Source organism: Ptychodera flava, chromosome 6 (assembly GCF_041260155.1).
Source record: "Ptychodera flava strain L36383 chromosome 6, AS_Pfla_20210202, whole genome shotgun sequence".
Lineage (NCBI taxonomy): Eukaryota > Metazoa > Hemichordata > Enteropneusta > Ptychoderidae > Ptychodera > Ptychodera flava.
Genome location: NC_091933.1, coordinates 3,182,140 through 3,310,000, shown reverse-complemented (window position 1 = coordinate 3,310,000; position 127,861 = coordinate 3,182,140). Strand labels below are relative to the sequence as shown.

The following is a 127,861-nucleotide window of genomic DNA, read 5'->3' as shown; positions in this document are numbered from 1 at the left end:
TTCAATACGTTTGGAAAAATATCTGTATTAGATTAGCGATTTGGTGAAGCATTTCTGAAGCTAATAGTTTACGCTGAAACTCAGCAAAACATGTGTACGAGAAAATGTCAACAACGCAGGCAATTACGAATACTTGGTAGGCCAACAATTGCACAGGAAGACACCGAGTTGCGCTTTTTCCCTGGCGACGCGGAGTCGTCGATACCAGGGTTTTATTCATTTGGAAGGAAATTAAATTTGTATCAGTAATCACCGCATAGTATAAAGACCGTCACCCTTCCCGTTGTTTGTCAGCCTACCTGAACAAGCGTCAACTTGAAATGAAAATTTAGGATGCTGCTTGTCATGTCGTTAAACTGTGTCGTACACTTGATGTTAGTCTACGGGTCAATGCAGTTTGCAGGCACAAAAAATATCCCCAAAACGACGAAAAACCACAGAACTCACGTCTACTTTACATATAAAAAAGATAATACTCATAATAGTATGGAAGCAAAGTTGGAACACTTGAATAGCATGTAGTTCCTCTGATAATAAAACAGTTGCAGAAATATCACTAAAGCCCTGCCTCTGTTTGTTTGCCAGGACATTATGAGAGCTTCGCGGTATCAGAGACGTTGGGGGAGGGGAGTTGTAACCCGTTTGCAGTAGGCGTTACCACATGAGAAATGTGTGCTTCTAAATCTATCTCTTATGCTAATCTAGAATTTATATGTCACACTCTTAAAATATCTATTTGTGTATTTCTCACTCTGTTCCCAAGACAGTCAAGGGTCACAGCGGCACAGGCAGTTTGGTCAGTGACAACTTGAAATGACAATGTATTTCCTGCCTAATGCAAAGATTTTTTTTGAAAAATAATAAATCGCCTTAGGAGTGTAATTTATAGAATAATGAATCCGGATGTAACTTCTGAAATAGAAACTGTCAAGTTTACTATTGCGCAGTGGTGTTAATTGGCAAGAGTGTGTGATATCGATTTCATTTCATAGCCTTCTCTGAAAGGAACATACGCCGTGCCAATTCTAAATGAGCGCCAACAGAGAAATAATAGACATGGTATTGTCAAAGATAAAGGGAAGAAGTGGCGTGGAATCACTATAAAGTCATAGGAATAATAACCACACAGCTTTGCCCTTCAACATAAATACTGTAGATTTTGCCGAACATCTGTTCTAAAATATAGGTTTTGTCGTTTTTAATGCACAAAATAACCAAGAGATTCAGGCGCATCTGAGGAGTGTTCACGAAATGCTGCAGAGCGTTGCATTCAGAACGACCCATCCGTGAGTATATCCGAAACTCCCTTCATAAGCTCTCAGAAAAAAAAAACTTTTAAAAAATTGATTTGAAATTTACACACTTTTGTGGGCAAGTCGTCTTCTTGTATTACATCCAAGTCTATCGATGAGCTTTGTCCGAGACGACATAGAAAAGACAGCCTATTTCCCGCCCTGACGTCACTCACGTTTACCAGCGCTTCATTGTGGTTGGCGCGCTAAGTTTTTTTCTCTCTGTTCCAGGATGCTACAAAAGCCCTTTAGGCACAAATTTCAAAATGCACAAATGAAATATGCGAACTGACGAACGCGGAAAAAAAAGGAATAAAAAAATCAATGAAACATTTTCTTAAACACAATAATGAAATGATATTGAAGTGTAGCTACTTGTAATCTTCTGCTCGTATTTGTCCAGCACACAGCTTCCGCGAGTGGGCCCATTATTTCATTGCATGCATTTTTTTCAATCATGTTCGCTAAGGAAAATATTTCCCTTCAAACGGATCTGAATCCACGCCTGCCATGAAAATGGTATGATAACATTAAAGCTTTCCGGACATCCATTGAAAACCTGTCAGAATATTTCTGTCCGCGCCGAGTACTGCGTAGTATTTGCGTTTTATCCTGCATGTTTCAAGCGCGGAATGGTTGGTCTTCGTTGAGGCGAATCGGAGAATCGAGATGATGACCGTGTGTCCATTAGACAAACGTATTTTGGGACAGACATCACTGAACGTTGGCAAAATAACAAGATAAATTGAAACCAAACTCAGGGAACAAATGCTGAACTCCGGCTTTGTGAAAAGAAGTTCACTTAAAACCCATTCAACCATTTGAAGACATGCATTGCTTACAATGTTTGGGATGAACATAATTACGAAAATTTTAACAATTGTCTCCACCTTACCTTAGATAGAAACCCAAAATGTTGAACCACACCTGAGCGATTTGATGTTATAGAGGCCTGTATCTGGCAATTTCCAGCCCTCTTTGCGTCTACTGAAGAAACTGGTATTAGAATCAACAGTATAGTCGGATCCCGATTCCAGAACTCGATATTTGATCTCGTCAGGGTGAAGGAAAACTCTGAAAATCTTTTCGCAAAATCAAATCATGATGACAATACTCGACTTCTTTCTCTGAAGATGACTACGACGAAAAACTTGGACGATGTCGCTCCTTGGATTTGTTGTTCTAGCTGAAATGCCAAATCCAATCGAGCTGGCTCGGAACGGAGAGACCTCACACGCATGCGCCCAGTTAAACAGCACGTAAACTAATAATGAAAGGAGTGAAATTGATTTGATAACAGAATATCGCCATGGCAACGGCGGAGTTTATGAGTTAATGGTATCTCGGCACAGTGATACACACGATAAAACAAAGCAAGATTCTATAAGATTGCGTATCTGTACATCAACGAGCCTGTCAATATTATTGCGACCTACATAGAATACTCATTTGAAAGCAAAACACTACAGTTTAGAACGCGGCAGTCGTTATCGAATTCTGACCATTTTAATAATCTGGATAAGAAGCGAAAGGGAAAAAATGTGAATCAAATGTTAGTAGTAAACATTCCTTTATGTTGCTTTTCTTTTATTCAGATAACTGCTTTAATGAGAATTCTATCAACTCAATTAGCTGAATAGATTATTGTTCAGATAGCATAAATCGCCTAGGCGCTGTGAGCGATGTATCTCAGTCTAGCTATAGTTCTGTAATTACATGACAGCGTCTGGGGGCGTGGTTTCGGCCGCCAGGGCAAGGGCAAATGCCATATTCATTTTGTTATTATGAATTGGTCAGTATCGATACGAATGAGATGGCAAACATACGTCTGTCCTTACGCTTATGTAGTAGACGAATCGTTTCCAATGTGTTTTCTTCCAAAATAAATTCCGACCATATGAGATAGGCAAACGTCAAAAATCATATCAGGAAATTAAAAAGACTTGGGCGTGGTCTGAATAATGAAAATGTAAATGCAAAATATTAAATACGAAATCAAATCGCGAAGTTTTGACATTCGTCTTGAGAACTGCGCACTTACCACCCCTCCTCCGCGAACGCCGGAACGAAAACTTCCTATCACACCATTAAATTCTAGAAATGCTCTTTAGATGTAATATAGTGTTTATGGACAACAGAGTGCAGAGGTTATCGTCCTACATTATGTCCGTATGAAGGTATTATCGAGGGCATATCAGCGACATGCGTAAATAGGTGGACACGCATTGAGATAAGTGAATTGTGCATCTTAGCAAATTCTATCATCTAAAGCTTGCATGCAACTATTTTATAGGGCCGTAGGCATGTTGTATACTGTAATGGCATCGAAATAACAAATTCTACATAACTCTAATAGGTGTATCACTCGGCACACCGACAGCAAAGCGAGTCAAACGATCCTAACAACTCATATTTCCCATTTATCTCAAATTTATCCCATTTATCATCCGTATATAAACTATTACAAGGGCAATAAAGACTCTCCTTCCCCATGTCATCTTTCCCTGGGTTCCATGGAAGCCACTATTTCTCACGAATGGAAATCCATTACCAGGAGAAAATGCAGGGTCATTTCTCTGACACGCATGGAAAGATATATTCACGTTTTATGAGACAGGGGCACGTGATGGATCAGTCACACAACGGCTAACTTCATCCAAGTCATATTCGTCCATTCATATGACTGTGCATGTTGAGAACTGACATCTGAGAAATAAATAGTTTTGATGACGTCTTTCCTGGCACACAAGGATCTACAAAGTTACTAAAATATGTTTGCAAACTACATACCTACATAGGATTTTGCTGAGGAAGGCTATTCTAGGGAGACTGATTTTGCATGACTGGTCTTCAAATGTACTTTTTGGATTTTTACATGCATGCATCTTGATAGTAGACCATAAAAAGAGACTTATACATAACAGAACAGTTAAATGTTAATATGTCCCTCGTGTGTTAATGTTTTGCCGCTCGATTCCAAATGACGGAGCGGCACTTACGTTTGTCTTAAAAATTCATTATCTCTGTGAGTTTGAAACTGTTTCCTAGAGATGCTCTAGCTTCTAACGAGGTTCTGGTATCAGTCTTCCATCGCGATTTTTATGAAAGTCGTGCCGAAAGGTCTAGTACATCTTGAAAACATTGTACCCTAGGGTGCTTCGTTGCCATTCTTGGATATGCTTCTTCGTTTAGGGTAAGTTATGTCAACACTGAACGAAGCTTGGAGTCTCATGAGATCTGTACAGTTTGATCAGTATCATACAGAATGAATCAATCTACCATGACAGTTTGACTGTTCAGAACAACAGAGAAAGTCATCGCGGGAAAAAAGTGATGGCATTGAGCACACTTAGTCACCAAGCTTTTTGCCGGTTCCGTGCGAAAAAATATTTGTAGAACTTATAGAACTGTGAATTATGGTATGCACTAAGTATGCTTCCAGATCACGTGCTACACTGACTAGCCTAGTGAAGTAGGCTCAAACTATGGATGTAGACAGACTCTTGGCCAGATTCTGTCCCATATTGAGAGTGGACAGGGACAATTTAGAAAATACCGTGCACTTTGACCTTGAGTATTTTGTCAGAAATTGAGCCTCGGGAATAAACGTCCATGGAGTGAAAAACCATTGAATTGTCAGCCTTCCTTCATTTATCTACAACACCCGCTCATCATTCTTAACAACTTACATTCGTTCAGGTTTTTGATAAACAGTAAAAATCGATATCTCTCTTCTACTTCCTATGATTTTTGCTGAGTCATCATTGTCAAGATTTGATTATTAAAGTTAAGAAAAAAATACCGCTCTACGGGTACATCGTCCACTGACTAGAGCAAACATCGTAAAACGTTATTTTACATTAGTTTTCTCTTTTATTAGACCTTTAAATGATAACTGGCTAAACGAAAGTTAAATATGCAAAAACCAAAATAGATGAGCGTGCCTTCTACGTCACAAATGTCAATTTCTCTATCTAGCTATAGAGAGAGACTACTTTCCTCGGATTCACTCGACTATACAACAGAAATAGACAGCAAACTTCAATATCTTATTAAGAATCAGTACGTTTCCTCAATTTATGAGACGGTAAATGACTGGTCACTTCTAGTGTTATTATCTCTTATTGGATAGGAGAGAAACATACGCATGCTCACAAATTTGCAACATTATTCAGTCTCTGAAGTGACGACAAAGCACTGTAAAAGTTGTTGATTCGAGCAATGAAAATACATTGTAACTGCAGTGCAGAAATATCTACAGGTGATTTAGGAACCATTTTTGAATAAAAAAAGTAAGAACATTTATGTAGAAGCGGCGTTCACGTTTGGGTGTGCCCCATCCCAATTGGTATGGTATTTACATACATGCACATAACATTATAGCTGTAAAGACACCCAATGATAAAGCCATGTAAAATATTATCATGTTGCCAGTGACTATTTTTACCGTGGTTTGACTGGATCCTTGGTTTTGATTTCTCCAGATACCTAGAGTTACTCTATCCCTGAAATTACGGTGTCGATAATGACAATTATTGCGCCGTCTCCTATCCACCGTCAATTCCCCCGTGTCATAAGGCTACGCCTTGGGCCAAACTATGCTTTGAGTAGTGAAAACAGCACGTTTTCTGCGTGTTGGAGGTCACAGAAATAAATGCCTGGCTAACCACGAAGACAAATGTAATTGGTCACATATATACGATTTTCAAAAGATGTCTGTTAACTTCAATTTTCACGCGCGGATTATTATCAAGTAATCTCTTCAGGAATTAATTGAAATTAAGAACGGTGGAACGAGCAATGATAAAGGTGTGCGGGGAGAAAGGCACGCATTCTCAGATGCGAGAAGAAGGTTATGACAAGGTGGCCTTTATGTAACTTGAAACTTTATTTCCATGGCCTAGGTCGTCGACAACACTGTCGATGTCTATCAATGTAGCGCAATACGAATGTAGTAAGTATAATATTCATGGCATGGCATACACATTTGCACTTCCCGTGAAATGACTGGTGTTCACATGGATTTGGTCCCTTCGCATAGCCCGTCAGACTCAGCGGACACCTAACTTACGTACGAGTCCATTATATCAATGGTTAGTTATTTGTAATTGTTGAGTGGCAATTCAATGGTTTATATGAGGTGCATTTTGTCAAGTTTTCGCTGTTATGTCAGGCCCACGCACTGAAAGACATAACTTAATAGTCCATTGTAAACACAAACCGGTATCACTGTGCGGATTCGACAAAAGAAGACGAGATTTGATCATTTTGTACATAATTTGCATTTCTAGCGGCATATTGCACGTGGTCTTTTTTTCACGGCATCTCTTGAATAAGGTTTGCATTTCCGTGTAACTCTGTAAATTTCAAAGGTTCCGTGTGACTACTTCCCTCAGTAATTATCTCCAGAATGAGCACGTCTTTGAATCCAAGATACATCCAATTGAGTTCGAATATCACGCACACATTCACTTTCCACTTTGCCATATGTTTAAGTTTCCTCTATAGAACGAGAGCATTGTAGCTTTAACAAAAAGAAAAGTACATCCTTCCGTTTTACAACTAATTTTCTCAAGAATGATTTCCCGTGATTAAATTTTCTTCCCGGAAGGTACAGATGGGAGGGTGTCACAGGCGCAACGAAAGTATTATTTTTACGTCTAGGAATTTGTCCCTATTTTGAACACAGTTGGTTTCTCGTCTTGGCGATATCTCTTATAAGATAATTATCGAATAGAGAAATAAGTCTGCCAAGTATACCCTCTCCAAAATCAGATTGGTTGATAATAGAATGATCAGAGATACTCTTCATTCAAGACTGATAAACTAGCTCCAACGGCAATTTATTAGGGAAATAACATTTCTTCCTTGAAACCGAGTGTTTTGCAGTTCAAGATAAATAAGGCAATTTAATAAAGCGCTCTGATTGGACCGCTAATGCGGGTATGTTAATGGAAGTGTTAATGTCGGCCGAGTCCCTGCCTAAATCTGTATTGCAATATCAATATTTACATTTAGTTTGCACAGCATTGGAATGAATATAAGACACGTCAGGAGGCAGTCGATATGACCTTGGAGCACGCAGAAATACAGCAAAAGAGAGGCAATACACAATATATTCAAAACAGCGGGATAGGGGAGAACCGAGAACTAAGGAAAAGCCACGGGGAAGTAAAAGGATAAGAACAGTCAATATAGGAAATATTAACAATATTTGACAACAAAAGATCTTACGATGTAGCTCCATAGAACGCCGGGTCCCCGACCAGGAAGCAACAAATGAGCCATATTGAATTACCAAGTCTCCAGGTGAGTATTTAAAACGTGTGTTCTTGGGAAGCTGCGGATTAAAACCGTAAAATTTCAATCGACATTCCACCGCACAACAAGGAGAAAATATTAAGATGACATTAAGGGACCAAATTCCGTGTATTCAATGACAAATATGCCAATCAATACAGTTGTCACGATCAGTATGGATGACATTGAACGCTTTCCTTATTTTCAAACAGAACTTAACAAATCAGAATTGGACCATTTTGTACAAGACTTTTAAAACATAGAAGAAAATTGTTTTGGTATAAACTTCACAAAGTTCACATATGAGACTCTGGCAGATAATTTTTGATGAAAATCATAACAAAAGCAGACGTTTCACATACATGGCTGCCGGAATTTTACCGCTGGTGGTAAAATTCCATGACCATTTTATTACTTTGTTAAAGCACTACATTCTGTATTTGTGGCAAGACAGATCAATACTGGGCTCATTACCTAAGGGGCATCTTTGTATTCATTCGTCATCAAAGGCACCTTCATACAAGCATCGATTCCTAACATACAGACGATGTGGCAATTCCCGTTTGTTTGTTTGTTGCTTTTTAGTTAACGACAGTCTATCCTGAAGTTCCTTACCACAAAACAGTGAAATGCTAAGTTTCACATCAGAAGAAATATATAAAATACACCTTTATGTATTCAAGGATGAGCCTTTGGTGAATGAATGGTTCACACTTTTTATATGCGGGTGTACACATCGCTGCTTAAATGATCACGTCTGAGCACGACAAAATGAAGTTGATCTAAAAGTGACCATAAGAATCGATGTATCAAGCACAAAGCTTGAAGGTATATATAAAATTCAGTATTTGAATCCGAGCAATCAAACATTTATGGCAATATTCATCATCGTATCCTAGTATCATTCAAGTGAGTAGAAAATCTTCCCACTTATGTTGAAATACATTGAATGATGTTTTGATCAAAAAACATAATCCTGCTACATTAAAGATAAAAGACAAAGAATTTATGTGAAGTTTTATCCATGCAGATGGACCAGTGTTCAACAATGGAGAAAATTGTCATTTCAGAACATTTCAAAACCGGCAAGACCTTCCACGCCAGCATTTTCTTGCTCTTTTCGCGAAGAATATTCAAATGACGCGCGCTATATCTGTATGAAACTACTACTCGACCCAAAACACGCAGCATAGCGCGAAGGCACCTCTGCACCTTGAAGTAGTTCTTTTCGCATTGTGTGTCGATTGAAAACGGTGATTTATTGCCTAATCTTATGGAAAATGGAATTGAGATAGCGGCAGTAGGGTTACGAAGATTCGCATAATTCATGAGAAATTATGTACAAATTACAATATTTGAATGCCACGTTGGTTGATATCGGTTTTATCCTCAATACCACGTAAGCGTTGCCATAATACAAAATCAATTTGCAGTCCCATTTCGTTAAGCCAAGTTTATCCTGCAAATATCAGTTCTTCCTGCAAAATGACAAGCTATTCCACTCTGTGAAATCTTTTTGATTGCCTCGAAACAACATCATTTGCCAGGATTGAAAGAGATAAGGAAATCGTTTGAGCAATTATTGTACGTCTGTATTAGACTATATTTGTATGAAATTATTACCGGTAAATGACTAAAGAAGTAGTTAAGGTGGTGTCTGTGCTTGGTAGATATATGAGAGAGAGAGAGAGAGAGAGAGAGAGAGAGAGAGAGAGAGAGAGAGAGAGAGAGAGAGAGAGAGAGAGAGAGAGAGAGAGAGAGAGAGAGAGAGAGAGAGAGCATGGATGTGGTGTTTTTGTCAGTAGACGTGACGTTACTTTGATACTTGTGAATTTCAAGTAAGTAGAGTATATTCGGAAATTTTGCGCCAAATGAAATGAAAAACAATCATTGCCCGTGAGATTGCTGTAGGAGGATAAAAGCTTTCCGACTTTCTGACTGCCATGTACCGACTCGGCCAATAATGGACACGGTGTGCTTAATAAGCCACTATCACTTCCTCTTTTTACTGGATCGGTTTTTTCACTAATATGAGAAAATAAGACTATAAGGAGAAGCGACCACAGACACGTTCATTGCTCGCTATTCAGATTATGTATACAACAGCTCTAATATGGTTTAATGTGAACCGAGGCGCACACGCTGAGGCCCAAGTCTATAGAGTATAGACGTTACACTTGAAACGCGCGAATGGATGATGAAACCCCAACGAATAACTCAATTCATATTTCTATTTTCAAACTTTGCGTATGGCCCTCCGCATCTCTTTGTAACATCGCACATTTTACACACATTCATAGCAGCTTTGCTTGAAAATGGTAAGATAATCACATGGTAAAGATTGATCCGACGTGAATATCAGGTAGGTTTGAGGAAATGAAACAAAAGACTTGTACAATCTTTTCATCGTAGTCTGAAATTGGCATGATGACGTTTCGTCGTCGTTTGAAGCTTGCAAATATTGATGAGGGTGAATGCCGCCATCGGGGAGATTGCTATGAATCCTTATGAAATGATATATACACTTCGGTACTGTTATTTCGGTCGACAGATCATTGGTCTGCAACTGTGTACCTTTGATTTCTCATCGATACCGGATTATTAATGTGAGGTTCCAAATTCTGTTCTTCTCCTAAGATAAATAGCATTAGACCACGTAATAAGGAGATTGCTTTTTCAAATAATCCCCGCTTGTTGGCTGTGGGGAGCACGTGTTTCCAGTATTCAGAGTCCATTTAGAACCACCATTCAAGTCAAATGCAAAATTGCGTGATGTCTTTAGAGAGGCATGAAATGGATTTTAGAATCATATCTGCAAGGGAAAAATCGAATTTTTTACGATAATTGACCATATCCAACCAGAATGAGTAACATTGGAGCTTCCCTGGGGCTTTGGAAACAACTTTTGCTCGGTATTTTTGTTTTCAATTTTAACGGGGCTTTGTTGGCGAGTTTAATCTTATCGCCCTAATCAGAAATTCGGAGCAGATGAAATAATTGCCCTTTTAGTGTGTAGCATGGGACGTGCACATGTAGGGCGGTTCAGAGTGGTGATCGTACCCACTTTCGTGTATAGTATGAGATTAAATCTCTTCAGCTGACAGTCGACCAATCGATGAATCGATCGGTGCACAAATTTGCCGTTGCACTTCTATCAATACCAATAACTTTGAAAGATTGTTGTCTTGAGAAGTTTTTGTGAAAGAAAATCATGATTGAAGATTGCTATATAGATATGTAAACCGTTTGGGGTGACTGTTTCAACTTTGCGATTCATGTTGACTTGCCTCACCACAGAGATAAATTTTAGAGCAAAATTTAACCAGATATACAGCAATCGAGTGCGTTGAATCAACAGTGTCAGGAGCATACAATGAAGCTTGTAGCCTCAGCTAGCATTCGGCAACTGGAGCGAGACGGGAACGCCTCATTTGTCAAACGCAGCGGAACTTTTCAATTTTCCAGTGGTAGAGTGGTGAGTGGCATATAGTTGAGTATGCGATATTATTTCATCTGAGCCTGATAGTACCAGAACGCGTCAATGGGCGTGCTCATTCCCTGGGATGGAGAGTTGCCTCTTTAACCTCTTGTAATACTGTACCTCAAGTAACTCCTGGTGGCGCTTTCCAGAACCAAAACTGCGGTGTGGTTTTTACAGGAACTGCCAACCTGTCGATTTCGAAGAAATTATAAAAGTCCCTAAAGTTTCTCGCTGAGCAAAGGCAGCGATATTCTCCGCTCGTTGATAATAAGAAAAGCCCTCCCACATGCACAGTCTCTGTCTTCGGCTGCGCGAAAAAAATGCCTGTCCGCTGGCAGACACTTTTAATGATACTGTTTGTTGGCTGTTTCTGTTCTCTGAATTTTTAGACCCACAGAGTGTGAACGGAGTTGTGAGGGTTGTCTTTGTCGAAACCAACTTTAGGTATAGAGGTAAAGCTGCCATATCACCTGTTGTGTGTGTGTGTGTGTGTGTGTGTGTGTGTGTGTGTGTGTGTGTGTGTGTGTGTGTGTGTGTGTGTGTGTGTGTATATATATATATATATATATATATATATATAGTTGGTTGTCTTTATATACTTTGCAATTTCAGTCATTTTTTTAAGAATGTCAGCAGTTTTGTTATTAATTATTGATGACCTGTGTAAGTTGACACTAATTCGTGTGGAATAGCCTGGTAATCACTTTGTCAATACAGTGACTTTGTATGTAATTTCAGACAACCCAATTTCAGTATGGAAAAGAAATCGTCTGTCAATAATGACAATACAAATTGTTCCGTATTGGCAATACTTGTACTCTGTATTTAGGCTAACAGCGGGACGTAGATACCTGGTACGGCCAAAATCCATTTGCTCCTCTTGGATAGTATGGAACAGGAACTTTTCAGGTTTTGTTAATGAAATTTTTCTTCTCGCAATTTGATTTGTCAATATCCTTTTACTCAGACATAAAACTTAAACTCCCTGTCCATAGCTCTGCATATAAGAAATGGTAACTTAAAATAGCACCGGGGTGTGGGAAGTCTCAGTAAACCCCTGAAACAACAGTTAGAGCGCATGCGTAAAGATAGCCCTCCAGCGAACCTCTAGCGATGGTACCCAATGTAGCCTTTGTTCAAGAAATTCTTCCTGAACTTGCTGCGCTGAAAACAAATATATCCTGTATACAAGTGCAGAAAATATAACATCCAAAATGAAGCGATTCACTTCATCCTTTTATCTAAATTGATTAATTTGAATGAAAAACACATATAAATGAACTATTACTCATAGTTATCAATCATTTTTGAAATTTACATTTGCATATTGCAACAACTACGAAATAAACACTTTTGCCCTCTAACTCCAAATACGCTTGACATCCGAATTTTGATATTTCCTCAGTTAAGAAAACACTACTTCATTCTACACTTAACTGAAACGAACATGATCACAATCGGCCGATATTAACAAAGTCATCGTATGTTCTTCTTTTGTTGATTGTCTACCCAAACTACGAAGCGTAAACTTTCACCTTCTGTTACTAGTTTTGATATGCAAAATACGCAAATTTATATTTCACACATATAGGACATTCTTGCTCTATTCTGCGCTTATAAAAAGCAAGTTTGGATATAAATGTTATCAATTAATCGAAATGAAATGAGTTTTCATGGATATCTAATATTCTTTAACTAGTAGAACACATAACTTGCATTACTGTTTCATGTTTCAATATCTCCGTATCATCCTCTTATGTTTCACATCAGGAAATAATCTGAATGCATATGCGGTCACAAGTTGGATGACTAATGATATTTCTGCCGCCTCTCCGCTCCATCTCTTTACTGAGCAGACAATGAAATAACCACTTACTCTAGTTAATTAAAAGTATCAACTTGCACATAGGGCGTATTTCAGACACCATCAAAATTATAGACAGAAATGTAGCGATGAGTAGTGTGACGAATTTATTACCGATATAGTCACTATTGTTTGTTTTTCTCAGGTTCCTCAGAGCATCTCCATGCAAAAACATTTTTTGAATTTTGACGTACGTGACGCAAGACAAATTAGGATCTAGCCCCTAGTAAGGAACGGAGTAACACTTTCGATGGGCTAGAACTCTACAGACTTCTACCAATCTGTGTTTTTCTAGCGGGCTCGGATACGCACATATGAATTAAATTTTATTTGACCTGAGTTTGCCATTACATATATGTAATGCAGTTTACTGCCTAATATTTTGTGACCATTGAATGGCGGATAAACACTTATTGAAGCTTAACGTCATGCTGCCGACAAAATGCTCTAGTGATTTCACGTTGAAACTTTCATCACTGTCGTTTATTAAAATTGTCATGTTTGTAAGCCAATATTACTGATTTTACACCTTTCTCAATATTATCTGTAGGCTGAGGTTTTCTTGGTTAATGAATAGGCACTGAGTATGGGAACCGATTTATTGGGTCAACCCTGTGGAGCTGGAATTTCAGCTAATATTTTGCCATGAACATTACAGTAAACCGAGATATACTGAAATTTGGAATTGAAAAGTAACAGGTGGTTTCACAGTATCATGTACGAGACGGGAAGGAGAAACGTTGACTCAATGTGTTCTGTCCAACTCTGGCAACCTACAATGCACTACGTAATAAAGTCTCGGAAAAACTAAACAATAATTGTATTCTGATAATATCAAAAAGAAATTCATCACTTTCTTGTAATATATCAATAAGAAATTCATCACCTTTCTTGTCTGCCACAACCTGTATTTCTCATCACAAAATATTAGAATGAAAATGAAGACCCACAGTCGGCCCGGCCTTTAACCATAGTAATGACTACATATAAACACCACTAACAGTGCAAACGCAGACACCCGGTACGGGCAAAATCGATTTTCTCCTCTTGGGGAGTATGGAAAACGAACTTTACAGGTTTTGCTTATTGCATTTTTCTTCTCAGCGTTTGATTTTGTCAATATCCCTTTACTAAGACATCAAAATTAAACGTCCTGTCCATAGTTGTGGCGATCAGACCAGGAGATGAAAATGGTAACATAAAATTGCACCGGGGTATTACTAATGAGGTGATATCGGTAAACCCCTGAAACAACAACCAAAGCGCATGCGTGGTTTGCCCTCTAGTGACGATACTTATTGTAGCCTTTGTTCAAGAATCTCATCCTATACTAAACTTGTTGCGCCGAAGAAAATATATCAAGTGCAGAAAATTATCATCCAAAATGAAGCAATTCATTAAGGCTAGTATCTCTAAAGTGATGAATTGTGATGTAAAAACACAACAAATGAACCATTACTAACAGTTATCGATTATTTTTGAAATGCACGCTTGCATATTTCGAAAAATGAACACTTTTGCCCTCTAACTACAACTACATTTGACATCCAAATGTTGATATTTCACCTTTTAAGGAAACGATGTCTATTCTACACGAAATTAAACAAACATGATCACAATAGGCTTATCAGAAAGTCATCGTAAGGCCTTCTTTTTGAGAATTGTCTCTACCCAAACTACAAAGCGAAAACTTTCACCCTGTAATTGCTATTACCTTTGACATGCAAATTACGGTATTTTTTCACATAGGAAATTCTTGCTCTATTCTGCGATTATAGAAACCACTTTATGAATGAATCAAAATGTTATGAGTTTCCATGGAAATCCAATATTCTTTAACTAGTAGAAGAACATGTCTTAAATTGCCGGCCGTCAATGTAAAGAAGCTGTCAGCATTACAAATAAGGGAACCGCCATCATTTATGGGCTGGGAGTCGGAGGAATTACACTAGAAACACAGAAATTTCGAGAAACCCCCCTGCAAATCATAATGAATTTGAGTAAGCCCTCCTCTCAAACACAGAAATTTTGACTGACCCTCCTCCACTTTGAACAGTCGAATACTATTTGTAAAATTTTACAAATATGGAGCAAAAGTAAAGACCTTTCAAATCAGTGCCTCATGACATTTCAAAATGGTGAAACCGACAAAATGAAATTCAAAGTGACAACACAATATACTATTCAAAAGCTTACCTTATAACCAGTACCAAACAATATATTATTTTTAATTTCGGATGGGTATGATTAAAGGGTTTTCACTTGGATATCTGAGAGGGGAGAATTTGAAAGTACAGAAGGGGAAACACGTGAGATGCTGAACGGATAGTGTCAGAGGGGTACCCCTTCCTCTAGTGTGAAAATTTTGAGAAATTGATGTGTGGAATGGTACAGTCAAGCAATCTAAGGTGTTTTCAAATTGATTTTAGTAGGTAAAACTTCTGAAAATGATATGGGATACCCCAAGGTGGAGAGTGCAAGAGGGAATAGGGGTGCCGCCCTCTCGCATCGACAATTCTGAGAAATTGATATGCACAATGGTGCAATCTGAAAGATATTTCAGTTTATTTCGCAGTAGGTAAAAGTGTTTGAAAATGACATCGAACACTGATATTTTATTACATTTTTGCATGATCAGTGTTTGAGTCGCAACAATAAAAAATGACAATACATTTCGTAAAAACAGTTCTCGGTTTATCAGCAGCGCATGCGCGAGTGCATTATGAAGAAAGCGTTTTCTTCGACTACTAAGATGGTTGAGTACATTCAAATATGATGGCACCTGAGTAGTGATATCTTAGTGACTGCCTTTTTAGAACAACAGTATGTTTGGATTATTATTCCTGCATTCATCCGCGTTATGAAATGAAAACCCATAAAAAAACCAAAAATAATCCCAAAAACAAATCAACTTAATACTCGTGATCGAAGATAAATAGTCGTATATTAAGAAATGTGGTCACCACTTTGAATATATGGATCCATGTTTGTAAATGGGAGTTACACATAGGCGTACTTGGGAACCTGTATACGAGCCTCGGGAAATGAACGGTGAACATCCTTGAACTTCTTACTTTCAGCCGTAAGCTTTGCGACGAAAGTGGTCTGACCAATGCGTATTTTACCAAGTCACAGTTTCGGCCTGATAGTTACAGGTTGCGAGCCTGTACATTTGACATTTCCTCATTTTGCCGCAGTGTAACTTTATTTAAAGTCGGCCAGAAGACAAAAAGCTGCAAAGTTTTTATCTCTGGCAATCAAAATATGACGAAAGTTTCCCTGACTGGACAATTCATTCTGAAAAGATCTCGCCGTACCATATCGTAAAATAATATAAAGTTTTACGCGCCTCGAAATGGAAAGAATTATATTTTTGGTCAAACTGGTCGCAAGAGAACATAAAATCATTCCTTTTACTTATTCAGAAATCTGGCATTATAATGCAAAATTTGGTACAAGAGACATATATATCGGATATTTCTCGGCATGTGAAATTCAAAATGGCCACCATAGCTGTGTATTGTATTGGTGCAGATAAAATTCACAAAAATATGTAGGGGAGGGATTGTTACTCAGTGAGCTGCAAAAGAAGCTCCCACAAGTATTATACTGACGAATTATCGTAAAAGTTTGGGATATACCAAATATCTGTTCCCGACACGAATTCTACTTTGAATAGTCATATTTCTTGATAACAACTTTTGAACAAACATTGTGTATGTCACATCATAATATGCGGACGGGCTGGTATTATCACGAGATGTTTTTGTTTGGGCAATGATGGCTTGAGAGACCATACCTTTAAAGAGACATTCGTCCCTCTCTTTTTACATTATTTTGGCTATTTGACTCTCTCTCTCTCTCTCTCTCTCTCTCTCTCTCTCTCTCTCTCTCTCTCTCTCTCATCTGATCTGATCTGAAGTAAATCTAATTTTAAAAAATGTATTTATACAATAATTATGTAATTGAAGTAATTCAAATTATTTCTTCTATCTGTGGGTGGTAAGCAAAGTTTTTACTTACATACCACTTTTATTCGTCATCACAAACGATACAAATATCTAGTGAAATGAAAAAAATCAAAATAGCTAATTTTTTACCTTTAAAGAATCCACGATAAATTTCTTTACCTTAAAATTAGTCGTCTTCAGGACTACGTGTCTGTGGGGACCACTTCGACAAAAAGATCTGAAAAGTAAATACCATCGAACTGTTGGGCCCGGTGTAATCACTAAAGCAAAGAGAGGAGGTTATATGATATAGCTCCTACACGCAGAGAATTGTTCTTATCCTGTTAATATCTGATTCAAATTACTTCTCAGAGACAGATCAACATAACTCTCCAACAAAAATAAATGAATACATATATCAGGATTACATATGATAATGTTACTCCTGTCAAAATAATTCGTATTGAAAGATTTAAATCAAAAGATATCGAGATTTATTCCATATAACCATAATATATTAATATTAAACAGGTTAGTGAAGAGAAATCGACAGCACCAAAAACTAAAAGTACATCAAGACGGGGAAGTTAGAAACGACAAGAGAAACACACTGCATTGGGAAACTAACGCGCAGTATGATGAAGATCTTCTTCACGAAAAATAAACAAACGTAAAGAAAATGGAAAATTAAAACCTGGAAGGACAAATTCCTGGTAGATACCAGAAATGAACTGAAAATGTTCACGTGTTTCAGTATATATTGCAGTGGTCTGTAAATTGGAACTTTGGCCACATGTTTGCAACTTCATTGAAAGTGTTATAATCATCACCGTGAACAATATTCACCACAGATTAAGGTAAAGGGCGACGAATTCGGACGCGCACACGCTTTAGAACGTTTCTGCGCAGATTTAACTCCAGCCTGCCGCAAATGGGTTATTTTGTAGCGCATGTATTAACATCACCTGTCATTGTTGAAATTGCGCTTTTACCTAATTTTTTGACCCAGTGTCTTAGAAATACATGTGACCTATAACCTTGTCATATTTTGACCCCCTAGGAAGCTGGTTTTTATTCAATGTGAGCGAAAAATTAACATTTCTCTCCCATTTATATTGCGCAAATTACCCATTCACCTGGAGATATTGTAAAAAGTAGCGTGGTGACACCCTTTTATTAAAAGTGTAAACTAAATGGTATTATGTCAGGAGTTTATTCGCCAAGTTTGGTCAAAATGACACCATTCAAAGCGACAGGAAGAAAGTTCGAAAATTATGTAGTGATATAATTTCGATATCGTCATTTTGTAGTCGATACTCATGTCAAAATTTCTTCACAAACATTATGAAAACTATACATTCGATAGATATGGATCTTAAGTCTTGGTATTTATGAAAATTAACTCATTTGCTAAGCGTTTTATAATTGCTTTCTTTAGTTTAAGTGAATTATATCATTTTATTTATTTCTAACGACGCCATTTTAACGTCCGTTTCCATGGAAACAAGCGTGGTGACCCCATTTTTTATTTCATTTTTGCACTTGCACAACTTCCAAGAATATTTGTGCAAAGTTTCAAGAAAATTACACCACAACTTAATTTTGACGTGATTCGTAGTACTTCACCTTAATGCCAAAGGTCATTCAGTATATAAACATACAATTAGGGATGGACCATTAGACCTTGGGAGGGGGGTGGTCACAATGAAATTGTGAAAAAATTTTTTTTACTATTGTAAATTCTGAATTTTTTTTTTCAATTGAGATTAGCTGTGCAAATTTTTTTTTTCAGAGTAAATTTTCAGATTTATAATTTTTTTTTTAGTTCGTCGCTGTCTGAAGATAAAGAGGGCAAAGATGTGGTGCCAAGCACCACAAGCGGCCACGCAAGCGGTCATGGGGGGGGGGAGGTCAGGAGAGGGGTGTCCCCCTGCTGCTGTTGGAGCTTTTGAAAAATAGAGATTACAATGGTGTTATTTGGTGGCACTTGGGGAGTATTTTTGCGGGGGGAGGTCAGGAGGGGGTGTCCCCCTCCTGCCGTTGGAGCTTTTGAAAAATAGAGATTACAATGGTGTTATTTGGTGGCACTTGGGGAGTATTTTTGCGGGGTGGTCAGGAGGGGGTGTCCCCCTCCTGCCGTTGGAGCTTTTGAAAAATAGAGATTACAATGGTGTTATTTGGTGGCACTTGGGGAGTATTTTTGCGGGGTGGTCAGGAGGGGGTGTCCCCCTCCTGCCGTTGGAGCTTTTGAAAAATAGAGATTAAAATGGTGTTATTTGTTGGCACTTGGGAGTATTTTGCGGGGGGTGGTCAGGAGGGGGTGTCCCCTCCTGCCGTTGGAGCTTTGAAAAATAGAGATTACAATGGTGTTATTTGGTGGCACTTGGGGAGTATTTTTGCGGGGGGTGGTCAGGAGGGGTGCCCCCCCCTGCTGTCGGAGCTTTTGAAAAATAGAGATAAAAATGGTGTTATTTGGTGGCACTTTGGGAGCATTTTTTTCGGTTTACACATCTTCCTCTGAAACATGGTCTTCTTGCTCCTCAGTAGCTTCCTATAGTTTTGAAAATTGACTATTTTGGTTTCCTGGCTTCCCTTTCTACTGCGTGGTGAAATGGCTACATTCACCCCACCAAACATCATGCATATCTCATGATTTACAATTGATTTTGACAAGCTGAGAAGCTAAAATAAGCTAAATAATATAGTTAAATTGCATATTTGTGTTTTTATAGCATTGTTGCCCTTTTTGATCAAAACATCTATTTCTCTGTAGTAGCATGTCCAAATTGATTGGATGTGTATAGATGTGTTGAAATTTCAATATTTGTCTTTTTAGGGCAATTTATGCCATTCATTGTCAAAAAATCTGTATTCTCTGAAAGGGCTTATCCAATTTCTTTGAAATTTGCTACACACAAACGATTATTCATGCAGATTTATTCATTATTTGCTATCGAGAAACTTTCAAAGTTCAACCCCTTTTGTGTGTTTTTGTGTTGGGATTTGTTGGATAGATGGCATTCTACGTAGTGTATTGTTGAATGTTAAAACATGTGTTGCTGTTGTTTTTTGAGGCTGTTTTTTGAGAAAAAAGAATTGAAAATGCCTGTTTAAAAGCAAAATAATTCATAATGACTTGATATGTTGTTTTATCATTATTGACGTGTTTCTACTTGTTCACCCATTCTTGCATTCATCATTGCAATAAAATGCTGTGAAAAAAATGAAACTGATGTGGCCTGCATCTGTTTACCTTGATCTTAAAAGGCAAATACAACTTTCTGTCTTGACAACCATACCATAGTTTCAACACTTTTACCTAGTTACCTGCTTGGTTTGTACGCAGGAAACAAGTAGAAAACAGGTTCTATAATTTCATAATTTTCAAGTGATCAGAATACAAAAGTCCTGAAAAGATAAGATAATCACAACTTCCAGTGTAAGGGATACAGTCACTCTAAATGTATAAATTAAAATTAAAAATGTGCCGGGAGGATGTACTAAAAAATACAGAAAGTTGCTTTCTGTCGGTAAAATCTAAAAAAAATTCAAAATTTTAAAGACTTTTGCAGATTTCTTTTTTACGCCTTTGTCTTCTTATTTATTTTTTTTTATTTTGCAAACTAGTTTGAAGATTTTTTTTTCCTAACTTTTTGCTCTGAAATTTTTTTTTCTGTTGTTTTTGACCACCCCCCTCCCAAGATCTAATGGTCTGTCCCTTAGATGAAATAAAAATACTTAATGTCTTTGACTGCTGTCATTATATCACCAATTTCATAGCAAGTGCATTTGCCTTTGGTCAAGTCCTTCAATCTATATATGCTGAAATGTGAAAGCTCATCAGACATGCAAATTATAAATTAGCGGACATGAAAATGAGAAATATCTTTCACAATACAACATAACTATCTCGTCGACATACATAGCAAGTTTTACAGTCCTTCCAGTATTATATCTCTATTTGGGAAGGTTAGTTATATATGCAAATTAGTAACTTGCTAATGTAAAAATGCTAAGACAACTATCATTAATGTTTATTATAATTTCTTAAATGTATCTAGCAAGTTTCATCAACTTTGATCAAGTCAATCAAAAATATCCCTTATACGGAAAGCTCATTAAATATGCAATATTAGTAATTACATGTTCTAAAAAATGTAAACCGACTTTGGTTATCGTAGTTTCTTTAATGCGCAGAGCAAGTTTCGGCAATGTTGATGGGACTATCCAAATATATACCCCTAATTAGGGAAAGTTCGTTAATTAGCTGAAGCAAAAGTGCTAAATAACTTTCAATAATTTTTTAAGTTAGTATCTTTAATAGTGAATTGCAAGTTTTGTTGACTTTGATCACGTTAATCAGAATATAAATCCCCAATAAGTAAAGTTCGTCATATGCAAATTCGTAATTAGCTGAAGTAAAATGCGAAATGACTTAACCTAGTATCATCAATGTACACACCGGTATCATGTTTCTTCAACTTTGATCAAGTGAATCCAGGTATATATCCTTAATTAGGAAAGTCATTAAATATGCAAATTAGCAATTAGCTGAGTTAAAATACATAGCGACTTTCAATAATGTTGTATCATAGTATCTTCAATGTACGTAGCAAGTTTTGTCAACTTTGGTCAAGTCACGTCAATCGAGATATATATCGCGAATTAGGAAAGCTCATTAATTTATTTATCTATTTATTATTTATTATTTATTTATTTCACTTTAAAGGATTACCCATTTACATGCTCAAATCGAGTTAAAATTATTCAATAAGGCTGTAATCTCCCATGGGGTCCTAATTAAACACACAGAATTAAAATCCAATAACTGTTAAAAAAACCAATGAAGTCAAATAGCAGACAAAATAAAAATATAGATAAAATATTTAAAAAATCAACAAAGCAAAGAGAATAAAAAACAAAATTTCTATTTATCAATATTATGCCTAATAAAACATTTCAGCCGAGCTTTAAAAATTTCAACATTGTGGCTGCACCGAATATCATCAGAAAGTGAGTTCCAGAAACTTGAGGCACGCCTAGAAAACGTCCTCTGGCCTGTTTGTGTACGGAATTGAGGGACTAGCAATTTATGAGTTGCAGCAGAACGTGTCTGGTAACCATGAACATCATTTAAAGGCACAAATTTCTCAGAGAGATACGTTGGTGCAGTATTCAGAAGACAATTATAGGTTAAAACACATGTAAAATAAAATATGCGTTGTTTAACGGAAAAAACATTGGCTGCTTCAAAGAGTGAATCGGTTGAGGTATTAAAATCAACATTAAGAAGAACTCTCAGTGCTCTTTTCTGTAACTTATACACTTTCTCGATATTTTTAAAGTTGTATTACCCCAAACTACACAACAGTAATCAATAGCTGACTGAACTAAACCATAATACAGAACTTTTCTAAGATGACATGGAATGAATTTGAATAATCTCCGAAGTAAACCGATTCTCTTACTCAGAGTGAGACATAACTGGTCAATATGTTTGTCCCAAGTAAGAACATTGTCCAGTGTAACACCTAAAATCTTCTCAAATGTAACACAAGAGATATTACACTCATTAATGGCAATATCAAGTCTATCACCCATTGTATCTGCACATTTTAATTTTTGACGAGATCCAACCAACATGGCTTTCGATTTGCCTTCATTAATGACCATGCCATTGTTAATTACCAAATCATTCACTGAAGAGGCGTCGTTTTGGAGCGACTGATTAACATCGGCAACTGAAATGCCAGATGTAAGGAGAGTCTGGTCGTCGGCATACATGTCTAGGTTAGAATTACACAAAGTCAGTGGCAAATCATTATTGAAAATGGTAAAAAGCAGTGGACCTAATATTGATCCCTGAGGCACACCAACAGTAACTTTTTCAACGTCAGATATCTTACTCATGTGACAAACAACTTGAGAACGATCTGAGAGGAAAGAATCAAACCATCTTAACACATTGCCATGCAATCCATAAAGAGACAGATTCTTAAACAAGGTTGACGCGGCGGGTCTGAATTGACGCGCGCGAGGATGAGAAACAAACTTTTTATTTTTCTTGGTAAAATTACGTGACATTTCGAGGCCAACCGATATATCTAGTTGAAATCAGTATATTGACATATCGGTATTTCGGGAATAACCTAATTTACTATTTGATTTTCTCACTTACATTTGAGATCAGTCCCTATATGTACTGATGCATCGATTTCCCGTATGATGATCGACATATTCCGGGACGTGATTGATCGTCACGTGATTCTTTAGTGCGAATCACACGTCCACTCCCATCAATCTAACTCTTTAGAATCTACAGCATGCGCAGTACATTTTGCGGCATATTTGGTGTAACCTGGGAAAAGTGATTTTTCAGTCGCATGTTTGGGAATTTCGATTCCTACTTTGCTATTGACCGAAAGTTCGACAGTAGTAGAAAAAGATTTATGATTTTATCATCATCATTTTCATGTAGGAAACACTCCGAGGGTACATTGTAAACATTACCCACATCACACTCCGATGACGACAGACATACGCCAAAAGTAATGTATCGTCACTGAAATTTGCTACTTCCACTTGTGAGAGTATCTCTTCGCATCTCTGCCGCCAAGTCATCTGTCTTGATCGACACGATGTCGTTCCCTCGGGACTGTGCTAGTTTCACGAGCAAAGACGATTTCAAATGATCAATGTACGCTCAGAGTTAGAGGGTAGGCCAGAGCATAGCACCCGACGCATTAGACCAGAAGATCCGTCGCTCGAGGGCGCTCCCCATACGCTCCCCCTGTTACGCGCCCTCGAGCGACTGATCTTAGAGTCTACCGACGAATGGCATCGACGGTATTTAATACTTGAGCAAATAATAAGTACTAGCCCTGATGTTATGAATAATCAAATTCAACCCTTCAAGTGAGCTAATTTTAACACCCCGCCTTTTAAAATCGTCGCCATATTTTCTTTTCCACACTGAGTTTTATTTGGTCGATACTTGAAAATAGCTTCAAGGAAAACCCGGCCATCCACAAAGAAACTGCAAATGACGACCAAACGAACGCAGATACCGCCAACAACAAGGCTCTATCCTTCACACTTTGACATTTTTGACACATCACCTAGCAACGAAGTTACCCTCAACTCTCCTCGGCTAAATCTCCGCCAAATCGAATATATTAAGCTAAAACCCGAAATACCGAATACACTTCAGTTAAATCGCATGTGTCATGTCAAATTACATACGTATTCATCAAATAATAACGGAATGAATGAAATAATTAAATGGCCGCATTGGCCGCAAAAAGAATGGCGTGTTGCAAGTTTGTTAAAGCGTGTCGTTTTACGTATAACGTTTTAACAATAAACCTGTAAGTCGATATGTCTATACGAAATACTTTTATCATTTGGCCACAAAATGCCACAGATTGTAAAAACTTTAAAAAACTACGAATGCAAAACATGTATTTTCGGGAGCAAAACCCCACCAGGGCTAGCCCCGATCTTTCGATGCATATCGTAGAGAATTAAATGACCAAATCGTAAAAGTTTAAAAAAAATTCAAATGTAATAAGGCAGTATTGCTGAAGGCAATGAGTACTTGGGCCGTGATAGAGTAATTTTGAGGACAATATATACTACTATTCAAATATGGTCTTGAATTTCCTCCTGTCAATGAGGCATTTGATTAACTGGTATTAACGAAGCAATGGCATGACAACGGCAAAATATGTCTAGCAACTTTTGTGGAGTTTGAGGCAGGGGTTCTTTATTTATAGCGGGAATTGCTTAAACTCCTTAAATATTCAAATTACAGCAAATTTCTTTTGTTCTCGATGGTAGATGTCTAATATTTAGATGGGCATATTTAGATTTCTACCCTATAGTTATCCCTATATACCAAAAAATCGGACATCCAGCTCTATTGGCTTGCTCAGAATTAGATATGCGCATAATTAATGAGGTACAATATGTGGTGTCATAAGGTGTCCCATCATACCATTTATGAAGGGTGTAGCACTTGTGGTTACTGAGTTGTGGACAAATATATATATTTGAGGTCAAAGGTCATCGAGGTCACGTGACATTTTGTCAAAATAATTGTATTGCTAAGTTATTCCTATATACCAAAAATCAGACCTCCAGCTCTATTGGCGCGCTCAAAATTATATATGCGCATAATTAATGAGGTACAATATGTGGTGTCATAAGGTATCTTATCATACCAAATATGAAGGATGTAGCACTTGTGGTTACTGAGTTGTGGACAAATATATATATTTGAGGTCAAAGGTCATTGAGGTCACGTCACATTTTGTCATAATAATTGTATTGCTAAGTTATTCCTATATACCAAAAATCAGACCTCTAGTTCTATTGGCTCGCTCAAAATAAGATATGCACATAATTAATGAGGTACAATATATGGTGTCATAAGGTGTCCTTTCATACCAAATATGAAGGGTGTAGCACTTGTGGTTACTGAGTTGTGGACAAATATGTATATTTGAGGTCAAAGGTCATTGAGGTCACGTGAAGTTTTGTCAAACAAATTATATTGTTAACTTATCCCTATATACTAGTACCAGAAATCAGACCTCTTGCTCTATTGGCTCGCTCATAATTAGATATGCACATAATTAATGGAGTACAATATGTGGCGTCATAAGGTGTCCCATCATACCAAATATGAAAGGTTTAGCACTTGTGGTTACTGAGTTATGGACAATAATGTATATTTCAGGTCAAAGGTCACCAAGGTCACATGATATTTTGTCAAAATGTCTGAGATATCTGCGTGAACCGATGGACTCACTGATGGACTCACGGACGGATATGAGCCAATCTATAAGCCCCCTGGACTTTATCCGTGGGGACAAAAAAACTGTGTCACTGCATCCTTTAGGCAATATGAATACAATGAGAACTAAATTTTTATTTTTCTTGGCATCATACATGCGAGTCTATGGAGAACTGCCTTATACATGGGAGTCTATGGAGGTGTAAACTAAAAAGTCCTCTAACACGGCCAAAATTTGATAGCATTGTGAAACAAATCGACGTGCATCTGTATGGGGTTGGGTACTAGGCGTGAACGGACGGACGGACGCATGGACATGACCAAACCTATATAGTCCCCTCGGACTTCGTCCATGGTGATTAAAAACAACGCAACAGTTATTACAGCTACACCGGCGGTAGGTTCATATCCAGAGCCCCGTACGGTCTGCCGCCGTCGCTTGAAAACAATCTCATGCACCCGGCCATATGGGCAGCTGGCCGGATGCATGACTTCCCGGAGAAGGCGAGCTGTCACGTTCAAGCTCAGGATTATTTGTCGATCAAATTTCAATAAATTTACCTTACCTAGATGAAATTTTGTCTATAGGCTGAAATTTCGCCGAAGTTTGACAAAATTACATCGATTTTTCAGGTTCATATGCGACATTTTGAGTTTTGAGTGCAGACAGAAATAAGTTTTGAGGCAACATGGCTGCGACCCCATGTTGACCCCTAGCCCTGCGTACGATGCTATGTGCTACAGCTAACACACAGCATCGTACGCAGGGCCAGCGAGAGAGTTGCCGACATCGACGGTTATTTACGAGAAGTGAATAAAAGACTGTCATTTTTGGAAGCGATCGAGTAGCTGAGGTAGGCTGGGATACGACTTGGGCCCAAGAACGCTGAATTTCGGCAGTAATTTGGCTTTTTACGTCAAGTCCCAAAATGGATTTGATTCACCGACCCAACGTACGGGTCTTTGTAGGGCTGTGGTGAGCGGGGCGGTTAGCTGTAGCGGAACACACAGCATCGTACGCAGGGCTAGTTGACCCCCAAGTGAAAATGTGTTCGCGATCAAATCTTCCTATATTTTTTCAGAATTTTCAACAAAATCATTGCTTCTTACATCTTTTGTAAAATATAAAATACTAAAATAAAACTGCGATGTGCCATGTCTCCAGATTTCTAAAATATCGTTCGTTGACCGTTCGACGCAAACTTGTGACGCAGTTGAAATTCAATACTGACCGCCAAATAATCTTAATGAGACGAGATCAGTCTAGACATCCTCCAAATTATCCAACCATTCGCATTGGAGTTCAGCTCGCTTAGAGTATCATAACATTTTCCGGCCTTCTTTAGATCGACCCTAATATCTCCCATTTAGGAAATAAATACACAAGCTACCTCGACAAAACTTCGTGCACCATCCAAGACCAAACGCACTACAAATCTGTCTTGACGTCATCATCTCCTTACATGGTAATCAGCATACCGTATTTTTTAGCAAAGGGGACACAGAATACGTCGGAGTATTCAGTTTCAAAACGTATTACATTGTGTGATGTTGTCAAAAAAAAGTCATGTTACTGCAGTGGTATAAATTACAAAACACAAAAGTTCAAATCAGTTTATTTTGGACTGGCTTTACCCAACATTTCATATTGTTTCTTATGCCAGATTTGACCACGTGCTTACTGGCGACCCCTTTTCATGCAAATTTTGTGTCAAATGATGTGTTCCCCTGGAAAAACAAACGTACGATTTCTAAATGAAGGAGGCGAAATTTGCCCTCAAGACTCGAAACCACCCCTTTACGGGTGTACCTAGCTATTTTTAACGAGCTTCTCGAATCTGCAGCTCTATTTCGAAATGATGGTCTGGTTTTCTCAGCTCAAGGATAAGTGTTCTCCATCGCTGTGGGCATTACTATTCTCAACCGGGGGTACAGTTTCCAGTCGTAATGTTTTTCATTGTGTCCGGGATATAAAACCTTTCCTTTTCAAACTTCTTCTTTGATTAACACTAATCCACATCTTGTCAGTGATTAAACATGTTTCAAGTTTAAATGTTAAATTCTGGTCTCGAGCCTCCTGTTCGACCAAACCGAAATTACCCCTCCCACTTTGGCTCGTCCAGTGGGTGTAGCAAGGGTCGTGCCATCGCCTAGGAAACGGAGGGTGCATTAATTGTTGCATTTCGATGCACATTTTGATTGTATTCAGAAGATTTTGTGGCAAAAACTCAGATAGAGAAGCATTTATATTCACATCTCACTTATTCAAGATTGGCTGAGAGCAGCACTTCCATTCAGTTAACATCATTACGCCATTTATTATGCCAAGAAAGATGAAGCCAATACATTTTGCCCTCCCTGGTCTCAGCCAGAAATGGTTATACCTTACAGTTTTTTCCCACGGAATGAAAACAAATGTACTTGGGCTGAGGCCAAGTACAATAAATGTATTGGATGCAGGCTTCTCCGGGCCTAGCCGGGACATAAAATGTGATTGATGCAGACTGTATATGTAAAAATGTTAAGAAGGCAACTGTTGTCCATAGCTCCTCTTAGAAAGTCAACTACATTATTAAAGCAGATATTATATTGTACCATCAGCAGTGTCAAACACGCTAATGCGTCGTTCTGACTGGACGAGAGCTCACGCCGGCAGTGGTACAAAACTGTTTTACTGTGTTTCAGATCGCGTCACAACTCTTGATAATAAACAGGAAGGGAGCGATAATAAGGCCAAAAAAAAGAAAAGAATGTTTCTGGTCAGGCCTTTCTTTAAAAAATGGTGCGGCGACGCGGCTTTTTTTTTTTTTTTTTTCCTCCTCCTCAAGGGAGGGAGCAGGGTCAGTTAAAGCGCCAAAGCTTAGCGGCTAATTTGCATAATCATTTGCATATCATTAATTTATATTTGCATATGGATGTAAGCTTGCACATGCATCCACACATACATGTACACTCACAACAAAATGCAATGGTAACCACAAAAGTGTGCAGTTTGAACATCATGGAAACTCTTTATTACACTTAAATAAATCATCACAGTATTGTAATTACAATTGCAATTAAAACAGAAGATTCAGATTGAAACTTTGAGAGCAAGAAATGGTTCGTCTCATTGGAGTTTCATTAATACATATATTGCTAATAAATTGTCAAAACTTGCCAACAAAGAGGAAAATTCACAAGTTTAAGCTTTACACAATTCAAATGCAATTGAATTTTATATCATTTTTGAACGACAAAACACCGCGAATATTTTTCATCACGGGATAGATTTCAACCAGCGGCCCCCCCCCCCCTCCCCGCATAACTTCTACTTCCACTGAACATCGTCGTTCGATTCTTGATTTTAAAAATACCACCAAGATGATCACAAGACATGAACTAAGTACAACTAGAATCCCTCGAAAATCAGGTGTAAAATCTTTCAGAGAACGTGTCAGAGTGGAACCACACGCGACGCCAGGATCAATGTCAACACGTTATGAACCTGTCGACCAACATGGCCGCCGCCATATGAAATTTATGCAATGTGAACTCGATCGCGATCGTGATCGTACTCAGACAAAACTCATCGTTGTACAATCATAATCAACCTCACCAGTCAACTCTTGTTTCTTTTGCGGTCCATTTCGTTGATCAAAGCATGGGAATGTGATCAAAGGCCCTGCTAGTGCTACACCGCCTACCTCTGTGAGAACGGCAGATCGATGATGTAGCCGACACGAACACGAAGTGTCTGTTACCGGCTACCAAAAACTATGAAAAATAGTAAAGAATGAGCTACAAAATCACTATCAGTTTTAAGTTGCAGGTAGAATAAGTCTGTGCCTTTGTAAAAATACTATAAAAATAGTAGAAAGTGAAAAACCAGCTGAAAGTTAGTTGAGGAGACCTTGACCGCATATCATTTGCATCTCATTGTCGGCTACATGGACTGTGTGCCGTGAACACTTGTCCGCGATGTAGGCCTATACTTCTTTGTTGGTCGTAATACTAATAGTCGTTCTTGAATGAAAATTTGTGAACAACCCAGCCGATTCTTCTATTGTTTTAACGTTCCTCTCAACACTTCCGGACAACTTATCTGATGCATACCATACTTCACACCTTCCACTCTTTCACCAGGTTAAAAGTTGCAGTGAGCGCTTATGTGTAGACAATGCAGGCATCAGCTGGTAGCTACGCAGAGCGTGTGAAGGATGGCGGGAATATTTTAAAGCGTAGCGGGGAGAATCAAAGCGTAGCGGGGGGGGGGGGGGAGGCGAAAGCGTAGCGGGACCGCTATGGCCTGGGGATAACACTGAGTTTTGTAGTTTTATCAATATAGTAACATTTAAACTGTTCATGCAGTCACTGATCATGTGCCCCAAAGAATTTTCTTTCTCTTCAGCCGTTTTGGTTTGGTGTTATAGTAATCAGTATGTAGTTTGCCACAGCCGCCGGCCTCAAACCAGGAAAAAAAAGGGTGACGCGCTGTTGTTCAAGTGACGCGCGCGCTGACCAGAAACATTTCTTTTTTTTTTTTGGCCTAAAATAGTCAAGCACATCGGTACTCAGGATAACTATGTTACATCAATTTGACGAGCTTCTAGTCTTCTCTGATGAAATTTCAGGGCCGTCATCCTGATTTATGGATGCACCATTTTATATCCTCGGAGAGGGGGCTTTGAAGATTGATTGGGAGCATTATAATTTTTCCTATCAGCTCTGCTCGGAATAGTTTTTTTCCATTCATCAGTCGGCCTTCTGTGTAACATATATCCCTCTCCTTTTGGTTTGATGACAATAAGGAGGAGAAACCAAATTCGAAATTGAGAGAGCCAATCATTAGTGGCTGGCTCTATATGTGCGTGATTCAGTGTGTGGTGTCATAATTGACCCATCATCATACAGCTCCCGCTCCATCTTTGGAGCGTGGAAGTCCCACATTAATAGTAGCAATACAATTTGCTGTTAGGCTGCGTTCACAAAAAACTGTTAGGGGGCTGGAGGAATTCAGGGGGGATTCGAAACTTTTTGGTGTAGTAGAGGGGGGGGGGGCTTGAAAATTTTGCTCTACCTTTAGGGGGAACTTGAACATTTTTTGGTTCCCTTTTATGTTACATTTTCCAATTCAAAGTTTTTGTAGGTAATTCAATGAAAAAGGAATAGTACCCTTTTGATGTCATCGAATTGTTGTAGTAATGTTAGTAATAGTTTAACAAAATCTAGAACCATTTTGTTACATTTCATGACTTTTACCTCGAAAAAATCTAAACATGTGATTTGTTGTAAAAAACCAAACGAGCCTATTAACAGGGCAGAAGCTGCAAATGTTGATGATTTTTTCAATGTTTCTATGCAATATATCAACCACAGTTTCTTGCTGTCTCCCTACAGCATGCTCAAACGCACAATATTCAGTTTGTCGACAAAGCCTGTATATATGTATTAGGTGATAATTTAATTAGAGTCCAGACTGACAGTCAATTGTCAGTGATACAAATGCATGGTACACATACACAGGCTGTGATAGCAAGCTGAATACTGGACAGTTCAACATGCTGTAGTATCACTGTTACTGCATACCTGACAGGGCTCGAAATTAGCGGTAGTCCCGCGTCCACAGACTACCAACTTTTCCCTGGGGCTACCAAAGTCTATGAAATGGTAGCCCACACGGACTACCAAAGCCTGGGACATGAAATACTTGGCGTGCGATGTCCGTCACTTTCGGACGAGCTAAATGCAGTCAACATGCAGTTTCATTTGTTTGAAGCAATTATCCTTTCATCTGTGAAGATTTTTTTCTGATGACTATTACAATTTTCACTGCTATGTTGTTGTTTTCACAAGATGCAGAGCGTTTGATACTAGAATGTTGCGTTGCTTTTCCGTGTGCAGTCTTTGCATGCCAGTTCACACTATGCTGTTGATCGGCAGCTTACAAGACGTACTTGTGTCAAGTTTTGGGGTTCTGAAGCTGAAATTTCACAAAACTATCACTTCTGTCTTAAGCGATTGTGTAATCAGTTTGATTTGAAACAGTAATATAAAACACTGTGTCAGTTAATTTTCGCTGTCTTTATCTATGGGTGAATTCGATCAGAATCAATGTATTACGTTCTGTATAGAGAGACTCGGGTGTTACAAGGCATGCCAGTTCATAAAGATCATGAGAATATTTTTTTTCTGTTTTTCTTTACTCAAGTTACAATTTCTTTGGATGTGTAAGCCGATTTTGAAAGTGATAGAAAGTGTTAAAATGTACAAATTAGCATAAATTAAGCGTTCGTGACACATAACATTGGGTTTCTAGTTTTACTGCCATTTTGTGTTGCTGAACCGGGCCTTATACTCGGGCGAGTAGAGTATCCCTAAACTAAAATATTCATGGACTACCAGCCATTGTCACTGGGCTACCAACTTCAGAAAGTGGTAGCCCAAGTGGACCACCAGGGAAAAAAATTAATTTCGAGCCCTGCCTGAGCAGTGACAGAGATAGCTCTGACTCTGATGTACACGTTGAAGAAGAGTTTGGGTCAAATGACGCTCATGACAGAACATACAGGCCGGACAGCAACATATGGAAGACAAGGAGACTTGAAAAGTTATCGCGAAGTTTTGAATTCTGGCAAAATAGAATAATCAAATATTAACGAAAAAAGATGGGGTCACCATGCTTGATTCTCTAAATTTTCACATTCTTGTCATAAAATAATACAAAAGTAAAACTTTGAACAGTAAAGACTAAATGAAGAAATATGTGATTAAATGAAATTATTTATTTTTAACCAAATTTGCCATTATTACACCCACAATTTCAGAGATTAAAACATGATTTATTTGATGGAATATTTTAGCCTTCCAGTATTGTCAATTTTGAGTAGCATCTAATCCATATATATCTTGTACTTTTGAAACAAATTTTTGATACTAGTAGGTCTCTGTGCTCGGTTTTTTACAATTATATGGCAATAAGCCAGAATTCACAATTTGCCTACTCTCTCATGATCGTCATTTTGTGTGCTCTTCGGCAGGAGCAAGTGACCTGGCCAGAGTTGGATTAACTTGGCTTAGACTGATAAATCCAAAAAGTTCACTGACACGTTTAAAAATGAATCAATTTAAGAACTTGTCTCATGAATATGACTTTACAAAGTGCTAATAACAGGTAGTGTTGAACACCTGCAAGCGGAACGCCGCTGCAATACGTGATTTTTTCTGTGTTCACATCCTTTACAGATATGCGGGCTTGTAATAGTTCGGGAGGGACTTGAAAAATTTTGATTATATAGAAGGGGGCATTTGAAATTTTTTTTAGGGTATTGAGGGGGATCTGAAAAAAATATGATTTCAATCGCGATTCCTCCAGCCCCCCCCCCCCCATCGTTATTTGTGAACGCAGCCTCAGTCGAGTATTTCTCTTTCCTATATTTTACAGTTTCTTTACATCTTCATTCCGCTAGTTGGTCATTTTGGCCATAGCCCAGGACAATAGCCCTTTAGACTATTTCTTTCAGGTTTGACAATTTGTTTGCTTTACTCTGTTCTCTGGTTTAGGGCCTAACGATTATCGTTATGGTATAAGCTTATGGGGGCCGGCTCTATCAAAGCGCCGAGTAAAAAAAGTAAGAAAAAAATAACGGTGACGTCTAAGTTTTTTTGGAAATTGATAGTTTCCTCCATAGAGTTTCAGTTAGCATATGGATGGTGGCTATTCTTTATTTATTATTTTCTAATTTGAAAGAGAATGGTTCAAAATCAGCTTGTCTTGAGGCAACGTTCATCAAAAGTTTCAATATTTTAGTTTCAAGGCGCATTCTACCTTAACAGTAACGTCGGTCGACTGTGCAAATGTCTGCTAACAGAGTTTCATTAGTGAGTAAATTCAAGATTTGGCGAAAACGCAGTTGCAGGTACGATATCTTTACGCGAGTGTACGTCTAGCTAGCAGCCTGGCTTTGTATTGCTGCGGTTCCGTAGCCCTACCACTCCCTTTGCTGGTTGTGTTGCCCCACTCCCCCAACACAACCAGCAAAGGGAGTGGTAGGGCTACGGAACCGCAGCAAACTGTAGGCCTACTGTGGTCATGGTGGTAGAGACCATGGAGATAGCCCCACGGTATTTTTGCTCACGTGTTTACACACGTGGGCATATGTCGCAGCGATGTCTGTCTGTCTGTCTGTCTGTCCGTCTGTGTGTGTGTGTCTGTCTGTCTGTCTGTCTGTCTGTCTGTCTGTCTGTCTGTCTGTCTGTTGGTCCATTATCTCAAAAACGGCTTATCAGATCAGAATCAAATCTGGTACATATATTCAGTTAGCAAATGGCAAGAACTGATTAGTTTTTGGTGGGTCTGGCTTGCATACTTTTTGCTCATTTGCATAATTAATGATTTTAGAAAAAATGGATATATATTAAAAACAACGACACAAAATTTGATGAGATTTGCTACAAATGTTGATCACACCAAGATATATCAGCAGTGGGAACCATTAAGGGTGACATGAAAGATAAATGCTAATTTGCATATTTAATGAACTTTCCTAACTAGGGATATATGTCTGATTTGACTTGATCAAAATTAACCAAACTTGGTATGTATATTAAACATACTATGATTTAACATTATTGAAAGTCATTAAGCGTTTTAATTTCAGTCAATTCCCAATTTGCATATTTCATGAACAATGTTAATTAGGAATATATATTTGAAATGACTGGACCAAAGTTGATGAAACTTGCTACATGTATTGAAGCCACTATGATACAACATTTTTGAAAGTCATTAAACATTTTTACTTCAGCCAATTCCGAATTTGCATATTTAATGAACTTTCCCAATTAGGGATATATATCTGAATTAACTTGATTGTAGTTGTTGAAACTTACTATATACATCAAAGATACTGTGATATAACATTATTGAAAGTCAAAAGACATTTTTACTTCAGCCAAAACCTAATTTTAATATTAATGAATTTTCATAATTAGGTATATTTATCTTAATGGACTTGATCAAATTGATGAAACTTACTATGTATATTAAAGACTCTATAATTCAATATTATTGAAAGTCATCAAGCATTTTCTCTTCAGCCAATTCCTAATTTGCATATTTTTGAACTTTCCTAATTAGAGATATATGTCTGAATTGACTTGACCAAAGTTGACAAAATTTGCTACACATATTGCAGATACCATGATACAACATTACTGACAATCACTAAGCATTTTTACTAAAGCCACTTCCTAATTTACATATTAAATTAACTTTGCTTATTAGGGATATATACCGGGATTTACTTGATCAAAGTTGGCAAAACATGCTATGTACATTGATGATTATACCAGGTACTAGATCAAAACAATATCGAAAGTCATTTCACATTTTCATGTCAGCTTATTTATAATTTGCATATCTAATGAGCTTTCACAGCTCGGCATATATGGCTTGAAGGAATTGGCCAACGGTAATTACGCTTGCTAGATAAAGTGGTGATACAATAAGAGCAGTAAAATTAATTTAATATTTTTATTTCAGCTAATTACATATTTGTATACTTCATGACCTTTTAGAATTAATCGGCGGTGATTATTGTTCATTATGTTGATCATAATAATTTCAATGAAGTTGCAAACATGTGGCAAAGGTTCAAATTTACACATAACTTCAAAATATAATGAAAAACGTGAGCATTTACAGTTCATATCTGGTTACATGTAGGTGCTTCTCTTCTCATCCACTTGCATGTTTATTGAGTATAATTTATGTACTTAAATGGCAAAATTAGCGATCGAGGAAGGTGACGAAAACAACAACACAAGTGCTCTGCTAGCTGCTTGCCATTGTGGTGATTTTGATACCCCCGCCACCGTGAGAGCGGACGACCTCATGTGACCTCGTGCCCACTCCTCTACCCCTTAAGACAGTCTCTGTGTGTTGATCGATGTATACACAGTGATTAATTAAGGTGCTCGATTTTACGCAATCAGTGAAATTTACTGTATTTTTTAACTATTATATGGCTATTTTATGATTTTTGGCTGCTCTAATTAAGATTTCGTTTGTGTGTTTTAACTGACGAAGTATTGTGTGAGGGATTATTTTCCACAAATGAGTAAGGCTACAAGCAGTAATTAGTTATTTTTGTCAGATGAGCACGTTTTGTCAGATAAGCGCCGTACAGACGTGTAATATTCTAGCCCTACCACACATCGCCCTCGTACGTCAACAATAATTAAATTCTTTCGTTTTCAACTAACTCGAATATAGCGTATAGGGAAGTAAAATGAACATTTTTTACAAGAAATTGATTTCTGAACTTCATCTAACATTTGGTTCACCATCCATGGTGTCTATGATGAAATTATGAATAGTTTTTTTTGCAATACAAAAATAGGTAAATCTTTGCATTTGTGTACTCTTGATTATTGATATTAGTTTTCTTGATTAGACTAGAGTGGTTACAAGTTCATGGTTGTGTAAGAAATTTGATATTGGAATTTCACTGAAATATCGATTCACTATGCATTGCGGTCTATGGTGAAACTATGGATATTTTTTTTTCAGTACAAAATTAGATAAATCTGTTCATTTATGTATGCTCGATTATTAAGATTATTGTTCTTGATTAGACTAGAGTGGTTACAAGTCCATGGTAGTGCAAGAAATACGTTTTTGGAATTTCACCAAAATGTCCATACACTATATGCACTGGGGTCTATAATGAAACTATGAATAATTTTGTTTCAGTACAGAATTAGATAAATCTGTGCATTTATGTATGGTTGATTATTTAGATCATTGTTCTTGATTAGACTAGAGTGGTTACAAGTCCATGGTAGTGCAAGAAATATGTTTTTTGAATTTCACCAAAATGTCAATTCACTATGCATGGCGGTCTATAAGTGTGTGCGTATTTTGTTGGTGATTTCCTTTTCAAGAAATATCACACGGACAATCAAATTTTTGGCTATAATATCAGCTTCTGTCTAAAGTGACCCTCCCCCCAATATAGGTTTATATAAAAAGTGACCCTCCCCCTTGAAGTGTTTTCTAAAAAGTGACCTCCCCAAATTCCCCCGGCCCACCCCCCTGTAATTACTGAAGGCTCCCTTAGGCTGTATTGAATTTCAGAAAAGATTCCTGCCTTTTACGGGCTGATTTTGATGTCGACTTTTATGACTTGTAAAGCCAGGGTCCACCACACCTTGTGGTGGAGGGATAAAAGTCGCAAAACACCACAGCAGATGACGTTATGGACCCACAGCTGCTCTGGGTAACCAGGGGCAGGCAACAAAGCACAAAAGGTGTTCGCAAGCTCTACGATGGCGAGAGGGTAGATATTTTGTTCAATCAGTGGAGGGGAAGAGGGTAGCTGCAATAATTGAAGCCTTGGTTGAACGTGGGGATTGGGCTTCTGTCGTGCACCCGGGCTTGCGGCCTTGGTTGGGGCAAGGCACGAGCCGCATGACAGAAGCCCAATCCCCACGGCCAACCAAGGCTACAATTATTGCAGCTAGGAAGGGGGTATCTGTTTTATGTCAGTGGGCGGTGAAGAGAGCAACTCTTTCTTTTGTCAGTGGGCGGGGAATTTTTGTTTTAATTTAACAGTGGGCGACAGTTGCTAGTCAACGTAAATGGAATGTGATTTTTCGGTACAAAGTGAAAAGAAGTCCTTACAAACCTGAAAATACAGTTAGTTTTCAATCGGGTTCGAACCCACAACATACGGCATCAGTCGCCTAGCGGAGAGGCCACAGAGAGAACTGCTCGGCTAAATCCCCACTCTCAAAAAAGAGTGGTTCAATAGCCGGCTAAGTTGTTACATAAAGATAGCACACTTTAGGTGAACATAAGTCATGATAACATTGATGTAAGGGACGGACCATTAGATCTTGGGAGGGGGGGGTGGTCAAAAACAGAAAAAAAAAATTTTCAGAGCAGAAAGTTAGGAAAAAAAAAATCTTCAAACTAGTTTGCAAAATAAAAAAAAAAATAAATAAGAAGACAAAGGCGTAAAAAAAAAATCTGCAAAAGTCTTTAAAATTTTGAATTTTTTTAGATTTTACCGACAGTAAGCAACTTTCTGTATTTTTAATACATCCTCCCGGCACATTTTTAATTTTAATTTATACATTTAGAGTGACTGTATCCCTTATACTGGAAGTTGTGATTATCTTATCTTTTCAGGACTTTTGTATTCTGATCACTTGAAAATTATGAAATTATAGAGCCTGTTTTCTACTTGTTTCCTGCGTACAAACCAAGCAGGTACACTAGGTAAAACATTGAAACTATGGTATGGTTGTCAAGACAGAAAGTTGTATTTGCCTTTTAAGATCAAGGTAAACAGATGCAGGCCACATCAGTTTCATTTTTTCACAGCATTTTCTTACAATGATGAATGCAAGAATGGGTGAACAAGTAGAAACACGTCAATAATGATAAAACAACATATCAAGTCATTATGTATTATTTTGCTTTTAAAAAGGCATTTTCAATTCTTTTTTCTCAAAAAGCAGCCTCAAAAAACAACAGCAACACATGTTTTAACATTCAACAATACACTACGTAGAATGCCATCTATCCAACAAATCCCAACACAAAAACACATAAAAGGGTTGAACTTTGAAAGTTTCTCGATAGCAAATACTGAATAAATCTGCATGGTTAATCGTTTTTGTGTAGCAAATTTCAAAGAAATTGGACAAGCCCTTTCAGAGAATACAGATTTTTTGACCATGAATGGCATAAATTGCCCAAAAAGACAAATATTGAAATTTCAACACATCTATACACATTCAATCAATTTGGACATGCTGCTACAGAGAAATAGATGTTTGATCAAAAAAGGGCAACAATTGCTCTAAAAACACAAATATGCAAATTTCACTATATTATTTAGCTTATTTTAGCTTCTCAGCTTGTCAAAATCAATTGTAAATCATGAGATATGCATGAGTTTGGTGGGGTGAATGTAGGCATTTCACCACGCAGTAGAAAGGGAAGCCAGGAAACCAAAATAGTCAATTTTTAAAACTATACGAAGCTACTGAGGAGCAAGAAGACCATGTTTCAGAGGAAGATGTGTAATCCGAAAAAAATGCTCCAAAGTGCCACCAAATAACACCATTTTAATCTCTATTTTTCAAAAGCTCCAACGGCAGGAGGGGGACACCCCCTCCTGACCACCCCCGCAAAAATACTCCCCAAGTGCCACCAAATAACACAATTTTAATCTCTATTTTTCAAAAGCTCCAACAGCAGGAGGGGGACACCCCCCTCCAGACCTCCCCCGGCAAAAATACTCCCAAGTGCCACCAAATAACACCATTTTAATCTCTATTTTTCAAAAGCTCCAACGGCAGGAGGGGGACACCCCCTCCTGACCACCCCCCGCAAAAATACTCCCCAAGTGCCACCAAATAACACCATTTTAATCTCTATTTTTCAAAAGCTCCAACAGCAGGAGGGGGGACACCCCCCTCCTGACCTCCCCCGGCAAAAATACTCCCCAAGTGCCACCAAATAACACCATTTTAATCTCTATTTTTCAAAAGCTCCAACAGCAGCAGGGGGACACCCCTCTCCTGACCTCTTCCCAGTGACCGCTTGCGTGGCCGCTTGCGGTGCTTGGCACCACATGTTTGCCCTCTTTATCTTCAAACAGCGACGAACGAAAAAAAAATTATAAATCTGAAAATTTACTCTGAAAAAAAAAATTGCACAGATAATCTCAATTGGAAAAAAAAAAATTTCAGAAATTTACAATAGTAAAAAAAAATTTTCACAATTTCATTGTGACCACCCCCCTCCCAAGATCTAATGGTCCATCCCTAAGGATAATGGAGAGCTATTGTGATGGGAGAGGGGAATGGAAGCTCTCGTTTTTGGGAGAGTGTCACTAGGGAGTTTTCGTTTTTGGGAGGGGAGCGCGGAAAACATTTGTTGACTGGGGAAGCTTTTTAACATAATGGTGGGAGGTCAGTTGACTAACAGTGTTTACTTATTTTCAATGCTATATTAACACTAAACAAACCCCACTGAAAACACCTTTTTTTGAAATCTCTCGATATAAACTGCCCCTGAATGTAGGGAGTTGTCACGCTATTTGACCTTTGACGTCACATTAGTCTTATGTTAACGTTAGGAAAAGACAACATTCACTTTTTTTAAAAAATATACACGTAACCATCACTAAGTTATGCAGTGGGCGATGGTCAAAAGGTGTTGGATTTTTGTGAAATAATCTTGGTGAACTACAGCGCATTGAAGTTTCGTTCTCTAGGCTGAACCTGTTCGAAATCTGCATGCGATTGCGAGACGGATTACACAAGAAGACATTCTGAAAAAACTATACTTTTGACTTTTCTGGTAAAATTCGACAGAAAAGATGTATGATAGTAAGGTTATTCACAAAATTTGTCATTACAATATTTGATTTATGTACTCGGTGACATGCTTTATTTTCACTCTATGCATTTATTGAGGAAATAGGGCAATATTGGCTGACCTTCACCTGTGGACTTTTTACAGTCAGACACTACTGAGAAATTTTGCGTTATGCATTTCATCAGTGTATATAAGCCGCTCTCAGATGCTTAGCGGGGCAGTGTGCAGCTTGATGCAAAACCTGGTATTTTATAGTTACTGACAAAAAGTAATGAAGTTGCCAGTCTAGTATCTGGCCAGTAAGCTTAAATATGTGGCTTTGCTCTCCTGTCTTTTTTGTTGTTTTTTTTTGTTTTTGTTTTTTTGTTGTTTTTTTTTGGGGGGGGGATGTTGTCAGCACAGCCCCAGAGTAACTGCCTCAATACCTAGAAGTGTGCATGTACTTTTATTGTTAACAAATATTACAAGCCTTTGGACAAAATTGATGTAAAGAACATGTGAAGTATATATTGGTTTTCACAATAAAATTTGCCAGTATGCCTATACTGGTAACATCAAGTCCAGACAAAACATTTCCATTACATGTAATTTAATTCGTACAATGACAAATCATACTCATAAATGCACATGGCAGCAGATTTCTCTGCAGATGAAGTGGGGTTTTAACATTGCAAGTAATTAAGTAAAGAGAAAATATCACTGCCATAGCATAGCTAGGGCAATCTCATCCTTTGGGAGGGGATTTCATTGAAAATAGGGTGCGTTCAAGCTACCATTTGGTGAAAATTTGAGTTTATTAGGGTGTCTTTCTTTGAGGATGATGTTAAATGGCAATATGGCTTGGAGCAATCACTACACATCAATTTTTAAAAATGACAATTCATCTTTTTTTTCCAATTGAAACTAATATGAGGTTATTACGAAAATACCCCAAAGGGAATGCACGAGGACATTGGCGCAGCGTATCGCCTGACACGAAGCGGAGGGCGATGTGCAGCACCAATGTCCGAGTGCATCCTTTGCGGTATTTTCGTAATAACCTATTCACGGTCCCTCCAGGAGGGACCGTGCCTTATTATTATACAGGTTACATTCCTGACTGGGGCATCAAATTGTCAGAGTGGTGACCGTTTACGTGCAATGTCAACAATTTTTCTTCCGATTTTATCGCACCAGTGTGGAACGCTATCTCGGACGTGCTTCTGCAAACTTTGGAGTGTGTGCACTACACACACACGTACGTACAGAGGGCGCACGAGACTTGTTCTGGCACTCATCCAAGGGGTCCCTTGAAACTGTTCTACAGTGAACACGCAGATACAACCGCAGGGGATTGGGCACCTTGAAACCGTATACATGTTACGGAACGGGGGTTCTGTACGGCTGTTTTAGCGCATGCAAAATTCTTTTGTTCTCGATGGTAGATGTATAATAATGTTATTTATGCACTTGTTATGACAACTCTAACAGTTAAACATATAGGGCCAAAGTCCCTGAAGCTACTATAGACATGGATACAAAATTAAGTATTTCCTGACTGTATGAAATTATCTCACAAAGGTCATCCTAGGGACCTGTAAACCAAATATTAAAGCTGTCTGACCAGCAGTTTTGAAAAAACAAGCAACCCAACAGTCGACAGAGCTCTGCTGTGTTATGTAGAGAATAACTTTTTGTGACACATGTATTGATGAAGAATGTGGATATTTTCGATAGCTCATTCGAAATGTCATTGTAATTTCAATATATTATATTAAGATAAAGCCTAGGAACCTGTATACCAAATATCAAAGCTATTAGATGAGTAACTTTTGAGAAACAAATATTTTGACCAAAAATGGCAAAAATTGACCCAAAAATACAAAAATTGAAGATTTCATCAAATTTCAATATATCACACTAAGACAACCCCTAGGAACCTGTACACCAAATATCAAAGCTGTCAGACAAGCAGTTTTGATGAGAAAAGGTTTTGACCAAAAATGACCCAAAAAAATCCTTAAAAATACAGATTTGCATATTTCATCACAATTTGAACAAATCTAAGTAGGGTTATCCCTAGGGACCTGTATACCAAATAACAAAGCTGTCTGACCAGCAGTTATGAAGAAGAAGATTGCTTACCAAAAACACCTTCTTTGGCACTAATTTGCATATTTTCAACAATATCAAAAAATTAAAAAAACAGTTTCTCAAAATCATATTTTCATCTACACAACAAATATCAAATCAGTAAGTACTGTGGTTCTCAAGATATTTGAGTGGATGGACACCTCACAAATGGACATACATACATACATACATACATACATGCATACATACATACATACGTACATACATACCGGTACATACAGACTGACGACGGACGCCGGACGGATACCCATCCCAATAGCTTCTATAGACTATAGTCTATAATAGCTAAAAAGGAAATAAAACATTTCAGAACAAAAAGGTCTCAACTTTTTCGAGGGCATGTTATCTAATTGCAACTTTACTACATTGGATAGTTGTGTTGAATCACGACCAGTTGTATTTTTTTTATTGTTGATGATATCATTTCTATGCAGAATAAAACAATGCCACAATTCATGATGATATGTCATTACATATTCAAACTAAACTCACTTTCACATGTACATTCATCGAAGTTATTCCACAGTTGAGAAATCTATGAATCTTACACTGCATCAGACATTATACTATTAGTGATGTCTGACACATTGGCTTAAAGTTGGGCAATATTTACAGAACACGGTGGACTATGTGGGAACTACTTGTTAAATCTCATCCATGGAGATCATTCATTTTAAGATTAAAATTACAACCTGAATCCTAATCTAATACTTTTACAGATCTCATTTGATTACATTTACCGGCAACGTCTATTTCACACAGAACCAAAATTAGCCTTGGGTTTAAGCCTTAATTGTCATTTGAGAATTACAGAAACTCTGTATGCCTCTGTGATTGTTACAGCAATCATGGAGCTATACACAGTGTGAACTGTCACTGCCTATCAAAAACACATACACCCTGCTGCTGCATCTTGATCCATTCTCAAGATTCTCTGGTGAAATAAGGTTGTGAATATCAAAATATAAAGGACTACCGGTATATTCTGAACAATTTGACTGCGTACCAAGGAACAATATGGTATTTATTTTATCAAAAGAAAATTTTGAAATTAAACCACAGAAAGGTGTCACAAAAAATCCTTTGAAAAAGACACAAAGCACAATTAAGATGACACTGAGAAGATTTGTCACTCAGTGAAAACAAGAAAATTATCCAATTCATGTTTGTAATGACGCAATGAAAAAATTACTTGTTGCAAAGAAATACATAAAAGCATGGCCTACCTAGAAAACACAGGACATACATAGATTTTTCCCCATTTAGTTTTTACTGATAAAAAGGTCATAATTGAAAGATGACTAAAGCTTGTTGATGAAGATCTTTGAATTTAATGACATATGAAGCTACTGGGAAATACTTGTCTTGATCAGCTGTCTGTGTCAAAGTAATATTACAAAGTCCAACTATGCAATGCACCTATGTTTGTGTGTGGTGAACTCATACCTTCTAAGTTTAACGGCATGCATGTAGCAATGTTCCTTTTCAGTTTTAGTTTCAAGTAGTAATTAATACATGATTTATATGGTATTTTTTTAAAATACAAAATATAGGGTTATGCACAGAATATTGAAACATATATGGCATCTGCTACACTGAACACAGCTTGTCAATTACGTCACACATGGTCCTCTCATCCATACATGATTGCACATGTATTTGTAATAATTCTGTAATGTCGAAGTCAGCATGTGTCCATACAAGTGCTCACACCAAATCAAGAGTATTATATCATGATAGCTGTGAATTTACATTGTAATCAAAAACAATTTGTACTCAATACAAAGTATTCTTGTTAAGTTCTCTGTACAAAAATCTGAATGAAGTCTCCTTTAGACCAGGCATAATAAGTGAAATTGTTCCTCAGAATAGCCACATCTACTTCAGCCGATTTAAAATTTGATTTTTGAAATTGTGGCAAATATATAATTCCATATTGCAATGGCATTGTCAGTGATGGTATCCTTTAGTCTCTTGAGTTTTTGTGCCCCTCTGACTTCGAATGAGATTTCTGTGTGGAGTATGCGCAGGACAACTAAGCTTATTAAACCTTTGAGTGCTGTGATTTTTCCCACCAAAATTTTAATGCAACATTTTATCAAGTTTTTATGAATTGTCTGTACTTTTTTTTATAATTTTGGACCAAACGGGTTTCACATTTCATTGACTACATAACAGTTTTTCATCAAAATTTTGGCAAAAATATGAAAAAATTTGACTAGGGTTCATTTCATAAAACCGACAAAAATTGACTTTGGTGCTTAAAGAGTTAACAAGTTGAATAGTGTCACCTTGAATCAATCAGTTGGTAAAATCAAGACAACAAGTCTTCAGTAACAATGTAACTAGTCAGAATTTTTGGGTTGCTTTGCCAAAAAAATCCAAGGCACAATAATTTTTCTCTCCCTGGCCTGACCGTATGACTTTTGACACTATGCAACTGATAACTATAATTCATTCATAAAATATTGTATTTTGTTGAAATTTACATGTATCAATGTTCATGTAAAAATCTTCAGCCTATTTGCAACTCAGTTGTCAAAATTTTGAAAAATGAATTTGAAATTTGTAGTTTTTTCTAGGTTTACAAAAGTTTATTAAAAAACTTTTAACCAATAACATGCCAATAAATAAGAAAAAAATTAAAAATTCAATTTTGTCAAGGCATGCAATAAAATTTCATCATTGCTCATTTCACACACTCATTGATTATTTAAATATTCATTATATATAATCAAAACATATTAACGGGAAAACATATAAAGAGTGCAATCATAGACAAGTATTTATCAGTTAAAAGATGATCTTTTGCAAATATTTAAACTACATATTATATCCATATTCTGAATAATTATTACATGTAAAGTTATTGTGCTCTTATTAAATAAAATATGAATAAACATTTCAGTCAGGCATATGAAAGATGAAATGTGTTTAACATCAGATTTTACATGTGTCAATTTGATACTATATTTAGAAAAATTGTTTCCTTGGACGGGATAGGAACACATTGTGTAATATGGTAAAACATTTTACAACGCTTACAGGCAAATCTTGCCACATCGATGCCTGGTATGCATGTAATAGTGTGCCTGACTTTAATTTGGATGTGTGTGAGTCCATAGCCATCTGGTCGTAAAGACATTAATTTGCACCCCAGACTGGTGATAGTAATCTGTCTCAAGGCTTACATGTCAAATATATTTCGGTGTCGGGTTTTCTGTTGTTTATCCTGTACAAACTATCCAGTCACTTAGTGTGTGTAAAAAAACATTTGTTGTACCACGTACAAAATGCATTTCTTGAATAAGTTGAGAACAAAACTTTGACTCCTACATTTTTTGCAAACTGTACAAAATCCGACAATGAAGTCTTGCCTCAGTCTGTCAGCAAGGACAACGAATGAAAAGTCATAAAGCTCATCTTGAAGTTTTTGTATTGAATTGAACAGTACTATATATAATGCATAGGATTCATTGACAAAACATGACAAGAAATAATTCACAGTATACACAATTCGTCAAGTACATATAAAACCTTGACATACGTACACTTGAATATTAATGAAGAACAGTGTCAATGACACTTGGCTCACATTTGGTTCGATGTGGCGGGCAAGAGTTAGAGTACTTAACTAAGTTTGCCCCTGGGAACATGCATACCAAGTTTCAAAGCAGTCTTACAAGCAATTTCAGAGAAAGTGATTTTTTGACCAAAAATGGGAAAGATTGCCCTCAAAATAAAAATATGAAAATTTCACCACAATTTGAAGACACTCAAGTAAGATTGCCTCTTGGTACATGAATACCCAGTTTCATGGCAATCAGAGTAATTAATTCAGAGAAAATGAATTTTTGACCAAAAATGGGAAAATTGCTCCAAAAATACAAATATGAAAATTTCACCACAATTCTGACAAATACGACAAAAGTCAACCCTAGGATTATGAATATCAGAGCCCAACGAGACCTTTGGGAAAAATGCTTTTTTGATCAAAAATAGGAAAAATTGCCCTAAAAATACAAATGTGACAATTTCACCACAATATGAAGAATCTAATGGAGGCCCACCAGGATCATGCATACCAAGTTTCAAAGCAATTGGACAAGCAGTTTCAGAGTAGAAAAGTTTTTGCCAAAATGGGAAAAATTGCCCCAAAATACAATTATAAAAAAAATTTCACCTTAAATTGAACAAATCTAAAGTCACCATAAAAAACCTGCATACCAAGTGGCTTGTGGTAACAGTTTTAGCAATTTGCTGGATTTTCCCCTTTTTACTCATTTGCATATTTTTGACACTGTCATATTCAATTGAACAAATCACATCTCCAACCCTGGGTGCACCTGTACACCAGATGCTAAGATGGTAGGTGCTGCGGTTTTTGAGTTTTTGGTGTGGACAGACATACATTTGCACACACATACATACATACATATAGACACAACCGACTTACTGTATAAGCTCTGTTTGGTATGTATACATATACCAAATGTGAGCTAAAAATCAAGCAATAACCAAGGACCCGAACAAGGAATGGCAGTTGGAATAGATGGCACAGTTGATCCTATCAATGCAAATTTTGACGGGCAATTCAGCACATGTGTCACCTAGAGGAACAATGTATCATTATAGAACATTGCCACTTACTGCAACCTTAGATGACCTTTCTATGTCAAAGTTAAATAGTCAATAGCAAAGTGACCATGACAAGTGGATTACTTCCACAAACCAGGGGAATCTCATTCCTACACTCTACGCTATGACATTTAAATCAAGCAGGATATCCTTGATGAGTTTAAAAGAACGCACACTGTTATAACAAATTCAAAACCCAAAGATTTAAAATTGTGAATAAGCTAGAACGAATCAGAATTTACATATAGAACACCCATTAAGCTTAAACATTCATGGATTAAAAAGAGTTGAGCGTGTCTATTATTTTGTACAGAGGCATAATGATTTTGTAATTCCAGTGTGGCATTTGTCAAGAATGAAGTAATACATTTCGTGAATGTAGTAGCATTTCATCATGTATGCTACTAACGTTCATGGTTTTCAGGATATTCTTGGTCTTTATTAGACCGAAAAAACCAAACATAGATAAATAAACATAAAAAGCATTGTTACCAGTCATGGTTTCTTTCCAAAAGCTGGGCGACAATGCGCATCATATTTTTATTGAGTCCTATTTAGTCAGTCTGCTTTCTAAGCATGTAATTAACAGTTAATTTTCATGAGTTGTATTGAAATCTTCATTTTCTCTATCCTCGCTCTTTGCTCCAATGAGAAAAGAAGGAGTTGATGCGAGGGCTTTCAAGAGATGTGCACATTCAGCAGAAACAACTCTGTTTTGGGCCATATGGTATGTTTAATTTCTGTTTCTAAAACTCCAATGAAATGCCAACAGAACTAACGTACTGGTACACTTCCAGCACAGAGTATGCATCCTGATTGCATATCCAACGTAACAGCGTGTTACATGATGTGGTATTATTTGGCGTGGTAAACAGCTTGGTAGGTGCTTCAGTCTGGATCTGACACTGTAAAGTTCTGAATAACCTAACACATAACAATAAGGAGTCCATTGTTTATTGTTGCCAGGCTGAATGTCAACACAATAAATCATGAAATCTGATAAGTTAAACACTGTATTGTCTGCGACAAGCATTTTGTCTGCACACAGACAGTCATTCTACTGTGCTCTGCGCTCCTGAATAAAGTTTACATGGAATTTTCTTATTCTGATTAAAAAAAAAAACCATCAAAATTTTTAATCTCAGATTGTATGTCATGGTCTGCCCACCAAAAGCAGTCACATTAACTATATCATGCAAGCAACTACTGCCTCTGTGATAGTGTAAACTATGGCCGCTTTGTCTGTGCTCAATTTCCTTCTGAAGTCATTGTTCAATCAATGTCAGTTGAACAGCTTTGGAAAATGAGATTGAACTTTTGTGTTCTTTGTTTGTTATTGTTTTACTTTTCAGGTCTGCAAGGCCATTGTCATGGTTTGTCGACATTGTCACTCACTCACTTGGTTTTCAGTTACATCTTGAGACAGTACTTTAGAAGAAAGTTGTTTGATTGAAAATCAAGTAACTAAAAGTATGTGGTGTGGTGTGTAAGGGGATTTTGAATCAGACTGGGCGAGAGGTAAGTACGGGAATCAAGGAACAGAGGTATGGTGGATATATAATCAAACATCAAGGTTCAAAATCCACATTTTAGATAGGGCAATCTTACTAAAATATTGAAATTGAAAGGAAAATGTGATGTCATCAAATACATTTGCACACTGATCTTTTATATGTTCATGTGGTATCGCAGGTAAAATATCTGGTTGACATGGTGATGACCCATGTCTTTCACATTTCAGAGACTCATTTGAAGAAAATTTGTGCAAAACTTGGACAAAAAAATAATGCACCTGAAACTTTGTAAGACTTTGTTGTATTTGTATACTCAACATGTTCATAAATTACAGTAGAACCCAAGCCACATCCTGGCACTTACATTGTGACTGGAAAGTCAGTATTTCCATTTTTTTTTTTGAACTGAGAAAATATTATAGTTCAAAGAGATACACAGTGATGCATTCCAAATATCAATTTAAAACACAGCTGGGAAATACCATTTACGGAAACACTGTAATGTTCTATGCAGTCTTAAAAGCCCTGATAACCTTACAAGCCCTCTACCTATCTCTACCTACTACTAAAGTTAGCCCCTGTGAACTGGTCAATGGTAAATCAAATTTTCAATTCAGCCTCAATGACATTTCAAAAACTTAATGTGTATGCAGATCCAAGAGACTGGAATTAAACTGTCATAATGTTTAAGGATAGTTTATTTGCTGTCTTAGATCTTCAAATTCACTGAATGACACAAACGATATACTTACATTTTCAAAGGTTAAAAATAATGGTCACCATTTAGGAAAGATTCATACAGCTTGTGATATGAAAAATTTACAAGCAGTAGGATATATATTTTATCTTTTAAACCTTACGTTTCCTGTGTATAGGCCAAACCTATCCAGAAGGGATTTGAAAATCTATTGAGCTGTGGATATCTGCAATCTATGCACTGCTGACGTCAGTGTTCAGTGATAACAATCCATTATTGTAGAGATCATGCTGGTGTCAAACTCTGAGGTCAACAGGATTATGGCACAACAGTCCGGATACAAAACATCTTTTATTGGTGCTTGTCTTCACCAGTGACAATGTTATGTGACTTGCCTTATTCTAATTCACAGGGCAAGACTTGAGATCACAGGGCTCATGCTGAGCTGCAGTACAATTCAATGCTATCCTAGGGGGGTATATTTGTATCTATTCATTGAGAAGGTGCTCTCAGACAAGCAATGATTAAAGGTCTGGTGAAATGGTCCCGTTCGTGTGACTGAATATCTTTCAGGGGGTCAATACTATTACACTCGCAACAGAATTGCAACCTAAAAGTACGCGCAAGTGTTAATTTTTTTGATATTTCTATGCGCGGCTTTCATGGGGTCATTTTGCGACACTCAGGTCACGCCCATAGCGGGGATAATGGTTGGCCGTCTGTGACGTCACTGGTGTGTTCATTTACATCGAATAGCGGTCCAACGCCGCCTTATCTCTGCCGGTATCCGCTAACAAACACTGTTCGCGCTGCCCATTTGCCACGTTCGCCAATGCGAATCGAAATCCGAAGTGGCGAAAAAAAAAATCGATCCTAATTCGCCACAGCGGCGAAACTGATTTTTGTTTAAAAAATATGGTAAAATAAAGAAAAAACGTGGGTTTTTTAGTCTTTTGTTTAATCTGCGCTTCTCTCTCGGCGATTCGCAAAAACTGTGTCTACTTCCGTATATTATTGCGTTCTTTCCGTCGTACGTATTTGCAATCGAGCCAAGTCTCGCGAGAGATATGACGTCATTTAGTCTAGTGGTGTAAAGCATGCATAAATGGCTCTCGTGAGAAGTGAAACTTAGACACACGCGAGCCCTCGCGATAAATTTGACGTCATTTTGTCTAGTGTACAGCGGGCAAAGGAACGCTCGCTCGCGAGAATTGAAACTTTTGCTATACATAGCAGACATACGCATTTTAATCGAGGCAACAAGGATCGGTGTTGCAGTTGATTTACATTGCGGTCTCGATGTTCTGTGTTGTGCATTTTAATCACAGTCTTCAACATTCCATGTTGCGGTCGATTTGCATCGCGGTCCTCGTGGCGCGGTATTCCCCGTTGTTCTTCAATTTAATTGCCGTCCCAATGACGCGTTCCGTGTTGCTGTCGATTGCATGGAGGACTCTACCTCCATGATTTGTATCGCGATCTCTACGTTCCGTGTTCTTGTTCGTTTTAATGGCAGTCTCAACATTCAGTGTTGCTGTTCATGCAGCTGATTTGCATTGCGGTCCCAACCTTCTGTGTAGCGAGTAGCGAGGCAGGCCCAGCCGAGGGACCGTGGCCGATCGTAAGAACCAGCAGAGACAAGCACATTATCATGGTTCTTGAAAACAATCAACACTTGACGGGAACTTGAAAAAGTTTACAGTTGAGCCGTTCATGTTCTTGCCGCTGTCACAGCCACCAAAAGAACAACGTTCTTCCATAGTGAAGGAGGAGGACACTGTCCTGATCATGTAAGCGGAAACCCTAGAAGTTACCCCCCGTAGGGAGCTTACGGAGGTGTGAAATACCTTACTTCCCGTTATGAGATACGGCGTCGGGCAAACTTCGGAAAGCCGAAAAAAGTCGACTGGAGAGGCTCGGGGGACACGCCCACATTGCATTTTTCTTTTGCCATATTTCATAATCACGCGCGCTAAACGGAAAAAGAAATGAATGTAACTGTTTTATAGACCATCAACTGTATTTCTGTGATTTTGCAACATGGGCATTTCACCAGACCTTTAATACCATAAGGAAGATGGTCTCAGTGTACTCCTGCAGTTGTACATGTACTATTCAAAGAACAAAACTCAAGACAGTACTAATACATTGGAATTGAAGATGGCTTCACTGAATTGGTTGCTTGCATGGGTATTGACCTCTATCATGAACTTACTGGATATGGCACATCCTGATCAAAACTGAAACTTGTAACGTTTGAATTGCCTAGATAAGCAATTGGAGTGTTTTGCTAGCATGTGAAACTGTACTGTGGGCTCAACTCAATAAATACCAAGTAAATAAAATCTTTTGAAAAAAATCACAAATTTGCAAAATTTTACATAAAGTGATGAGGTGAAAAAGCTTGAAATTTGCATAAATCTCATGAGGTGTATTTTATGTGCGTATTGTACTGTAGCCATGGTGATTAGTTACTATTGATATCAATTCACCGATCATTGAGAGCAAGTACACTGGACACGAAATCATGGAGTTCAATAAAATCAGCAATCACAATATTTACACCTTTCGCTCCGATAGTCTTATCCTTCAGATAAAATTGCAAATTTCTTATTGCCATAATGGCACAGACACTTTTCAAATCTCTTCCTATATTAGCTAAAATAGTTGTGCCTGTGGGAGTTAAGACTCCCTGGGTAACATGAAATTTGTCCGGATTCCTGCCCTTGGTGTGGTAGGCTTCTAGGATATTGACCATCTTTGGGGCTTCTGGGGTGCGGGGCCAGACTGAGGGAATCATGCTCCCATGCCACAGGTTGTGGTTGCTGTGAGCTATGTCGTTATGGTAAAAGACAATCACCTGCCACTGATTTTCCCAGAGAATGTTGAGGGCACAGCCGTCCACATCAATGCTGGGACAGATTTTGCTGCCAAAAATTTCCATGAGTTGTTTGGTTAATTGGGTGTGATGGGTGTCCTGCATGTCAAACAGGTGGTTGAAGTCCAGTAGAACGACTTCTTTGGGATGGCTTTCCAACCAGGTGTTGATCTCATTCATGGCATCCACAACTTTCCCAGCAAACAGTCCATGGACAAAGTGGAGGTCCTCCTTGCCAAGGCAGCTGGAAACTCGGAGGTCAAAGTATCGGATGCCACGATCCAGTTGTTCCGTTAGAGTGAGGCTCTGATTGACAGACCATTTGTAGACGATTTCCTTGGCCTTATTACCAAAAAAGTGGACCAAGTTTCTAATTGTATCTGGAGATCCCGGAGCTACTCCTGATTTGACATCCAGGCTACTTGTAAATGAGTTGTGGGACCCTACAGATACATGAGAAAAAGAAAATGAAAACAAAAAAGAAGTTGATTTGTGTTCCATCTAACATGAGAATGAAACAAAAACTCTGAAATATTTATAACTGTGAAGAAAGAGACTGGGTATTTATAGCAAGGAGAACTAATTAAATGTACATCTACACAGAGACAATTGCATTAAACATATCTGAAGGACAGAAGTAGTGTTTTTTACTATTTTTGTGGCATTTTTGTGGTTCCAGTCATTAAAGTATCATTGAAGTATTATGAGTGATAAAAAGTCCAAGGATAAATGGGTTCACACTGAGCATACCATGTCATGTATATATCAGAATCTTGTCAATGGAAAGCAATCCAAGGACTAGACTTGACCTTCATTAGCAACAAGTGTTACAGATCATGCATATACACAATAATAAAGACAGTAACAACAGTCAGACATGGTCTTCTACCTGGTCTTTCTGTCTTTCAACACGTTTAGAAATAGAACTAGACACTGTCGTAATATTCTCCATAAATAAATTAATTAATTAATAAATAAATAAATATTCTGCTGTTAAAAGGCTGTTAAAAAAACTTCCTGTGGTAATTTACAACCCTTACTACCTATCCCAAGTATGAAATTGCTATCTACAATGGCAAACTAGAGACCAACTGGATGTTGTACGTGAATTAATATTCTACCAATATTTCAGAATTGTAGTTTACACCTTTGAAGCACCTTCCATTAATATTACCAATAATAAAATAAAACAAAAAACATCAAACCTGTTTCTATTACAGGCTGTATGTATTCGTTCCACAACATTAGATCAATGTTTACAGGACTGAGACACGCAGACTTACATGTTAAATGATTCCACATTGCTACCAGGTAAAACTGCTGTTTGTATCTATGGTAACTGATTAATTCTGACAGTGATTGATAACACCTATCACATCTACACCGCATGCATACTTTGGCAAACACCTATCACATCTACACAGCATACATACTTTGGCAAACACCTATCACATCTACACAGCATGCATACTTTGGTAAACACCTATCACATCTACACAGCATGCATACTTTGGCAAACACCTATCACATCTACACAGCATGCATACTTTGGCAAACACCTATCACATCTACACAGCATGCATACTTTGGCAAACAACTATCACATCTACACAGCATGCATACTTTGGCAAACACCTATCACATCTACACAGCATGCATACTTTGGCAAACACCTATCACATCTACACGGCATGCATACTTTGGCAAACACCTATCACATCTACACAGCATGCATACTTGGCAAACACCTATCACATCTACACAGCATGCATATACTTTGGCAAACACCTATCACATCTACACAGCATGCATACTTTGGCAAACACCTATCACATCTACACAGCATGCATACTTTGGCAAACACCTATCACATCTACACAGCATGCATACTTTGGCAAACACCTATCACATCTACACAGCATGCATACTTTGGTAAACACCTATCACATCTACACAGCATGCATACTTTGGCAATTGGAAACACAAGCATGCCAGCAGCACAACATTTCCCTCCATACACTTAATAATTTGATAATTGATGATACAAGTGGCACCTTGTAGTGTCATTTTCAATCACAGAGGGCAAAGGGCTGTTAAAAACAAACTTAACAATTTGACGACGCTGTTGAAAACATAATGATAAATGCTGACTGTAAAAGAGTTTGAGACAGTCTGACACTCATAACAACTTGATATACCGTTCAAGTGTCTGGTGATTTGAGAATTTAATTTGCAGACTTGCTGAACTTGGTACCTCTGATATCAATGTGGTGTTTGTTAGAAAAGGGTGATGTCAATGTTTACTGCTCAACCTCAAATAAGTTCTGCTTACACATTGAATTTACTGTTATATCAGCAAATATTTACAAAGTTGGTCAGTAGAAGCTTGTCATTCATTTTAATTTACTGAACAAAAGCAATCTACTAGTCTGTATAACACAACCACTTCACCTTAAATCTAAGAATTTTAATGAAGAGACCTACCTAGGCTCAAGATACCACAAACTGGAGGTTGACCAAACCGTATGAAATTAACTATTCTTATTCTGAATATCAGGGAAAAATGCAATCATATTTGAATATAGAAACCTGTTTTGATTTTGATGACAGTGTCTCTACTATATTCATCGTGCACGAGGCGGTACAAGATGAAATTTTCATGATGTCATCATTCTTCAACTATATGTAATGATATAGTCTATAATAAATCCAAACACAGGAAAAGAATGTGTATCAGAGAAAGAAACCATGCAATTAATTATTTATAAAACAGCCACATTTCTTTATCTAGTAGGCGTACTCTTCTTCATATGTGCTTATCTACTTTTACACTTTGCAAGTCTTTCTCTGTTCTTCAATTTGGAATCCTTTGACAGAGTTTGCTTTCTGTCATTTTGTGTCCTTTTTTTGAATTGTAACTACAACAAATTTGTGTTTTATACTCTTCAATATTTTATTCCCATGCAGGTGGGATAAAAATGATTTTATGGAGTTCAAGCAATACGAAATATTTTCCTCAGTGATCAGTATATCAAGGAAAATCATTTAGCATGTAAGGAATATTCATACTTGCTATATTTATAGTTTGATTGTAGATGTTACGTAGCTGTATTGACATGTGGGTGTGTATTATGACAACAATTATTTTGACATGCACTTCATCATTGCTTAAATTTATTTACATAAAATATGTAAGTTTATCTGAAATTTAAATATGGCAATCATATACTCACGCTACAAACAAACAGCCTATTTGGTCACTTAATGAAAGTCAAATTTACAAGAAATGACAAGTAATACCCTGAACTAGAGATCAATATTAGTGAAGCCAATATGACTGCAATGCTTAATTACAAAATCTGGAAATTGATAATTATTTTTACTTGTAAGCAAAGCTCAACAAATCTTGAAATGTATTTCTCCTTTTATCAATATCCTCCCAAGTCAATCTTTTAAAATTGCTTTAGCTTTTATTGAAATAATATTTTTTGAAATATTTTAATTTATAAGAGTATTTTGTTTGTCACCATGGCAACTGAATAATAGCATGTCAAAACACATAAAAGATCAATTTATGTTGATAATATGCTAAGAGTGTTAAAAGAGTTCATTTGTCACAATATTGAATGGTAAATACTCAAAGTTTAACCCTAGGGAGAGGTGATATAATCAGGACACTTGATATTTCTGTGAAATATTATCAAAGTCCTACAAGCTGAGATAATTTGAAATACTGGACTGAATTTAAAATTTAAGTTTCTAAAATGAGTTTAATATAGTATATTTGCTGATTAAGTTTTCTCCAGCTCAATGCTCTAATTGTTCCCAGGGCCCTTCATGCAATTCTAATGAAACTTTCTTCAAATTATGAGCCAAATCCATGGAGGCAAGACTGAAGATTAGTAGATACAAAGACATTTGTTTAAATAGCGCTGTTTGTTACCCGAGTCCACTCATACCATCACTTTACTTAGAAGCCTCTAAGAAAATCCCTTGTATTCATAACCAAAGGTGTGTCCACTAATCTTCAGTCATCCCAAAATGGTTTCTCCTAAATTATTCTACCGGTAATTGCCTTAATTGTAAATTCATATTCAGCAATAATGCCACTCATACATTGCGCAAAAAATGTCATGAAACACTTGTTATTTAGAAAAGATCAGAGGACGTGAATGACGGAAACGAACGATTTCATCGACATAAACTGCCAAGCACTCCTAACAGTAGCCTGTCACGCCCTCACATACACTTGATATGATGGCAGAGCTCACTGTACACTGATACGCCCATTTGTTCTAAAATGATTATGATTCGCCCAAGGTCGCGACGAGGTCGATATGATATAACCATTAAGGAAACCCCAATCGAAGATCCAATGTTGAAAAATAGAAATTCACGACTAATCCGAGAACTTTCCGATATGACATGGTCAATTGAAAGTGTCGATTCAAGATAGGGGTACGGCAGTGCAACACTGTCGTAAATTTGTTTGCCCGGACAGCATAGCTAGAAGCATGAATGTTTATATTTGATTGGCCGGGCACTGAGACACCGAGACTGGACAAACGGACAGTATTGATGATCTAGCTATTGTTTGAGGACAATTTAACAACCTGGCTTTACCTGGAATCGCTATATTCTTCAAAGGTTCACAGCACAATTTCTCGGATAGATTTGCCATCCAGTTTGAGTAATCTCGCTCAGTTTCTGAACTCGACGAGGCTGCGTCAGGTTGGTCTGGCTCCGCCATTTTGTTGACTTGAATTTACCCATGATACACTGCATATAGATACGGATCTGGTGTATCTCTTTCATCTGTGTGGTAACTTATAATACACACATACATACCATACATACATATATACATATATACATATATACATATATATATATATATATATATATATATATATATATATATATATATATATATATATATATAATTTACATATATATATATATATATATATATATATGTATGTATAAATATATAAAAATATATATATATATATATAAATATATATTTATATTTATATATATATTTATATATATATATATATATATATATATATATATATATATATATATATATATATATATATATATATATATATATATATATATATATATAATATATATATATATATATATATATATATATATATATATATATATATATACAGTGTTTCAGCCAGCGTGCGGCATTGCGACATTTGATGCAATTTTTGTTTTGTTCGGTCCCGATAAAATAACCGTTGTGGGTCACCATGACGCAATCTGAGCTAGGCCATATTTTGTGGCTATTGAATTTTTAGACAGTGCCTCCTGGACAGAAAACTACAGCTAACAATAAAAATGTTGTAAGATGTTGAAACAGTTTACCCTCCTTCCTACAAAGTTGCAATGTATTGAAACAGTTTACTCTCCTTTCTACAAAGTTACAAATTCCCTGGTACGTAAAACAAACATTGTTGCTGTTCGATACTACTAGTACAATACATCACCGGTGTACAACGTCGGTGAATACACTGACAGTCTGTAGGCTTGGTTTTGCATAGATAAGTGCCGCGTACCGGTCGTCCTTGAGTTCAAGTTTTACCTACATTGCTTGCATCAAAATTTGGCCTGCAGCTACTCAGTTGATAGTAAAAACCATAATTTCTAGGAAACTTTCACAATCAGAGTCATTGTACAAGTGAAAAGGAGCAAAACTCAGGTTTTCTGAAAGGTCAAATCTGGGTCATTTCACGTGATGTCATGAATGAAGACCCTTAAGTACACAATTATGGTTCAAAAGAAACCACCTAGGGAGGGCAATAGGTACAATCTTATGTAAAAGAGAAATTTCTCGGTGCCTTCCAATTTAAATGGCATTTAGCTTGACTGTCAGTTTTAAATTCTACTTTATTAAGAGTCATGGCAAATGGAGATTGTCAACAGTACTTGCAGTAACATATTCATTTTCAAATCTTCACATTTGAGAGCTGCAATTTTGCATGGTAACTTAACATCAAAGCAACAATTCAAGAGTAAGTAGGAGAACTATTAAAATTGTCCATTGGCATATTTCAAACTGCTATAACTTATACAAGAAATGGTGTTATTCTGAATTATTTTAATATCTTTGCAGATTCCACCACTTTCATGATATAATAATGAACATCACTAGACATTTCTTGAAAATATAAATGAAAATATTCTGGGCTAAAATGTTATCATAATCTTTGAAACAATGATTACTCTAAAACATTGGAAATTAAATGAACAAAATCATTGTGTATTGTTTTACAGGATTTGGGTTTGGCCAAACCATTTTTGTCTCAAGAAAAATACTTATGCTTAAGATGCTATTGAGCCTGCTTGATCACAACTATGACACAACACCAGGGCCATAAACACCACAATAATTGTATCTACATTGCCACTATGCTAGCCAATGCTTTCTTCTGCATGGAAAATTTTATCTGTGTGGCTCACAAAATTTTCGTCATGACTTACAAACTGCATAAATTTGCCACATTAGGAGCTTGTATCAAGTTGTCATTCTGTGAAACACTGACAGAATGCTACAGAAATATACACTTCACATTGCCACCTAATTTTATTTCTGGTGGTAAAAGTTTACCACCAGAAATGAAAAAATATACCTATCACTTTAATGTCATAAAACACAGATAATTAATGCATAAAACTGAACAAATATTTCTTTATGTAAAATACAAAACATCTTGATTTGAAAAATGAAGAACTCCTGAATACCAAGAAAGTTGTTGCCACACTTGAGATCATAAACTGCCTAAAATTTGTTCAAAGTGGCTACAAGATTTTTGATTTGGCTAATGAGTTGGCTAATCATCTTGGTGACTTAGGGGGAGCCCTACAGTTTATGTGCATACCACGTGGTAGCAGTAAACTTAATGATACTGCAAGTTTCATGTTGGCACAATTTTGCACAACACCATTGGCCTACTATATATACTGACCGTTAATGCACTCACCTGACTTGCCTATTGAACACCAAATACAGTACCAGGTCATAATGACACATAATGACACTGTACTGTTGTTTTATTGAAATACATTACATGTCCCCCAAAAATTTAATTTGTCCCCCATTCAGAACTACCATGGGTCACTGTGTCCCCATGCAAGCAAAAGCTGGCTGAAACACTGTATATATATATATTATTGCCTGAATACATGGGTTTATGTGCCCGAGAGCAGGAGACAATTTGCCCTACTGACGTCGGGCAAATATGTCACCTGCTCTCGGGCACATAAACCCATGTATTCAGGCAATAATATTTTTAATACATGCCTCTTCACAGTTATAAATGCTATATGACATTTAGTTACATGCAGTGAATTTTCAAACAATTTTACCATTATCGACCAGCAAACAGATTTTAACGACAGATTTTAACGAAAGTCAAAATAGCAGTGTGCGCATGGATATTTTACATCTAGCGTTAAGCGTCTATTTTGACGTCAAAAACGTCGAAAGGCTTCACTGGACTTGGTAACCATGGAAACCGGTCGGTACATCGTTCACCGGCCCGCTAACATCCCGGATGTTCCTCTTCAAATCAATGCACTGATTTGCACTCACATCGAGGCATGTAATAATGTTTATAATCCCAGTAGGCTACCTGGTTAATTTATGAATTTATTGGTCTCAGTGTGGCCTAAAATAGATAAAAGGGTACTAGCTGGCCCTCTCAGTAACGGAGGGTGCAACATGCTCATTTTAGTCTGAAAATTCAAGCATTTCAGTTCATGTGGGTGAAGATAATTGTCAGTAAAAAGAAGCGTGTTTGAAAAACTATCCCGTGTGTGTTTGTTTGAAACAGCAGTGTTGCACTGAGCCAGCAAATTTTAAACCAGGGGATAGAGTCCCACTAGGCCTACCGTTTATTTTAGGGATATTTTGCACATTTTTGGGACAACGTGTCAGTTGTCAATCAAATTTTGTATTATTTTATTATAGTTTCACATAAAAGCTATATACCGGGACCGCATCGCTAGGCTCTAATTTAAGGCAATTGTAACAGTAGGCCTATAAGCTTATCTGTCTTCAATCAGAGCTCTGTCGGACTACAACCAAGAGCAGTGTTTTAGTTACTTTTAATCACAGCTTCGAAAGTACGTAAATATATTAACCTCAAAATAATCATACAAAACAAATGTCAACGTCTATTTTTACATCCATGAGTGCGCGAGAATGCGCCGGGGACAACGGGTTCCGTTTTGGGGACTTAGGATATAAAGGCTGCATTCACAAATAACGATTACGGGGGCTGGAGGAATCGCGATTGAAATCTTTTTTTTTTCAGATCCCCCCCCCCTAAATACCCCAAAACATTCCAAATTCCCCCTCTACATGATCAAATTTCAAGTCCCCCCGGTCCCCCAACTATCGCAAGCCCGTATATCAGTAAAGGATGTGCGCGCAGAAAAAAATAAACACATGTCGCGCCTTTCCGCTCGCAGATGTTCAACACTACCTGTTATTAGCCGTTTGTAAAGTCATATTCCTACGGCAAGTTCTTAAATTTATTCATTTTTAAACGCATCAGTGAACTTTTCGGATTTATCAGTCTAAGCCAACTTGAATTAATCCAACTCTGGCCAGGTCAATTCTCCTGCCGAAGAGCACACAAAATGAGAGAATGGGCAAATCATGAATTCTGGCTAATTGTCATATTGTAAAAAACTGAGCACAGTGACCTACCAAATATTTGTTTCAAAATTACATGACATATATCTATTAGATGCTACTCAAAATTGACAATACTGGAAGGTTAAAATATTCCATCAAATAAATGTTTTCATCTCTGAAATTTTGGGTCGAATAATGGCAAATTTGGTTAAAAAATAATTCCATTTAGTCACATATTTTTTCATTTAGTCTTTACTGTTCAAAGTTTTGCTTTTGTATTATTTTATGATGAGAAAGTGAAAATTTATAAAATCAAGCGTGGTGACTCTGTCTTTTTTCTTTAATATTTGATTATTCTCATATGGCAGAATTCGAAAATACCCGATAACTTTTAAAGTCTCCTGGTCTTCCATATGTTGCTTCCTGGCCTGATCTTGTGCACAAGTATGTTTCACTGTCACGTCATGAGCGTCATTTGACTCAACTACCATGTACATCAGAGTCAGAGCTATCTCTATCACTGCTCAGGTATACAGTGACAGTGACACTACAGTAGCAGGGTAGTATCTGATAGTGACACTGGTCACAAAGAGTAGCTGTATTCACTTTGATAATTTTGACAATATTTTTGTTCAGTTTGTTCAACTGTGTTCTTGTTCTACTCCCTGCAGCATGTTGAACTGTCCAGTATTCAGCTTGCTATCACAGCCTGTGTATGTGTACCATGCATTTGTATCACTGACAAATGAATGTCAGTCTTGAATCTAATTGAGTTACCATCTAATACATATTTGTATATACTGGCTTTGTCGACAAACTGAATATTGTGTGTTTGAGGATGCTGTAGGGAAACAGCACGAAACTGTAGTTGATATATTGCACAGAAATATTGCAAAAATCATCAACAGTTGCAGCTTCCGCCCTGTTACTAGGCTCAAGTTTGGTTTTTTACGACAAATCATACATGTTTAAATTTTGTTCAAGATAAAGGTAATGAGATATTACAAAATGGTTCTAGATTTTGTTAAACTATTACAAACATTACAACAATTGGATGACATAAAAATGGTATTCATTTTTCATTAAATTACCTACAAAAACTTGGAATTGGAAAATGTACAACGTAAAAGGGAATCGAAAGATTTTCAATTCCCCCCTACAAACGGAGCAAAATTTTCACGTCCCCCCTCTACTACCCCAAAAAATTTCGAACCCCCCTGAATTCCTCCAGCCTCCCCTAACCAATTTTTGTGGACGCAGCCTAACATTGTCGCAAGGGCGCGTCTTGGCTACAACAGCACAACATTCCGTTCTCAGGGATGTTTTGTCTAGGAAAATAGTGTATTCTGAGATGTATACAGGGAAAATGCCTGAATTTTATCAGCGTCTACTTCAGAATCATGAAATTTTAGTCCATCAAAAAATGCGCATTGCATTTCTGAAAACACAGTATGGAATTCTATGTACAAATTTTTTATATCGGATTATCAGATTATATAAAGCGTAACATAGACAAAGTTGATATCGATAAAGTGGTAAAACTTGAGAATTTACAAACAACACGATTAGAACTAATTTGATATTCATGTTTTGCAAATTTCTCAAAAGTGTTAGGTGCCATGTAGCTGCATGTTGCAATATCGCAAATTACTCATAAAACAAGTGTGTAACGTGAAAAGAAAAGCAGATTAGATAACATTTTTAGATTAAATCGACTTACTTCACCATCCAATTATCTCAAATTAGTTCCAATCGTGTTAAACGAAACATGATAAGTTTTTGGTAAAGGGTGTTTCACGTCCAGCTAGAATGTTAAGCTGGAATAAAGAGTTCGAACAGAAGGTAAACTGGATAAAACGTTGGGTCATTCGCACATGAAAATAAGTTACGGTTATTCAACTGGAAATTCCTACATAAAATATGTGTGAACAATGTAAAGCTTTATTGGTGGAAAATAAGAGGAAATGCTTTACGTGAAGGCTGTATTAAGTATAGACACATCTAAACATCGTTACTTTGGATGTCAAGAAGCGAACTTGAGAAAGTTTGGAAATTCGTAGAGGTTATTATTATTATTACAAATGTCTGTGGAACACAAGCAACTTTATCTTTCAAATGTATTGTATTTGGAATTGACATTAATGCAAATGTAAATGTAAATTTAATTATTCTAATTGCCAAATGGCCCATTCATAAATTCAGATGTATTATTTCAAAGAAATTAAGTATCGTTGAGATTTTATGCAATAAACTTCAGCTAAGAGGAATAAAACTTGATAATCAAGTAATGTAATGTCCCTTTGCTTTGTTGCTTTGATAAATGTTGATGAAACGAATAAAGTTTTGATAGATAAAAGTCTAGAAAAGACTAGAATTTATTTGTCAATAAAAATGATAGTCATGACACGTGTGTGAGCTTTGTTGACAAGCAGAATACTTTGCATATTAACATGATGTAAGGGTTGGCCAGGAAACAGCATTTGATACGCAGAACAAGAAAACTGAAAATATGACCAAAAGTTACAGCAAATGCCCCTTTAATATCTATACTTGTAGATAACAAAGCAGTTCTATAAAGGTTATATACACATTTTAAATTTTACGGTTTCTTTTTTTTTGGGGGGGGGTTCTCATTTTCGAAAGGGATATCGAGGGAGGGTTACATTTTACTTGATGGACCATCCACGATTTCGACCCCCCCCCCAAAAAAAAAAAAAAATAATAACTGAGGGCTCCAGAATTTTCCGGTAAGATTCAATATTCAATTGAAAAGTTACTTGTCCGGAGCGCGCAGTGATTACACACTCACAAGAAATGTCTCTGACCAAATATGCCTAACCGAAGTTTCCTAATATTGCGAAGATAGATGTGATTGACTGCCCTCAGTTTGCACTGAGCGTGGTGCTGATGGGGGTGTCAGTCGGGACCACGCTAGAGCGCTCTATAGCCCTCAGTCAAAACAGGAATCTTCTGTGCAGCGCCCTCAGAGACCTGATCGCACACCTATTTTGTTTTTTGCTGGAGTCAACGGATTTGAGACGACTGGACATCAGTAAATTTCGTAATATTGCTGCCTTAAGTAGGCTCCATAATATCTTGACTACAACATTGAACTATACTATTTTATTATACTCTAATATATTATTTGGACATGACTATTTCTAGTATGTACCATTTATGGGTTAATCAGATTATTCAACAAAATTATTGCATAATATTTGGCAGCATCAGTGCTACTCATATATTTTGTTGTTTGATAATAGATCTCCAGTCCATATAATAATGTTTGGAACCCAGATATATAGCACAGCTAGTCGCTAGTGATTTGATACACAATGTCTGCCCCTGTAAGAATTTGAAATATTTCAGGGGCCCTCACCGTGTATAGAACCAGAAGTGACTGTGAAATATAGGGATGATCTTTTTGATGGTATATGTACATTAAAGTTAAACTAAATTGCTCTTCAGGACATTTTTATTTGGGATAAGAAAAAATCGGAATATTTAACCATTTCTGGTCGAGACTATCTTCTCCTTAAGAGCTGCTTTGACCATTTAAGCATTTCATTAACTGCTACGCTCTTTAGTATGTTCACTTTAAATTTATTATTAAATAATGGAGCTGAGGAAAACCTGTAAATTGTTCTTTAGCCTTCAACTTTATTTGCTCTTGTATCCTACAGATTATCACATTCAGATTTGTATAATTACAATGAAGGTTGCAAGGTCTTATTTTCATATAATTGCTGTCAAGTGAGGTGTGGTCAACATTCAAAAACTTGTCATATCACCTTGGACACACATACAGCAAAGATAAAAATGTTTCCATGTGAATTTCTGTCTCATGAATATTGAGCTTGTAAATCTTCACATTTTATGTGGCGTAGTCTTCAGGTGCAACAAGGTGAGTCTTTGAAATAAAACTGAATTAGAAATTCAGACACATTCACAGCTCACACGCACATGATTCTAAATGAACACTTACTGAACAGACTACCTTTTGATTTTATCTCATTTATTCTGCAAAATGAAAGTTAAGACTCTTTTACATCACCAATGACATCTGAATACGATGAAAAGAAAAATCTGAACTGTCAACAGTTTTGCTACGTATTTGGCAGAAAATGATACAATATTGGCCTACAAACATTACGCTGGCATTTTCTCAGTAGCAGCTCTCTAGATATCAATTCAACAAACAGTAAGAAAATTGACTAAAATAAGTGAGAAAATGCAAAAGTTGGCTAAGGTATCAATAATTGAAATAAAAAAATAAATTCAAAATTCTAAAAAAAAATCGAAAGACATTATCACAACTTGCCAAAAGATTTAGGGGCTGAAGGATTCCACCATGCTCACAAAAACCTGTGAAATACATTTGGGATACTTAAAAACAAACCTACATGCATACTGATTGCTATTACAGCATTTACAAAGTCATTCACTGAAGAAAATAAATGCGTGATCATTGAGAAAACTCTACAATGAAATTGCCACACTAAAATCATATATCAAAGTACAGCAACATATTGATTATTTATTGATCTGTTGTTACATTTAGTGACATCAATCAATTTCATGCAGAGGGACAGCATAATGGCAGTCTGTTTTGGAAATGTACAATCATCTCACTTCATTTTAACAGAATTTTGAATAAGAGAAATGACAACACTATGGCTGCAATGCACTTAACCACTGTCAACAAAGAACATACCCTGAACAGTGCAACAGTCCAATTGTGTATTTGAATATACCACAGGTAAATGTTGAGGGGAGGGAGGGGGTGTTGAATTGTTGGTTAATCTGGTTAGCCATTCTTGTTGCATTAATCCCAGGTAGCTGCACTTTTGCCGCATTTTTTGCACATTTAACATACTTTTTGTCTCCCACATTTCAATCACTGTAATGGTAAAAGTACCCGCAACTCACATTTTCTCAATTGGTCAAATTCAAAGTTTTTCCTCATAAAAAAGAGATTTTTGAAAAAAGAGCAATCTTGGACTTTTTCAATTTAACAAACAAATTTTAGGTTTTTTTCAGAATAATTAAACAGTATATCACAAGATATTTGTTGAACACAGTGCGCTCTTATTGTAAGATCAAAAATGTCCAACACACCTACCACTTATTATAGCACAACAGCTGACAAACTTCGTCCGCAAAACCAATCACAGACAACACAGGACTTATGTTAAAACTTAAAGACAGAAATGCATTATCTACTTTGGTAATTACAGTTTTTTTTTTCTAAGAAGTCATTCAGGTTGTTGTACTAAATGAAGCCCAACTGGCACTTGGCTGACAGAGCAGATCACCTACTATTTTCCTAGATACAAAAGTCAACTTTAAAAATGTACAATTACATATCAGAAACCATTTCTCCATTCTCCTCACCTAATGGGTGTCAGCACTGTCTCATAAACTGATACTTGAAAATGCTTCTCAAGCACAACAACATACATTATTATATGCAATTGATAAAAAAAAAACATGAAAATAATGCCAGCAGTTAGTGCACTTGTGTCTCTAGAAATCAAGACCAAACAGTGCAAAACCATGCAGTAACAGGGATGCATAGGAATAATTGTTTAAAATGACATGTACAGTGACATACATAAGGATCCTTGATATTAGTGCCTGACATTTTAACACAGATTAAAGAATAATGCAGTAAGCTGCTAGAACGAGAGCTGATAATTATTTATAGGTTTTTTCTGCTTTTTATACAAAATTCAGTCACATACAATACCATGACAATATCATCTTTAAAGCAGATATGTCTCACAAAATCATCAAAAAAGATTGTTATCTTACGACAATGCAACAAAATTCAACTTTTATAAAGGCAACAGATTAACTACTGTAATAGCTTTGAAGCAAAATACCAAAAGATTGATTTTTTCCATTCAATTTAGTACTTTGTAACCTAAAAATAAAACATTCAATTATTTCTTTCTGGTTCATGGGTATTTAAGTCTGAAAAAAGCCTATACATGTGCTGACGAAATCATCTACAGAGTAAACAAAAAGGCACACAACATTGAAGTTGTACAGTATTAAGTAATATTACAGGTAATGTACACCAGAGTAAAAACAAATTTCTTGGGTCAAAATTTCACAATCACTCTATTTTGAAATAGAAATACGACATTTTAGAGACCTGTTGAGCAATTTGGAGTATTTATATATATATATCATGTTGATAACAAAATCTCTGACACTGATGGGCACACTAGGAAATGATTCTTTGTACTTGATTTTCTGTAAAAGATAAAGCTGAAAATCTCATAAAATTGTCCTCCATTTGAAATCTATAGTACGTCCCATTTGGATACAAATATTTGTTGAAGTCCTCTTCTCTTTATAGGGGGAGAAACTGAACAAATGGGATGAAGATACATATATAGAACAGCTACAAATCTTATGTTCCCTTTCTATCGTCTTATAAAACTACAGAAATACAAACATTTTCATATGAAAATCAACCATGGTCGGTGTTTCAACTAGGTGGCTTTCTCCTCATCTCCTTCAGCATCGTCATCTATATCCTCTGCAGAAAAAGGAAAAGGAATGATTGCATAACGAAGGTCAAACTACAGTCTATTAACTTCAAATACAGAGATGAAAATATACTGGATATGAGGCTAAAAGTGATTGAACTTTCAGTCACACTATCTAGCAAGCCGTATTGTTTCAGTAACGTTAAAAGCAAAGCTGTTCCCCCCCTTACGGCCCCTTGATGCAAGGCTTGTTGGTTAGTCCCTATGGATGCGGTCCCAGAGGCATATAGATTTGACTCAATCTATCCATTTATCTGTGCATCCATCTGTCCATGCATCTGGAGCAGTTTCTCTGACAAGTGTGTACAAGTTCTTTCAAACATGGCACAAAGATAATACACTATTGCATATACATGCACATTAATTTGTTTCACAGTAAGATCAAATATGGCCATTTTGTTAAAATTTTTTCTAAAATCATTAATTATGCAAATAAGCATAAAATATTCAAGCCTAACCCACCACAAAACTAATCAGTTCTTGCCATTCCTAAACAGAATCTACTTATTAGATTTCATTCCATTCCTATCAGCTGTTCCTGAGATACCATACCAATAGACAGACATTGGTGTGGCATTAGCTAAGGCCAAAATTGCGTCCCCACCCGCTAAGGTTTTTAAGATTTCCATGAAAAACACACACAGTGTATTTGAATGGGAAATTTTAGGACATGGCCACTTAGCTTTTCTGAACTAAAATTTTGTTACAATTTTTTATTTGCTGCAATCAAATTACATTGTGTTAATTTTCTTCTGTGTTTTTCTGCCGCTTAGATGCGTACCTTTTCCCATTTAGAGTGGACGCAAAACAAAGAATTTAATTACTTTGGCCTAATGTGTGTGAACATGCAAGCTTAACATACATCTTGAATTTCGATGAAATGGGATCACATGTAAAAAGTCTGCTAAACGCATGCTAACTATTTACATGCAAACTTGCAGATTTGCCATGATTTCTTTTGCATGGAACTTTTCTCTAACATGCCTCAGGGCTTGAAATGTTTTTTGTCTTGCCTAACCACTGGACAGGTCTAAATAAATTTTACTTTGCCATACAAGAATATAACCGTCCTGTGAATATTTCATAGTCAGTTTGACAATGTATCTTGTTGAGCAGAATCACTTTCTTTATTTTTATACAACAGATCAACTTGCTGGCAGAATATCAATGTATTCTTTCCTTATACCTAGATCGCATGAGATGTAGTGTTTCTTACGTTTCAATATGTCACCATTTGAGGTAAAAAATCTTGTCGGATGATTGATTGATCTTTTCACTTTTAACCAAAATTATGTGAAAAATGGTGAAAATGCATCAAATTAAAAATATTATAGATATATGATGGAGCAAGAGACCAGAATACCTGTTAAAGACTAAAAATAACAAGAGTCTCTGTGAACTTTTTTTCAAATGTACCTGTCTATGGCTTAAAAATACCTGACAAGGACACAGTGGACACAAAAACAAGCATCATTTGTAGCCCCGTCTTCTTACTGAAGGTACAATTAAAGTCCTCCCTTGAATATTGCCCACAATAATAATATGTATTAAAATTCTTACCCTCCTCCACTTCTTCATCACCTTCCTCATCTCCAAATTCCCCTTCTATGACCTCAGCATCATCTGCAATCAATGGGTAATTGTATATCAATCACAAACTAAAATGAATGAACTTGGTGTCTTCTTGAATGTCATCACTCTACGTATCACTGTGATAAGCCTAAATCATAGGCATTCATATGATGCTGATCATTGCGGACACATCCATACACTTGTTTGAATGCTGAGTGGACTTTATATTACTGTTTACTCTGATGGTACAGTAAAGTCCTTGGTCTGTGTACATGTTGCTGAATCATGATAAATTTAAGATGACAGGCAGATACTGGTCAATTGACGATGCTCTCACATTGTTCTGAATAACCTGGCTTGTTGTGAATTCTCCAGTTTGCACAGTCTGTTCAAACCAAAATATTTACACATGACTACATTTCCTTCAAAATGCAGAGAATGGTCAGCTTTTATTAGCCCTTGTGGAGAAGGTGCTATCTGCAACTTCACATTTTGATAAAATATGAGGAGCATGCAGTAAACAAGATTCAGCTATGATGTGCTACAGTGTGTTGGTTACTGAAAGAACTCTGGACAAATAAAAGAATGTCCTTCACAGAAAAACAGACATGACATACCATCATCTTCGTCTCCTTCCACTACCTCTTGCAAATCCTCCTCCTCCTCCTCCTCCTCCTCCTCCTCTTCCTCCCCTTCCTCATTTCCTTCTTCATCTGAAAGCACAACAGGCTCATCTAACTCCTCCTCTTCATCATCTTCCTCACTAGAAACAACAGAAAACAAATCCTGTTTGGATTACTTTCCTTTTTGCATTTTTAGAAGGCAGAAGGATGACCAAAAAACCAAAACTTTTGCTTCCAACTGATGATTAAATTCTATGATTGAGAAATGGGCTCACATTACAAGGTTAATTCAATGTTTGTCCTTCAGTGAAAACATACAGCAGTTGTCATTTGCGTTCGGAGTTTCAATGTTTGACACACATGGATTTCTTGACTGTAAGTAACAAGTTGTTTTACTCTGGTACAGAGCATCAAAGGATGTGCCAACTGCCACATGTTTTCTTGCCATGCTGAATGTTACAAAAATACACTGTAGCAGAACTTTTACCGTTCAAATATGTGACAATTACAGTACTTTTTTTCCAGATTCAGTTGAATGATTAGCTCCAAACCTTCGCAGTCTCGGTCAACCCATGGTCAAACACACCTGACGATTCATCCATGGGGCGTTATTTGTAAGGATGTCATTTTTTATTGGGAAAATTGGAAAAAAAAATGCAAAAATTAAAGCTAGTCATTATTGACATGACAAAAAATACAGTAGTATAGAACCCAGAAGCCTAGCTCAAGGCTTGCTTCTAATTTGTTAGTTGTGACCGAAGGCTCATTTTTTAAGGCTTCCTATGAACCCAATATCAACATCTAGTGATACTCATTGTCGACCACTGCGATATACCAGTTGGTGTAGTTTCTAGGGGGAGTTACTGAGCTAGTCTTGCTTAAATAGTACCCAAATATTTATTACTGTTGTTGCTGTCAATGGTAAATTCTTTTCACCATTTGTACACATGATCTGCAAAACAGGTCCCCTTATCACCACAAATCTCTACGTATTTCGTGAACTATTTCTTGTTGGAGATTACTGCTGGTTGTCCCTCAACGGATGTACATTCTTTCCTGTGTTTTGTGCATTCTTTTGGCGGCTTACTCCAAAGCAACAAGTATATAGGGGGTCACTGATTGAGCAAAGTAAAGAAAGGTAGCAAAATCACGATTGAGGGAAAAAGGAATAGCAAGGGTGCTTCCTATGAAATTTAATATCAATAATCATGAATACACTGATTTTGAAATTTAGCAGCTTGTGGGTGGTAACTCTCATTTATAATACTGGTTTGTGAAAAATTTCAAGCTTTTTATAGCAAAAAAGTTACATTTTACAATAATTAAATAAACTTTGTGCGCTTGTGTCTTTTAAGAGGTGTTTTGCCAGTTAAAGGGAAACCTAAGTCCAGCGACATTGACTGTTTATCCCTTCCAAAATCACCCTTGAATAAAATGCAGCTCAAATTTGCAACATAATTGCACGCGCCGACGACTACGGAGCGACGAAAAGAGACATTGAAGTAGACGACATTTATGGAAATGAGCTTGGAATTCCATGGGCGCGAAAGGGCTCATGGGAGGAGCGTGCGTGACGTCATCGGCGATACACGAACGTGTGTAACAGCTTACCAAAGCATTGGAGTCTATGACTGCAGGAGTGCAGTTCTGCACGTTACGACTCTTTTATGCTCAGTAGCATAAAACATAGGGCCAAAGTCCCTGAAGCTACTATAGACATGGATACATGACTGTATGAAATTATCTCACTAAGGTCATCCTAGGGACTTGTAAACCAAATATTAAAGCTGTCTGACCAGCGGTTTTGAAAAAACAAGCGACTCAACAGTTGACAGAGCTCTGCTGTGTTATGTAGAGAATAACCTTTTGTGACACATGTATTGATGAAGAAGGTGGATATCTTTGATAGCTCATTTCATGATGGCCTCACCAAAAATGGAAAAAAAAATTCCGTAAAAATACAGATTTGCATATTTTATCACAATTTTAACAAATCTAAGTTGGGTTATCCCTAGGGACCTGTATACCAAATAACAAAGCTGTCTGACCAGCGGTTATGAAGAAGAAGATTTTTTACCAAAAACGCCTTTTTTGGCATTAATTTGCCTATTTTCAACAATTTCAAAAAATTAATAAGAATAGTTTCTCAAAATCATATATTTTATCTACACAACAAATATCAAATCAGTAAGTACTGCAGTTGTCAAGATATTTGAGTGGACGGATGCCTAACAAACGGACATACATACATACATACATACATACATACATATATACATACATACATACATACATACATACATACATACATACATACATACAGACTGACGGTGCACGCCGGACGGATACCCATCGCAATAGCTTTTATAGACTATATTAGTCTATAGTAGCTAATAAACGAGAGTTAATTACATTTTAATTAAAGTAAACAAGACTTGCTTAAATCAAGATTTACGTCATAAAAAACAGCATATATGTATCTGTCAGGTTATAAAGAATCTTAAGCTGGTTATCTTTATCAGTATTTCCATCCTATTAACAAAGCACATTTTAACTTTCAAATTAACATTGTATAAGTAAGTTCTGTTGAATAAGTTGAGACTGTGCGTACTCAGAGAAAGCACACTGAAGAGACAAATGTTTGAAACTTAAGAAGTTCAAGGTCATCAAAAGCATTATAAGGAATCATGTAACACTTTCATTGCACTGTTTACACAGATTGCATAGTTGCTATAAATAGCACATGAGCAATCTTACAGCCCAGCTTTACCATAAAAACCCTATCACTTTGACCACTCTTTTAATTGACCACTCTATTTTTTACCTCAAAGAGTAATTTTATTTTATCCTTACCAAGTCAACCATAAATGGAAATTAGAACTTTCTCTATCTCTATTTATTTGACCACCCTATCATGACAAACTACTATGAGCAATTTCTTTTAGATAACATACAGGGCACAATAAATGACGGTTCAGAATATGTCAAAGTTGGGATTCAGGAAAGTTGCCTTTACATGTTTTAATCCTCCAAGATGGTAGGCATTTCACTATGAACTGTCAAAAAAACTTTCTGAAAATTCTACACTAAAATTATTTTGGCTTTGATGATTTCCCAATTAATTCAATTATTTAAAATCATATTAATTATTTTTTTCTGGGTGAATTGATAGGGTTTATACAGTACAAGGATTACATACAATGTAAGTCAAATTTTGACCAAAAATGACAAAAAAATTTCCTTAAAAATACACCTTTGCATATTTCATCACAATTTGAACAAATCTAAGTTGGGTTATCCCTAGAGACCTGTATACCAAATAACAAAGCTGTCTGACCAGCGGTTATGAAGAAGAAGATTTTTTACCAAAAACGCCTTTTTTGGCATTAATTTGCCTATTTTCAACAATATCAAAAAATAAAAAAAAACCGTTTCTCAAAATCCTATTTTTCATCTACACAACAAATATCAAATCAGTAAGTACTGCGGTTCTCAAGATATTTGAGTGGACGGACGCCTCACAAACGGACATACATACATACATACATACAGACTGACGACGGACGCCGGACGGATACCCATCCCAATAGCTTCTATAGACTATAGTCTATAGTAGCTAAAAATGATTAACTGTTGTTCACTTGAGTGCAAAAATCAATCAAGGAAGAAAAAACTGAGTCAGCTTTTATTGTCGTCCCACAGAACAGCTTTTTCGAAGACAGTGGCTAAAAGAAAGTCGGGCGAGTTTTAAAATCTTTAAAAGATAAAAAGTTATGTTCTACTTCTTTCATGATGATTGTTTTATAAGGGATTTCGGGATTCTGATACCGATACAAGACTATACTACACAATGCGGTTCGTATCTTGACATGCTGAGTCAGCCTACTATCGCCGGTTTTAACCAGATAAATATTAATATTGGCGATTTCGGGACTCTAAAATCCGAGGACTCTAAAATCCGAAGACGGAAACTACACAAAGCGTCTCTTATCTCGACAGCCCGGGTCTGCGAAATCGCCGATATATACCCAATAAATATAGGCAAATTTCGGGACTATATCTGGTAATATTGATATAACAAGATATACTGGAATGACTTCTCGCCTATTGTGTCTCGTCACAGCGGGTCTGACAAATCGCCGATATTATATTTACCCGATAAATATCAATTGCGCCGGGACTCCTAGGCTAATGCAGACGATTCAGTGTGGCTGTTTTCGGACGACCTCGGTTTTCGGACATTTAATGACATGCTGTTTGTTGTACTCACTTCGCTCTGTATTGATAGTGTTTTACAAGTCATGTGACAGCATATTAAGTCAAGTGACGCTGTTGTCCCTTTTCGGATATTTTTTCGGTAGAAGCTATTTCGGGCTACAAACTTAGCCACACCGTTCGATACAAGGTGTCGAACGCAACACACAGAGACAGCCCATGTCCGATATTTAAGCGCCATACACGTCGAAATAAGCTTATAGTTGCGTCGTCCATGGATTAGACGTAACTAATTTATCACATATTTTTACAAACAGTTTTCTAAACACATCGAAATTGAAAATCGGGGGTTTGAAGTTTCAAAATATCAATATTTAGCCCCTATAATCACATTCGAAATACGACGTCCGATTACTGCGATAGCAGTCCAATTACTACGCACTCAACATGGGGTCAACAATTTGGCAACTTTGACCCCCTAAATAACACTTCCGTCCTGTTAACAGTTTGAGGATAAGCGCAATAAAGTTTCGAAGGATATGGTAATAAGATTTCGCAGTGCTCGTCATTCATGAAACGGCTTTGAGCGAAATTCACTACCCTGTCCGAAAACTGTCACTAGATTTACTTGCACTGTGTGGTGTCGGCACGCCGGGTCTGCGAAATAAGAAATTTATCCGATAAATATTGGCGACTTAGGACTTTAACTCTGATACTAGACGATACATTGTCAATTGAGGGTAAATGTCCGATGTATATCGGAGATTTCACCACCTAACAGATCCGACTACCTCTGTCCGACTCTAAGTTCAAAAATAGCATCCATGGCCGGTAGTCAAGAATACTGTATGTTTTACATTATTAGATTTATTCATGCACGAAATACATGTTTTACATGCAAAGCATTTGTTCATTAAATGTCCACACGAACTTTCATACACTACTATCGGGACTTCGTCGAGAGAGCCGATCGGATATCACCGTGAGTTTGGGAGGCCTTGCACGAATTACATTCTGTACAGGTAATACATTTTTACTTGGCGATCGATCGGGACTTGAACAGAGGACATATCGGACATCATCGGGAGTTTTGGCTGGTCTTGTATGAAATACATTCTTTACAACAATAGACGATACTGTCTTTTTTAAATAGCGGGCAATATATCGGAGATTTCACCACTTTGTAGATCCGAGTAAGCCCGACTTCCTAAGTTCGAAACAAACTTCGAAAAATAGACGACACTATAGATTTGCCGAATCGCGAATAAATATTTTCCAATACATATCGGAGATTTTGCAACCTTAAAGTGTATGTCCCGCATAAATTCAAAGTTAATTTTGCTTAAAATGAGCCATGCTATATGATTTTGCCACCCCTACTTTATCAAATAAATGCATCACCCCAATGAAAACGACGCGGTTAAATATTATTAAAATGCAATATGTTGTGCGATTTGAAGTTAGCTGCCATTCGGGTCGTTTCGGAATTCGCGGGCATTGCCACCGGAAATGACGTAACTAATAGAATGTACGAGTGAGTGTGTTCACCTCGGCCATAGCGAATGCTTACCGCTATGGCTTCAACATGGTGAGAAGTTACGCCTTTGGTGGCTGAAGTAACTGCAGCCATTGTCAGTTTATTGCATTTTAGGATGATGTATTAGCCGCATTTGACAAAATTACAAGAAAGGGTCGGAAAAGAGGCATTCAGACAAGCGTTTTCTGCGGTGCACATTTTCGAGTGCCGTGACTTAGAATAACACGGTTCGGAAGCCAGATGTACGGTAAGATAGACTTTAATTCCTGGAGTTACTACATCGATTATGTAATCGCAATGCCGTACCAGTACGACCATTGTCACCAGAAAGCTTCGCGTGTATCATCATCAACTGTGGACAAGAGCAAGAACAGCAGCAAGACTGCGACAGGTTGCCCAAAACATGTCAAGGATGCGGGGGCCGCGGAGAAGTATGGCCGTGTTTACATCCCCCAAGACTGATCGCCGATTCAGATGCTTTACGAAAGTGATTGTAAATAAATAAATGAATACAAGTACTAGATCTCATGCATGTGTGACTCTATAATTAGTAACGTTAGGAGATATCTAATTTTATATTCCTAAAAAGTTTACGTAGTGATTGACTGACTCTTTGCGAGACTGAACGATAGGTTGTGTATAAATACAGCACGGCGCTGCCAGTAACAGTTAACAGGGACACGTGTAGCATGCAAAGAAGTTTATACTGTTGACGAAGCAGTCGCGTTGTCGTCATCTGTTCCCTTCTGCTCGACTAAGTCTCCCCTAAAATATTTTAGCTTCTTTAAGAATTTCGCAGTCATGAAACAATGAACACTGTGCTTTATATCGCTGACACTTAATCAAGAAAAAAAAACCCGCGGAAGCGTAGCTAATCACTCCGTCACAGAAATGGCTGGCTGAGCCGCCCGGCCTCGGGTGCCAGTGTGCCCGATATTAACATCATGTCATTTTAATTTATCTCTTCCCGAGAATTTGGCTAGACATGTCTTTACGGTCACATATTTTAAAAGTGCCAATGTTCATGTGAGGTTTTATAACACCAAACTGAAGATTTTGCGGCGAGAATACTACCTTTGGTGTTTATGCTAACATGACCCTCAGCCTGTTCCACTTCCAGCTGTTGATAGGAAAGATGTGTGTTATGAACGGTGGACAATTTTCAACTTGATCTCTACTACATTTATCTACAAGCGACATGGCGTAATTCAAATTTTTATACACAGATTTTGAACGAGGCAATTTGTGTTGAGAAGTAAGAATAAGGTGGGATGGCAACTCCAGACTTTTATTTATATTTTGTTAGCTTGCGGTTGTGTGTACGGTAGTGCACTGGTGTGTTTGACTGTGGTCACGGTGGGCTTGTCAAAGACGCGACGGTCAACAAGAGTTTCGCTCTTGTTCTCGTTTAGGTTAAGGTTCCGACTGTTAAAATTTGCAGGCCTGTAAATTCTGAACAGCTTTGTCATATCTTCTGTGACGATGATATTCTCAGTTGCACTGCTTTCACTCATGAAATTATCACTATCTCCATAGTCAATGCACGAAGTCGCCATCACCCATTCTATTAGTGACGTCACAGCTACTTGCGCCAAAACGGGGCGAGCTCGGCAATTTCCGGAAAATGTCGCCATGATGGAAATCGAAAAGTGCAACTTTTCCCGTGTTTTCGTCGAAATAACATAATACAACGTCTAAAAACCGCTCAAATAAGCTTCAGTTTGTTGTAAATGTTTGTTTTATTAATACCAATTTCATTGACAACCAGAACTATAGTATATGCCCCAAGTCAAACAAAAAAGTCTCAAAATGTGGCAGGACTCACACTTTAAAGATCTGGCCAAGCTCGACTTACATGGTAATACCATAGACCCTCGAGGGTCTATGGTAACACATACAATCAGTCAATCCTTCCGTATCATTCACGAACCAAAAATTAATTTTAGGCGACTGGTAAAGAAAAACTATGTATCGTTGAAGGATCGCAGGGTCACTCAGTGTCTCCAATTCAGTTCGGGGTCTGTACAAGCACAGTGACTCCCTTCGTGGAATCATACACAAAAGCAAACAACCAAATATGAACGATGTGTGGAGATGCTTTCATGATATCTTGGTTCAAATTAGTATGGTTTGATTTCAGTCGGGGAAAATTAATACTCGATGTCAGAAATATCGCTGTCCGAACTCTCCATAGTCGTCTTACAAACGCGCTGAACTGTTTACAGAACTCCTTCAGCTGCAGGCTACAATCGTCTGTATCGCCGATGACGTCACGCACGCTCCTCCCATGAGCCCTTTCGCGCCCATGGAATTCCGAGCTCATTTCCATAAATGTCGTCTACTTCAATGTCTCTTTTCGTCGCTCCGTAGTCGTCGGCGCGTGCAATTATGTTGCAAATTTGAGCTGCATTTTATTCAAGGGTGATTTTGGAAGGGATAAACGGTCAATGTCGCTGGACTTAGGTTTCCCTTTAAAGAAATGTGTGAGTTGAACATAAATATCTAAAGACTTCCAAAAATAAAATACCGGTACACCCATTTAATGTGGTTTTAAAGTTCACCACACTGTTATTACTTCAATGATTTACACAGTTTCACTAAAATTTCAAAAGAACAGGTTGACAGCACCAAGGATCTGAGAACTTATCCTCATACCAGCAATAGCTAGCAATATGCCATAGCACTGTTTTGACAGGCTAGATGGCTTTTGAAGATCAGCTACATTCAAGCTAGGGGGTCTTGTCTATATATGTAGGGTATATGGAATTCAGCATGTAGTGACATTCTGAAGCAGGGTCTTGCTGGCTACAGATGATCTGAGTGTAGTTTGAGACTCCTTCTGGAAAAATTTACAGAGGCAAGGATATAGCGTGTCCTCATGACCCATGGCTGTTATTTTAGAGGGACATTGTTTTTAATTTTGCATCAAAACACTGCTTTCTAAGCCTGTAAGTTTCAGCTGTGGGTCCAATTAGCACAAATCCATGCCAAAGTAGCTGATCATGTTGCTAATATGACAATATTTGTGTAATTGTAATTAACACAAAAACTTAGCACTATTGAGATATAATGTACATAGTACATGAATGATGAATATTCTCATTGATAATGACTCATTTTCAGTTAGTACACATTCTTAATGACTTGCAAACACAGTCAATTTTCACTGATACACCTTGCATAAATATGTTCATTTTGGAAATGAACTTTAGATAAATATAGACAGACTAAAAAGATGTGTACTAGGGAGTTGACGAATTGCTACCTAGCAGAAAAAAACAACACTGCTGCCAGTGATCAATGTTGCATATTCTAATGAAATGACCAGCACTTTGAATTTGTCCCTGTATTGGTAAACCAGGGACCCGGCTGAATGCAACTCTCAATTGTACAAGAATTATAAAAAACATTGGTCATTGGTCATGAATATTGCATAGCATCCAAAGAGCTTGTTAACAACATCTGATGGTAATCTAATTTATCTTAATTCATTTGTCTTCTTTGTTTTTTCATTTGTATGTGTATCTTGTACAATTTGTTCCCTTCTGGAGGGTTGCTTTCTATAGGTGTCAGTCACCTGTGCGACTCATCCTGACATCATGTCAAAGCTGAATAAATAAATAGATAAACAAATGTACAACTGAGAGAGCTTGACCATGGCCATGCCCAGTACTGCCTGAAATGAATTGTCAAAACCAAACTGCAGATAGGTTGATGTCATCCTCTCCCATCCTAAAGTTTTAACGTTTGCAATAAATGTTTTCACTTTCAAGATTATTACAGATAGTGTCAGCAATTATGGATATGATATGTCTGCATACCTGTCACCTTCATCTTCCTCATCATCTTCCTCATCGTCTTCATCATCATCATCGTCATCGTCATCTTCATCTTCCAAACCATTTTCAACCTCAACATCCGGTACCAGGTAATATTGTAATGGATTTGGCCACATATCATCTTTGATAACCTACAGTTAGTTAAGAACATTTCTATGGCATGTAAAATCTGTATCAACAGTTTTCCACAGCTTTCTCTAGATGAGTAGAGGAACACTTACAAATAATGAATAAATACACAAATCTTTCATTCTAAAATTGGATTCTTTGTGATAATTATTTATTCCAGGTACCTGGGCAAATTCATCTTAGCAGAAACTGCCATGAAATACTTCACAATGCTGTATCAAACTCCATAATGTATTGGAGTAGATGCAAATGATTTTGAATATATGGATCATGGCTGACACATATCATACATGATCTACCATGAAATGCATTAATCCACTGATGAATTTATGGGATACGATTTGAAAGCATGTACAGCATTTACACACTTTGTAAATTTAAAGCCCCAGTATTTGTAACTTTTAACAATTTTTTTCATATTTTTGATTAAAATGACATCCTCAGCATGTGAAAGTAGACCATAATTAATACTGAATCGCATGGTTTGCATGCCCAGCCCGCCTCACGATTAACAGTAAAAGGAGTGAAAAATGACTTCTTGTCCGGACCAGAAGTCAGCTTTGTTGACACACGAAACGAAACGTAATCACACCACCGCGCATGCTCAACCACATCTATGCAAGTTTTACTGTGGCGTCCGTAGAAACCATACGCTCTTCGAAAAGGTCTGGTCCATCGAAACTGGAGACTCAGCTAAAAACGCGCGAAAGTTGGGTGAAATACCGGAAAGATATAAATATGTAAGTGTTTACAGATTGTTCCGACTATAATGAGCCGTGCAAACAAACGTCTTGAACAGCTAAACTAACGATGGAGGCAGTCGATTGTAAGCTTCATGCAAGGCACTGCACGTTGTGACCGATGGTACGGAGATCAAGTTTGCTGAATGAATTGAGAGAGAAAAACATATATGAATAAAAATTCAACACTTCACCATTGTAATCATTGAACTAGTCGTTTCTTCCATAATGGAGTATAATAAAAACTTCGTTGAAAATAAATGACGGGACTGATTCTGCTCCGTCTACTCAAACGAAGTTTTGTGTACGGCCAGGCTACGCTGCAGGCAACACAGCCTATCAACTTCGCATATCGTTGCCGTACGGCGTAATTGAAAACGCTCAAAAGGAAAAATTATATCTTGAATGCAGTACAAAAGTCTTACTTATTAAATTTAAAAGTATTTCAAAATAATATCGAACGTAACGGGTATATAATCCTCACAAGGACTACAGTAGTACAACAAGTATCGGCTAGCTGTGATGCGATTGAGCTCCAGGCATTGTAAGCTTAGAAGTTCGAATACAAGAGAGAACCCAGCCTCACTGCAAAGTCGTCCCTGCGCACTACGCACCCGGCCCGACAGCAAACTAACCTCTTGGTTTGATTCTGTTGTTTATATATTTTTGTATAAAATTCATGATACATATCTGACTTTCACAACTGTACAATTTGCTCAGGACTGTGAGTTTGGCTGTAGTCTACAGACGATCGGAGGGAGCTAAGGCAGGCCTCAAATTTGCATGGACAATGCCTGGGACAATTATAGACGCAGCTCGATGAGAAAGTCATTCACATAAACCTAAATGAAGTGATCAATACAAAACTTTTAAACATCACTGGTTCTGAAAATTTATGATCAACGGGTCTGACCTACGGATTTTACACTGCGACGTTGTTTTTTGTGTGTTTGGCCGGCTACTAGTCCTGTAAGGCTGTACTACATGGAGGTAGTAGACTGTACAAGTGCAGCGGGGCAGGGCCGAGATTAGTGTGGGGCCTGCAGCAAGGTAAAATTGACAGCGTCCATTGCAGAATGCCCGCGTGTTATCCTTTCTCGTTTGGGAGGAAATTTACCGCTGTATTCAGAATGCCTTTTTAACCAGTATAAAAGCTCAATAACTGATGCATCAAGAGTCAAGAGTCTGTAAATTTCTTAGCAGTAGCTCCATTGTTTTTTTTTAAATTTTCGCTGAGATACGGCAGTGCCTGTACTGGTCCCGATCGTTCTGACTCGTGCGCTCACAGCTGTTTAGGGAGCCGTCATTATGTACGATCGGGAGGGGGGGGGTCGAGAAGTTACATTAGAAACTCCGAAATTTTGAGTCACACACACCAGCCAACCATGATGACTTTGAGTAACCCCCTCTCTAACAGAAAGTTTGGCTTACCTGAGCCCATGTAACAATATGTAGGTATAAAAGCTCACCTAATAAGCAGTCTCCGACCATATAGTACTGTTAAATTTGGATGGGTAGCATGTCATTATGGTATGATTAAATGTCCAATTGGTTGTTGAACTCAAGTCACATAAAATATACATTTCTATGATAATATAAAGGATGAATTCACAACAGTTCAGTTTTGTCCTAGATCCTGTGCACTTACGTGATATCTGTCGAGAACATTTCTCCATGACCCAGCCTCTCCTTCCAACCCTGGTAATGACTGCAGAAAACTACTGTGTGACATCATCATCACCACTGTTGATCCTCATCTTTAATGTCGCTGGTGCCATTGCGTACATGAACAACGATATCATTCTCATCGTCACTATCTTCTCTTTCAAAAGTATTGCTAGTAGTAGCAGCTACTTGTAGTTTTTTGCCTTGCTTCATCTAGCTGATATTTATTTGTACTGTTAGAGTATTTATTTTCTTTTTATTTAATATGTATCAGAGTAATATATATATAAGGCCAGGAAGAAAAAATAAATTGTTCATCGGAATCGCCGCTTCTACTTTGGCGTATTGGAAATTTTTTTTTTTTTTTGATCGCGGCAAATTCTTACTTCCGCATTACAAATATTTTTAGTACTGCCGCTGGTGGCGCCCTACACTTTGTCGGGTTTTCGCGGGCACGGGATTTTGAATGAGACTTCCGACGTAGTTGACCGCCAACACGTTGTTGTGACGTCTGAATTTGGCGAATCACGACGCAAAGTGGGTCGATTTGGCCAGAAATTTCCTCGTTTTGTAAAGGTTCGTACATGTCACATCGTGAGTATTAATTTGATCGCCAACATTCGACGTGATGGCCAACAGTTAGTTCCAAAGACGCTATTCAGTGTTTGTCCTGATATGACGTTTGGCGATTTGTTCAACAAGATCGTGACAGCAGATGGACGGTGCGTCCGATTGAATGAAAATTGCATCGAAAGTATAAAAATTTACGGCAATGACAAAACACATGGTTGCGTCGATGTTAAAGTACGATCTGAAAGATGACTATATAACTTCATTCCGATCACAGTACAGTGTTGTTAGACCATCGTGTAAAATGTGTAGAGACAGTGGTAAAGAGGCCAAAACATGGGGCCAAAGTAAAATGAAAAAACTCAGATGCTAGGTCCCACCAGGACAATATTAAAGGACAATACTGAATTGTTGGATTTCAGTAATTTGCTGTACATTTCAGTTTTATTCTGAGAGAATGTTGAAATTCTTGACCGCGGAGTGACGTCACTTTCACCTATTGCTAGCGAGTGAGGTGAATTGGGATTTGACTATACAGGACGTGAACAATGCAGAAATTATGTGACAAAGGACAGAACTTAGTGTTTATCATTGACATAATGTTGAAACTTTGAATACTGGTGTAAAGGTTGAAAAATTCACACTTCAATATTCTGTTCTCACGGCAGTGTGACGCAAAAATGACGTAAAATCCGCAAGTTCCCGGATGTCCGCGGTCAAGAATACTCAGAATATGTTGTGCAAACACTAACTGTGAATGTAATGGCCTATGTTATTGTTGGGAAATATAGTATTGAATTCAGTTACCAGTATCAGTGTTTCTTGTCTGAGATATTTCTGGTAAAAAGGGAAACAATTATCTTGCCTTGTCTGCATCTGTGCAAAAATGCCAGAGGACCGCGTTTACCTTCGGCCTAAAAAAAAAAAAAAAAAAAAAAAATTTTCGCTCGCCGCTCCAGGGACTTGGTCCAAAAAATCCGATGAACAAGATTTTTTTTTTCTCTGGCCTAATCAACTAATCATTATGTCATTGAGGACAGAGTAAGACAAAGAAAAAACATTTTGAGCACCCCCTTATAACTTTCAATTTTTGAATGACCCCCAGGTCGTAAATACTGACGGTTCCCTTACTTGCTGCCAAAGGCCATCGCGTTCACTGCATTCAACAGCCTACCATACATTGCCAAATTATGTTGCTTCGATTTCGCAATCACCTTGCCGCTAAAGCGACAATCAGCTGAATTTATTACTTCAAGTTACTCAATTTTGATAGTTATTTGCCTACAGAAGTGAGCCAAGTGTATATAGTGTCGTCTTGATTTTACATCGGTACCCGGAGTTCTGAGTGACCAACTGCAGGGTGCGCATCGGTGCACTGCCGACTGCAGTTTGAATAATCCGTATACAACGCACACGGTACCAGAATAGAATGTTAGCCTCCTCTGCCAAAGTTCTGTATCCTCTGAAACACAGTAGCAGTAAGTATTTGAACGGAGAAGAACAAAATAACCATTCGCAGGTCATTCAGCCGGCGACCATGGGCGATTACCAAGGCAGTGTGGCGTGGCATGGCAAGGCCCCAGGAATGTTGCAGGCTCGATGATGTCATCAGAATCGGCGTTCTCGATCACGTGCACAGCCTACAAGTTGTCAACAAAACCCGCGCGGCAATCCAACTCGATCGGGCAATATTAGCGTTTGTATGTCACTACAGGAGCACAAATTTGGCTTATTTCTTTACTGAACAACATTTCACGATGGATGTAAGAGAATAATATGTAATTTCGAACATAAAAAAAGTTAAAAGTTACAAATACTGGGGCTTTAAAGACATCACAGTCAAACAAACAAACAAATCAATCTTTCCCAACCTATCATCGTGTATTTTCCTCCAATTGCAAATAGTGTGTCTGGACCTACCTCTGCAATGTCATCTGCTGATGGTTCTGAATGGTCACTGAACCATGAAAAGAAACTCCTCGTTTCTCTTTCTCGCTTCCTGTCTTTTGGATCTTGTGGACTCTTTGCTGTTAGATCCATTCCACTATTCCACTGTATGGTTGATGACTGACTGGCTGGTTCACCTGCAGGTGCATATTGCAATCTCATGTAATTTTCTGTCATCAAATAATCTAGCATTTGTCATGACATGGTATGGATAAACTTAAATGGAGTCACTCTGACACCTATGTGTGAATCCCTGTCAGAGTGCTCACTAATAATTACGGTACTATTTAAGAAACTTTCAGTTAATTCAGGAACTTTCAAATTTTCCAGAGTACGTCTTGTACCAAAAATAATACATTATCTTTGAAATTTTCTTGAGTCAAAAAACCGCTTTTGAGTAAGGTGCCATGGATAATTAAAATATGCGCTCTGTAAATGCAACTAATTGCAATTGGGTCAACCCCATCCCCTCTAAACGAAAAGTTTGGAAGTGCAAAATCCAATCAAGCCTCATTATGTTTTAGCATACCAACAATAAGTAATTACGTCGCTATGAAATCATGCATACGCTACTCCCCCATTCATACCCCCTCTAAAATCAATCTTTGTTCAGCGCCATCTTGACAATGACACAACCAAAAGAATGAAATATATTGAATCAGTGTATCCAAAATGATTGTCATTTTACACCTGCACTGAACTACATGCAGGTCAACAGAATGCTGGTGTAGTGCTGGTACCACACTGGCCAGGCACATGCCAAACAATATATTGCAATATATAAAACCGCATGGCGAGATGTTGTGATATAAAAACAAGTAGTGTGAATTTTGCACACGGTAATCAAAATGCAGCCAAATCCCCTCCCCCAAACACAAACATTATGTTTACTATGTGGTTTAATTATCCATGGTCCCTAAGTGGAGTGTCAAAATGGCATACAAAGTATACAGATTCCAGTCAAGCATTTTTCATTAGTCTGAGAAATACTATTACCATTCTTCTGAATCTCCTTCATGAAAATATTTATAAGGTGTAATACATGATATATGTGATAAACTTTGTATAGATGGCAAGAAAACACTGCACTCATACCTGAACTTGCAAGATGAAACTCTTTCTGTATAACGGCATTTTCAAAGAAAGGATTTTTATCAAAATGAAATTTGATCCTGTAGCCTGACTTGATATCTTCAAATTCTTCAACTTCCAATTTATTCAGATAATGCAAACATTCATCATCTTCTTCTGTGAGTATAGCAGATATTTGTGGATGGTTCAGAAACTATCCAAAATTATGTAAGGAATTACAGTTGAACGAATGAAAGATAGCTGACTAAATATTGTGGAAAAATTCATCTCTTACATTTGATGATTGATACAAGCATTTAGATATCAGAATGTAGAAAATTTTGGTTTCAGGTGGCAAAAACAAAACTACATGCATGTATAAGTAGTGTGTGTGTGTGTGTGCACATTAAGTTTATGCAAAATGTCCCGACTTTATGGTAAAACTAAATTTTAACAGCCAGCAAATTTTAGCTGCCAGCCGATTGTTTTTGCCAGCTGCCCACAATTTCCTTCATCCCTGGTTTTATTTATATATATATATATATATATATATATATATATATATATATATATATATTATATATATATATATATATATATATATATATATATATATATATATATATATTAAAGAGAGAGAGAGAAACTCCAAATATCTGAACTCCACAACATCCGAATTTGCCAATCTCTCTCTCTCTCTCTCTCTCTCTCTCTCTTACACACATAGTAAAACTCTAAATATCCTAACTCCGATCATCCGAACTGCTGTCATGTCTCTCAAACTTTTCTTTTGATCACACGGTATCCATTGTTATCTCCTCTACACAATGGCGGTGGTTCTGTGATCTCTGTACTTCTGTGGAAGTGGCTGCCTTTTAATGCCTTTCTCATAAGTTTTTTTTGTACACATACAAAGTTAAACAATGAATAAATTGTTACAATTCAATGCCTATGTGCTGTTTTATTTCAAAACAATACATATAAGATATTTTATATCCTGTTGCACTCTCCATTTCACAGTACTAAAGATTTCCCATAGTTCATCATGATTTGTACCAATGCAGATTCCCCTGTACAGTCTACCATGTCTCCCATGTGTAGACAAATTCCTGGACTAGTTGTAAAAATTCTGAAAACGTACTTTTAAGGACACCATTCTTCTCAATTCCCATTTTAAAGGATTACGAAAATTGTGCTTGATTGAGAGAGGAGATACCATTTTTGTAAATTTTCCACTGATTGTGTCCTCAGCCATACAGAATAAAGTGATGGAAAGTAGGGAGACTAGTTGCACCTGTTTTATGAAACAAAAGGTTATTGATTTTTTCCAAATAGAAAAGGCAAAAGAAATTTACATGCTAACTTTTTTCAGAGAATGACCCCTTCAGTTGGTCATAACTTGCTTCCCAAAACTGTGACATTTGTAGTACCTGCAGAATTTGCCTTTTATGGTTAATTGATGGTTTCTTTGAAATTTATACTACAATATGTCAACGTACTTTTAATAAATATATAAATAATAAATAAATATAACTAATCAATTATCTTGAGACTTCACATTATTGCTTTTATGCACAAGTGAAAAAGATATGAGAATACTAATGTCCTTGGTACAAATCAAACAGCATTGTGGGTAATTTATTGTACTGTGTATTTGTTGTTGGTGTAAGTGTGTGTGTGTACTGAGTGATTGTGTGCATTGTTTTGAACACGTAGAAGCCCTATTTCCAAACATCCAAACTATCTGTGACAATATTGATGTCTCACTCTGAATTTGGATAATTGGAGTTTTACTGTACATATAATTTTCAAATATAAACAATATGGGTACTCCAACTGAATACTTTCATCTCATACTTTTGTCATGCAGCAAGACCCGGCACTACAACATGGCAAACTTCACCAGTAAACAATATGTAACAACAGACATTATGTGGTTCACATCTAGGCCCAGGGCCAGCCAGAACTAATCCGGCAGAACATGAGAAGATAAGCTAATCTTTTGTCCGCGTTCACATTACGTTCAACGCTGTCCTAGCCTAGATCATTTGGTAGCGTCTAGCCGACCTTTGACGTTATACAGGTCACAATGGCTGTCTTCGACAACAGGACCATGTTCGTCCGTTCTGGTTGTTTTTACGATTTTTGCGATTGAGACGGGACAATTTGACCCATCGATCGCTTTTAAACGAGGTATCTGGTATACAAGAGTTAACTGGTGAACCTCGAAGGCGAAATCGACGGAGTGGTCGTCAGCAGCGTGAGGAAATTCGGCGGTCAAGAAGGCGCTTTGTGTTTCTGACAACAATGGCCGCAAATGCGCCGTGGGTGAATACGGTCGATCGGAGAATATGGACACGGTTCCGAAGTCGTAATTGGTGGGAAGATGTCGTTCTCATGTAAAAAGTGTGAAAGAGGCTCCCCACCTAACTATCCAAAATGTTTTTGTGTCGAGTTTGTGTTTGATTCGTTTCAAAAATGTGTTCCTACATTCTTATCCGATTGTTTGTGTTAATAAAAAATGTTTGTTTCGCCTCGGATATTTGAAGGGAAGTTTGGATTAGTGTGTACGGTAATGTATTGTTTGTGTGGGGAAAGCTTATGGCGAGGTCTGCTGCCCATAATCTGGCTAAGTTCTTCGTAAAACATACAGGTCTTTCTTCCCCGACCGCTTGTCCTATTATTATCAGAAACTTTTTTGAATTCGGACTTCAAATGTTTCATCTTACGTTTGCATTGATCTGGGCTACGATCAAACCCATGCTCTGACAAACGCTGTGAGATGGTATTGTAGGCGATTCGATCCCTTGACGTGCCGTCCATCAGATTTTTCACCATATCTTCGTTCCAAATGCCTAAAAGACACTTGATTTCTTCCGTAGCCCAGTTGACTCCTCGACTCGCCATGTCTAAAATGATACTGAATCGTCGAATAGGTCAAAGACTACACTGCATGTCAATTACAGAGGGTGTCAACTGGGACCTGAGTCGGACAAACGCGTTCACATACGCTGTTCACTGCTCGGCCAGAGACCTGGGTCGGCCACAAACCACCCCTCTCGACTAGGACAGAAATTGTCCGGACAGTGGCGGCCAGAAACCGTTCACACCTGTTTTTTTGGTCGGCCACGAACCTGGCTAGGACAAGGGCCTAGTCTTTTTTTGGCTAATGTGAACGGCCCTATTATGTGCCAAGTGCAATTGTTAACACTGCTAAATATGAACACTGGTGTTTTAATATCATTATCGACAAACCTATCATGGTACATTAAGTGTTTATTGTGATGTACACAGATAATAGCCTATGAATACAACATCCCATACACTTGTAGCGGTTACGAGAGATATGTGAAGCTCCATCATTCATAAAGATGTGTCGATACTACTACCAGAACACCGCATAATAACAACAGAAGATATCAAAGCACTAAGCAGTCTTTACGATGTTGCTCAGAGTTTAATATCAACTTTATTGATATAGTATGTGCCTTTACTATGAACGTTATCGCCACACAATCAATATTTGTAAACTATGCCCTAGGTCTTACAACTAGGCTTTTCGAGTTTACGTTCACGGCGCGGTACAGCCTTCGACTAGCAGTGAATGGCTTTCACACCTTATTAATATTCATGAACCAGCTGATTGAAGCGTCCATGATCGAAACAACAAACCAACTGCCATAATAATTGTAAACATAAAAGAAATTCGCACATAGCCATTTAAAAATTGCCTGTAAGCGCCCGCCTCTTATATTTTCTGTACGGCAAGTAAACGACACGCTTTTTTATGGAAAATGCAAAATTTACACCCAAAAAATGCGTTTCTGTGTTCTGAGCGCGCACGTGTACACCTAACAGCACAATGTACTAGGGCTAGGTACTGGAAATTAAATTCGTCTAAAATTTATAAACTCAAATGCTTGAAAGGATACGGCTGTCACCCAGAATTTCGGAATCTTCTTTATCAGCTCATTTCTTTTGTCGAAATGCGGCCTTCTAAGGCGATTATACTTTTGCTCCACTTTCAGGATCTCTTCACTTGCCTGTTCATTGAGCGCGTCTATCTCATTTTGACAAGCGTCAATGTCTTCCAACACTTTCTGCGTCTCGGCGTCGTAATCTTTGCTATCGTCGCCTTCTGAGCTAAGAACGACCAATTCCGTCTTCTGCTTCTTTGCAGGTGTTGGGCCACTTTCACTCATCTTTCGCAGATCGATTCACTGATGAGGCAGGATGCAGCAACTCCAGGCAATGCAGTTGCAGTGTAGTAGTATGTACACACACACTTAGAGCGGAAGTAGAATTGTTGTATACTTCCCCGAAGTATCGCCGCGACCCCAGCGCAATTCGCTAGCTGAGCAATAATAGACGACATCTGATTGGTGAATCAGTGATGTCATGGCCGGCCCTGGTATAATTTGACCAATAGCATAAGACAAGACGAGAAATTAATTCCAACCGCGAAATAGTAAACCGGGTTAAATATCGAACAGCATCCTGTATCTTTTAACAAAGTTATCAAGTTTAATTTAGTGTGACATTTTGTTGCAAAGATAATTAGCTACGGGCACCATTAAGCCAATAAAGGCACCGCGGATTTGTTGCAGGGAATCTCAACCTCGTTCGCAAAAGAAAGTCAGTACCCAATGTAAACCCACAACGTTTAGAAAAAGAAGAATGTTTATCAAAACAAGTACATGTAATTCAGTACAAAAGTAAAGTATTCAATATGTTTAAGGTATAAGAAATTGTAAAACTAACGAACCTGGAACTATGTAGATAATGTCCTATTACTTTTCACAGGTAGTCTGCGGCGACAAAATGGCGTCCTCCATAGGTATTTATGTCGGATCAACTTCATGCTGTGTAGCTGTTAATAAGGTAGTAGTTTAAACATATTTTTTATACCAGTCGAATTAACTTACCCCATTTAAAAATCAAACCACTTTTCGTTATGATAATCCCTGATTTGCTCGCTGTAATTGGGGATGATGTCACATGAACACGCCGTTGTGACTCACACAGTCACAGAGCACGTTGCGAACTGCAGCTCTGCTGCTGCATGCTGCATATCACTTATCAGGGCTTTATGTGAGTTGTTACCGGCTACTCCTTGCGCCTTGCACCACAGATCTAAACCGCTGACTCAGCAACAATTTTGCGTCGAGCTCCGTTTACGAGCACACATACCTTGCGTCAGGTAGACTGTGTACTCAGTTTCCCCTGTAGTAGTTGAAAACTTACGCTAAATAATCACAGTTACGAGGTACGGGTCGGCCAGTTGGAGAGCAGTCGGCCAGTAACGTGATCGGCTTGTGGGAGTAGGGAAAGTCGCCGGGATCTGCTAGTAATTGGATAAGGGGGATGTCGACCAATCAGAACATATGGCATACTCTTTATTTTTTGTTTAGTTCCCGCGAGGCTCAGGCAAATCATGCTGAATATTGAATTATAGCTGTTGGAAACTTATATACAAACTTAAAAGCCCGGATATTAGTTTACAAAACACATAAACACTTTTCCTTCTCACATCAAAGGACAAATGTTGGTTCTTAGATAGGTGATATGTTAACAATGCTAAACATGGAAAAAATGCTAAATAAAAATTGTTCTACCATTTAATCAGTCAAATAAATAATTGTTTTTCTTTCCTTGTTTGCCATTCCATGGGATGAATAATAATCTTTCTTTGTATTGCAGGAAAACAGAACCAGTGTTGTTGCCAATGATTCAGGAGATAGAGTTACTCCGTCAGTGGTAGCATACACAGACAGAGAAAAGGTGAGACTGAATTGACACTGCAACTTAAAATACAGGACAAACTCCATTTCAAGTCCCGAAAGTTGACATTCATATAGTGCAAGTATTTTTAAAATTTACAGATATTTGAATGGAAGTTCCATTTTCTCTGCAGTGTCTTTTTGCAGACAAATATAGCCAGGCATTCATACAACGAAATATTGATTTTATACTAGTCTTCCTACTTGTCTATCTATAATATTAAAATAGCTTTTATTTGACAAGATACAAAAACAGGACTGATAACGCTAATTTTTTGGGATTAGCATTTCTTGGGTTTAACAGTTTAGCTTCATATTGGTTGTCTGATGCAAATGCAACAAAATTGAGAATTATCCTGTCAAAATTTAGCTCGTCAGTTGTTTTTGAAAGCTAGGGCATGTATCACTAAGTATATTTTTACCTACTGGATGGTCAATACAGTGCACACCTCCAATGGAAATATGTTTCATGAAAGCAAAGTAAGAAATTCAAAGCTGCAGTTACATGCTGGTTATCAATTTCACAGACAGTTTTGTTTGGTATTTATATGAGCAAAGTTGATCAATCACAACTTTGCCAGGAGATTACACCTGTTGTGAACCTCAAGAATCTCATGATGTTGACTAATTGTACATATTTTTATCATTTTCCCCACAGACAGTTGGTCTTGCAGCAAAGCAAGGGAAAATACGCAATGCAGCCAACACAGTTACAAATGTTAAACATATAATTGGCAAAAGGTAAGAATTCCACATCATATTCACTCAATGCATAATCCTTTCCTGTACATCTTTCCTGTAGTTTATCTTGATATTACTTTTTGAATGGTAATACGTGTACTTTCTGTATATGTGTATATATGTATACTAATTTTGGAATGAAGAAAAAATCTCTGAGACCAGGTTAATGAATTATTTTGTCTTAAAAGATAACGTTATTGTGCAAAGGAAAAGGATGTAATGAAACTTCCTGTCAAAACACCATAAGGTGAAACTTTTGATTTATTTTCCCTTTTTATTCTGTGTTGTTTGCAAGATATACTGTCAAGATCTGATTTTAAAATCTTGACATACCTACTTTTCTAGTTTAACTAGTCTATGAGGTGTGTAAATGTGCAATGACCAAAGTTTCTGTAGACAACTAAATTTCAGTTTAGACTAGAACTCATTTTCCAACAACAATATTTCATATATATGTGTAATATTATAATTACATATATCTGCAAGTTTTATACTTTAAAGCCCCAGTGCTGCTAACTTTTGATGGGTTTTTCATTATTTTTATTTTATAAATCAATTGCAACTTCTTATTCTACTCCCCAAAGAATGTTGAAACACCCACTATTTAGCTTGTCAACTTAGCGTCTATATGTGTAAAATGCATGGTTATTGTTTACATTTGAATTCTAGTCCGGACCAGAAGTCAGTTTTCAACAATAACAATGCAGTTTACAACCATAGGGGCTGAGTTGACAAGCTGGATACTGTGTATATCAACATTCTTTGGGGAGAAGAACAAGGAATTATGGTTCACATTCAAAATAAAAATGGTGAAATTATCATCAAAAGTTAGCAGCACTGGGGTTTTGAAGTCCAACATACTTAAAGCCCTATTAGCTATATCCTTTTTGCATTTGTTGATAAGACAATTGAAATCAAATGCAAGGTAAAAATGCTTATCGAAGAGTGACAACAGAAGGTTTTACAAATATTTGCGACGAACACACAACTTGGACTTTAGAAACTTGCAACTTGAATATGACCGCCATAAATATCAGATAAGCCCCTGAAAGTGATCAATCAGATCATCACTAAGGATCACAACATTAACATTTTCAAAGACAATATGGGTTGATAGCAAGAATCCAAAACATCTCTCCGAAGATTTGATGGTATTTTATTTTCAGTAGAATGTGAAAGGATACAGCTAACAAGGATTCAGGCTGTCATTGGCTTTAAGCTAGGAGAAGAAGAAAATGTACTTTGTTTGTTTTTGGTCCAAAAATAACATAAATGAACATATCAAACGTTACAGCCATTAGCCTTTTCACAAACCTTGTATTACTCAGAAAGTAACATGTCACCCCATCAACTCATCCAGAGTTACATTTCTGATGTACTCACAAAAAATGCTAGACTTTTGGCAGTAGAGCTGTCCAAATAACTAACATTCACTCAAATTTGGTGACAGTGGAATGGTTCTAATTTGCCTATTTATTTATTTACCATAGGTTTGATGATGCCAGTATACAAGATATTATAAAGCAGAGCAGTGCTAAAATAATAGAAAAGGATGGATTCTGTTTATTTGAGGTAGAGTTTCAAGAAAGGACAATAAAGGTCACACCTCAAGAAATCATGACCCTTATATGTAAAAAGGTGATGGGTAGGTATCCAGTGGCTCTAGTCTACAGTGACAGAAACTCTGTTTTTGAAACTTTTACTTTTTATACTTCCACAGGGTTTGACTTTTTATTCTTCCACAGGGTATCCTTTTCTGTTTAATTATTTAACCCTTTTCCTGCCGAGCGCCCTTGTCCGTTATTCTCCCAAGTCAGTAGAAAACCGCCCCATAATATGTGCCTGCAAAAGATTGGCTCTCCTGCATGTTATCCTGCCAGGCATTTTGGCAGAAATCGCCCATTTTCAGGTAGTTTTAGCCGTACTTATACGTGTTAGACTTCGATAATTTCTACATGCCCGTAGACAGGGGAAGGAGCTCAAGGGTTGCTGCAGAAAAAAATCGAGGTCACCGGCTTTGTTTGCCCCTGGGAGTGCGTCATTTTATTGCCGTTTCATGTTTATTTTTTCGGAAATAAACTCCTTCAGTATTACGCACGTCCGCTAGGCACAAACATCACCTCACTCGTCTGTTAGTCAGAGACCCTGAGGGTCGTGCTACGGGTGCAGAAGCACCGTCAAACCTGTCCTGTTTCCCCAGGGTAGGGTCAATTGAATACGTACCTTAAACGACTTGGCAGTGTAGCACAAAAACTACTGTTTTTTGCCGTTGTATTAACGACATGGCTGAGCCATTGAAGCACAGCTGAACGTAGTTTAGCCAGCTCAGTTGGGAGTTGGCTTACGAGTGTTACCGTTCATTACTGACTTAATCGAGTGGTCCTCAGTCAGGTACGGGTTTGTACCGACATGGCTTGGGCTGCAGCTAACCAGTGATAACCAGTCACTACACCCAAGTCTTCAGTTCACTTTTGCGATGCACGGGTGCAACGCAATATGCTTCCATTGTTCTAGCCGTGTCGACGTGTCCACATGCCTGGCAGCCATATTGTACTGCTAGCTGGTTTGCATAACAAAAGCAGTCCCTGCTAACTGCAGGCGGTATCCCCGTAGCATATTGACCTTATGTCACCTTTTGAATTCTCTGTACGCAAACAGCGTACGTAGTTACTAATGCGTCGGCAAGAGGATACGTTTGCCTGCAAACCAGAGCCAATACTTCGGACGATGGAATAAATAAAAAATCCAAAGCTACGTCCATTGAATGGCACGGCCAAGGCGGTGAAGGACGTTGCCTGGCTTGAACTTGCAGAGCTGAAGCCCAGCTTAGTACGTCGGACACCAGTTTGTAATGGTAGTTCCGAGTCGTTCATATCCGTTCCATCGGAGGAACAAGTCGAGCCGTCCAGTCAAAAATACGTTCTCATTTTCAGTCACGCACAACTGAATAAGTGACTTTCGTCTCGCACCATCGGCATATCTGCCAAGTCGTTTGCAAGAGGTAGCCTTCTAGATTAGCATTGCCGAGTTGGTCAAGTTCGGCAGCAATCTCTATAGTGCCAGGCAGCCAAGTACGTCCAACTCCGCCAGAAAACGTCACCATGCTATCCTGCCAAGTCCGCTAAAAAGCGGTAAAAAAAAACCAGCCCCCCTCGGGTGTGGGGGACTGGCGGACAGGTTTCTGCACCTTTCCCTGTCTATCGACTCCCTGCGAACCCATTTCGAGGGGAAAAGGCGTTCCTTGTCAGAAAACCTCTCCTCGGATGACCCCTAAACGCACAGGGGATAGCAAAACGTAGTGCCGTCGACTTGGCAGGAAAGGGGTACCCAAAAAGGGCCCGATTTCCACCGGGTTGGGAGAATAACGGTCACCAGTGCTTAGATTCTGGCTACACCGAATTTCAAGCGGAATTTTCACCGACTTGGCAGGAAAAGGGTTAAACTGTGTTTGACACTACTAATAAGCTTCATAAAAATTTATTATTTTATACGATTTTCAAGTATTATTTACAAACATTGAGTATCAAAATTTAATGGAAAAGGAAAGGTTGCACCAAATATCAATGTGACATACTACTGGTAGAATCAAGGGGCCATTCAGTGGCAGTAATGTCAGCATGTACTGTACACCTTTGGCTTGCAGAAAAGATCATTACATCAGTTAGTTGAGGGCGCTTTTCATCTAAGAAAATCATGCATACTATCATACTCAGAAGTATGGAAAAAATGCCAATATCGGTAACATCATACTATGTTAATTTCAATGTTTTAAATCTTTTATTCATATGATTTATCGGTAGATATTGCTCAAGTTCATGTACATGGAGGCAATACAGTTCAAGATGCTGTTATGGCTGTACCATTACACTTCACACAACAACAATGCACTCTCATAAGGTGAATATGCAATTTCACTAATAGTTTGTCCAGTAACTCAACCTGAAAATTTTCTTGTAAAGTGCAAAATCCTTTCTAGTACAGTCTACAGGATTTCATGCCAATAAAAGTTATCTTCAAGAGTTACTGAAAAAGTCCTAGTGGCTGTGACTTGTTCCACCATGTTGTAAGATTGTAATACACACTCATGAGGTACATACATGTACGTGTTAATTAGCACACCGATACAACCTCCAATAAACCATTACCAACCTTTGTATCTTTCAAAAAATAACTATATCTGGTGTCGTCAGACTTAACATACAAAATTTGTTTTGATTCCTACAGCCTAGCTGCCAAAGATGCAGGCTTTAACATTTTACAGTTAATCAGTGAGCCGGCAGCAGCTGCTTTAGCATACAATATAGGACAAGATGTACCCAGTAAATCAAGGTAAGTCAGTGGGAAAAACTGTCAACAAAGGAGCAAATATCAAATGGATGTGATTTCTGTGTTATCTTGAGACCATTTAATTTAATAAAGTGCCTATGATATTTATTGTGCACAGTTTTGACAAATGTGTGTATTGTAGGGTTAAAGCACAATCCCTTCACAGACTGTGGTTAAAACAGTTCCTTCACAGACTTGTGGGTAAACTGTGTATACAAATTTATTGTCCATGTTTTTAGTCCCCACGGACACCGTCCGGGGGGACTTATAGGTTTGGTCATGTCCGTGCGTGCGTGCGTGTGTGCGTCCGTGCGTCCGTCCGTTCACGCAGATATCTCAGAGACGCCTGGAGCGATTTCGTTCAAACTTGGTACAAGGATAGTACCATACCTCATACAGATGCATGTCGATTTGTTTCACAATGCGATCAAATTTGGCCGTGGTAGAGGACTTTTTAGTTTTCACCTCCATAGACTCCCATGTATAAGGCAGACCATAGACTCCCATGTATAAGGCAGACCATAGACTCCCATGTATAAGGCAGACCATAGACTCCCATGTATAAGGCAGACCATAGACTCCCATGTATAAGGCAGTCCATAGACTCCCATGTATAAGGCAGACCATAGACGCCCATGTATAAGGCAGTCCATAGACTCCCATGTATAAGGCAGTCCATAGACTCCCATGTATAAGGAAGTCCATAGACTCCCATGTATAAGGCAGTCCATAGACTCCCATGTATAAGGCAGTACATAGGCTCCCAAGATAAATAAAAATTTAGTTTCTCATCGTATTCATATTGCAAAAAGGATGCAGTGACACAGTTTTTAGTCCCCACAGATAAAGTCCAGGGGGCTCATAGATTGGGTCATGTCAGTCCGTGAGTCCATCCGTTCACGCAGATATCTCAGACACTTTGACAAAATGTCATGTGACCTTGGTGACCTTTGACCTCGAATACACATATTTGTCCATAACTCAGTAACCACAAGTGGTAAACCTTTCATATATGGTATGATGGGACACCCTATGACGCCACATATTGTACCTCATTAATTATGTGCATATCTAATTTTGAGCGAGCCAATAGAGCTAGAGGTCTGATTTTTGGTATATATGGATAACTTAGCAATACAATTTTTTTGACAAAATGTCACGTGACCTTGGTGACCTTTAACCTCAAATATACATATTTGTGCATAACTCAGTAATCACTAATGCTAGACCCTTCATATTTGGTATGATGGGACACCTTATGACGCCACATATTGTACCTCATTAATTATGTGCATATCTAATTTTGAGCGAGCCAATAGAGCCAGAGGTCTGATTTTTGGTATGTAGGGATAACTTAGCAATACAATTTTTTTGACAAAATGTCAAGTGATGTCAATGACCTTTGACCTCAAATATACATATTTGTGCATAACTCAGTAACCACAAGTGCTACACTCTTCATATTTGGTATGATGGGACACCTTATGACGCCACATATTGTACCTCATTAATTATGTGCATATGTAATTTTGAGCTAGCTAAAAGAGCTAGAGGTCTGATTTTTGGTATATAGGGATAACTTAGCAATACAATTTTTTTGACAAAATGTCACGTGACCTCGGTGACCTTTGACCCCAAATATACACATTTGTCCATAACTCAGGAACCACAAGTGCTACACCCTCATAATTGGTATGATGGGACACCTTATGACGCCACATATTGTACCTCATTAATTATGCACATATCTAATTTTGAGTGAGCCAATAGAGCTAGAGGTCTGATTTTTGGTATATATAGGGATAACTTAGCAATACAATTTTTTTGACAAAATGTCAAGTGATGTCAATGACCTTTGACCTCAAATATACATATTTGTGCATAACTCAGTAACCACAAGTGCTACACCCTTCATATATGGTATGATGGGACAGCTTATGACGCCACATATTGTTCCTCATTAATTATGTGCATATCTAATTTTGAGCGAGCCAATAGAGCTAGAGGTCTGATTTTTGGTATGTAGGGATAACTTAGCAATACAATTTTTTTGACAAAATGTCACGTGACCTCGGTGACCTTTGACCCCAAATATACACATTTGTCCATAACTCAGGAACCACAAGTGTCTACACACCTTCATAATTGGTATGATGGGACACCTTATGACGCCACATATTGTACCTCATTCATTATGTGCATATCTAATTTTGAGCAAGCCAATAGAGGTAAATGTATGATTTTTAGTATATAGGGATAGACTATAGGATAGAAATTTTTTGACAAAATGTCATGTGACCTCGATAACCTTTACCTAAAATACACGATTATGTCAATAAATAAGTAACCACAAGTGCTATGTCCTTTATATTTAGTAGGATGGGAGACCTTATGACAACACATGCTTTACCTTGTTAATTATGCCCATATATAATTGTGGGCAAGCCAATAGAGCTGGAGGTCTGAATTTTGGCATATATGGATTAATTAGCTATACAATTTTTTTTCAAAATGTCATGTGACCTTGATGACCTTTGACCTTGAATATGCATATATATGCATAACTCAGTAATCACAAGTTCTTTACGCTTCAATTTTGATAGGATAATAGACCTTAAGATGTCACATCTTGTACCTCATTTATTATGCACATATGTATTTCTTGGCTGGCCAATACAGCTAGAGGTTTGATCTTTTTTCCCGATTTAGAACCATAACTTAGACATGCCTCTTGTTTCAAATTGGGAACAATGACATAGACCTATGTGTCCATAGATCTGAACATATACACTTTAGTGATACTTCTTAATGACCTCATTTCCTGCCCCCTCAAGACTAATACTCCTATTACAAGTGGGGACTATGTCATTGTCAATGACTTGTTCAGTGATATAATGCAGGATTGCCTGGTTTTGATTGATGCAAGTTGAAATTTTATGTACAATTGTCAGTGATAATTGTCATTCAATGGTCCTTCCCCTTACTGTAATGTCCTTGTCCAATCAACTTCTTCAACATTGGAGCAGGCAGCTAGATGGATTTGATTTTATAATTTATCTTCTCAAGTGTGTTTCTCTTTGACTTCAGAAAATTTTACAAATTGCGATGTATTGGTAATGGGCTGACTCAGGCAAATTTCAAGAAATTCTTGAATTCTCAAAGAGTTCAGAAACCTTGATAATAAGAGGGCACAGTAACTGGGTGCCCCTTGACACAAGAAGTATCAAGATCTGTTTAACCTCTTCCACAATAGTTTGGCCAAAGCCCATGTTATGAATGGTGATTATTGAGCTGTATACAGGGAACTGGGGACAAATAGGTTTAATTTTCTTTGTGAAAATTTACATCCTCCAATTGTCAGCATATGGGTCATTCATGTCTGCATTTACTAACAAATTGATTTATTTTCCTTTGATTTCAAGTAATGTTATAGTGTATCATCTAGGTGGCACTGTACTTGATGTAACTGTATTATCTGTTAATGGTGGCATGTATAGAGTACTAGCTAATATCCATGACACAACCCATGGTGGTGAACAACTGACTGACCTCTTAGTTGAATTCTGTGCTGCTGATTTTCAAAAGTAAGTCTCTGTTTTAACAGTATGATTGTCTCTCTCTCTCTCTCTCTTCCTATGTAGAGTTTTAGCTTTGTCATCATTGATGATTTACTATGGAGATGTAGTTTCAAAAATGAACATTGAAGTTTGAAGTATTGTCTCAATTTAAGTTCGACAAAAACTTTTTTAAGGCAGTCAAAATTTTAATCAAATGCTCTGTAATTGTTGGAAAGGACATGACTTGTCTCAAGTTGTGACTAACAGTCCTGATGGCTGTGAATTACATGTAGTCACCAAATATTGCAGATCTTTGGACAAAGATAAGGAATATTGCCGAGATACAAATTATAGACACATTATCATCATGCAGCATGCATCAGTTTGATGATGAAGCAAAGTAGAAGTACCTTGATGAGACTTGATATTAATGGTGTATTTTCATGTTGCAGAAGGTGGAAATGTGATGTAAGAAGTAACAAGAGGGCTGTAGCAAAGCTACACAGTGCCTGTGAAGTCTGTAAACATGTTCTGTCAATCATGTCAACTTCAACAGTATCTGTAGAGTCCCTCTATGACGGCATTGATTTTAATTGTTCTATATCCAGGTAGGTACCGTATGCTAACATAACTCATGTCGTAGTTTCCATTCTTGCTGCACATCAGCACCAAATTATTCTTTCAAATTACCTTAGAGATTCACTAATTGAAAAGCTGGTACGGTGTCTAAGAATTTCTGGTTTATGTGGATTCATGTTGACAGGGTTTTAATAAAACATGCATCATTCTGTCTGTGTGTTTGTAAGTATGGATGTAGCCTATGGAATATGTGTGTGTGTTCATGACAGCCTTTCCTGCTGCTGCCATACATTAGCCTCAGGGAACTTGCAAATTTTCGGTGTCATTGTAAATATAGCTTAACAGCAGAAGTTCTAATGTTTAACTATTCTCTTTCCTCATCCCCCTCAAAAAAACCAGAAGTAAAAGCCCCCAAAACAAATACACAACAAAACAAGACAAAGACTGATTGCTTCAGTAATTGTCACTGTCTGGGTCATTGAGTCTCAGTGTCTCCCCAGGATTTTGTTAAAAGAGGGCGGAGACGTGGTGCGAAGCACCACAAGCTGCCGGATAAGCGGTCGCGGGGGGGAGGTCAGGAGGGGGGTGTCCCCCCTCCTGCCATTGGAGCTTTTGAAAAACAGAGATTAAAATAGTGTTATTTGGTGGCACTTGGGGAGTATTTTTCAGATTTTTTTCATATAAAAAAGCTCAAAGGAAAAGAAATCTGAGACAGTGTTCCATAACTTTTATTCCAGTTCACTGATTTCAATGAAGATTATATTTTTTGAAAACGAAAACATAGCGACAGACATACATTTATTCATCGATGTCAAAATTATCACCATAACACTTACACTTATGTGTTCTCAGCCTGATACACGTACACGTCCGACCGAGTCTAACAATAGGTCGTTTTGCTTTGGGAAGGAATACACAAGCGAAATTCTAACCTCCTATAAAAACTTCAGAGTACTCTGCTGTCCTTGGTTACCCTCAAGTTCCTAGGCATGTTTATACAGCTAAGTCGGTTACCTAATGCACGGCCCCTATGGAGGGACTGACCATGGCTACGTTACGGCCTGTGCCATGCAAATATGGCTGCCATAAATGAATGAGTTGCACATGGGCTTATGATCTCGGATGACATCACAAACTCGCGAGATTTGCAAGATCGATGAGAATTACGTTTGCAGCCTGCAGGATCGACGCTCAAGCTTGCATTTTGCTTGTAAATCACTGTCAACTTTTTTTCCCCGTACATTTTATTGTTTTTTTTTCAAAAAAATAATCTTTTTCATTTCTGGCAAGGGGGCGCTCGGAATTTACAAGAGGGCGCCACACCCTTTTACCTTATTCAGGGAGAACACTGGAGTCTTGTCTGCTGATACATTGTATTTACTTTTATGTAATTATTAACAGAGCCAGGCTAGAGTTGCTGTTTACACCCACTCTACAGAACTGCTTACAACCAATGCAAAAAGTACTTGAAGATGCAGGACTGAAGAGAGAAAAGATAGATAAGGTAGTTATCAAGTGTTTCTTTTCTTATTAGTTTGTCAAGGTTCAACAGATCTACATGAAACCATTATAGGCTTTGGATAATTAAAACATGACACGTTAAACTTTATATTTTATATGGGAGGTGTATGTTTTAGTTCCTATTTTGATAATTGTATACAAAGATGCACTAACTGTGTGCCATGTCATGCCATAGAAACCATTTATTTGTGCAATACTCCATCACTATTTAGATTTTGTTTTGAAATTATTGCAGTTTTGTCTTCCAATAATTTCTTTCAGCAATTGTGTTTGGGGCAAGTTCAAATCACAATTTAATCTCCGGATTTTCTCACCACCAAACTTTTGATTGAGGAGGGGCTTTGAGGTAAAATGCAATGAGCTGTGTTGGCCATCAGATAGTTTAGTATAATTATCCATAGTCCCTTAGACCTTGTAGCCACATAATCCATGCCCATATTGTAGTACAATGTACGGCAATGGCATGAGATGTAATTGATTCTTCTGTGTTACAGAGAACTTTCCAAAACATCTACATGTATTTGCATGTGATTAAAACATGTTCCAGGAATCAAAAACAAAATACTTTTAAAAAATAAAAGGTTCATATAATTATTACAGGGCTGTAAGCTGGAAATTCTTGAAAACATTACATAGGAAAGCTGAAGAATGATGATAAGCTTATCATATATCTATTAACAGGAGAATTACGTATCCGACAAATTTTCGTTTTGTTACTCCTGTATATTCATTCCAAAATGACCCATGGATGCAAGTTAATTCTGCTTGATTAAAAGGGTCAGTGGGACAAAGAAGTTTCCATCTAGATAACATGGAGCAGAATTAGGTCATTTTGAAAGCCCCATGCACAGACTATCAAATTACACCATGTTACTGAAGACAATCATGGAAATTTTGAAGAAATTAAACTTTTTCTCAACTGTCTTCTAGGTTGTTATTACAGGGGGCTCAACTAAGATACCAAAATTAAAACAGCTACTTAAGGATTTCTTCCCAAAAGTTGAGCTCCTCGATTCAATATCACCTGATGAAGTTGTTGCCATGGGAACAGCTATACAGGTATGTATTGTCTTAAAATGAGGTTGCCAGTACAAACATTTTTGATGGCAAAGTAATATACATGTCAAGTTTCTATTACACATTACTTACAATGGATGTGATATAAAGTCTAAAATTAGAGAGAGTACATCCTTAGCATCCTTTCGCAATAGCCAGGTACAAGTTTAATGACAGCAGTTGTTGCACCCCCTTTTTTAGATTTTTTCTGTGACTCCAATTCATGCAACAGGTGGTGTTGTCAGTTGCTACTTCTATTCTTGTGCCCTAGTAGCAGTAGACTTGGTTCAAGTAGGTGAATTAAAAAAAAATCATTTATAATAGTTTCTCTTGTGTCTCTCCTATTTCGTACAAACATATTCGGAATTTGGCACCCCATGCGAGGTTTTCCCATTGGTTTTCCCCGCCATTGAATGTATTACCTTTGAGTCTGCGCAGTGTAGTGAGTTAGTTTCTGCCTGATTCACCGACTTGGACTTCTTGCAAAGTACCGGCGGCAAGACGGACTGTATACACAGTGACGTCAAGCAAATACAAAATGATCGACAGCTCCAGCCATTATTATGGCAAATAAGGAGAACGCATGCTAATACACCTCTGCATATATTGAAAACTTTGTTGTCATCTCCATGTTATGCAAAGCACAGTTACGACAGGTTCAATACATAGCAGCTGCCGCGTGGTATGCATACCGCTGTGTATCGAACCACACGTAACCGTTGTGCAAAGCCAGCTGCACTTTGACATCGAGTACGTTGAGCGATGGGCGAATAATGGCATCAAGTTCGAACATCGACCGATCAGTTGACCGTCACTAATCATGCGAGATTACCAAAGAAAGGTTGTTGAGAATTACATTGTGGGAAAAAATGTGTTCGTCTGCGCACAAACCGGCAGAGGAAAATCACTGACATAAGAGTGAGTTTATGTGAGTTTTATGCACGTCTCGCTTGGGGTCAATAGGTAACTCCTCTCAATATCATGAATATGTAAAATACAGTGATGTCATAATAAACACGTTGATAAAAACGTCATCTCATGAATAATTTATAGCAACGCAAACCCTGCAAGAAAGCCAAGTCAGTGATTCCGGGTGAATCTCCCTGTATAGCGTTCACCCTACTCATAGCGTCCACTCCACTCACGCGGGTTTCACATGAAAGCAAAACACAAATCATTGCGTTCATTCCACTCAAACATTCACAAATCACAGACTTGAACCAAGTCTACAGTAGCAGGTGTCATTAATAGTAATGATAGTTTATTCACAGACAGTTTCTGCTGTTGAAGTCTACAGAACATATTATTTCTCTGTAAAATATCTTTTTAGTCCCCACGGACACCGTCGGGGGGGGGGGACTTATAGGTTTGGTCATGTCCGTGCGTCAGTGCGTGCGTGCGTCCGTGCGTCCGTCCGTTCACGCAGATATCTCAGAGATGCCTGGAGCGATTTCATTCAAACTTGGTACAAGGATTACTTCATATGTCATACAGATGCACATTGATTTTTTTTGTGATACAATCCAATATGGCTGCCAGGCGGCCATTTTATTACGATTTTTTCATGTACAGAGCCATAACTCAGGCATGTTTCAACTGATTTTATTCAAAGTTGGTATAAGGACATTGACCAATGTCATAGATATGCACTTCAATTTGTTTGGTTATACGATCCAATATGGCCGCCGTGCGGCCATTTTGTTACAATTTTTTCATGTACAGAGCCATAACTCAGGCATATCTCAACCGATTTTATTCAAACTTGGTACAAGGACATTGACCTATGTCATACATATGCACGTCAATTTGTTTTGTGATATGATCCAATATGGCCGCCAGGCGGCTGTTTTATTACGATTCTTTCATGTACAGAGCCATTACTCAGGCATGTTTCAACAGATTTTATTCAAAGTTGGTACAAGGACATTGACCAATGTCATAGCTATGCACATCAATTTGTATTGTGATACGATCCAATATGGCCGCTTTGCGGCCATTTTGTTACGATTTTTTCATGTACAGAGCCATTAAGCTCAGGCATATCTCAACCGATTTTATTCAAACTTGGTAAAAGGACATTGACCTATGTCATACACATACACATTGATTTGTTTTATGATACGATCCAATATGGCCACCGTGTGGCCATTTTATTACATTTTTTCATGTCCTGAACTACAACTCAGACATTTATCAAGCAAATTTATTCAAAAGTATTTTTATCACAGACCTAATGAAGAGGACTCTATCCTCTCTGAGGAACTGTAATCAAAGTACCCATTAACAAGTGGGGACTGTGTTATCAACGATGACTTGTCTTTTCTTCAGTATAGATGTCCTAAGGAGATAGTAGTTTATCTGGATGTCAGAATACCACTACCATCATTATTTCTGCACAATTTGATACACAAAGTGATCATAACAAAGTTGTGTGAATGTATCATGTATGATCAATGTAGAATCAGACTTCTATGCTAACTGCTGGCATTTTCTTATTGTTGTTCACTTTTTCTGTTTTGTTTTTCACCTTGCCATGCACAATTGCAGGCAGACCTGTTGACCAGCAGAGATAGTATTGATTTAGGAGAGAATCACCAAGTAGAGCTCTGTTCAAAGGCTATCCTTCTCAAGGTCAGTATGACATTTCTAAAGTTATAATCCCCATTCATCACAGCCAATGGGAACATTGTACTTGAGAGACCAATACAATGGTGAATTTGAGTTCACCAAATCAATGAGATTTTCAGTAGTATTCGGACAAACATGAACTTGGTGGTCTTTCAACCTGGTTTGGCAATATTCCATACAATACTTTATTGTACATCTCCATTCACAGTAGGTGGTCTGTTAGACCACCTTTGGTAAAATTCACTGATCCATGCAAAAAAGATTGTCAGTCCTGGATGTCAGATCTCTATATTTGCTTACCCGTAATATTCATACTTATACATGTTATGAAGTTGTCCTGTAAGAACCTTTGCCTTGTTCGATGCCTTGTGCTATGGAGCACGCCTCTGCAGGGCAGTGATATAGTGATACTTCTCCTGTAGTAAAATATTTCTGTGAAAGTCTTCATCTGTGAAGTAACTTCAATAAGAAAGATATTTTTTTCTGGTTACGGTAAAAGCTCACAATAGAAAATTGGGGGTTATATCTTATTTTATCAAATGATGAACATTTATTGCACTAAAGGTTTAATGTAAGAACCTGCAGTATGTCAATATTCCTAGTTCTGTCTTTTGAAAGGTTTTAGATGAAAGCAATTCTGAAAAGCTGCAGACTGTAATTGGAAAGCACACGCCTATACCAGTGAGAAGACAACATCCTTTACAAGTGAACACAAACCAGACTTCAGCATGTGTATGTGTATATGAAGGTGAGACAGAAAGCTGTCCGCAAGATGCTACACTTCTTGCCAAAGTAAGTGTTGTCCTTTGGATAAACTTTGTTTTAAAAAGTCAGCTTAGATGTTTTGACACATATTTACTGTGAAAATTCTTAAAGATGAATCGTGTTGAACTTCAAAAAGACTTGCCTTTGTACTCCAAGTGAAGGCTTCCTAGTGTGATACTTGCCAGTGTCATACATGAGTGTAATATTGACAATCAAAATCTTGGAGAGTATTCCTTCTAGGTAAACCATGGCTATGTCCTAAACAATAGCACAGATTGTGATTTTAGGGTAGTTACTAAACACGGCAACATACACATGACATTTAGCTGTTGTCGACAGAAATTATGTACCTGTACCATGTTGTGTTCATTACACACTCTCTTTATGACCGCTGCTTGTGCTGGTATCCTGTGCATAGTTTCATTCAGAATGTGCACAAATTATTGAGTACTGGAATTCAAATTTTTCAGGTTGTGCTGCGGAACTTGCCAAATAACTCAGAAGAAAAAGTGTCAATCACAACAGTACTGCACTACAAAAGGTAACAAGCCTTACTGCATTTTCATAATTCTTCTTTTTACTTCTACTGTTTCATAATTGCAAATCTGAACAACATCTCACTCTACTAACTGCAAAAGTTCTTGAGACCAGCTTGATAATTTGCCTGGTATATAACTCTAGTTATTGAGACCAGCTTGATAATTTGCCTGGCATATAACACTAGTTCTTGAGACCAGCTTGATAATTTGCCTGGTATATAACTCTAGTTATTGAGACCAGCTTGATAATTTACCTGGCATATAACACTAGTTCTTGAGACCAGCTTGATAATTTGCCTGGTATATAACTCTACTTATAGACCAGCTTGATAATTTGCCTGGCATATAACACTAGTTCTTGAAACCAGCTTGATATTTGCCTGGTATATAACTCTAGTTATTGAGACCAGCTTGATAATTTGCCTGGCATATAACACTAGTTCTTGAGACCAGCTTGATAATTTGCCTGGTATATAACTCTAGTTATTGAGACCAGCTTGATAATTTGCCGGGCATATAACTCTAGTTCTTGAGACCAGCGTGAATAATTTGCCTGGCATATAACTCTTGTTCATTTCAGAGAGGGCTGTTTACATGTAACCTGTACTGAAAAAACCTCGGGCATATCTGAAGATGTCACCATTGAAGTGTCGGCATGAAGATCTTCATCGGACAATATTTATATTGTTATTTTTACCTTAAGCAACAAACCCAATCCAGTGTGACTGACAATTAGTAAAGCTATGCAATACACGCCAAGTTGTGATATTGATAATTACAAGTTGTGTTGATGTACCAACATCTTCCAGAGATCAGTGAAGATGTACACCATATTGTGTCTGGTGTGCGAACAAAGAGTTTGGACGGCCAAACTGTGTCATGTCATTCTATAGTTTTTCCTCCTCAGTACCTGGTGCACACATATATGATATGCAATATTTGATATGTGAAATTTTATATATAACATAGATCTAAGGGTTTATGGTTATAATAAATATAGTATCTAAAAGATCCCTAGGTTGGCAAACACACGCACACACACACAAACCTTATCTCTTGTAAATGTTTGCTCATATCAAACTTATGTTGGTGTCAAGTAATATTCCTGCACATCATTACACCCATGAGATGGAGAATTCTGCATGTTGCTTTTGAGAAATCGTGCCAAAATACTGATATTTGCATATCATAAGTGGTAGAGTGCTAACTTTCAACTCCAAAAATGCAGTTGTAACATTTGCACACAATGTATTGGATGTTTTTTTAAATAAAACAGTCAGAGAATCCTTTTGTACTCATGAATTGTTGAATCATCGTTGTTTGTTTGACATCAAGACATTCATATGAATTATTTCTAAAGTTAAAGTAGGCATACAGTGCGTCAATTTTAAAAAATAGTGACAACATCACTGTTCGCTCCCATATAGTTATCAAAAACAAGTCAACAATTGTATGAAACATGGACATACATATACAGACAGACTGACATACACAGACTGGCACAGAGTGATGACATTGACCCCCAGTGTGCCTTGGCCCATGGAGAGTGATAAAGATATAACAAACAGCTGAATGTAATGATAAAATAGTTAAGTATAGGCCTATACAGGCACTGAGAGTGAATATGTTACAGCAATTTGATTAGTTTCTTTTCCTTTTCTATACTTCTGTGATAATCTTTAAGACAATCAATCTGCAAGGCAGTATATGTATTGACAAATATTACAAGCACACAGTAAACTGTATTTGATTTTTCATTTACAATATTTGACATAGACTGAAATACATAACATGCAACCAATGTTTACACTTTGCCCATACACCAGATACATGGAGAAATTCCTACATACAATCATCAACTCAGAAACTATACAGGGAAAAGTAAACATTGTTTTCTTCCAGAACAGCTGGTGCATCCACATCTGGAACAACTTACAAACTTAACCAATTACACAAGGATGATGACACAAGAGATAAAGTTAAACTGTGGTGAACTTGACTATTCCTTTCAAATCCTTACCTAACTTGACATCTTAAACTAAAATACACTGCATGGTTAATTGCGCACAAAAATACATCGGGGTGGACCATTTGATATGGGGTGGTGTCTGGAAGATCAATGAGGTACATTATCTTTTTTATCCGATCCATTGTACATTCTTTTTTCCCCACTCTCCCACCTTTTCTTTTTGTCAAACCTTCTCTGGCTGAATTTTTTATTGGCATTTTTTTGGAATTTTTTCAAAATCTGCCAGGATGTTTTAACATTTCAACACCAAATACAGTTTACCATATTAAATGCTTACTAAATCACCACATTATATACTCTTAGTTCCAGTAGGTATAAATTACCAAAAAAAATCTTAAAAATACAAAATGAAAGATATCCCAGTAAAACTGACAGTTTCGCAAAGTTGCCCCAAAAATTCAAAATTCTGGATCTCAACTTAATTTCAATAGATCTTATTAACAAAACCCTAAGAACCGGTTTACTAAATATCAAAGCAATCAGACTGGTAAATTTGAGAAACAATTTTTTGACCAAAATGAGAAAAATTGCCCCCAAAATACAAAATTGCTGATTTCATCCTAATTTTGAATATATCTAATTTTAACATAAACCCTAGGAACCTGTACACTAGATATCAAAGCTACCAGATCAGACGTTTTAGGAGAAAAATTTTTTGACCAAAAAAGGCAAAAATTGCCCCCAAAATAAAAAACAAGCGACCTAGCGGCCGATATAGCTCCGCTGTGTTTATGTAGAGAATAACTATTTTTGACACATGCTGATGAAGAAGGTGGAAATCTTTGATAGCTCAATGCAGTGGCCAGAAAAAAGTGGCTAAAATAGCTGCAAAAATACACAATTGAAGATTTCATCATACTTTGAATATATCACATCGGATCATCCCTAAGAACATGTCAACCAAAGCTATCTGATGAGTAGTTTTTTGAGAACAAAATTTTCTGACCAAAAATGGCAACAATTGCCCCCCAAAATAAAATTTGCAGATTTCATCATAATTTCAAAAGATCAAATTTAGTTCATCTATAGAAACCTGTATACCAAATTTCAAAGCTGTTGAACAGTACTTTTTGAGAAACACATTTTTTAACCAAAAATGGAAAAAATTGACCCAAAAATTCAAAATTGCAGATTTCATCATAATTTCAATAAATATCATTTAGTTCATCTATAGAAACCTCTATACCAAATTTCAAAGCTATCAGATGAGTAGTTTTGGAAATACCGGTACACATTTTTTGACCAAAATTGGCAAAAATTGCCCCAAAAATACAAAATTACAGATTTCATCAGAATTTCAATATATATTACTAAGCTCATCTGTAGAAACCTGTATACCAAATTTCAAAGCTATCAGACCAGTATTTTTTGACCAAAAATGGCAAAAATTGCCCCAAAATTACAAAATTGCAGATTTCATCATAATTTCAATAAATATCATTAACCCTTTCACCACCATTGTTTTGTCCAACCCTGTTGTTTTTTATGGTAAAGTTGGACCTGTATACAGGGAGATGGGGTGAAAGGGTTACGGTGATCTGTAGGAACCTGTATACCAAATCGCAAAGCTATCAGATGAGAAGTTTTGGAAATACACATTTTTTGACCAAAAGTGGCAAAAATTGCCCCAAAAATACAAAATTGCAGATTTCATCATAATTTCAATAAATATCATTCAGTTCATCTGTAGAAACTCGTATACCAGGTTTCAAAGCTATCAGATGAGTACTTTTGGAAATACACATTTTTTCACCAAAAATGGCAAAAATTGCCCCAAAAATACAAAATTACAGATGTCATCAGAAATTCAATATATATTACTTAGTAATCTACATAGAAACCTGTATGCCAAATTTCAAAACTATCAGACCAGTACTTTTTGAGAAATACATTTTTTGACCAAAAATCGCAAAAATTGCCTTAAAAATGCAAATTTGCATATTTCTGCACAATTTGAACAAATCTGAAATAGATCATCCCTAGGGACATATGTACCAAATATCAAAGCTATCTGACTGGTAGTTTGAGGAGAAGATTTTAAAGATTTTTTAACAAAAATGACAAAAATTGCCTTAAAAATACAAATATGCAAATTTCACCACAATTTGAACAAATCTGACTGAAGTCACCTAAGTAAGTAAACTGCATATCAAATTTCAAAGCAATCAGACAAGCTGTTTCAGAGAAGAAGATTTTTTTACCAAAAACACCAAAAAATGCCCTAAAAACACAAATATGAAAATTTCACTACGATTTTTACAAACTTAAGTGAGGTCACCCCAAGTGAGCTGCATAAAAAATTTCAAAGCAATTGGACTTGTGGTTTCAGAGGAGAGGCAATTGTTGACAGACTACGACGGACGACGACGACAATGGAAAATCAACCTATTTGATAAGCTCCGCGTCGCTGACAGCGGAGCTAAAAATTGCCAGTTTCAACATACCTTCAATACATTATATTGAGATTAATCTTAGATACCTGTATACCAAATATCAAAGCTATCAAATCAGTAGTTTTTGGATAAAAATTTTTTTTATCAAAAATTGGGAAAATTGCCCCAAAATTACAAATATGACAATATCAATACAATTTGTACAAGCATGACTGAGGTCATCCTGAGGAACATGAATATTAAGTTTCATAGCAATCACACGAGTGATTTCAGAGAACAAGATTTTTTGACTAAAAACGGAAAAAATACCCTAAAAATACAAACATGCAAATTTCATCCCAATTTTTGCACACATAATTTAGAATACCTAAAAAATCTGCATACCAAGTTTCAACCAAATCTGACCAATGCTTACTGAGTTTTAGCCATTTGCAGGATTTTTCCTTTTTTTCCCCTCATTTGCATATTTTTGGCACTGACATGTTCATTTGAACAAATTCACATCTCCACCCCTAGGTGCACCTGTACACCAAATACTAAGACAGTAGGTGCTACGGTTTAGGAGTTTTTGATGTGGACGTACATACATACATACATACATACATACATACATACATACATACATACATACAGACGACATTTTCCCACCTTATACGAATACCTGCCATTTGCATATATACATATGCATATATATGGGAGCTAAAAATGGGTTGAATTCGATCACATGCCTAAGATCTATGTTTAGAACACTTGTATAAACTTAGCATTCCACTTGGTGTACCACTCTTATATGAATACATTTGAAAATGTCAGAATTGGCATGTCAGATTTCTATGAAAAGACTTATTCAAAAGTGAAAAAAGCACACAAAAAACAAACCTGTACATGTGTCCTGAAACAGTGCCCATTTATTACAATGGAATAATTCACATCACAGATAGTTGACAATACAAAATAGAAAAATTTACATGGAGATTGATTTAACTTCATGAATACTGGCACAGAATCTCAAGAAATTACTTATTGCTTTCAATATCAAAATCTAAAAAATTGCAGTGTGAAGTTTCAGAAAGGGAAAATAAAATTCAAACACAACTGACAGGAAACAGTATTAAACATTGGACCATTACATATGTGTTTAGTTATGAAGATGTAGGACTATTTACAGTACAGTACACTCAAATGAAAGAATGGCCTTAAAATCATGCCAAAATAACTTGGACCTTGACTTAATTTCTACGCTGTGCTGTGTCCCTCAATTTTGTTGAATCACAGGACACTACTTTTAACTGACTTTTTGAAAATTACAAATTCTGCCGTATTGAGAAACCAGCAGTCTTAAATACCTTGGAAGTAATACTCCGGGAGTAATAGTGACATAAAACTCCAGCTCAACCCAGACTCCAATACATCTCATAAAGATTCTCTGATTACTTATTGAAAGGGTATTATGACAAATTGACAATTAGACACCAGGCATTGTCCACTCACTAAAGGATAGGTCTAGGGTAATTAAATTTCCAAGCTGCAACTATCCAAAATTGAAACTTTGGAAGTGACCATTTCTACAAAGCAAAGTTTTCTTTGGTTTCAATCAAGTCTTAAAGAAATACTGGCCTTTATTATGCTACAGACTCAAACCAACTGTTACAGGACAAACCACTAACAAAATAATTCTGAAAGACCAGCAAAGGGTCAGATCATTCGGCTTTTAAAGTTAAAAAAATCTTAAAAAATGGAAATCTGTTTATCCCTCTAATGCAATCCCTGATTAGCTTTCCTTTTTACAATTGCATTGTTAAAAATTTTCATGGTTCAGTCACATAGCATCAGCGTTGTATTAAAAAAATAGGATTGTTGGTAAGTTACCTGCATTATGTTGTGATCAGATGTGACACACACTGGAAAACATTTTTCCCACTATAAATGGTATAATTGATAACAACTACACATCAAAACAAAGGATCTTTGGCACAGTAAATCAATGAACAATCTGTAGTCCAATTTGAAACACATTTAATATCATGGCTACCCTTTTCATTCCCGTGTTTTAGCCTAATCCTATTGTTTTCTATTGCAAACTTGGACTTCTACAGAGGATTATAGGGATGAAACTCTGGAATCCTGTTGATGGAATTTGCAACTTGATGACTCAAAGGTAGATTTTAAATCAAATGTAAAAAAAATTCTATTCACAAAAAAGCACAATAATCATGATAGAGTACTGAATGCACATACCGCCACACAGTAATGATTGCATGAGGTGATTTTGCTATTTGTGCTCATGAATTCACTAATTAAGAAATTTTAAACATGCATTATCTTCCAAAAATGTAATTGCTGTACAGATTCCACCAGATGCAACTGTTTAACAACCAATGACAAGTACTTCAAACTAATCTATTTAATCTTATAATCTAACGAAACAAAATATTTTCTTCTAATTATTTTATTAAAAACAATACTCACAACATGAACACCTCTTTGCAACACACTCACACATATTTCAGAAAGGGTACTATTTCAGAGTACATGCAGAACAAACAATTGCTATATTCTCTCAAATTCTCTCTGCTATATTCAGTCAAATATCTCATACCTTTAAAAAATAATCCTGAGATAAACTTTCATGGAATGGCAGTATTCATTTGATTTTGCACTAAGTCACCATTGCCAGATTAAGAAAATAATTACTGTGGACATTAAAAACTAGAATTTTTCATTAAAGGTTTCAACAAACATATACAGTGCAAATTCCTGAGGAGAACTTTTGTGGCTTTGAAATATAAAATGAGAAATTAACTGATGTCTTACAAAAGATTTATCACAGTTACAAGTCTTGAACTGAAAATCAAGAAAGGTATCATAACATTCACATCATTTAGAATTACAACAGGTATCATTGACCAATGAAAGTGTTTTCACCCTTTCCATAATCCGCTGATTTAATAATCTTAATTTCTGAAAAATTTCAAAACATTTCTATTTCATTTCAAAAAAATATTAACCCTTTTCCTGCCAGACAGTAATAACTGTATCACTTCCCCATCAGCCAAGTCAGTAAAAAGCGTATTGAGCCAAAACATGATATATTTTCACCCAGTTGGCTTGGTATGATATAGCATCTGTTGTCAAAAAAAAATCATCTATATAGTATTATGTTTTCAACAGCCTTCAAATGTACAGTATTATGTTAAAATACATCATATGGAATACGTTGTGTTTCATTAATTTTGACCATCTTGACCAGGTGGTGAAATATGGACTTGGCCGGAAAAGGGTTCAAGGAGATCATATCTGCTATGCAGCCAATTTAGGCAGTGACAAATTCTCTAACAACTTTACAAATCAAATTCAATTCAAATTGGGCACCATACTCAGTACTATTATTGCATAAGAAATTCATTCATTTCCCTTGGGGGAGAAATCGAACTGGTTATTTCAGCACTATCTTTGGGTTTTATTATCTGTGGTATTGCATATGATGGACTAAAAACTCATTGCTTTCTCTTTTGTGAAGCAAGATTCCATAGTCTCCTCTACCATACTATTATGACAAATTTACAGAAACACAATTTTTCACTTTTGGAAATTTAACAAGCAGGACTGGATCATACTGGGATAATACCAAGCCACATTACAATTTAACAATGTCCTAGGGGTTGTGATATTATTTATCTATTATGAGAGGCACCCTAAGAGGTGCAATATAACAATTGGAAGTGTCAGACCCACTATTACGCAGGTGTGGCCAATGGCCATGAATACATGCTTGAGTCAAGACAATGCCCTGATATACATAAAATATTACAGATCAAAAATAACACAAGACTGGCAAACTACAACCACCCCCCTCCAATATCAACACAAACACACCATCTGTCTACAATAGAAAAATTTTCTTATCGTAGGCTGTCTTAATAAAAAGTTCAACAGGAATTCTTGCTATCTTAAATAGCTTTTGTCTTGTGCTTGGGAGGGGCAAACTACATGATACCGAAATGCACTGTGGGTAGAAAGTTGACTTCTCACCACAGCAAGAGTTTGAGACATTGATCTCGTAAATACTTTAATCACAAATGTAATTGCTGTAATGGCAAAAAGTTCTGTTTGTTTGTGAAACTAGCTAAACTCAGTAATCTTTTCAGGCATTTCATGCTTGAAATTTCTGTTAACCTAAAACTTTACATTTTTTTCTGTAATCTTTTGGGTTTTGCCAATAGAAATCTGCTATATTGAAGATTTAGTCAACCACAAGAGACTTTCATGACTCACTTAGATGGCAAAATCGTATTTAAGGTACCGAGAATTGCTTTAAAGGAATTCTAATACCCTTATATTTGGCCCTTAGCCATGGAAAAAAAAACACAACCAAAAGTGAACATTTAATTACATAAACAGTAGAAGCATCTCTGCACATATCATTGAATACAAACAATGCAGAAAAAACTCTAACATCAAATAGTCTTTCTTCGGTCAAATGGACAGATCAAAATGGTCCACCTCACTCTCCACACTCAATCCAAATCAGTCCCTTCAACAAGGACAACTTATCAAAGGGACTCAGTTTTTTTAACCCATCCTACAGTCAAGTCTTGAAATTCACAATCAGCATAAAAATTCAGAATTTTCTTTGCTATTTAGTTGTTATAAACCTTTCACCACCATGGTTTGGCACAAACTAACTGTTATCAATGGTGAATGTAGACTTGTTTACAGGGAATAGTGATGAACAGGTTAAATGGCATGACTTTGCAGTGATTCCATTGTTCTGAATGACTGATATTATTCATGGCTGGTCTTTCTCAGTCAAGTACAACTAATAAGAAGGTATAGCTGTATTCTGAATCCAACATGTAACCTGACAGATTTGGACACTCCAAATTCTGGTGGCAAGGAGAAGGAAAATAGTTAAAAACCACTTTCGGTCTGTCAAGTTTCCCAGGATGACGACGCATCTTTGAATCTGTACTCTGACTCTAAAAGAGAAACTTCCGACAATTTTCTGATCCACACTTACAGGGAAAACTGTTAGGCTGTGCAAATTCATTGTCAAAGACTTCTGAGTTACTTGTGTCAGCATCTTCTCTTGACGCCCCTACAGATTAGATGTGTATAAAGCATGAAAAAAGTCCGCTGTAATTATAACATGTATAATAACTTCACAATCAAAAATATTGCAGAAAAAAATGTTCTCAGTTGTATAGTACTGTACATCAAAAATTTTGCAATCTGGGTATTTAGCATCAAGTCTTTAGAGAGTTGTTTTGAATTCCAGTTATGAGGACAAGTTATCTTTGTCAGTATTTCAATCCTTGGTAATGGCTTTGGTCAATTAAAATTCAGACACTTACTCACATATTAGCAGGCAGCCATACTTGAGGTGCAACTTGAAAATTATTTAGTTGATAAATCTAAGTTGTTCATTCATCACCAATGTTTGGAAAAAGTTTTGTGGTTACAATTTGGAAAGCTCTCTTACATAAGGTGCTTTTTATTAGCTCATATTTGTTTTTATATATAAATACCAAAAAGAGCTAATATGATGAGTCGCAGTGGTGTTTGTATGTCTGTATATTTGTGGGTATGTATGTGCGGATGTATGTCCGTCACACACAAAGGCTCCCATACCGCCAAAGCTACCGTCTCAGTATTTGGTGTACAGGTAGATGTAGGGGTTGAGATGTGAATTTGTTCAAATGAACACGTCAGTGTCAAAAATGTGCAAATGAGGTAAGAAAAAGGGAAATCCTGCAAATGTGCAGGAGTGGTGGCAGTGAACTGAATCAGCCCACACATCTGAATAAGAGGATTTTGACCTTAAACCTACTTGTACATGTATGCAGGCTACCTATTATGTTTGGGAGTTGTAGCAGTAACTTAAACAGCTAATTGGTCATTTCCTGTCATTGTTTATGAACTGTGACATATTAACAGATCTGCTGAAAGCATGGATGTCTATTTTTGTACATCCATGGTTGAAAGATTCTCTGCTATGCATGTTGCTAAAGTTGACCTTCAGTACCTAAGGTTTCAGACCTTATTTACTTTTGTCATTCATAATTTTCTGGTTTAAATATTTCTTGTTGTTTTTCTGGTTGTACTGTGCAGAAATTGTCATAACATCAACGTATACTTTTCCTGCACTGAACAGATAGAAATAACACTTATTGTTGATCTTTGGTATGTACCAATTCTGATCAAATTTGAGCGACACCGTATAATTGCGGTATTTTTTAAAACCATCTTATGGAAAAAAAAAAGATACAGCTAATGGGACTTTAATATATGAGCTTGTGCAGTAATTCCCATTAGGAGAAAATAACTAATTAAAATAGTTTATAGATGCTTTTATACTAAGCTTTGAATATTTTTGTACATCCCTTGAAAACATCACAGTTTATAATACCATAATAACATCAAAGAAACATTTGGCTTGTTGCCCTTGAAGTGCTAGGTAGATGAAAACCGTTTTGTCAATGGGTGGTTTGTCACATATTGAAAGACTTACCTGTCATCTGATAGTCAAATGTAAGTTCTTCGCCAGCCTTGATGTCTCGACATGCAAACAGTGCTATCCTTGGCATCCTAGGGTCCACTTGGTTGATCCAGACACCATAGACCACCATGTTGGGATCACACTGTGATACAGAAATTAATAAGCAATGTAGACACCATGATGGTTGAACCCAGATGGAAAATGTGCACAAAGTATATGATAGTATTTATCGAGACAAATGTATGGTATTTCAAATACTGGTGAATGTCCAGAATGTCTAAACAAGAAGCTACTTACTGATAGGGGAAAAATGATTCCATTTAATATAATCAATCACACTGGTACTACTGGTAACATGTAGGATATACGGTACTTGCAGTTGCATGCAAATGTATTTGCAGATATTGACTCTTTTTTCATTTATGTCTCTGTCAAAAAGTTTTGCAGTTCAACAGAAAGTGCTGTTTTCATGAACATATCACCACTTTTTTCTAAAATGCTGACCTTTCACAGTAGTAGTATAGTTGTAACTTGGGGAAAGAAAGACAACTAGCAACATTTCTAGCCTAATTATCAGCAAAATATAAAACCAAAACAAGCTGTCTCTGTCTACCTATAGTATAACTACCAAATATTTTGCATCATCATGTTCTGGTGTTGTGTTTAAACATATACCAGTAATTACTGTATACCTATATAATGCTCACCGAATGATTGACAAAATGAGAGACATTTCCATAGAAACCAGCATCCACTACAAAGGCACAGTCCTGACTGCTATCATAGTCTAAGTCAAAGAGATAGGTTCTTCAGTTGCCATCGTATATTCTGCCTCGGCATTCTGCTTCTTCATTGGAGATAACCTGGAGGAAGAAATTAAAACCAACAGTCAAAGTACACTACAACAAAATCAGTTAAAATTCTTGTCTGGTTTACAGGTTTCTTACATTGCTGGCCGCTGGGAGTGCGGGATTGACAGTGTGGGAAAAATCAATCCCACACTCTGCACTAAATAATACATGTGCTCTGATTGGATGATAAACAGCCTGTTTCGTTCCGCATGCAAAATGTTATCCAATGGCATGACGAGTAACACATGGGCCGGAACTACAAAGTAAACAGGTCAAAGTACACAGTGGCAGACGACAGAGTTGTCACGATTTTAGATAATGTTTTGTCTCACACGAGCCTGCGGCTCGTGTGAGACAAAACATCCCTAACTCGTGTGAAAAATCTGATCCCAGGTCCTTGGGGGTGTGAGATTCTGTTAATCTCTAGTCTATAATCTCCAGCAACTGAAGAGTTGAAGGTCCATAACATCTGTAAAAACTTTTTTTACAGACAAAAGATGCTGTAACAAACCCAGGCCAAGTGGGTGAAAATACACGGTTTTGGCTCAATACACAACTTTTTACTGACTTGGCAGATGGAAAAGTGATACTGTCCAGGAGGAAAGAGGATATTCTAAACCTTCAAAAATAGTTTGCATTTTAATACAAGTAACAAACTTGTAGATCAAAACAAAATATATTTACCTCTCCAACATATTCCATTACAAATGAATTTTTTCGGATATCTTCAAGTGTTTTCACTCCCCATCCACAGCCGTTTGCTGTTCTAAATATGCTGACTTTGAACTTCCGTCCATGCTGAACCACCCTGTTTGGACACTTAGGGCCGCACTTGCATCTTCTGTTGCACTCGAAGACTGGCTTTCCGGGTTTAATCCTGATCCTCCTGTACTTGTTGTATGCGTACTTGCCGCCGGCAAGGGTTGGACAGCATGAGTCAGCATTTTCAAAGCAGTTCTTGCACTCACAACCAAGTAAGGGGTCACTGGGGATGTGAATACCCGGGCCACCTATGTACTCATTAATGTATGTGAAGTTTGTTGGTGGTCCTTCATTGTCAACTTTGTTCTCAACTCTAATAGGGGCAGGGTCAGTACATTTGGCTCTGATATCTGCTGCCCAGACTCTCAATTTTTGCTTGATCTCTGTACTTTGTTCACCAAAACAGTCATCATCGTCATCCTCCTCCCCTTCATCCTGATCACATTTGAGCCGTTTTTTGGCGCTGCCGTTAAGAATATCTTGAGGTAATATCTGTCGTTTCTTGGTACATTTCTTTGCATTCAGCTTCTCTTCTTTTAGCTGTCTGCGGTATTTCTTGATCAATGATGGACAGTTAACCAGGTTAGACTTGGGTTCCCAGGTGTTGTCTTTGGATGAATAGCCTTGCCATTTCACATAATACCATTCTTTGCCCTGATCAACAATAAACAATTAACAAATTATTTGATACAAAGAATTGCAAGAAAAACATTGCATATCATAAAATTGAGTACCACTATATAAATCACTTGATGTGGATCATATATGCTAACTATCCCCTTTAGATGTTTGAAGAGCAGTTGATGTTACATTTTCTGTCTACTAACCCAAACTTGATCGACGGTCCTAGTTGTATTCAGTTGTCTATGGTATAATCTACGGTATTGTGTGTCAAATGTAAAGTTATTTGTGTACATAGCAGAAAGAAGGACATAAATGCATGTCTACTAGCCACTGAGTGAGCACTGTAGTTCCATTTTCAAGAGCTCATTGCTTTGCTTAAGCATAGTAATTATGGTAAAGTGTGCCACCAGCAGTAGATAATGAAGGACTACCAAGAAAGTCGCAAAGCGATGCGAGTGAGAAGTGAAGTGTTGCTTTGCTTCACTCCTTGCCATGTCTGTCTCTGCTGTCTTGACAATGTGTCAGGGAAACAATGGTCTTGAAAGAAAGCCTATGGACTGGTAGGTGCTAATGGGAATAAGTTGAGTAAATGCTTGGTAAAGCTGCTGTACCCATCACATTACAACCATGTTTTGACTTGACAGTATTCACGTTTTGATGTATGCTAACCAGTTATGGATTTATGAATGTTTTTAAGAGGGCTTTGACTCTCTTGCAGCCGGTCATTGGCTATGCATTGTGGTAGAGTCCTACCCTTGACAAGTAGCACATATCCCGCCATATTCATGTGTTACCATCAGGTAAGTTAAAATCAGTGAGGCAAAAATAGGTCCAATATGTAGCATTTAAACAAAAACTTTGTAAGCCCCTGAATACCTAGATAAAGTAAATTTGATTTTTACTGACCAATCTGCTGTAACATACTATGCCAAGCTGGTGAAAATAACATAAGATTTTTGCTAAATACCACTTTTAACTGACTCTGCAGATAGGAAAGTGATACAGTCTGTCAGAATTAGGGTCAACGCTTAAAGGGAGGGGTCTTTGGAACTGTACCTGTGCGACTTTTTTTGTTTACAAAATTTGTATTTCATGCATGATATCTAGATGCATCAGGTCAACATGACAGCTGAAACATTTCAATTTTATGATGTACATAACAATAAACATGTTTTAACTTTCATCAATTGTCAACGTACCTTAGATACAGAGTTTACAATGGTTGTATGGGTCCCATATGACATTTGAGAGCTGTTCCAACGACCCCCTTCCTATACAATAAGCATAGCCTGGTGTTTGCAACACAATGAGGTAGTGGCAGAAGATTTGAGGAAGTCTAGATACAGTGGGTCCATAATAAGTGAAATGGTGATTGGAGGGTTAGGGTACACAGGAATATACTGAAACAATACATCACTGTGACCGTGACTTTGGTCTGTGACTATGATGAGTACATTCATGATTCACAGGATGTTTACCAAATGTTATTTTATAACCTACCTTTTTATCTTTCACATAATCTACAAGGGCTTCCACTTCATATTCAGTTTCTGTGTGATAATTGAGAGAAAATAAATTATAAATAACCATTAAAAACACTTTAGAGATTATGTATTTAGGAGAGAGTACTGCCTCATTGTTGACAATCATACCACCTTGAAAATGTGCAGTGATTGAACAGAGGTCATCTGGTTGTAAAGTTGTAGTGTGCTTTAGAAAGAATGGAAAGAATTCGAGATAGATTTTAAAATTAGATTTTAGAGAGGTACATGTAGAATCACACGGGAGGGGCTGGGCACTGATAGAGTCAAGCACAAAGAGAATGGGAATCAAATCAAAGCCTGACAAATGTCTAGAATCCAGGTGTGGTTTTCGAGTTAGCCAGTGACTTAAAACCACCACTTAATTCCGTATGCACTGCCCATGTATCCTGGGTCGTAGATTAATCAAATTGCAGTAATTAAGGTAGTATGCACCTCGAAAGTGAAAGACTTAAACTTTTGCTCTAACTTTCCTCAAGGAATCTTTTAATCATTCTCTTTCAAAATCAAGAATAAAAACAGGGGGTCACCATGCAAATTTTGGTACTAGAGAATAAAAATTACCCAAGATTTACCGACATTAGAAATTCAAAATGGCCGCCATCCCTGTGTTAACTCTATGGAGAAAAATTAAAAATTTTCGAATTTCGAAAAACTAAGCCGGTGAAAAGTTTTCTTTCACCAAGAGCTTTAAAATGAACCTCCACATGTGGTATATCAGAAGAGAATTGTAAAAGTTTGAGAGTCCGAATGTCTGTCTCCGAGGTGCGTTCTACCTTAAGGGACTGGTCAATTTCATCATGGGGTAGGGGTGTTTCACCCTGTTTTTGACTTTGGAGATGGGGGTCACCATGTTTTTGAAATGCTCAATGGGGGGGGGGGGGTCGTGTGTTTGAATCAAGACACTGGCTAATACAAATTGCATCATTTGGCGCGCCCTTCGGGCATGTAACTTTACCATATCAGATATATATATATATATATATATATATATATATATATATATATATATATATATATATATATATATATATATATATATATATATATATATATATATAAATATATATATATATATATCAGATTATCTGGATGTTTGCAAATTGAAAGTCTGTTATGCAAAGCATTGTACCAGAGGCAGCCACAAATCGCATCACTCAGTTACAGTTTTTGACGCACCCTTTAGGTGCATAACTTTAGCACAACAGAGATACACATAAGATTTATCTGGATGTCTGCAAATTGAAAGTGTGTTTTGCATAGCATCATACCAGCCACAAATTACATCATTGAGTTACAGTTTTCTGTGTGTCCTTCGGGCGCATAACTTTATATATTAGGGGGATATATCAGAGTTATCTGAATGTTTGCAAATTGAAAGTCTAATGTGCAAAGCATAGTAATCAATATGAAATCTACAGTTCATATACAAAGCATGACAAAAACCTGATCCTCCACTGTTTTCTCTATGAGAGCTCTGTATGAGAAAGCAACATGCAGTTATATTTCAAGATACAGTGATATATTTTAGAAAGAGAAAAATGACAAGATATTTTTACTCTCATCGATGCAACTATTTTCCTTCTTGTCACAGGTTTTCAAATTAAAGGTGTTTTCTCATGATAGCTAACAAAAGGTAGTTTTGTCATCTTTAGCTGAGCTTTTACAGTTTCAGGGATATAAAAAAAGATTGTCTCAGACACTGTGCAAATCAGCAAGGGGCGGGGGGAGTGAGCCACTTTTTGATGTCTGCAAAAAATTATCCGACCCTCCCCACCGAAGAAACTGACCAGTCCCTTAACAGCAAGGCACACTAGATCAAAAGGGGGATTCTCTCTTTCTAGAAATGTTACATGTATTTAAATACAGCCACTCGATGAAAGTTTTTCCACAGTCACTCGTGATCTATTCAGCTCTTGGACTATTCGCCTACAGACGTGTGTACATAAGCGAGAAAAAACCCGGGTTTTCTCGCTTATGTACATATGTCTATAGGCGAATAGTCCAAAAGCTGAATAGATCACGATTGACTGTGGTTTTTCTCAAAAATGACAGCAATCTCCCGATCGGGAGACTTTGTCCAAAATGTGTAACAGTTTCAAAATGTTAATGAATTCAGAGACATGACTACGTCGTTAAAAAAGTACAAATGGAGTTGATCCACACTTCGGAAATACAATTTTCATGTGAAGTGACATTATGCTGTATGCCTTTTCTCCAGAGGGTATCACTATTATTGAATAAATGTGAAAATATACAAAGAAAACAATGGTGAACTTTTTCAGAACAATGGTAAACCCATCCTCACTGGTACACTTTTTCTAAATGCGCAAATGTCTAGTAAATTGCACAGAACTACTCTATCAAAAAAGTCTCCGTATCAGGAGAAATTATTCTGATCCGGAGGTCAATTTTTCTCCCGATCGGGAGAAAATCCAATTTTGGTCTGTGCCTTGCTGCGTTTTACTTTAGAGTTTAATACTGTATCGTTACACTGGTACTACGTTAGCTGCATGAAGGCACTGAAAACCTACAATTAAGTATACAGATTGTCAGTTGAATGAATGGTCTTAATGCGACTTGATGTTCATTTCAACCACAAAGTTCGATAGGACGGTACAGGGATAATGTCTTAGGTCTAACGCTTTAACGGTCCAACTGTACACTGTGCTTTTTCCAATATAATATACACACACTATCAGCGGACTTCGTCGAAAGGGGTCGCGGGCACATTAGACGCAATTTCACACCAGTCCTTAAACGTCTGAGTAACAGTTACTAAAGAAAAACAAAAGACAGCGTAGTATAGTGACATACTTCACGATCCAATGGAAATATTAAAGATAAATTACAAAGAAATACTTACCACTCATTGTGGAATCCTTCCCGCTGTCTGCCATTTTGGATTTTCACTTGTCTATCCAATCACTTGATTGGTTGTCTATCAGGTCACGTGCTCCAATTACGCTCCCATTTGTCGTGTAGATATAGATTTCCCATTCGTGTAGCATGTCGTACGCTTGGATTCCTAACCTACAGAGCAACTTGAATCTATTCCAGTGACAGCACGCGTTACACACTCGATTATTGAGCCGTCATTTGGGGAAGTACTTTATTTCTAAGTTGGTAAATATTGTCTGTGACACGGTCCCTCCAGTCAGTAATTATAGGCTTAGCCCAGGGCCGTACGTGTTTCTTCGGTGTGGTGAACACCACATCGTACTCGTAGCGTGAATTGATTCCGGGAATGAAGTTCTACTTTTGTGTTAGGGGTGGACCATTTGATATCCTGGGGAGGTCTGGAAGATTTTGGGGGGGGGGGTCATTATTTTTTTCCCCACATGTTCCACCGGATGTTTTTTTTCCTTGTGAATCCTGGAATTTTTTTTTTTTTTTGCATTCTTCCTTCAAAGAATTATTTTTTTAATGCCGCGATGTTGCAAAATCAATCTGTTTATCATACATCAACGGACTTGTACATAAGGGACTGGTGAGTTTCTTTGGCCCGACAGACGGTGGATTATTTTTTGCTGACGTCAAAAAGTGGCTGACCCCCCCCCCCTTCCAACTTTCGAAAACAGGGTGACCCCCCTGCACAGGACAAAGGTAAAACATACAGTAGAATATAAATTGAATAATTCAGTGTGTGTGTGTGTGTATATATATATATATATATATATATATATATATATATATATATATATATATATATATATATATATATATATATATATATATATTATATATATATATATATATATTATATATATATATATATATATTATATATATATATATATAATATATATATATATATATATATATATATATATATATATATATATATAATTTTTGGGGTATATTTTAAACATTCAGTCATTCAGTGTTTTAATGAAATTGTTGTCATGTCAGTTTTAAGATAGGAACTTAAAAGTGTCAATTCTAAAGTTTGAATACAGTATTTTGAATGAGCGGTGAATGTACTCCACTCTTTTTATGCATAACCAGATGTCCAGAACTGTTGTAAGAAAAATGTGATTGTGAAATATTAGTGCATGTTGCTTTCTAATACTGAATTCTCATAGAGGAAACAGAAAAGTGTCAGGAACTTGTCATGCTTTTCATATGAACTGCAGATTTCATAATGATTAGAGTACACTTTGCAAAACAGACTTTCAATCTACAGACATCAACTTCAAGATATTTCTGACATATATCTCTGATATATTAATTTACTGCGCCCAAAGGGCGCGCCGAAAAATATTAAATATCCAGATATCTCTGATATATATATATATATATATATATATATATATATATATATATATATATATATATATGTATATCTGATATCTCTGATATCTCATATATATATATATATATATATATATATATATATATATATATATATATACATATATATCTGATACTAGAAGTCATGCAGCTGAAGGGTATGCTGAAAATATTGTTTGATATTTAAAGAAATGCACCCGAAGGGCACGCCAAAAAAGTTTAAACATATCACAGATGTATGAATGTCTGATATATTAAAGCTTTGCACTAGGACGGGGCTCTGAAAAATATGTCTTATTTATTATTAAAGTTATGCGCTCGGAGGGCGGACTGAAAAATTTTAAACATACAGATATCTCAATACAACGGGATGTTGTCTCAAGGAGGACAACAACATAAAATTATCAGACAGTTTCATAAATATGACATCATTTAAACTGGTCCAATAATCATTTTCATTCAAGGTAATACATTACCAGGTCCATGGGACATTTGAGATTTACAAATTTAAGTAGGACCATCCTGAACCACTGATAGTTAGTGGTGGTACCAGGTGTCCGGAATGGGTAAGCGTACCCTCCTAGCATGCTACACCCGTCAGGATTGGTCCCAAAATTGTCTAAACATAAGGCGCACCGAAATATTTTAACAATACATATATCATAGATATATGTATGTCTGATATATTAAAGTTTTGCACTAGGGCGGGGCTCTGAAAAATATGTCTTAATATCATTAAAGTTACGCGCCCGAATGGCGCGCCGAAAAATGAAATTGAATGATGAAAATCATGGCTAGCACGATGCATTTGATGCATTTTAGGCAAGTGGAAAAGCCAAGAAAGACAAGAAGGGTGCACGGAAATGAGAAAGTTACAACCCAAAAGGTTCTTGCTGATACTGTGATAGATTTTTTTTCTTCCACATTAGCTTTCCAGGTTTTTTTTCATAAGCCATCTAAGGCAGAATTTTTTCCCCCTTGTATCTGCTGGGATTTTTTTTTTTGAAAATCTTCCAGACCCCCCGGATATCAAATGGTCCACCCCTTATGTGAACATTTCATTCACTACATGAACTTGAAATGAATGGTTTTATATATTGATTGTGTGTGATTTTCGCTAAAATATGACGATGACTTTTCATCGGACGTTTGTTGAAAATCAAGCATGGTGACCCCAATCTTTTTTCTGTAATAGGCCTATTTGATAATTCTAATACAGAATTCAAAAATCCATGATGCAAAAGTAAGCTTATAAGCTTAAGCTTAACTATAGATACAAAATTTGCAACTTTTCTAATCGTATACCATTCAGCAAACAATATAAACAAAAATAAAATTTAGACACTTTTCAGTATTTTTGCTTGTATCTTATAATGTTGAAATATTCAGTATTCAGCCTATCAACACAATATACATATAGGTGTTATGTACACCTATATTGATGTCAGTTGCATTTCACATATCAACATTCAATATACTGTAAGACTGCTGCAATATATATTACTATAATACTCAGGCTGTGTGAATAAGTTAAAAGCATTTCAACATGATGTAGGCCTACAAGAAATTAACTACAAAAATGATGTCGATACACAATTTATTGTTTAAAAAAACAAGTTTAACATACCTACATACTGATCATTCACATTTTCGTTGCATATATATATTTATTTCATATACTATAGGCCTTCATTCACATTTTCGTTGCACTCTAATATATTCAGTGTATTAAAGATGGCAAAACTGGGTACAATAGAAGTAAACAGTGCCATAACATTCAAGGAGATGTACTCTTTTTGTGTACCTTAGTCAACACTATTTTGTGAACAGTGATAGTATTGCATTGTCGATGTCCCTTTTGTCCGTTGTTTATCGATAACTGTCAAGTCTGCTGGATCTCCGACCCGATCTTGTGTAGCCTACAAGTATAAAGTCACTGTCATGAGAGTCATACGACCCAAACTCTTCTTCAACTACATCACAGTCAGAGCTATCACTGTCACTGCCGGTATGCAGTGACAGTGACACTGATCGTAGGTAGTACCAGGGCAGTAGCTGTATCAACTTCGATAATTTTGACAATATTTTTGTTCAGTTTATACAACTACATTCTTGTTCTACTCCCTACAACATGTTTAACTGTCCAGCTTGCCAACACAGTCTGTGTATGTGTATGTGTACTGTGCATTTGTATCATTGACAAATGACTTTCAGTCTGGACTCTAATTCAATTATCACCAATGAGAGCTTAGTGTTTACGTATAGGCCTACTGCTTGTCGACAAACCGAATATTGTGTTTCAGCATGCTATAGGGATCGAGACAGTAAGA

General features: G+C 37.2%; 5 protein-coding genes across 5 annotated transcripts in view; 1 reads left to right on the top strand and 4 right to left on the bottom strand.

The window, feature by feature from the left end:
- The window catches only part of LOC139134608 (metabotropic glutamate receptor 3-like), a 116,395-nt gene extending 113,899 nt beyond the window's left edge, over positions 1-2,496 (bottom strand). Inside the window, exon 1 of the mRNA XM_070701529.1 lies at positions 2,188-2,496. The gene's annotated coding sequence lies outside the window, so the exon portion shown is untranslated. The remainder of the gene's footprint in view (positions 1-2,187) is intronic.
- A 46,530-nt stretch (positions 2,497-49,026) lies between these two features.
- Positions 49,027-56,701, bottom strand: LOC139134607 (PI-PLC X domain-containing protein 3-like). Its single transcript, XM_070701527.1, has 2 exons — positions 56,545-56,701; positions 49,027-52,364 (listed from the first exon to the last, which is right to left on the bottom strand). The coding sequence occupies exons 1-2, from the start codon at positions 56,669-56,671 to the stop codon at positions 51,532-51,534; spliced, it is 960 nt and encodes a 319-aa protein (XP_070557628.1). The 5' UTR covers positions 56,672-56,701; the 3' UTR covers positions 49,027-51,531.
- A 7,877-nt stretch (positions 56,702-64,578) lies between these two features.
- LOC139134605 (protein SET-like) lies at positions 64,579-89,411 on the bottom strand. The gene is made up of 7 exons (XM_070701526.1): positions 88,981-89,411; positions 85,073-85,262; positions 83,951-84,114; positions 78,909-79,057; positions 69,330-69,475; positions 68,701-68,763; positions 64,579-67,130 (listed from the first exon to the last, which is right to left on the bottom strand). The coding sequence occupies exons 1-7, from the start codon at positions 89,248-89,250 to the stop codon at positions 67,084-67,086; spliced, it is 1,029 nt and encodes a 342-aa protein (XP_070557627.1). The 5' UTR covers positions 89,251-89,411; the 3' UTR covers positions 64,579-67,083.
- A 440-nt stretch (positions 89,412-89,851) lies between these two features.
- Positions 89,852-107,842, top strand: LOC139134604 (heat shock 70 kDa protein 14-like). Its single transcript, XM_070701525.1, has 14 exons — positions 89,852-89,929; positions 90,749-90,829; positions 91,487-91,569; positions 93,060-93,214; positions 95,370-95,466; positions 95,794-95,898; positions 99,318-99,479; positions 99,905-100,060; positions 101,433-101,535; positions 102,483-102,611; positions 105,156-105,239; positions 105,855-106,028; positions 106,472-106,542; positions 107,121-107,842. The coding sequence occupies exons 1-14, from the start codon at positions 89,870-89,872 to the stop codon at positions 107,197-107,199; spliced, it is 1,539 nt and encodes a 512-aa protein (XP_070557626.1). The 5' UTR covers positions 89,852-89,869; the 3' UTR covers positions 107,200-107,842.
- A 4,002-nt stretch (positions 107,843-111,844) lies between these two features.
- LOC139134602 (histone-lysine N-methyltransferase SUV39H2-like) lies at positions 111,845-124,261 on the bottom strand. Its single transcript, XM_070701522.1, is given in 6 exon segments — positions 111,845-116,060; positions 117,474-117,603; positions 118,169-118,324; positions 118,997-119,728; positions 121,199-121,248; positions 124,106-124,261. Coding segments are annotated over 6 exon segments (1,221 nt in total). The 5' UTR covers positions 124,140-124,261; the 3' UTR covers positions 111,845-115,941.
- Positions 124,262-127,861: the final 3,600 nt, after the last annotated feature.

What these genes read in the sequence shown, in the direction of transcription:
- LOC139134607 (XM_070701527.1), bottom strand. Translation starts at nt 56,671, where the DNA reads ATGGCGGAGCCAGACCAACCTGACGCAGCCTCGTCGAGTTCAGAAACT. An exon ending in GAAGAATATAGCGATTCCAG is followed by an intron (nt 52,365 to 56,544) that starts GTAAAGCCAGGT and finishes ATGTATCTGTAG; the next exon opens with GGTCCCACAACTCATTTACA.
- LOC139134605 (XM_070701526.1), bottom strand. Translation starts at nt 89,250, where the DNA reads ATGAGTGAAAGTGGCCCAACACCTGCAAAGAAGCAGAAGACGGAATTG. An exon ending in GAGGAAGATGAAGGTGACAG is followed by an intron (nt 69,476 to 78,908) that starts GTATGCAGACAT and finishes TGTTGTTTCTAG; the next exon opens with TGAGGAAGATGATGAAGAGG. An exon ending in TGATGAAGAAGTGGAGGAGG is followed by an intron (nt 67,131 to 68,700) that starts GTAAGAATTTTA and finishes CTTTTTCTGCAG; the next exon opens with AGGATATAGATGACGATGCT.
- LOC139134604 (XM_070701525.1), top strand. Translation starts at nt 89,870, where the DNA reads ATGGCGTCCTCCATAGGTATTTATGTCGGATCAACTTCATGCTGTGTA. An exon ending in CAACAATGCACTCTCATAAG is followed by an intron (nt 95,467 to 95,793) that starts GTGAATATGCAA and finishes TGATTCCTACAG; the next exon opens with CCTAGCTGCCAAAGATGCAG. An exon ending in ACAGTACTGCACTACAAAAG is followed by an intron (nt 106,543 to 107,120) that starts GTAACAAGCCTT and finishes TGTTCATTTCAG; the next exon opens with AGAGGGCTGTTTACATGTAA.